Raw genomic sequence first — 144,179 nt, 5'->3', positions numbered from 1 at the left:
CTGAAATCTCCAGACTGCTTTATGATGTGAAAAGACATGAGTTAAAAGAAGAATTAGACTTTTCCAGGCTCTGGCAAAGCCGTTTGTTTTTAGTGTGGGCCTCAGGAGGATGGCAAGGTTATTTGTAGAAAGTTTGCATTAATGTTGTGTAGGTTCTCTTCCATGCCACTGCTACCGAGCCTATTTCCAGAATTAACCCCATTTTACAGTGAGCAGTAGCTACATTCCATGTCGGTACACAGGAATCAATATACTTCTGAATCAGAGAAGTGTTTACCACTGAACCACTGAACGCTGGCTTTACCAGTTCAGTGAAATGGGGATATAATCGGGCATCAGTACCATTCCAGCTGTGTTACATCTGGATGGATGCTTTGAACTTTTTCTTTCCTCCGAAAGTCAGGAGGACTGTCGTGACCTAAGATGTGGTCTTCCCTTCCCTGAGAACAATAGCTTGCATGGTTCAGTTTAGGATATATTGGTGACTTGGGATACATTGGGATAAAAATGCATAATGCAGAAATGCAAAGCAGGCATGTTACTTATAAAGTGCTTCCTATATCACATAGTTATCCATATTACAGCAGAGTAAGCTTACAGCCTTATACAGTGGAAGTAATTGTGCTGACTTAAAGCTGCTGATTTGGAGAGCTAATTGACTCTGGTCATATTTAAACTCTATTGCACAAACTGAACAACAACTTCAAGTTAAAATCTTATGTTCAAAAATATGAAGTGGCCACAGCCTTTGGGAGCAATTAAGCAACAGCACAAAAGAAAAAAGTGTAAAAGAATATTAATGGAATATTAAGGCTAATCCACTAAGGCTTCTGAAAAACTGCAGAAGCTTTGCAGTTAAGACACTTGCAGTAACCAGACTGCTAGCGATGGTAAATTCACACCACTGCCTCGGAAGCCTGCCTTCCTTAGTAAAACTGGTCGCAGGAAGAGGACTCGTCCATACTGATGGTGGCATTGCCAGCTTCCTAGGTGCCTGGAATAGCTAAGTGGAGAAGCGCCTTTTGGAGAATAGCAGTGAGATGATGAGAACAGCAAATACATGGTGCTAAGGACCGTATTCCTAAAGGACTAGAAAGCCTGGATAGGAACATCAGTTAACCTCAGATCAGCCAAATTAAGGTAGAACAAAATAATGCATTTACTGGTAATAGAGGCAATGGTCTAACTGATAAATTTTTGCTGAAGCTGAGGCAGTTTGACAGGTTGCAGCTGCAGCACAGGTGCTCCTGACACCCACCCTGGGGCTGATGGATTCCGACGTGCCAGCAGGTCTGCCCCAGCGTGGGGATTTCGGGAGCCTCCTGCAGCTGCTTGGGGCACTGGCAGATGCTGTTAGCAGTGGAACTACAAGTGTATCAGTTCCAGCCAGTCATGCCACAGACTGCGGAGGTTTCTGTTTGCTGGAAATTCAGAAAAATGTTGGTTTCCACTCAATTTGGATCAAACCCAGCTTTTTTTTAAAAAAAATCTAAAGATTTCCCATGACCTCTCACTTTTTGGTTGGCTCTGCTTACTACCTGCACACATAGTGCTTCATGCAGGGACCCTACGCTGGAGAGAGGTCAAAGGCATACAGTAATATACAGAATACCAAGCCCAAGATCCAAGACAGAGACAAATACAGATTTGGCTCAAACCAAGCAATTAATATCTTGTTTTATACTGTTGAAACTTAATCTGAAGCTCACTCATTATTAGAGCAATGGGGTCAAACACTTGAAGTTTTATATTTTTTAAGCAAGACTGATTTTGTTAAATGAATATAAAAAAGCTATCAAGAATATTGAAATCCTAAACAAGATTTTGTACAGTGTCTATCAATTTAATTACTTACTTAATGGAAAAGGCAGCAAGAAGACTGTGTTTTATTTTTACACTAATAAAAAGGCATCAGCTAGTGAGATAGCAATCTGATGAAGCTGTATCTATTTCCAAAACTATATGCTTAAAAAAAAAGTTTGTATTCATGAAGCAAGATCATCATGCTCAAGAGAGATTTTTCCCATCACAGACTGTGTTCTGCATAGAACAACCATATCTCTTCCACCCAAAATATATTCTCCAGGGACAATGGAAAGAGAAGGAAAGGAATGGGAAGAGAATAGGATAAAAATCAATCTCTCATGAAGTACACCAGACACTAAGAATCTTGTGTTTCAAAGATTACTCCAATCTCTAATTTCTGGGATCAGTGCGAGAGCTCTATGGAGGACTGATTAACCCACATCTGTCTGCTGCCAGTTGTTGGGTTTTTTTGCAATATTCCTTCTCAACAGCTGCTTCTGACCGCTGTCAGAGATGGAAGCTGGTCTACTGCTGCAATCCACAACAGCAATTCCTGCATTTCACAAATCAGCCTATTGCCAAACGGCTGCATGCCCTCAGCAGCTACAGAATTGGTACATGTGTATCTCATTAAAACAAGATAGTTATCATATCAACATTATAGGATTAAACATGTGCAATCGTAGTTCAGTTCAGTTTCCTAGCTGAAGCAGCATCTTTGTGTTACTTGACTGTCACTCAGTGAATGTGTTAGAGAGAATTAAATCTGGATAGTGTTTGATGTTATGGATTGCATTAAATTCAGCCTACTTTTGATTCATACTCGCACACCTTCATAGGAACATGAGCAGGAACTGAAAACTTTAAATAGGGCTTCTGGCCTATGAACTGGGAAAAATACTGAAAAACATTGAATACTGAAAGCAAAAAAGTACTGACTGATTTACTCTCAGGCAACAGAAGTACATAAAACTGAATATGAGCACTGACTGTATAAAAGCTTATGAAGCTCAAGAGTAACAATTAAGACCAAGTATCTGGTAGATTCCTCTTGAATTTAATATCCTCTGTATTTGTAACAGTCATGACTTGAATCTAGCAGCTTTCCATATTTTTGCAACCTTGCTGCTGCTCAGTCATCCCACAAAAGGGTTCTTGTAACTCTTGAACAGGCTTTCCAGGACTGCAGTGTGAGACTAAGTGAAGAAAGTGGGAATCCCTAAATCATTGTTTGCTGAAAAATGGGAGCATTTATCAGGTGCAAGCAGACATACTTGCTCTATTTGTTTCACGCTTTTTATAGCCTGGCTTCTTCCACTGTCAGTGTTTAGAGGAAGAGCAAGAAACTAAAGCCAGGAGAGGGCAGGTGCTGTGGGCAGCATCCCCTGCTGTCTTTCATGGCTGTGCCTAATGCCCCAGAGGGACACGGGGACTTGGCTGGAGAGCCCATCCCTACAGCTTTTCCCTGGGTTTGTACTTTTGCAGGCACCAACAGAACTTGAGCAAACTGGGATCCAGCTGCTTCAGCTTCTTGGGGGAAGCCCAACAGCAGGTAGCAATGTCACCTCTGGGTCATACCTGTGGATATCCGCCCCCAAGATGTGCTTGGCAAACAGCCCCACTGCACGCACCCAGTCTCCCATGGCCCTACTGCTGCCCCATGCAAGATCTGCACGTAGCTAACCAGCATAAATGGAGACCTGGTCTCAGCCTGTGTGACCATCGCAATTAGGAGTCTATAGAGTGTAAGTACCAATGAGTGAAGTATCTGAGCGAGATTTCCGAAAAAAAGAAACTCACAAGAGGTGTCTGCTGAGGCCACCTACCAATAAAAGCGTGGAGAGTTAAAATACCCTTGTTTCAGGCAGGAGGCAGATGGGGAAAACAATCCAGAAGTGCTGTGTCTGGACAGCTTTGGAACGGTAACACGGGTTTGTTCATCTGATTACAAAGGACAACTGTGATTATCTTCATCTCCGGGACTGAACATACACAGATCAACATGAATGCACAAGAGCAAAATGGATGCAAAAGACAGGATTTAAGCGAGGCTAAAGTCTAGCTGTTTCATGTTCCTGTCGCTGAGATAAACGAGTTACCAAAATAAAGTAATTATTACTCTGGTCCCAGTCCCTTACGTTTGCCGCCCGGCCGCTTTCCGTGCAGCGGCCCCGGTTCGGCCCCCGGGAGAGGGGAGGGTGCCCCAGGCTCAGCCCAGCCCAGCCCAGTCCGGCCCAGTCCGGCCCAGCCTCCCTCCCGCTTTGCAAGTGCTTCTGTGCCATCTAGCGTCTCTTCTGCCTCACTACCGAAACGTCCAGTTTGTAGCAGCCCATGGTTGCGATAGAGACATTCTGGAAAGTCATTAGTTGGCTAATTGCTAATAACTTTAGCTGGGTAAAGATATACCTGAGAAGGAAGACGCACAAAGTCTATTGCATCCATAGGCACACAATCATCAAGTCCTTAAACACTAGGGAGAGACGAACACAGGTAAGATATGCTTTCTGCCCATCTCTTTTCCTGTTACCTACGAAAAAGAAAGTGCTGTAGTTTTGCCCTCTGAGAACTATGCAATGAAATTCAACTCAGAAAGCATTCAACACTCCATCAATGTCTTTTTACGTACTTCAAAGCACTTGGATGTTTCCCTCTTGAGAGAAAACACAAAGGTCCACCATTAAAACTGATGCTACAGTTGTTATTCCAGAGGTAAATCAAGCATGATGTGCCTTAATATGTTTGCCTTTTCTCTAATTAATAAGCCTCTACTTAATCACAGCTTTCATAAGCCTCTATTCAGACAGGTCTGCATGAGAATGATGGCCTCTGCTTATCAGAGCCCACAAAACCCTTACTCACCTATTTGCAGCAAACAGGATCTTCAGTACAAGATGCCAAAACTATGTGTGACCAGAAGAGAGCGAAGGAAAAAAAAGGCATCTTTGGTGTTGGTGGTTCCTGCTGTAGCAGAGAATTCTGTAGGGATCATCTAGATGTTTTCATCTAAAAAGTCACCGCACACACAGAGGAAGGAAAAAACCCCAACACTAAATAATCCCCCCCCCCCCCCCGCAACCCACCAATTCCAGTTAGTCTGAATTTTACTATAACTGTTTAAGCAAGACACCAGAGTTTTGAATTTTTTTTTTCCAAGCCAATAGAAATAATAGAACATTTTATCTGACATCGCATCTGTATGGCTTCAGAAGACACAAAAAGGCTTAAGGATTACAGAAAAGTCCTTCCCTGATTTTGCAGAGGATCAGTACACTCCCTGAAATATGGACCCTGCTGCCTCCTGCAGGGGCCAGGGTACTGGCCTGGGCAGGCCTTTGACCTGTTCACACAACGTGTCCATGAGCTCTGCCTAACACGTGCAGAACAGGAGAGTCACTTGCTAAGTAAAACTCCTGCAAACAGCACTGACATTTTGATGGGAACCTAAAAAGCATATCAAAGCTGCTACACGCAACAGCCTGAAACATCTTTAATGCCATGTGATGCTTTTAGTATGGCTGAAAAAAACCAGATGGCACGGCCAGGCTGCTGTGTTTAGGGCTAGAGCAGCTGAACACAGCATTAAGGCGGTAAGTAATGTGCAGCAGAGGTGCTGAAGATGAGCACCCCTGCCTGATGTGCCTCCAGGCGATGCTGCAGCAGCCTGGTGGCTGCAGCTCTGTTCTACTAACAGCCAGATGGGTCAGCTGCTTGGCCGGTAACTGCTTCCTGTAGAGAAACAAGCCAAGGAGCAACAGCCAGTTGCAGAAAATGGGACAAAATGTGGGCAGAGGTAATACTCTGAGAAATCAGCAGGACTCCAGGAAACTTTCCTACTAGTATACAGCTGTGGCCAGTGGAGCACGAAGTAGAGCACAAACAAACCCCAATGCCCCAGAAAAGCCCCTCCTCTCTCTTTTTGTGTCAATGTTTTGGTCTGTCCCAAGTCTTCCCCCAGTTCGGTTCCTCTTTGCCGCGGGTGAGGTGGAGGTGGGTGCCAGCAGAGGCCAGCGCTGACACAGAGCTGTCACCAGTGGGAGGCTGACGGGAGGAGTAGTCAGCGTTTCGCTCTGCTCGGCAGCAAGGTATGCTAGCTGTACAGGGGAGGAAATGTGGCAGGTTTCTGCAATATAAATAGCTATTGCGTTAATGTTGGATTAACAGGAAGAAAGGCCAAGCTTAGGGCCTCTCTTAGCTCCCCTTAACATGCTCCTGCATGCTTGGGAAAAGGGTTATTGAAGAGGCTCTTTCCAGAGAGGAGCTGACAGGCAGGTACAGAGGATTTTGCTTGGAAGAGGAAGACACTGAAGGGAAATGCATCACCTGGCCTAGGAATCCCCTAGCATTAGTGGCTTAAATTCAAACAGCAATGTCCTATTGAGAATTTTTTAAAAAATATCATGTTAACAAGAGACATTTTAACAACTTAGATGTTTGCTCCGTTATTGTTTCCATGAAGTGAATTATCAGGAATGTAGTTACTATGAGTATTTCTCGTCTTTCAGGAACTCTTCTTGTCTTCTCAATCGCTGCAATGCAACGACACCTGGCAAGACTTGGGTTTAGTGCAAAAGCTGAATAAATAAATATGCAGAAAACTGCAAATGTAGAAAGAAGAGAGGGATTGATAGGGATTTATATTGAGCCATGGTAAGAACCAACAACAGACAGAGTAACAACTCATGTTCTGTTACTGTGATAATGCCTAGGGAACTGGGGCAGAAAGGTGGGGTGGTAACTACAGCCAGTGGTGAGGGACTTGGGAGATATACTGAACCAGAACTGAGAGGAGAGCAAGGCACTTCCTTTCATCTTACCATATTTCAGTTCCTTCTTGCAAGGAGGAGGTAGGATTCCACAAGCAGAATAACAACTGCTTGCAGAAGCATCACTCTCATTAAGTTTTCTTCATGGGACAAAACAGTATCTCCGTAAGAGACCTCTGTGTGCAACTAATACAGGAGTTAACCACTGTACCAGCTTGTCTCTCAATGTATCCACTGCTACAATGTTCCGTGCACTTTATAATCCAACAGCAAAGTGAGTTTATTTACTTAAAATTCAGTGCTGGCTAGGGAAAAATGTACTATCAGATTTGCCAGGATGGATAAAGCCAATGGCTAAAGCAGAGAGACCTGTTTACTTCTCACAACAGCAGCAGCCTTTTGAATTTGAAGGTTTCCTTCGAGAGCCTGAGAAAAGTTTTTGAAGCATCATGGCATTTTTGTGCAAGGGGCACATGAACACAATGCCTGATATCCACCCTTCACCAGATAAAGCCAGAATTCTTTTAATGTTTTGAGAAAGATGCCTGTCTACCCCCTAGACACAATGCAGCCTGCTCAGCTCCCGGGGTTTTAAAATGACAAATGATTTGACGCTCAAATGGGCTCAGGCTTATGGGACTGGGACAATCTTTTGCTTGATGCTTGTTAAGCAACCAGCACAGAGAAGCCCAGTCCGCACCTGGCAGCTCTGGCTATATTAATAGTATTGGATCAGTAACTAATGAGAGCTGTCAGGAACTGGCAAGCACCACTTGTAAAGCTGTCACTTGAATCCAGTTCCCCCCCAACACTCTAAGGTATTTAATCAGTTTTTCTAAATGAGTGTTTACTTTTCACATTAACTCATCTGAAAAGTTATGCTGATAGCTTAAAAACAAAGCAGAGAGGGAGAACATGTAGTTCTAGCAATTGCAAAGTCACAGAAATTTTTTTCTTGAACTCCCTCCTCCCTAACTCCTCCGCTTTGGCTGTTTGGTAGAACAAAGCACATTTACCAACCCTGTGTGTACCTGTGCATTAGTCCTCTGTCGGGGAAATGATGCCATGTATTCAAGAGCCTGACTTGCTTTTCAGGGCATATAAAATAGTCATAAATGTAAGTACGCTAAAGAGCAGGAATGTTTATTTATGGCATTGTTTGCCCAGCAGTGGAACCAGTGTCTCATGGCTGTTTGGTTTTCCCTGTAACCCAGCTCTGGGAGGCTGTAATTCATCACGAACTGAATTCTGGTTTAACCCTCTGTCTGTGAGGAACAGTTTAATTAAAATGCAGGAATAACAAAGACAGCTTCCACTGATGTACAGCAGATAAACCTTTCTCAGTCAGACTGATGCCTTACAAGAGGCAGTTTTCCCAGTCTAGGTTTTGCTTTGTTGTTTGGTTGTTTTTTTTTTTAAATAATAACGCATTCCAGTATAATGAAGTATAATGGAAAATGCAAACATTTTCTTCATTGCAAGCAGAAAGCTGCCCCTGGCTATTGGTAACACCCAGACTTTTGTGTACAGAAAAGTGCTGGGATAAATGATGGTACCCTTTTAAAATAAAACATTTCCTGAGAAATGATACTCAATGCTTATTTTTGTGCTGTCATTGATCAGATTTTAAATAGGAGAAAACAACATAGAATTTCAACTTGATAAAACTGTCCTGGTTTTTATGCTCCAAATATCAGGCCTTGATTCCCTTCTTTTCCTTTTTTTTTTCTGCCAACAAACCAATGTCATTTTTGTTGTCCTTGGGTGGCAAATAGGAAGAAGAAATGTAAGTCAGTCTCAGGGATCCCGTTCCAAGGATTAAAGGAAGGTACATTATTTTGGCTGAGATTTAGTTGAGATTGAACATTAAGATTTTCTTGTTCCTTTTGAAATGATGTGATGACAACATTTTCTCACATTTATTTATGATTTGGTAAATGTGTACTTCATTTCTTTAATGAATGAGACAACTCCTGGGGGTTGAGCTAATGACAGTACTTTTTCTTACATAAATATATGTAGTTGCATTAGCTAAAAGCTAGGTTACATTGTGTATGTGTATACATATATAATTGAATGATGTACTAGAGAATAGACTTTTTAAAACTTCTGTGATGAGAGGGACATACTTTCCAATCATGTTTATCCATGTATATATGTGCAAGAATAATTTTTTTCCAGCTGGACCTTAGGAGATTTTGAGAACCTAGGAAAACAAAGAAAAAAAATATTGAGAAATATTTCAGCAAATTTAATTCTCACAAATTTTTTAACTTGCCAAGAAAACCACACTGTGAGGTCATCTCAGACCTGAGAGGATGGAAATGACCTCACTTGAGCCAGCTTAGAAGTAACACTGTAAGAAACAGTCTGAAATGACTGCACCTTATACCTTGCCCCTTACAGCACTGTTATTACCAATACTGGTACAGAAATCTAATAGGGTTATATTCCTGTGTTATAGAAGAAACTTGATTAACTGTTCTTCTCTCTGAATAGTCTCGTTTAGCATTAGCAGCTTAGCACTAGTAGCTAAAGTAGTTGAAGCCTTAGGCCACAAGAGCTGACTGAGAGTAAACTTCTTGGTAAAACTAATGCTGTTAACACAGAACTAGCTGAATCCAGCAGGTGTGAGCAGAATGAAGAAGATAAGGACCAAGGAAACAATACCAAGAGAATGAGGTAACTTCAGAAGAAGGCCAGCCCAGCGACAGTGAAAACCAAGAAAGCAAGAGAACACCAACCAGAATTAAGTGATTGGACTGGGGGATCAAGTGCTGGGTGGTATGGGTATAATTGAGGGGTGGGATCTGGGGTAGGGGTCCCTCTCCAGAGGCACCCAGCTCGAGTTGTAACCTGAGAACTAATAAAAGAGGAATTGGAAACCTCATTCGGACTTCACATTCATCAGAGGGATCCTAGGGTCAGACCCGCTTACGCTGTCTAGCGTGCATAAATCTGTAACACCTGTCAATACTAAAATTGCTTATACTGGTATAGGTACTCCCATGAGGAAAGGAAAATAAACTCTACTCCTATAAAAGCATCCACACTACTGATTAGACTGATATAATTACACCAATAATAAAAGAACATCAGACCTCTAATTAAACCTGTGGTACTAAAGCCCGTGTGCACTTCGCAGTGCCCTTTCTCCTTTTCCAACCCAGGATTTGGGTCTGTGTTCTGTAAGTGCAGCCCCCACCTACAGAAATTAGGCAGTTTGTACCACCTAAAGTTGGTTGCTCTGGAAACAGGCTACAATTTCTTCCAGCTTCACAGCAAGAGCTGCTGAACTCCAAGACAAACAAGCAAAGCAGCTCTGTTCACTTGCTTCCCCAGGCTAATGAACTCCCCTCAGGAGTCACAGATTATTTTCCTCTTTCTTACCCACTCTGCGAGGCCAACCCCAGGAGGAGCTTTTGATTGACTTCAGAAAACACTGACGCCTTAAAGTACCTTTCACAAAAGGAACCTGGAATAGGAAATCTCACACAGGTCAGAAAAATACCAGACAACATCTGCCTGAGTATCAGAAGGGGGCATGAAAAGGATCTATAGAGGGTTACAGAATCAGGACCATTTCCTAAAAGACAGTCCTTCTGTCTGGTGCCTCCCTTCTCCCCAATCCTATGACCTCTGACAACATCCTACTTTTCTGCAAGGACGATTGGATGTTACTTACATATTGTTGCTTGCTACATTATCGGTCTGTTACTAGTCACCCAACCCATGGACTTCTGAGCTCCTTCCTTCACCAAGTCACTCATCAAACAACCTGGAATTGCTCAGGCACTCAAAACGCACCCTGCTAGCACAGGACAAAGCAGTGAGTGTTTTAACACCCAAGAAAACACAGTGTTTCTTACCAGATTTTCCTCCTGGTGCCAGGCAGTATGAAGTGAGATCATCAGAAAGTGTCCTTTTCCTATCTTCTTTCCCCCTCAGGGACCTGGATACACAGACTGACTGTGGTAAGTGTGCGGTACCCGGCCCTTTCTCAGTAAGGTGCACCTGTGCCCCATGGCCAGCTGTGTGCCCGGGCTGCTGGCATACGGCAAGGCAGCACTCCAGCTTCTGCTTTGCTAACTTGCTGTTTTATTAACATACAGGGGAGGAGAAAGAAAAGGCATGGGGAATGTCAGGAAACTTTGCTGTCCAACATGTGAGATCCTGTCCAAACACTCTCCTCAGCAGATGTCTTAAACTATAAGGACTTTTCTTTCTCTTGATAGGCGTATGGCAGACCAGGAGCTCTGCGGCAAGGATGAGGTCAACTGGCCCCACGTAGTCACAAAATAAAAAATGAAGGCTCAGAAGCTGTTTGGGTTTCAGTTTTCTGTTATATAGTACTGGTTGTTCTGTATCAGCTTGGCCCCTACCAACACTGCTGAACTCATGCTTTTATTAATCTACTTGGAAGTTGCTGTGACAGCCTAAATAGACTTAATTAGTCCTTTAATTAATGGGTATTTTAGCAGACATAAGCTGCCACAGAACACACGATTACTTGTTTGAGGCCTTAGCATAACTACAGAAACCATTTGATGCTACATATTTCATTAAATACTAAAATTAAATTGCCCATATATACTTGATGTAAAACTTTGCATGTCTAATTTGCACCAGTGAGACACATGCAAATGATCAGAACTGGAGAAAACATTCTCCTTTGCGTTCCTCTCTTCCTGCAGTAACCTTGTTCACATTGGAGGAGGGCAGCTAAGTGGTAATATTTTCCAGTTACAGTTTAATAATTTGTTTAAATTAGCTAAAGCAAGTATAGGGTTTTTCCTCTAGGTAAAGACTCGGGGTATCCTGGTAAGATAAGGACAAGGCAAAGCATGCAGCCACAAGAGAGCTTTCAGAGTGCTAGACAAGTATTCCTTTTAAGACACTGAGATATTTTTAGGGTCCAGGCTCAGCTTGAGCTCCTGTGGGGGTGCAGCATCAGTAGATAAAGCATTGAGAGCTCATGCTGAGCACAGCAGAGGCTGCAGGAGAAAACCAGCAGCAGAGCATGCCACAAGCGAGCATGAAGAAGGCGAGGAAGAGAGCAGAAGTGTCATGCTCCACCTTGGGGAGACTTAGCAAGACAGTGGGCTGAGGGCCAGAGGAGTAGGAGTGTGAGAACTAGGTTGTTAAACACAGTAAAAACTGAAAAACTTCACAGCAATGATGGAGACGAAATAACAATACTCTCACTTTCCCCCAATTCAGTTCTCCTCATGATCACGTGGAATGAGAAATTGCCAAAGCTGTCTTACCTCACGCAGATTTTCAGACAAGGGAGGAAATGCAGAGCTCTTGTGTCAGGTTCCAGCCTTGATTTTGCCGATGAATCATAAGCAGAAATATATCACGAGATGCAGAAAAGGCCCACCTGGTCTTCAGTCCCTTCAGGGATGCAAAACCAATGCATGTTTCCTTTGTGTAATGTAAGAATGTGATTAAAATGGCACAGAAAAGGAATGAAGGCATGCTTACCTTCGCTCAGTTCCTTTTTTCAGCTTTCCTTACAAGGAACTTCCTTTAAATTCTTGCTTTTATTTTTCAGATGTCACATTAACTCCAAAGATGGAGTCATCTTCTCACATGGGTGAGGAAACAGAACCTTACCATCTCTTCCCCCTCCAAAACTTCCCCCCTCTACTCCAAAGGGCATGAGACGGTGCATTGCAAGGAAAGCTTCATACATAATTGATAAGCTCTGTATGCTTATGATTAAATTGTCACAGCTCTTCTTCAGTAATGCAAGGAAGCAAGAGAAAAGCCCTCCAGAGATGGGGGAGTAGAGGGGCCTTCAATTATTTACACAGATGAAAGACTAAAGAGTTTGCTATTACCATGTAACTGGCAAGTGGTTGGAAGGGGCACTCAACTCCACAAATTTCTCTTTGACTAGCTGAATAAACTGATGCCTCCTATCATGGCAGTGACACTGCTTCTATACTGTATGAGAAAAAAAAACCCTCAGCCCAATCTAGAGCTGGCAGGTGAAGGTTCCCTGTGCTCCCACCAATAGAGATCCCACTGCTATGTCTTACCTTTTGGGTGCTTTTCCCATCTCCTTAGCTGATGTGCTTTGTGCTTAGCAGGCATGAGGAATTTAGAAATCCCAAGTGATTGAAAACAGACACAGGCTTTGGGTTTTATAGCAGATATAATTTAACAAAGATTCAAAATATATTTTTCTGACATATTTTTAAAAATAGTTTTAAAAATTATTTGCCCAGGTCAGATTAAAATGATTTAAAAGCATAATTATCATGAAGCACTCTTCAAAAGTGACATTTCACAACATCATCACCTTACATTTTTTCAAATACAGACTTTACTCCAAATATTAATTAATAAAACAATGAGTAGCAACACTTATTCCTTCAAAACTCTACACATCTCCCAAGGTCAGTCCTGACCCATTGCCACCTTAACTTTTTTTGCCCATTCTAAAACATATTAACACAGGACTAAGGGAATTAGACCCAGTGGAGAACAGAACAGAGAAATATTATCAGAGGAGAAAGAAAATTGGGAGAGATTTCCATAACCAGAATTGTAGACCTGCTGGTAACATTACCTGTATTTGCTGCTTTTCTCACTGAACTGGCTGCAGTAAAAGCCAAACCTCCCATTACCACCATCTCGGATTGTACTCGGACTGTATACAGCCTACCTTCCCCTTTCCTTTAAGGACATTAAAATTCAAATCAAATTTTATCATTAGAGTATGCCCACAGTGAATTTTACCCAGTAACTTTTACCCATTTCACAAAAAGGAGTAATAAACAGAACTATTTCAAAACTAATTAACTTCTATTAATACAGAGACTACGAAAAAATAAGTAAGAATCTAAGAAAACAAGATCCAAGACAAGATTCAACAGTAACTAACCGCACGTTAACAGAGCCCTTTAAATCAACATTTTGCTTTGTGCCTGCACAACCAAGACACAGGCAACATCCTCTAATAATATGTGTCTTCTAGCTGAGTTCCTCCATAAGCACTGACAGCTCTGATAAGAATTGTCTTTGCTTCCATCACACTGAGTGATCTTGCTCAGTTATCTAATTTAATTTTATTGATTTCTTCTTCTTTGCTTGTTGTTTGGACACGGTACCCAGAGCAGATTCTGAAATAGCCACTGATGTCTGAGGCAGCAGTAGTTTTCCAGACTGTGTTGGGTATTTGGTTTTCATAAGGACTTTAAACAGTGGCTGGGATAACATATGTTTTAGTTGCTTTTTCATCCCCTTCAGCATCTTTTGCTTCTGGCTTTCTTCTTGCTCACTAGCTTTTCTTCCTTGGGGAAGAAATCAAAGATACAGAATGTTACAACAAGAGAAGAACTTGCATTGGCCTCTTTCACCAGGCTTTTCTTGTGCTAGGGGCAGATGCTAATCTCATCCTTCTCTCTCTAACAAGGTCACTCAACTCCCATACAGTCTTCCAGTCATCTGTGACACTTTCAGATCACCCAGGCTGTCCACAAGGTAACAAGATCAAGAATCCTGACTACTGAGTAACTACGCACCAGGTATCATTTTGCTAAATCATTCAGTTGGCTCTCAACCCAGAACAGACTCGGGAACAAAAGAAAAGGGGGCCCAGAAGATAAAGTATTAACCCAGGGCTTCTAGCTCAGGCAGAAGCCTCTTCTGTGTATTTTGTTACTTTATGCATGCCTCATTTCAGCACCTGTAAAACAGGAAACCCTTTCCTCCTTACACAAAAAAACCAATAAGGTCCTCAGATTTAATAACATAGGAGAAAGAAGGGCATAGAAAAGACTGGAGATAGTTAATATGGTCAGAGGCCTGAACTGGAGAGAATAAATGAAACCAGGGTTGCTGTAATGTAAATTGAAAGGACATTACTAAATCCTTTGTAACAGTGTAAGAGGCATTTCATTTATGGGAGGAATGACTGAGATTTCCAACAAGCTATGGAAGAATTGGAGACTGAGTAATTTTAAAGCATGAATCTGGCAAGATTCTGTGTGGCAATTACAAAGTGCTTCACTTGAGAGCCACAACTTACTTGGACTGGATGTGCTGTTTTGAAACTCATTTCAAAACACAGCATACTCGGATTATATCAAAACAAGACAGCAGAGTGCTAATTATCTGAGAGCACTCCTGAACAGTTTGGACAGGGACGATTAGTGCTTGCTTGCAAAGTGGTTGAGAACAAGCTATTCCAGTCATGAATAAAGGAAAGAAAAAAATTAATCTGAACATGCTTCAAAATTAAGGTATCTGCATATTTAGCAGCTAACAGGTTAGAAACAGCTTAAGCTGAAATGACCCAGGCAGCACCCCTATTTAGCATGCCTTCAAAGAACTGGCAGGAAATTATACCTTCAGCTCCTAACATTTGAACACAATGTGGCATTTTACAGTGCATCTGAGCATTGCAAAACTTCATGGCATTGAACTAACAGGCACCTGTAGTTGCACAGCCCTACACATTCTCTCAGGCACAGCCTGCAGAACATTTAATTTTCAAAATATAAGAAATTATTTACTTCTAACACACCACCAAAAGCCTCTGCAACTTATGAATAGAAGTATTGGCCGTTTAGCCCATGCAACTTAACCTACACAAGGCTCACATAATTTCTGGTGTTTGCTAGTGCTTCCTGGGTGTTCCTACACAGAGCTGTCAGGCTCCTGTCCTGCTGCTTGACTATAGGGAGGTGGGAGAGATAAGCAATAGTAGAGAAACAGCTTTTTCTTTTGACACAGAAGGGACAAGACTCAAGCAGGACATACTGGGCTGCTAGATTACCCTAGAATGTTTGCCAGAAGCTAAATTGTTCTTGTCCTACAACATGTGGACTCGTCTGCGACTTGCCAGAACTGTCACATCTCACTTCCTCAGCTCCAGCACTATCTACTGCACAACCATCCTGAAAACACCAGCAACACCATGTAATAAGTTATGATACTCCTTTCCTTCCCCTTCTGCTCTGCAGGTTTTAAGAGCTTCTGTGCCATGGTGGGGCTTCTTCTGGACATGAGTGCTATAAGACCGATTGAGCATACCCATAAACAAGCATTTCTACTTGCCCATAAACATGTCATCATCAAGATCAATCTCAAGAGCCTCTGCAGCTTGCTGGAGCCAGGAGTTGTGCTGCTTGGCCCGACTGTTGAAAAATTCTGCCTTCTCAATCTGCCGTGCCAAATTCACCCGCTCCTGCAACAACAGTACATTTTAGACATTATGATCAGGTTTAAATGTGGGGCACTTTAGCAGAATCAGTGTTTGAGAGCATGCATTATAATGCAACTGAGGTGCAGACGCTTTTGTTCACTTCTGGTGTCCCAGCAGATGCCCCATGTAATAAAGACATGTCATCATTGCTGAAGTGTTTTCCTTCTTCAGTTCCACGATAGAATCTGACTTCTAAAACATCTCAACTACTAAACATGCCTGAACGTTAACTCCTCATTCTTTAAATGGATCATTACAAATACTTCAGAGACATCAAGGACAAATCATGATTCAAATACCAATCATTTCCAAGTTACATATTTATATAATACAGCTGGATATTAAAGTTACTAGTCTCAGCAATACGGGGCAGCCCCTAGCTTCATCCCACTCTGAAGTAAGCTCCTGCAGGCCATACGGAAGGAAAGACCTACTCATGTTTTCAGAAATGCAGCTGCATCTTGTTTAGGCACAGGACAAAATGTCCTGTCCTTCTCAGCTGCACACAGGCGGAACAAAGATGTCCAGCAAACCTAACGTGACCTGCAGCCTTCCAGCTGGGCCAAGCTGTCTTAAATAACTAAGTCATTATGGAAAGAAAATCTGCACTGAGAGTAAATGATAATCAACCCAGCAGCAAGTTCTGCTGTTGGGAATGTGCCTGCGGTTGCACAAAACAAACTCTGTGCCGGACACCCTTACCACTCCAAGTGAGTAGTCTGGTGCTACACAGTAACACCACCAGCCAGAACTGCCAGGATAATTAACACAGAGAGAGAGAGGAAATTAAACGTGCAGTTGACTAATAAAACAAGTCAGTCACTTCTTAGATCATTACAAGAAATTTTAAATAGTTTTTCCATCCTTGTAAAACTTGACTCCTCTTCTGGTCTCTCCTCTACTCTGGTTCACCAATTCTATTCCTCTCAAGTGTGAAATCCCTTCAGACTTTTCCTGAACTTGAATGAAGGCATGCAGAACCAGGGATGGAGCATGCCAAAGCGACAGACGTAAAGAATTAGCAGCACTATTAGTCCCAACTACAATGGCTTTGTGATTAAACCCAGGGCAAAGAGTAAATGAGACCTGACCATATGAAGGGCCTAGGAGGCCGGAGGCCTGTAATTGGAATTAAAGACATCTTTTCTGGGGAGAGGAGCACTATTACAGATAGGAGAGAAGATCATGAGATGGTGGCAGGAAAATTTAAGTGTGGACACAATATTTATTTGCCCATTAATTGACAGAGCATGATAAGAGCCAAGAACTACTCATCAAGAAACACAGAAGGGACCTCTGAAGAAACACTCTGAAAACAACAGATTTCTTCCAGTAACCAGAAACATTTGGTGGGTGGAGGGGGATTGGGGGGGGGGGAGATGGGAAAAAAAAATAATCAAATTGTCTTTGTTACTACCAAGAGGAGAACAATGAGTTTGTGGAAGCAGTTCTTCCACTTTCTTCCTCTTTCAGAAAGCTGCACCTCCTGAAAGATTCATGCAAAATACCCCATTTGCAGCAAGCCTGGGCTTTGAAACTTGCTGACGTTATTCCCAAGGTGAGGACACCGCTGTCGCCACTGGGGTAGACCCTGGGCTCAGTCCATGCCAACTGTATAAACATGAGCCAAATACCATAAGGAAGATATCTGTTGCATTATCTGACTGCTTACATGTTTCCCCTGTTCTCAATGACCGTGCAATATTCAGACGCTCCAACCCCAGCTGGATTCCTGTCAAATGCAGTATTTAAATATGCCCCATTTGTACATGGCTGATGTCACCCAAACTGTTAAGAGAATGCTGAGACATGAAATGGCCTCTTATTTGAGAAGCAGAAAATATGCAGTGACTAGATGCTTTCTAAAATATATTTTGTAAATCCTAACCGTTGTCTAATCTTATGAGTTAGTGGATGACTCAATTCTCCTTAAAATGGGCAACAACCTAGAAAAAGGAAACATATCTGGTCTGACAGGGTTCAGTGGTGCTGTGGCCTCACAGTATAGGAACTTTTAGAAAAGCAGACAACTCACTACTTCAGCTGAGAAGAGGCAGATGAAGACCACTACAGATCCCTGCACCTGCTACTGTTCTCTAGTCTGTTCCTAACACAAGAGGCTTTCAACAACATACTTAACAGAGTCATCCCTGCTCCCCAGCCATAAAACATACTAGCTTCCCTGTACTGTTTTTGGCAATCTAGTCAGGAGAAGCTCTACATAGCAACATGCAAGAAAAACATAACTGATGTTTATGTTTGAACACCTTTCTTGGGCCAGTTATTGAGGAGAAATCACAAATATTGCTTAAAAAAAAAAAGATAAAGTGTGATTAACTTTCATTTTCAAATCCAGGTCCTGAAGGGCGAATTTCATCTGAAACCTGGAAAGAACATGATGGGCAATGCAGTAATATAAGTAAGCAAGCACCTACTCAGGCTGCAAAGAGATTGTTGTTTCTTTACCTTGACACAAGTCATGCACTTGGTTTCAACTGGGAAAAATGGCAGCTCTTCACTCTTCTCCAGTGTTTTATAAATTTTCCTAAAATTGATCAAGTCATCAGGGCCGATCAGCAATAGGCTAAGGCCTTCATTGGCAGCTCGGGCTGTTCTGCCGCTTCTGTGTACGTACAACTCAGAAGTACGAGGGACCTGCAAATATTCAGAAAAACCATGAAGCTGGCCATGGAAAGCTAGCAGCAGCCCACCATGCTTTGGCCAAGAGGATGCCAGAGAATATTGGTTTTTATATACACATGGTACACTGCATGTAACACAGCTGAAGGTAAAGTAAAAGATGATGTCTGGAGACACTTTTTGTTCTCTGCTTACTTATGCAAGTATTCTTCCTTGCATAATCTTTTGTGAGTCTCTCCTAACTTCTGACCCTCTGTCATTTCGTTTGCAAAGCAGGAAAAAATTGTATGTGTCCTCAGAGAAGAATTATAGGGCTGAGTCATTTGACACCTTTGGATATCAAAGTTAGGCAAAAAGCAATTAGAATCATATCTGTTATGTCATTTCTCATATACAATCACATGTTCATGAAGTGCTACCTACCACAGTCAGTCCCTGCAGCAGTGAGATCCTTAAGTATAAAGTGCTAAGAACAGTCAAATTAATAATGATTAAATAAATCTCTATACTTGGGACTATATTATACACACGACTGAGAATCACAGCTTTATAGTGTTCAGGGTTTGGATCAGAAAAAGCTTATTTTAAAACCAAAATAGTAAAAGCAAAAATAATAAAAATATTTAACCTGGTAGTGAATGACATGCTGCACGTTGGGAATATCAAGACCACGAGCTGCAACATCTGTTGTCAGGAGGACACAGCTGAGAAAGTGATAATACTTAATAAACATAAAATTGAAGAGTAAACAATCTGCCAAGGAACATAAAATACAGTGACCTAGAATTCTACCACAGCAATTTAAGAAACAGATTTGTACTGTATCACCTGCTGGAAATATGGTACTTGTTTGCCCTTACAGAAAATGATACCCAATAGTACATCAGAGGCAGTCTTCAAACAGCAATTCTTAAAGTAAGAGAAAAAAATGCACGTTATCTTCAGCAGATCTATTCTGCTTCCAATGAAGAAATTCACTACCTTGCTGGATCCCATTTTCCTACACTTTTATTCTCTCCCAATTCACAGGAACACTAGCGCAAATCGCTATGCAATGTCCTAATCCAACCACTTGGAAGTAGGGAATGCTCCCCTTCACTACATTTTTCAGTGCTCTGTCCAGACTGGGTTTAAAAATATCTTTAGCTTGATATGACCATACCACTAACACCACAGTCGATCTTTTGGCAGGACAGACAGGTTATTACAAGTTTCACCAGTTGAAAAAAAATCACATTATTAACATTATAGATTTAACTAACAGCTTTTTGGGGCTGAAATACTTTCTACCAAGTTGCTCTCAAGTAAGTTCTCTCTGTAAACTAAAAGCTAGAAATATAATGGGACGGAGGGGGGGCAGGATTCTGTTCTCACAATTAGTATTTCTCCTTACCCCTAGAAATGAAGAACTACTCAAAAAGGCATTCTTTTACATAAACAGTCTACTACAGAGACGAAAGTGTCCCTAGGGTATGGAACAACTAATTTAAAAAAAATCTCCCAGCAACTGAAACAAGTTACTTGTAGGTAACAGGAACTTATTTGTTAAGATTTTATGGCATTTGACTGCATACTCTATTGCTACAAAGTTCAAAGCAGAAACAAACAGAGAAAATTCTATGGCTTGCAATCTGCAGGAAGCTGTGATAGATAGTCTCATTAGATTTCTTCTTGCCTTGAAAAATCTGCAGTCTCTGAAAATGCCCCATCTGGCCTAGGCCAATGCTATCGATACTACATTTTGCCAAGGGATACTGTAGATCCATCATGGCAATTCAACCTCTGTTCTCCCTGCCTGAATCTATTACCCAGGTACAAATTCCCACACAGTCAGACAGCACACAGCACTTCACAGCAGGACTAAAATGTGAGGCTTCTGGATTATGAAAGTACTGTGACCACCAACCTCCTCCTAAAGGCCATCCCAAAGCCAGCAGGAAACAGTAATTCTTAAAATGGCAGGACAGGCCTGGGTAAACCTGACTGCCCACTGCTGCTGAAAGGCACAACTGCCCCTTCTCTTACATTGCTCTAAGATACCTTGACCCTCGTGAAGCTAATTCATGTAGCTAAACCTGCAAAACCCTAACCCAGCAACAAGTAGTTAGTTTTCTGATAGCTTAGTGAGATGAAACAACTTGCAGAAGGATCAAATGAGCTGCAGAGCCAGGGCACAGGGGCAGAGAAGTGTGCAGGATGGTTACAAAAGCATACGGGTAAAAACAGGGCAAGCGACAGCTCCTTCAGCAGCAAGGAGCTGCCAGACCACAGGATAATTCAGGCTCCAAGGGACCTCAGGAGATCTCTAGTCCAACCTCCTCCTCAAAGCAGGATGAGCTATAAGGTTGGATCAGGTTGCTCAGGGCTTTATCCAACTGAGCCTTGAAAACCTCCAAGAATGAGCAGCCTCATCCAATTCCTGACTGTCCTCACAGACAAAAAGCTCGTTCTTATATCCAGCCTGAACCTCTCGTTTCAACTTGTACCCATTATGCCTCATCCTCCTAACATGCACCACTGTAAAGAGCCTGGCTTCATCTTCTTCATAACCTTCTTTTAAGATATTGGAGGGCTGCCATTAGGTCCCCACAAAGTCTTTTTCCCAGGTCATACAAACCCAGTGCCCTCAGCCTCCCCCCTTGCAGAGGCAGTGCTTATTGACCATCTTGGTGGCCTTCCACTGAACTTGCTCCAGTTCATCACCTCAACCATCCTGTGAAACCTCATCCTTAATCATTAATAACCTGGGCTCACAAATGGGGGACTCGCATCCCCAGCTAACTCCCCCAACCTGCTCCTACTCTAACAGAGCTGTTTCCTCTCCCCACTATCCTTTACATGATTTCTTTTTTTCTCTACTAGAAAGCAGAAAAACAACTCACCTCTCTCGCTCAGCAAACCTTTCCAGGTTTTTCAGCCTTTGCTTTTGGTGCATGTTGGCATGCAAAGGAAGAGGATCACAATTTAAGATTGTGAGGAGAGAACTGAGGCGTTTTACACAGTCTATGCTGTTTGCAAAGACCATGGTTCTTCCTGGATACTGGAGAAGAAAGTAATAGAGATAATAGTCCTTCTCGTTTGTATTACAGTGGATTCTGGTTTCTGTCAGAGTCTCAACAGTAGCCTCTTTCCTTGTTAAGTCTATTATTTTGGGTTTGCCCTTTATTCCTACTTTTTCCATTAACAATTCTAGTTTGGTCTTCTTGTCCATCTTTCTAGCATTCTTTTTCTGTAAAACTCTTGTGGGAGTCTGATGGACTAAAGTCAAAGTGGCAGAAAAAACAAAAGTCTGTCGTTGAGGGTTATACTGTGAATCATTTAAGATTTCCAGCAGCTGAGACAGCTCTAAGAAGTGACCTTTCTCAACCATTCGGTCCGCTTCATCAATCACAAGGCACCTGTCAAATAGGAAACACACAGTAAAAATACACTTGTGCAGATAAATACAAATCTGATACACTTCTATAGAACTCTTCCTGCTAAACACATATGGGAAGTTCAGCATGTCAAACCCAAAGGAACACCAGGTATGCCGGGGTAACTACAGCAGCCTTCCACATTTCTTTTTGAAAAATCAGGTTTCTAAAGGAAAAATGAGGTTCTTGCTACTGGCTTTAGTTGACATTTCCCTCCATCTATATAACTACTGTGCATTTCAACAAAACACTCTGGCAAAGAAATAAGTACTCTTATGTAGTCTAAATTTTTTAATCAGTTAGTAAACATAATCAGTATGCAGTGATGCCCAGTTCAGTACCCAGCAGTTAGTCTAAAAGGCACCTTTACCTGAGTTGCCGAAGATTTGAAAGATGTGGGTGTCTCTCTTTTACTAACTCCCACAGACGGCCTGGGGTTGCAATTACAATTTCTGGCTTTCGATTCAGTACACGTTCTTGCTTCTGTGCAGCCATGCCTCCAACTAGAATTGCAGTCTTAATGCCTAGAACATATAAATAATATTTTTTATCTCATGAATTTATCAGTGAATGTCTTTATATACATCCACTCAAGTATCTTAAAAAGTCTGTACCGCAACTTTCAGCAAGCATTTTGACCACGAAACTTCGGGGGTTTTAGGTAACACTGAACACTCAGCAATGCCCTCAATTTTACAGAAAAATCCTCATTATAGTTGGATGCCAAAAATAGTCTTTCTTTTAGGGCACCTGTCTTCCAATAGCAGGATGAATCATGTAAGTCCACCATAGCTGTTAGCTTTGTTTACCCATACTTCAGAATCTCATGTTCTGTCAATTTTATCTGCATGAACAAACATGTTCCTGTTATGAATAACCAGCAGGCCCCTCCAAGAATAAGACTCAGAAATGCTTATCTTGCTAATGACTGCTTATTTGCTATGGAATAATCCTAACAAGAATGCTCCTGCCCAATTAATGATTCTCTGGACTGCACAGTAGCGCAGATCCTAAGTTAGCTTTAAGCAATTTGCTCACGTACTAGAAGGAGTTTAACTTTGGAAGCACAGACTCCACAGATGGCTTATTTCACCTTACTTCAGAGAATACACTGGCCCATGACAAACTCAATGCTACTGTGCAAGATACCTCCAGTATCCATCTACCACTGATCTCTCTTCCCTACTACTTGTGAATTCTTCTACTACTTCCAGGTGAGGATTTTTTTCAAAGTCACTTTGAGACAATAAAGAAAACCTATATCATAACATTTTGTCTCCTGCTGCAGCAACTATGCATCACTTGGGGAGCAGATTTTTACACACAAATAGCACTGCTCCTATCAGAACTGTACAGACATAAATTGATTATTTCAGGCTAGGAGTTAAAATTAGCCTTGTAATCAGCTGTTGACTGATGAGCACAGCAGGACGTAGACACCAAAGGAAGACGTGCTTGAAAGCAGTTCACTGCACTACATATCCTCTTCAATAAATAAACAATTACTGCTATTGGAGAAGTGAAGAGTTGTTTCCCAATTCTCCCCATCTTGAACAGCTTCACATCCTCGCTCATTCACTTAACAGATGTGCTGACCTCTGATTTGGAAGAGAAAGGAACAGGATGAAATTGCTTTCATCAGGCATGTTACCCAGCAATATGCTGTGGCCGGACTGCTGCAGAAGGTAAGTCAGACAATCCAGCAATGCCTTCTACTCTTAAAATTTATGGCCATAATTTCTTTTTTTGATAGATAGATCAAAATGGTACATATATCTATCTATTATCTATATAGATTGATATATATGTCAAAAAAGAAATCATGAGACATATGTTTAAAAAAATTATATATATATATAATGAAATTATTTTTTATATATAACCTACATTATCCAAAACCAGGACAAAGTTAGCTGTGGCTGGGTATCTAGCACTGATTCTGTGTTACTAAAGCATGAGTCAATAGCTATTTGAAAGAAGAAACATTTTAAAGCAAAATATCTCACATTAACCATTTACTTCCACATGCGTCTCATTGAAGAATCTCTATGCATTTCTCAAATAGTAGTGACTATGAACCCTAACCCTTCAAAAGCCACCCCAATTTTATGATGCAAAAGAAACTGTGGCACACATTCTGGCTCAACACCAATGCCGAGATCCAAACCCAGCGTAATCTGGAACATGACCCATGGGGTCTACATACCTGTAAACTTTGCAGCTGCATCAATGTGGTGTTTTACTTGTACAGCTAATTCTCTTGTGGGAGTAAGGACCAGTCCTAAAAGAGGTCTCTTTTTATGGGAGCCAACAGTATGTGTCTTGTCACCAGAATCAAATTCAAAATTTTCCAGCACCTTCACACAGCCTGTTGTGAAAGATGCATCGTCTTCATCTCCGCTATCTTCAACCTGCTGATGGGTTAGTTTTTCTGCTTCACCCTCATTTTCCCATCTTGTTTCATCATGATGCTGATGGGACTCTTTAGAAGCACTGTCATTTCTGGTTGTTGAGCTATTTGATTTTTGCCACTGCAGCACAGAGTGAATCATTGGAATTGCAAATGCAAGCGTTTTGCCGCTTCCTAAAAAAACAAACAAGAATAATACAGACTGACAAATCATTTATTTGAAAAGATGAGAAAAGCAACAGCCAATCACACACTGTTCTTAAAACATACAGTTGTAACAGACACAAACTCTTTATCTTTAGAAGACCAGAAACTTGCAGCAATAGCATCTTTTCTCCTGTTCCCTTTATACATCTCCTTGAGATCACCAACAGCATACTTCCTGGGGAACAGGTATTTTTCCAATCTCTAGCAGGTCAGGCAGATTCATTTGTTCTGAAAGTGTTTTTTAAAAGCTGCAGTTGCAGCCAAGATAATTTTAAAGAACTATATGCCCGTAAGGAGAATACCATGCCCTAATTGACAGTTCTGATCAATGCTCTCCAAATAAAGGAATAGCAAATGAGGCCAAGGACAAACTGGAATGTACTTGAAGGCTTCGCTTCCATCTTCAATTTACAGTACTGTGTTTACAACTTTCTAAGAAACTGTATTTTGAAATACTCCACCATCTAATTTCCTGATCTATCACCAGCTCACATTTTTATAATAAAAACACATAAATCTGATCTAAAACAGATAAACCACTTTGGAGAGAAGGGGGTTGTCAAATACAAAACTGCTCCCCTGACTTTATTTTCAGGGGTTCACTGTACCAAACTACAAGTCACATCCCTGCCACATATTCCCTTCTGAACTATCTGTCACTAATAAAGATGTTAGGAGAAGCCTGGTAGCACATCCACCCCAGTTAAGGTTCTCATAAATATCAGTTCATTGGTCACAAAAGCAGCATCCAGAGCACAAGACACTATCACACCATTCCTGTAATAGGCCACTCCTGGGAAACTGTCCTCTGGAAATCTCATCTCAATTCCTTGAGCACCATTTGTCCCTATCACAAACCCACAATGGTTTGCCAAATTCAGCAACACAGAATTTTGCCTATTTAGTGGAGAACCTTAATATTAGTTAATAAACAGCTAAGCCCAGTATCATTAACCTGACCAATACTGCTGCAAAGTCTCATCATATCCACTTCCCCACGTTTCTGCATGTCTAGGAGGTCTCTTATGACTTCTGCACTTGAAGCAGAAAATGTTTATAATCTGGATTTGGAGAGCACTTATACAATAAGATTCTGTATTACCAGAACATCTGTTTTTAAGGTGAAGAACACTGCTCATCTTGAATTAAATGTAATGCAAATTGGCTGGTGCAAATGTCAGTACTGCACCCAGCTAGATTATGGCTGTGATAATCAGGACTATTCTGCAAGCACTAGATTCACCCACAAATGAAATAAATAATCGCCTCACAGGGCATGTTATCTTCCCAACACACAGATCACATACCATAGCCAGGCCTGCAAAGTATATCTTGGTACCCCCACATACTACAGCTCAAACTAACAGCTCAAGCTAATTCACACTCTTTTAAATGGTTTCAGATTGTAAGATTTTACAGAGATAAAACTTGGTTCCTCAACCAAAAACTTCACTATTGCTACATGGTAACGAACTGAACTGGTTGGATCCACTGCAAAAGCAAGCCTTAACATTCCCTGCATCTCCACAGTGATCTAGTGCCCTATCAAAATCTTGCCATTCTCCCCTATGTTGCTACCAAAAAGGGAAGATGAATAGTTATTTCACCTGTCACCTTCCTCCCTCAGGCCCAATGCTAAGGGAAGTTGTAGGATGTAGAAAAAAGAACTGGAGAATTTCAGCCTCTCCCAGCTGCAGCGCTTCCTAACAGACAATCATCCACATCTTCTCTCAAGTTTCTACAGGAACACCCATGACCCACTGGGCTCTCTGGAGAGAACCTGGCTTTCTCTCACGAAAGAAAAAAATATAAATGAGCAAAAAACAGTCCTACTACCTCAGGGTTAGGCAAAATTAGAGAGCAACAACACTACCTGCCACCAACTGTGCTTTCCATTCTGCAGCTAGAGAGGGACTTGCTTTCCAGCACTGCCAAAATGGCACTTTTTTGCAGCACAAACCCACCATTTAAATTTTCAGTTCCATTTTCAAAAACACACCCTGCAGGGCTTTCTAATCTTATTAAAGCTAATAGCTCCAGCCTAGCTTCTAATTAAAATAAAAATGCAAATGACTGCGTATCTTATTAGTTACTATACCTTCATGCTCGAGAGCAGTAAACGGCTTTACAAGACAAGCAGTGAGATAAGGCAACTGGAACAGATTAAAAGAATGCAAAGGAAGCCTTTAAACCAAGGCAGCTTCCAATTGTGCTTCCTATTTTTAGGTTTTTTGGGAAAAAAAATGTTGCACTGCTAAAGAAAAAAAACTTCAGAGGTATAAGCAGCAAAAAAACTTAGAGGAAATGTAATGCTTTGAGACTTCAGAGCATTAAGTAAAAAAGGAGCTATAACAGATTTCATGAAGGCTAGCAATGCTCAAGGACAGAGGCATGAGCTGATCACAAGCTGGACAAGAGACAGTACCCTCTCAAGTGATCACTTGATCAATGTAATACTCACTTCAAGTACAAGGAGTGAGAAGGACTGGTGACAATGTACAGGCCAAGCCCAGAGACAGAGCACAGGGTGGGCCAGTTTTGCTACGATAAAGGCCTAGGTCATATTCATGCCTAACACTGTGCGTAGTATTTATTTACCACTCGAAGCTAATACTGAATCATCTTCAGAGGAACCTAGTTCTCTGCTTTGCCTTGGCACAGGGACATCCACAGAAGTTAAGCTGTTGGAAGAATGACCCTGTTTGTTTCATTAATTCTGCCCTTCACAGCATATCCCCTTACAGTTCCCAAAATAGGAAATAATTTGAGAAACAACAGAAAAAGAGACTTCTGTCAAAAGCATAAAAACTCATTGAGACTTCAAAGGTTTGCACACTGTACTTTGTAAAGATGGAATGTCCTGTGTTTCCAAGTTACAAAATTTTAATACTTCACACAATGAGTCATTACTAATATATTGGATATGCAGAAGATACAAGCTCTTCTACATATAAATGCTTCTTCCGCCACATATAAAAACTTGTAACTATGAGCTGCATTTAAAGAGGGGAGATGGGAAGTTCCCAGCATATACAACCAGTTTAACAGATTTGTACCTGTTTCTGCAGCACCAAGAACATCCATATTATCCCGGATGGCAGAAGGCAAGGCTAAGGCTTGAATAGGAGTAGGAGCACTAAACCCCAGGTAGCTCAAGGCCCGCAACACTGGTTCAGGTACAAACAGGTCTTTCCATGCAGACACATCAGCTTTGTGATCAGTTGATGCAGATAAAACTTCTGTTGTCCAGTTTTTAACTTTTTTAGAAGTAGGTACTGACGGAAGAGCTTCCTGAGAAACCTTATTTTTAGCTACCTTCTTTTTCTTTTTCTTTGGAGCATCTTTTGTGCTTAAAGTGCTCTCAGCCACATGTCTACGGTCCTCACAATTCGTTGCTTCTATTATGTCGTTACACTTTGCCCCTTTATGAACTGGCACATCAATTTCTGCTGCGTTAGGATCGTCACTTTTATCCGTTTTGCTTCTCAAATCTTTGTTTTTCTTCTTCTTTTTGGGAGGGGCGACAGGTCCTTCATCCTCCTCATTGCATTCTTCTGAAACACTCTCAGCCTTTCTCTTCCTCTCTTTCGCTTTCCCCACTTTCGAAGAACTTACCAGTTTGTATTCTGTAAGTTCCTCCAAGCATACTATATCTCTAAACTCCTCATCAGCAAATAGATTGGGGTCGATCTGCACAGTTTTCCATTTTCCTATTACTTCAATGCCTTTCTGTTTCAACTTAAAGGAAGATTTAAATCTCCCTCCTTTTTTGGTCTTCATTTTAACCTAAAAAAGAAATTGGGGGGGGGGGGGGACGGACAACAGGCCATCAGATCAAAAGGATGAGGATTACATTGATGATAGTCAAACAAACGGGAACGCAGGACACAAGCCTTTTACTTTTGTTCGGAAAGCGTATTAACACAAACGGCCGCTAAGCGCAACTACAGCAGGCCGGGCCCACAGCCTCGCTCCTGGAACAGCTCCGGGGATAAAACTAGAATCGCCAGGTAAGTCCCCGGAGGCCGCGAAGCGCTCCCGCCGCGGCCCACCCCGGGTACCACCCGCCGGCGGCGCGGCACACGGGAGCTCCGGGCACCTGCCGGGACCCGCGGGAGGCCCGAGGGGCCCCACCGGCCCGCAGCCCCGGGGCGAAGGGCTCCCCGCCCGCCCCGCCACCCCAGCGCTTACCGCGCTCTGCAGCCCCAGGCCAGAGAGGACGGAGAGCGGCCGCGGGGCTCTGCCCGACCGCGGGGCTCTGCCCGCCCCCGGCAGCCGCCGCCGCCGCCGCTAACGCCGCCGCCGCCGCCGCTAACGCCGCCGCCCGCCGCGTGCGCTGCCGGGCGCCGCCATTGCCGCCTGGCGTCACTGCGTGGCGCCCGCGGCGCCCGCGAGCGCGTCCCCAGGGGGCGGTGCCGGGGCGGCGGGAGGAGGTGGCGTGCGCATGCACCCCCGCGGTGGGCGGGGCGCTGCCCCCCGCCGAGGGAGGCGGTTGCCCGGCCCGGCCCGGCGGGAGGGCGCTGGGGTGTCCGTTCTTCGCGGGCCGCGGGCCCTGCGGAGCGGGGGGGTCGAGGGCAAGCGCCTGCGGTAGCGGCCGGGTTTCCGCGCCGCCCGTCAGGTGCGCCTCGGCTGTGAGGGGAGGGTGGGCTCCTCCGGGGCGGGGGACGCCGCCGCCGAGGCGGGGTGCGGGGCGCCCGGGCCGCACGGTGGCTCGGCTTGTCCCTCACCGAGAGGGCTGGCCGGGGGCGTGCGGGGCGCGGGGGAGCGGTGGTGGCTGGGCCGTGCTGAGAGGTGCGGGGTAGCCGCCGGTGTCCGCTGTTTCTCCCAGGGGTAAAGCACGCGTGCTGGTCAAGGGTGAAGGTTCTCAGCAAGACCTTAATTCAGGTGTTATAACGTGGCCCCTGAGGGTGCTCTGGACTCCCTCTACATTTGGCTGTACCATGAGCTTAAGGAGACAAGCTTTCTAACATGCAAGCAACTAACGTGCATGAATGAGGATACTCCCTCTTCTTTCCAGTTTTTAGGATACTGGAGAGTAACATCTGCTTGCCAGCATTCCTGTCAGCATCACTTGTTACTGCAACCTACGTTTTAAACAAAGCAAACGGCAGGATAGCTGTGGTTTGCAGTCCCCTTGGACTGACAGTGCTGACCGTGACACCTGCTTCACCAGCATGGAAGAGGACGTAACCCTTTTTTCTTGTCAGGCACTGCCTTTATCTTTCACAAGTACATTAGTAGCTATGGTGCTGTTTGCATAAATAATACTGAAGTGTACATTAGACATACTGCTGCAGCCGTGCCAAAGAAGGAATAAGAAAATTTGTTTACCTTCCTGCAACTGAAAGTTTTCTTTCAGAATATAATCAACATCTCCAGAGATCATTTGTGCATTAGTGTGTGCGTAATACATCTCATTCAAGAAAGAAGGCATAAAGGGCTGCTTAAATTTCAACTCTAAAATTAGCATCTAAGATTGAATGTCATCACTGTTGCTCATTCAATCAAAAACTTGTTATTCACGCTTGCTTATTTGTTAACGTGTTTTTTATTATTCCCTGTTTAGAAGAGTATTGTGGGTAAAGTAATGCAATTTGGAGAAAAGTTGCAAATAGCTATAGAAGCAAGCACACCACTGAGGTCACAGCATGATTTTTTTTCCTCCTGTGTGATCAAGTACACTTTGCAGCTTGATCTTGGTGTAGGAAGAGAACGTCATAAATTATATACTATGATAATGGAAGATTTTTATTTCTGCTAAAAGATTGGCAGATGCTTTGAACAGCTTTTTTTGCTGTGAGACATGGGGAAGGGAGTTAAAACCAGGAGATTTCTAGGTGATAGAGACCAGGAAAATAGATTAAGGTGCAATTACAGCAACAATTACAATTATTTCTTCTGTGGTATCTGCAGGTTCTTCTGGGTTCTGTAAGAAGATGGGAAAATGGAGGGTTGTTTTCTTCGAGGTTTTTTTGGGTTTTTTTTTTTTTTTTCTTTTTTAATGTGTTAAGGCCAAGGGCAAAAATAGGCATATTAAATGTTTTCAAGGGCAGTTTCAGTTCCAGGTAGTCATCGTTAATGATCTGCCAATGCACAACGTGAGGAGTTGCTTCCAATTCATGTCCTAATGTGAGCAAGGCTAAAGAGCATTTGATGCTTTGTCCTCATGTTCTGTAAGAAATGAGTTGAAATCAGTGAGAGTCCCAAAGTGAGTTCAGGGAGCAGTATTTGATACGGTAGCTTTGACACTTCAACCAGTAAACCATATTTATGTAGTACTGAACTGGAGATAGCGAAGACTGACAGTGCTAGCTCACTGATAGGAGCTGTGACTGTATCTTCATGGTCAAGTTTAATGAGGGGTCTTCGCAGTCTTTATGCATTCCTTCATTAAAAGTATCTTTCTTTCCAGGTTGTGTAGATTCAAATTTATAAGTGACAATTTTGCTATTTTACAATTTTCCCCCTTTCTTTTTATTTTACTGAATACTGGCAAAAGCAAATTTGCAGAAGCAAAAGAAACTGATTCTGGTGTGGCTGACTTAATGCTGGTCCCAAATAAAGAGTAAAAAAAAAAACAATGTGGACAGGAGAGTTCTTAGCCGTTAATCTGGCCTTACATGGTTTCAGAGTTTGCAGCTCTGTCCTGAAAGAAAGATTTAACATGGAAATGACTTGCCAAATTATGTTGAATTATGCTTTTTAATGTACTTACGGACATATTTTTACAGGGCATGGGAGTATTCTGTTTTTTTTCCTCAAGAATCCATTTGTGGATGCAGCTGACTTTTCTTCTTGATCAGTATTGAGCTCTATATTAAGAGACTGAATTACAAGCCCTAAATCTTTATTTAAAAGAAGGCACACGCCTATTTGTAATGAGTGTGGAGGTTCAGAAAGGTCTTGCCTACATAGAGGTGGCAACTCTTCTTACTGTCATGGTGTGAACTGGTTGTACAAGAGGCATTAATTTTCTGAGTCGCTTTGAAAAGCGATAACCAAGGGAACTAAACATTTGCTTAGTTTTAGAGTAACATTAATCTTCCTGAGCGTTTGTAACCTGAAAGTGACACAGCTTTGGTATGTTGTGACAAGGCTTTGTCAACAAGAAGTGTGCATTTGTGTCCTACCAGAGAGTCAGCTGTTGCACTCTTGGTAAGTACAGTTCCATTATTGACAGTGCAAAGTGAGCTCTTGGTTAAAATGCCAACAAACAAAGCAGAAGACTGCTCCCTGCCCCGACTTCTTTAGATCAACAGTTATTTAAATATCAGGAAATTGTGAATTGAAGATAATAACATGTATTAATAATAGTTAAGGAGTCATGCCATTTGTATGCTTGCATAGCTCACGTGAGTACACACATACTTGATTATTTTATCAATACTTTCCAAATTATTTAAGCCAATATGTTTGAGCACCCAAGAGAAATTGAGGGGTTTGATGTCTTTATTACACAACTTTAGCTGACAACAGATCCTTCTGCCCTTCCCAGCTGTGAACTTACAGTCCTGCAGATCAGTAGCTGAGATTAGGGTTTCATTCCTAGTGTGCAATATTATATATTAGATATTATATGTTTTGTCAATTAATATTTTGATGTTTTGTAAAATATAAAAGACTTCTTCTAAGGTAGGTCAAGCCAGATATCTTTTTGATGCACACCTTTAACTTTGGGATTCATGTAGCTGAATTCAGTGCAAAGAACAGTTGAATCTGCATGTGAGCAACTGATGTAGGTTTTCACTTAGTAATCAAATTCTTTAGTTTCTCTCTTGTTTTTTTCTTTGTCTCTTGCAGGAAGATCAGTATCTGCTTAACTACTGATTTTAATAGCCACTACTGCTAATAAAAGAATGTCACCATACTGTGATTTATATTAATACTTATGGTACATTTTGCACATGAAAAACTTGCAGCCACTGGACTGTGGGATACTTGATGCCTCCTGTGTTTTGCAGGCCGTAGAATTTTCTCTTCTGTCTTTTCTGGCATGCCAGATGAGGCCTGTCGTCTTGGTCCTGAAGTGGGAAGGTAAAATCTTGGTTCTCTTGGGCTCAAGGCCTTTGTTCTTATATTCAGAAGTCCTGGAATATTGTTCTAGGACTGACAAGATCTTAAGACATAACACCATAAAAATAATAACTCTAGGAGATGGGTTGTTAACTGGAGGAGAGTTTCAGGTTGAATTCTTCTTTCTGTCTTCTGCAGCATTCTAGAACATTTTTCCTATGTTTCTCCAATTTACTAGTTCTATATTGTTAAACCTCAGTTGAAAACATATACCCCTTTGCCCATGCTGCTCTTTTTATTTTTCTTTTTCTCTCTTTGTTCTTCTAAGTTTGCAGATGAGTTGCTTACTTATCTCTATGAAGCAGTTTTGGTATATAGTATGCTTTGTCAAAGACAGTGCTGCTGCTTCAGCTAATGTGTTCACAAAGCCAGGAGAACAAGATAATTTCCCAGCATGAGATTTAAGAATACTGGCACATTTAACTCGTTAGAATAGCAAAGACTTTTTCAAGTACAGATATATCGAGGTGAAGATTTTTCTGTGTGACTGAAGAACAGCAAAGACACCTTCATTTAAGATGAGGGAAACGTTTGCAATGGTTGCAAATGCAGTCAGATGCAATGGATACCTCAGAATGTATTTGGAAGGGAAGAATGATAAAGGAAGTTGTGAAGATAACAGGGAATGAAATAAAAGGCTGTATTGGTTAACCAACGGGAAATGGGAAATGAGGACATGTCACTTGATAGGGTAACTGGTTTTCTGGGCAGAAAAATAAAATTCATTGAATCTACCTGGACATCCTCAAAATATTTTTTATTTGAGAAATGATTAATACCAGGGAATAAGAGAGAACTTTGAGGTGAAAGGAGTTGGCTAAAGAGGAAGGGAAATGCCTGTTTCATTTGGGGGAGCACATTGGTGTGTATATCGATAGATTAACCTATCAGGCATATGGAGTTTACTCAAGGAGTTTCTTAAAGTCTTGTGGACTAATCTTATTTCATTAATAACTGTGTTACAGTATTAAATTTGCTGATGACACAGTTATTAATACAGAGGGGAATTATGGTGTCAGGCACATTGAAAGGACCTCGAGGACCAGAATAATTGGATGAATTTACCCATACAAAGTGCAGCACCATTCAGCTAAGGCTAATACTGAGAATTTATACTATTAAGATGGGAGTTAATTAGTTTTAGATCACTGTGGATGAGAATGACCTCATGTATTAATTGATCACAAGATAACTGTGAGCTCCCAATGTAGTATATTTGGTAAACTAATTCCTGTACAGACATTCATTCTTCACAGGAGGCATTGCTTCCCTGAAATTTTTATTTGCAATACTATATTCTGATCACCTTAATTCGAGAGAGATGAAGTCAAACTGCAGCAGATGCCGAGAGAACTCTTAGGGTGATCATGGGAACAAAGAGCCTGTTTTAGGAGTGAAGACTAAATGCTGAGCTTGGCTTGTTTAACCCAGGATTAGAGCAGATATGGCTGCAGTCTTTAAATGCCAGGAAAGGAAGAATCATTTAAAGGACAACACTGGCACAAGAAGAAACTCGGTAAACTGGCCAACAGTAATTTTAGGTAGGAAATCTGAAGTTTCTATGGCAACCAATGAGTGAAGAATACTTGAAGGCAAAAAGTTGTTAGTTTTAATACAAAGTTTGACATGTGTATGACAGATAGCATTCATGGTTGTCATAGCAAGGAACTGGACTCATCAGCTACCTCTATGGTATGAACATAACTGTGCTGGTCTTTGGCTCTGAGGCAGACTGGTGTGGTTTGACCGTGTCCATACTGGTACACTCTCTTAACCTCCGAGTTTGGGTGCTTGCACCCTCACTGCCTACGGGGCGGGCACTAACGCCTGGCCTGAACCAGGGAACCATGTGGCAGCGTGCAGGGACCCCGCTGGCGATCTCACTGTGTGAAAGATTGAGCTCCAGCGCCTGTACCATGCCCGGTACCATTTAATCTGTTACTGGTTCCAGAGATGTTTTCCCTTCCCTGCTCATTGTAAAGGGTTGAGAAAATCACTGGTAGAATATGGTAGAGACCTCCCTAATGAAATACTGATGGTACTGAGATTTTTGCTGTTATTGTTCCTATTTCTAAAATGTAAACAAATTCTGCCTTATGTGGATATTTGAAAAAACCAGTAAACCTGGGCAAAAAAATGTGTTCTTTTTTGAAAACAGAAAAGAATTCACTTAAACTTCATAAAGTAGTTTGCTATTAGATCCTACTCTCAGGTGAAAAATCCTACAAATAGTTGGAAAATATGACAAAAAATGGCATTTTCCATTTGCTCTGTTGTTATTCTGTCTTTGGGCATGCGCTATTAACTACTTTTGGAGAGACGGTAGCAGATTAGGCACTGTAGGAGGAGAACATTACTAGTTCTTACAGAAAGACATGAAGAATGCAGTGATTGCAATCTTACAAATTTTATATATTACATAAAAAACAAATTTAAGGATCTTTTCTGTGCTCTTGTAAAATAATCTTTTTGGTTTTTTAGATCTTATTGGAGGGTACTAAGTTACAGGAGACAATATGGCAGAGCAGTTTACAGATGATGAAATGAGTATGTTCCAGTGTTTTTCCTTTGTACCCCTTTTAATTATATAGCTGTTACAACAAGGTGACTGAAGTGGCAAAAGAACAATCAGAAATTTTCTGCAAATGACAATAGGAAAATGAAGCAACAGTTTCTTAGCAACAAACTGGAAAATATGCTAAATAATATTTTTTCCTACTGAGGTTTGTGTATGCTATGTTCCAAGCATTGTTCTGAAGTAGACCTAGATTTCTGTGCACGTTTCTTTTAGATTAATATTCTTACAGGGCTGCCTCGACATGGAGTTTTTCTGAAGAACCACTGTTCGTGTAGACATTCTTACTTGGAGTATGAATGCAATCAAAAATCCTGTTTTGTAAGGCTAAGGCATTAGATGGCACATTGAAGCTGCATTTTTTTAAGGGTTTGGTGAACTGTAAAAAAAAAAAAAAAAAAAAAAAAAAGGCAAACCATTCCAGTCAGAGGTTGCTCATTATGAAAGGCTGTTTATTTTTTGTGGACCATTAAGTTAACAGAAAAAAGGGGAAATGAAGAATGAAATGTTTAATTTAATTTTGGCCTTTATGGAAACTCTTCAGTAGTCTAAATTAAAAAAAAAAAAAAAAAGCCAAAAAACTCACCCTGGAAAGAAATCATTACTTTCAAGTTGACCCAAAATGTATTGCTCCCCCCCCCCCCAACATAATCCAAAAATATCCTGCTGAATTTTTCCTCCTTTTCTGATTTGGCCATTGCTCACGAAATTCTGTTTTTTTATCTGAAGTGCACACATTTTGCCTGAAAGCATTTCTTGGCATGTCCTCCTATGTCCCCCAAACCAGTTCCTTCATATTCCAGCTGATGCAGGCATTGAAATAAATGATGAGACTTCCTAAATTTTCAACTTCTCTGTGAATAATTTGTTGTACAGGTTAATTCTTTGGGAATGTGTAACAGGTAAAATAAGAATCGCAAACTTTTCAGAGCAATTTCCAGAAGGCAGACGCCTAACTGCTGGGTAGCAAAGGCGAACTGTGCAGCTATGCAACATGACAAATCCCTTCACCCAAGAGTCCTTAAGTCGAGTCAGCGTACCTGAAGGATTCTTCAGGTACAAAGTCTTCCCATCTATTTTTGTCTTTTTTTGATCTTCGTCTGCATTGCATTTAGAGTTTATTGCTTTAGAAGGCATGGATAAACACTATTTCTCTTCTTCCACTAGGTATGAGTGCCATTTTCCCAGGTGCTCTGCAGTTGTTTCCATCAATGAAGGATTATTTAAAATCAGCCCTGTTTTGGCTTCGCAAGCTTACACAGCTCCTGTGTTAAAATGGAGGTTCCAATTCACTCTGGATTTCACAAAAGCAGTATGAAATAGCTCTTCATTCTATTAGAATAGCTATGACAAGGTTAGAATGAAGCTGAAAGTAGAGCTTTGTTTGGGAGAAGAGAGTCGTGGAAAAGGGAGGAGCTGAAAAGAACAGCAGTGGAAGGGAAGTCATGCATGGCTTTCATCACAGATAAGAATGACAGACCACTTGGGGTGAATATGCCTGCGGATTTACTATCAGAGGGAATTAATTTTTATATATGTGGTTTTGGAACAAAATATGCAAGCTTTTGTTTCTTTTTTTTTCTATCTGGCAAATGTGTGGGTCAAAAGGAGATATGTTTATATTGAATCTGGGCAAGCTAATTCCTTCTGTGATCTTTATTCTGGTCCAGTATTCAATTTACAGAAAAAAAAAAAATCTTATTTTTATTCTGCTTTTCACATTTCCAGGATATTTGTAGATCTCTTTGACATATCTACTGATTTTAAAATTAATGGGAGTCATGTCTGCACAGTGTTTTCTGGACTGAGTTATAAGGACAGATTTTTAAAGGCATTAAGGGAGCTGTTTACACGATCATAAAAACCCCTCTTCTTTAGTGGCTTACAAAATTTATGTAAAACATAATATGATAAATCAGCCTAATTGTATATCTAAGTCCACATTCTTCAGTCTTTAAAACTGAGTTATGAAATACCTGATTTGAAAACTGCAATGAGTTCCTAATTCAAGGCACACAAAAGACAATGTCTTTGGTCTAATAAGATCTTTAAGATTCATGAGAACTATTTGAAAGGTGAAATAACCACAAATTTGCTGTGAAAGAACTTGAAAAAGGATTTTTTGTAACTAATTGAGATTGCGATTCCTGTATGTTTTCCTCATACTTATCATTGGCAGAAGCCTGCATGTCAGGGTTCTGAATTTGAGAAGAGAACAAACTTTTTTTTTTTTTTTTTTCCCCTTGTGGAGCTAGTTAACTATTCTGAGAGGACTTGGGTTCAGTTATAACTATTATATTTGCTGTCTGATGATGTTCCCTTGTTAAAAGGATAATGCAAAGGAGATGTTCAAAATAGCATTTCTCATTTTAATTTGTCATCATGACTTGAAAACTCCAAATGGTTTTGGTTTTCTATTACATAACAGTTTAATTATTTATATGTACTTTGGATTAGATTTTTCTGTTAGTAATTCTGTTGTACATTTGAAATTAATGGAGATGCTTTAATTTTTTTACTGTTCTACTGAGCACAGGATTTGGTCTAACTAGTACACAGAGAAGTTAACACACAAAGGACCACAGGTTTTTTTTGCTAAATAAAAGCTGAGGTACGTACCAATCATTAAATAAAAGTGAGTGAAATTCTGGGCAATATACTACATAGTATTATCTAATCCTTACAATTTTGAGAATTATTTTTATACTCTACCAATAAAACTTACTGGGTCATGCAGGCATGTCACAGTAATAGCGAAATGTTGCACCCACTCAAATAAGCTGATGTAAAATATTTACAGGGTTTTTTTAACTTCTGGTGTGATTGTTTAGTTGTGTTCCATATAATCGTTGCAAAGGCCACTGTCTTGAGGCCTGGAGAATCACTTAGCTCAGCAAATGCTAAGCGCAACCGTGTGTGCCGATTCTTGTCCTGCATGCATTTTGCATTACTAACCCACCCCAAAAGAAGCTGTCTTACTACATTTTTAAAAAGATAGCCTTTTCCCTGCTTATTTGTCCATCAGTCAGGGCTAAAAATGGCATACCTTTGTTCTGAAATAAATACTCTGCCTTGCACCCCCCATGTACTGTCTACCTGTGAGGCAGAATGAGAAATCCTGCAGCATCCAAGGCATAGCAGGAAGAATATCTGTATTGAAGTCCGCCCTGCTCTAAGTATGAGCGGTGTGTAACCTGAGTCAAGGAAAAGGACAGTAAAGGTGAAGAATAACGCGTTATGAAGAGTGGAAGTGATGCCTTTGGTGCAGATGCACAACTAATTCACTGCCAAGGACGTCAACGGTTTTTCTTTGTTGTTTTTTTTTTTTTTTTGATTAATATAAAAGCATTCATTGGGGTACGAATCGCACTTTTCATTAAAATCAGCGTGTTTAGAGGTTTCTTCCGTGTAATTCCGCTATGGAATAGCTGTGACAGCAGGGCAGGACACCGGTGAGGAGTCCTAGCGCAGCGGGAAAGGGACGCTACCCGAGCCGAGGGGACGGTAGCGGCGGACGAGGACCCCGCGGGGGAGGCCGCAGCAGCGGAAGAGGAGCTTCAGGGAGGCTGTAGCTGTGGGAGGGAAAGCCCATGGAAGCCACAGCTGTGGAAGAGGAGCCCCCGCCGGCGGCCACAGCAGTCCGGGCCGTCCCGCCGCGGCAGGCTGGGCTGTGGGAGGCGGCGGGCGGGCAACGGCCGCGGAGGGGGCGGCGCGCCCCGCGCGTTCGGCTATTGCCGCGCTCGGGAGCTGTTTTGCCCCGCGGTGGCCGCTGTAGCGCCGCGTTGCCCCGGCGACCGGCTCGGCGGTGCTGCGGCGGCCCCGCCGCGGGGTCCGGCGCCCTGCGGGGCTGCCCCGGCCCGGCCCGGGTGCCGTGGCGCTCGCCCCCGCGCTGCCGGGGAGGGCGCCTGAGGGGCTGCGCCGCGGGAGCGGGACGGGGGCGGGGAGCGTCACTGCACCACAGCGACCGTCCCTCCTCCCGGGGTGGGAGGGCAGAGGCGGCTCCCGGGCACGGCGGCGGGGGGCCGCTCAGCTCCGCGCCCTGCCCCGCCGGTGAGGAGCAGGCTCCGCAGCCCGGGCGCTGCGCGGAGAGGTTCCGCCGTTATCCCTCCCCGCGCCCCCCCCCCCGCGGACGGGGGCGGCCCGCGAAGAGGGGAAACTTGGCTCGAAACTGCCCCCCGCCGAGGTACCAGCGGCTGCACCGCGCTGCCGGCGCCGGGGTCCGCCGGCCGCGCTCCCCGCCCGCCCGGGCCAGGCGGAGAAAGTTTCCCGGCAGGAGGCCCGGCGGGGGCGAGCGGCGGCGGGCGGCCGCTGCCGCAGTGTGTGCGCTGAGGCGAGGCTGCTGGCGGCGGCGGCGGCCTCCCGGCGGCAGGAGGCAGGCGGCAGGCGCGGCTGGCGCGCCGGGAGGGGGTGTTGCGCGGTGCCGGTCCTGCCTCCTTCAGTGCGATGTGAGACGCGGGGAGAGCATCGGTTGCCAAAGGCTTGAGTTGTTACATGCATCCAATAATCTTCTTCTCCAAAATGGATTTTAGTCAGAGCAACTTATTTGGATACATAGAAGACCTGCAGGAACTAACTATTATAGAGAGGCCAGTGCGCAGGAGCCTGAAGGTATATGCTGGAAAATAGAACGATGCTCGAACATCCATTTGAAACCGTGTCTGTTTTATTTATGCACAGCTAACTGAATAGGCAGTTCCTTTTTTACAGCACCAGGATGCTAAAAATTGTTTTCAGTCATTTTGGAATAAACAGTCTCGAATTCTGTATAGCAGGGACTTGATATTTTCAGGATAAGAATATTAAGCTGGAAAAAAACAGACTAACTTAGGTCTTTAGATTAATTTGTATGTGACTTGTTTATACTTTTAAGTGATTAATAGTGATAGTGTCTGACATGGAACTGTACTTCTGTTACACTCATCTTTTCCTGGTGAAAGATTTATTTGATTGAATTTGAAATGTTGGCTAGAGATTTCAAGGATTAAATTCAAATTACTTGTGGAACTATCCCTGGATATGTGGGGAGGAAGGGGTTGTTTTAAGAAGATTAAAATGATGAAATAGTAAGGCATTGTAAACTCATAATCTCTATTTCACACTTGACAGACACCAGAAGAAATAGAAAGATTGACAGTTGATGAAGAACTCAGTGATATTGAAAGGGCTGTTTATCTACTCAGGTATTTCCTAAAATATTACTGTGAAACATTGCTGACCATCATGCTTACATACAGCTTTTTTAGTGCTTCACTCTTCACTCCTTTTATTTTCTGTCTTTAAGTAGTAGTTTTTTTACTTTCTGCTACATTATACATATAGGCAAGATAAAAATAGGTACTGTAATTTTTTAATAGGATGCCTGCGTACATGTATAAACATTTCTTTTCTGAGTTCCTAATATGGCCCTCACCAACGCTGGGTTGTACTTAAATCTTCTTTTCCCCTGCAGTTGATTTTGCAAGATTCCCCAAGTGTTAACATTAATAACACCAATCATTCAGTAACCTCATATTCACTCCAAGGCATGAGCAGTTACCACAGACTGATAACAGAGCTGTTTGAGCATACTGTGCATGTCTGGGTTTTCAGAAGAGAAAACTTGAGAGATTAGTTTTATAGTCCTTAGGAAATACTGTAGAAGATACTATATTAATACTTCCCTGTGATCTGGTTTTTCATTTTACTTTCTTGTTCTTTAAAGTACTTGCAGCTACTTGAATAACTTAAATTTTGATAGTTCAAAATACAGATCTTTCAAATGTTGTGTAAGTCATCTTTGAGAGTATAAATGTTCTGAAGGATTTTGATTTCAGTATGCATTTTTAAACAATACCTAGTAATTGGAGAACCAGCTGCAGCTCCCTCTCAGTTTGCTTATTCTGCTAATTTAAGTGCTCTTCTAGTCTATGCCTGTCCTCAATGTTTAGAGTACATATTCTCAGTGCCTTAATTTTCTCTTTTTGGGGTGCATGGCATTATTTTTGGGTAAGCATTTTTGTCCACTGATACTACTTTTGATACTGAATTTTGTTTATGTTTTTTTTAATGTCGAACTTTGTTAAATAGTGGATTTTAAAACTTGCTTTGCTAATAGTGCCTGTGATCAAAAGCAGTCTGTTGACTCTAGGGAAATTCACAAGAAACAGTTTGCATGTGGTGCATATCATTCCAAAGGATGCATATAAATTTTGGTTTTTACCTCACAGCAATCAGCACAGTTGACTTTTTTTTTTTTTCTTTCCCTGTGTGGCAGCAAATTTCTTTGCTCTTTTCCCAATTAAAGATCATGCTTCCAGCAGTATGTCTTTACTGGATCATTGCCTCGTTAAAGGGTAAAAGGTTCCACTTCATATCTTTCATCTTACTAATTGCTTTTCAACCTGGCCTTGAACTTCTCCTGACATCTTCATCTGCTTTCTCTCTACTTGACAGCTGTTCTGGGGACATACTATTGTTTTCCTTGTGATGAAGTTTTCATTTTTGCCTCTGCATTGTCCTCATTGCTGAAAGGTAGCTTCATCTCTGCTTGATAAGCTTTTAGTAAGGCAATCACTTGCTGTGATTGTCCAGGTATGTTAATACAATAATCCACTGGAAGCTTTTGCTGTTGAATAGTATATTGCCGTCCCTGTACTGAGTGGAGTATAAGCAAACAAAGTTGAAAAGCTGCCTGTAACACAGGTAGTATCCTTTATATAATGTAAAAAGGTATGAATTTTTGGCTTGTCTAGCATTTTTAAATCTATTGCAATACAATACCCCTGCCTGTTCCTGTTTGACAATAATGTCAGTCTGGTTTTCTCATGCCTCAGTTTCTCACAGGGCTGCATTATTTGCTGTCCTTCAGGTTGTCCCTTATGTGGGACTCTCCTTGATGTTATCCAAAAAGACACTGCCTTTTCTGAAAGCCTCACTATAAAAATTGCTTTGGTGAGATTGAAATGAATTGTTAATGATGTCTGTGTTGTGCTCCATTTGAAAAGGATGATGCTATCTCCATATACATTAAAAAATATGCAAGAACAATAATAGAGAGCGTATTTCTTACCTTTAATATCTACAAATATTATCAAAATACTTAGTGTTGTGTCGCATTGTCTTTTATATTGTCACTTATATATGTAACGCTAATCATGAAGTTGGAGGTTTTTAATTTAGTAAGGAGGGTATCTTTAGTGTTGCTTGTGTAGTACAATGGAGCTGACTAATATTGAGTGAAACCTTTGTATGATACAGCAAAGCTAATGTTTAGTAATTATTTTCTGTGAAAGTCCAAAAAGAGTCCTTGCAATTTAATGGCTTTCATTCAGAACAAAAAAGCCCAACTGCTTTCTTTTCGCATTCTCCTTTCCCTCCAAAACCTGCCCCGACTTCTCCTCCCCACCCTTGAACTTGGATACTCTGCTCTGCTTATATGCAGAGTTGTTGTATGTTTAGCAGATTCTTGCTTTTTCTAGATTTCTGCTTCTGAGGTGTTTTACTATTGTAGTCTGAAAGCAAGGTACATTGACATCCCAGTTGGAGAGAGTAGTACAGCCTTTTACTGTCTGAGGTTTTTGGTGCCTGAATAATGTATTTTGTTTCCTTTGGTGGTGGTTTTTTTTTTTTTTTCCCCTCCTGTGACTGCTTCTTGCTATACTGTGTATATGAGGAGGTATTAATTTCCCAACTCTCATCAGTTTCATCAGTTCATTCTCCTTTTTTCATCTCTTGTATTACTTCTCATTTGCCAGTAATACTATGGAGTTTCTGGCATGCTCTTGTACTTCTTGATATTGTAAAGTTATTTGTTTTGCTCATCTAGCATGTATTCATATCCATCTAATGATTATTTTGTATTTCTGCAATGTCTTGTCTGTCTATATTTAGCCATGATGTATTGTCATAGATTTTGTAAATTTCTGTTCATTGGCTTCTTGTAAGTATGTCATAAATATATGTCCACAAATGCTCTTAGCACATGGTGAGCACATTGACACGTTAATCATGTTTGAAACCTCATTTTCATAGGAATGTGGCTTAATTTTAATTGGTTTCTATTGTTACCTATCATAGTTTGGTTTTACATTCTAAAGTGCTAACTGTAATTTTGATAATCCTAACGAGTGTTTATATATATATTTAATTATTATGTTTAGGGGATGACTTTGCTTTCAGTCTCCCCTTTTCTGCCTGTACTGTTCTTCAGATAACTATATAATGATGTAGATTGACAAGATGATCTAGCTAAAGCTGATCATTTTTAGTCAGATTAGTTTTTGGCTAAATCAGCTTCTTGACTTGGCTCATCGTGTGGATACAGAAACAGTTGTGCAAGCAAAAAGAAAGAACTTGGTAGATTTCCTGGTGGCCAGTGTCACTTTAATATGACATAAGCATGGTTGAACTTCAGCTTTAGATCATTGTTGCCCAGAGTACTCAGTTTTAATTAGGTAACACTCTGCAATTAGACTGAGCAAGTTCTAATTTAATAAGAATGTTGTAGCAAATTGGACTGTCATTATTTGTAATCTCAATTAACCTTGATTCTGGTTGAGGGACTGGACTTCCTTAGACCATATTGTCAGGGATGTTTATGAACTTGCCATGGAAATCAAATGGGTTTAGGTGCCTAAAGAGGGAGAGGCATCTGAGTGTCTAGTATCTATGTTTTAGAACATCAGCCTGAGTGCTTGGGGGTTTCTGGAGGGTCTAACTGGAATCACTGAAGGGTTGTATTCTGACTGTATTTTGGATGTTGCTGGCCCAACAGAAGAACAAGGAGAGCCAAATAGCTATGTGCATCTCAACCATGTTGGTGTCAAGATTGATGGCTTATCATAAAACCATCAGCAGATTAAGACAACCCGCCAGGCTTTGCACCAAAGTGACTGAATTGTTTGCATTCCGCTTCAGGGCGTTGTGACCTCTAGCAGGACAGTGGCAATAAGCAGCTCAGGGACAGTAATTTTTATTCCTGCTATGAACTTTTGCCTGTAGTCTTAGTTTCATGTTTGCTGATGTTCAATTGAGGTTATTACTTATTTTTATTTGTCTTACTGTAGCTTACCCTTTTATGGCATGCAGCCAGTAGCAAAATACTTATTCTTTGCCTGATGTGAATCTGGTTTGGATACAAGGATGCTTACTGGCATGCACGCTGTAGCATGGTTTGTTTTCTGAGGACTCTTCTGATAGATTTCCCATGGGATTTTACATTGTTGTGTGTACTGTATTATTTTGTATTCAGGTACTTTTTGTTTATTTGTGCCTGCTTAGTGTTAAAGCTTCCAGGCCTTGACATTTCTGTCATACTCAAAATAACAGGATAATAATGAGTTATCAAGGTGGAGGATTGGATTATTCACCCTTTTGGGAACATACTGTACTTTGGTTTTGGAGTGATCCTATCTCTCATTTTAGAAAACAACGCAATCCCCCTCCATAACATTTAGCACACTTTTTAAAGACACAATAGAAACTTTATCTAGATTGGAAAGAATTCAATGCCGATTAAACTTAGCATGTCTCTAAAAAAAAAAAAAACCAAAACCAAAAAGGCGTACTTTATTGTAGCCATCTTTGTTTAGCTAGAGTATTCTCAAATTCTGAACAGCTTTTTATACTTTTTATTTGGCTTCTAGTTTTTAGTCTTCTTCATGCTAGTTTTGGAGATTTTCTTTTCTCTGTAGGTGCAGGCAACTCACCCTTGAATTTAAATGAAAGCTTTCATTTAAATGTAACTTTAGGAACTGATTTTCTAATATAAACATTTTGTCAATTTTTTGTGTTACATAATCATGAGAACTGTCTTCTCTATTCCAGTTACACAGCTTCTGAATTTATGGTCATGATACATACATAGTATACTGAAAGATCCAGCTGTCACGCTAAGCACATTGGAAAGTAATTCTTCCAACTACACTGGCAAGCTGTAAATACTAATGTAAAAAGTATTTCTTCAGTCTATTTTTTTTTCTCCTTTTATTTTGTAAACTACAAATTAAATTTATAAAAGTTTCATTCCTGATTCACTTAGCTGGATGGATGAATTAGTTGCTTGACCTTGACTCTGTTATGCAAATAAATTAATGTATATGAAATTGATTCTTTCACCTTAAAGTGAAAGGTGTACCTGTAGTCTTCTGAAATGATGCTAAGTCACATAGTTTTTATTAAAATTTAGATTTGTGCAAATACTTCTGTTGATCATATTTGCTCAGTTAAAACTACAGCTGAGGAACCAGCTGTAAATATACAGAGCAGAGATAATACAGTGCTCTGAGAAACCTCAAAAAAGAAAAAAAAAAAAAAGAGGAGGAGGAGGGAGAAAAGTCTTCATTTCAGTTTTCTTACTCAGGCCACAGTCGGTTCAGGAAGATGACGGCAGTGCCAGTCCTCTCCCCATGCTAGCGTTTGCACTACGTTTGCCCTTGTGCCTGCACAGCACATTGGGGAATTTTTCTGAGGCAAACCATGAAAATAATGGTTAATTTTAAAACAGATCAACTGTGTGATCCAGGACTTTGTGCACCTGAAAAAAACCCTGTGCCAACACAAAAGAATTGGGTAGCAGCATGGGAACAGTGCTTGGGAGTGGGTGCAATAGCTTTGAGACTTAGTGCTACATTTGGCTGGCTTATGGTTTTCCCAAAGCTAAGGTTTCCTGGTGTATAGTTTCACAGTCAAGTTAAGCTGAATGAAGCTCTTCCTATATCAGAAAGAGTAGCTCTTCTCTCCTTTCCTTACGTGACTGCATGTTAATGATAAATTTTGTGTGCCAGCACTGATGCTATTGCAGCCATGCAGTCTTGGTCAGATAACGGAACTGATGCCAATTCTAACAAATTTTTCACGTACTTGCTTCCAACAAAATGTGCAACTGCATGAGTGCTCATGCTACTGTAAGCAGGAGCATGAACAGAGAAGGAGTTATAGCTGGTATATCACTCTCCCATCAAGAGCAGAACAGGTTTAGTTCAGGTTACACTAATCTTGAATCTACACTTTGAATCTGTGAAGTCAAGTACTGGTTGAAACGATTAGAGAGTATAAAGTATCAGCTGTACTGTATTTAATGAGCCTTTTGACATTAAATGGACTTCTAGAAGTCTACATGAGAACTGTGATGTGTGAGATCAGTGGTAGCTCTTCCTTATGCATTGTCAGATTCTCTGGAGATGTCAATTTATGTTTCAGAGCATCTTTGTGCATGACACAATAAGGAGAAACTAGGTAGCTGTATGGATGCCTTTTCTAATAGTAAACACAATTGAAAGAACTGCAGGTTTTCTTAACTTCTAGAAATTGTTCTGTTGCCCCGGGAAAACCTTATCATGCTCTCCTGGGAAAGATCTGCATAGGAATATCCAGCTAAATATTTACAATGTTTCTTTCTACATGACAGATCCCATACAGGAATAGCATGCTGCCCAGCAGGAGACTTGAGTTTGTTTTGTTTTTTAGATGAGCACTGGCATTTAATAAATAACTTTAAGAGCTGCACGGTTCATTTTGAGATGGCACATAATTAATGCGTAAGTATAATAGTTCTCCTTTATATCACCTTCCTTAGAAAGCTCCAAGTGTTTATAACAACATTTTGTACTTCTAAGGAGCTTTTATCCTTGTGATTGTTCAATACTACTAACTTATGTTTGTATCCTTTGCCTGATTTGGCAAGAGGTAATAGTATTGTACTAGTTTATGTCAGGACCTGGAGATGCATCCAGTGGAAACTGCATGAGGATGTAGATGGGAAAATACAATGTTTTGTATTAGAATATATCAAAGGTACAAACTCTTCAAAGAGTAGGTCAAGCTGTCCATTTATGGCAAGTCTGAGAACACTTTCACATGATGGGTGCCCTGTAATATAATGACTGTTATATGCTAGTGACTGAAACAAGTACCTAGCGGATTTTCTTGCAAACTCCTTCTGATGTTTTGAGGACTACTTTGTTGTAGGCATAGGGAGCCCTTCATATGTCATGGCGTGATGCTTCCATGGCCCTGCACTCTGCTCTACTTCATTTGTCGCTGACAGAGAGAAGCAGCAGCAGTTAGTACTGGCCCAGCTGCTCTTCCCCTAAAAGCAGTAGCAGACATTTCAGTTTTGTGAGTATCAGGATAGTAGCATGCACCATTACCTGTCCCAAAAATCCGAGTACTTTGAGGCTTTTCAGAACCGTGATTCTTATTGCTGATACCCCACATATTTTTTACATTCAGAGCTCTTTTAGAATCTCCACAAGGCGAGGCAGATAACACTCCATTATGTATTGGTTCACATTGCTGCAGTTTGTAAACTTTGTGTGAAGGTAAATTGTTTTACTGAGGTGAAATTCTGATTATAATTTAAGGACTTCAGGAACTAGGACTTCAGGAACTAGGACTGCAGGCTTGGGCCTGTGTCTGTGCCTCAGCTGATATGCTATGACAGGAATAATTTGGAATGAGTCAAGAAATAACTTCATTGAGATTTAAAATTAATCCTGTTCTCTAGGGTGTACTTGCAGAAGTGTTTTATTTAGCTATTTTTAGAGTTAACTTTAGTAATATTAATGTTTTTGTCTTTGTTCCACCAGCTGGTAGTCTGAATGCCAATACTGTGGTAATGTTACACTGGATCTTTGTCAAGCCTTAGAGCCCAAAGCTTTATGTCGCAGGAAAGAAACCAGGGTTGTTTCATCACTTAAACAGAAATTTTTACACTGGGAAAACAGAATGGGAATGTAGACAGTTCTTGAGACTAAACAGTTCAAGGAGGTCTCCATTATTCATTGAGAAGTTCTCCTACTTTGGTAGGGGTATCTTATTTAATCTTTCAGGGGCAGATTTTTGTGTAAGAAAAGTTCTCTTTAGGTCTTGAAGACAAACTGAAAAGGAAATTGGAAGTGATTTCAATAGCGGGGGTTTCTACAGACATAGTCTGGCAAAACCTGCTAAAGAACCAACTGTTTAAATTATACACAGTTATAGGACTCTGTGCCTGAAAAAGAAGGTCGCTTCAGATTCCAAAACTAATGCCACAAGTGGCATCTTTAGCCACGGACAGAGTTATGCCCTCAGGGAAAGATTTTTAAAGATAGGCTAGTGATGCAAAAGTAGCAAGAATCTTTTCATTTGAACATGATAGTGATGTAACTGAGTTGTTCTTGAAAGTCACACTTTGAGAATTAATGTCACTGGCATTCTTACATCTCGATTCCCCCTTCCTCCCCCCCTGCCCCCCGATGTATAATTACCTTCCTAGATCAGGTTGTGTATGGGTCTTTCCAGTCTGAACAATAACAGTATTCTTTGCAGGCTTTGAAAATAAGGCTTCTCTAACTCTTACACCTCAGTCTGTTAAAACTAGTTTTACATGGCTATCACATTCACTGCAGTTCTTGAAATCACTCTTCTCTCCACAAATAACCTTGCTGGTCTCATGGAGACACTTTTTGACAAGATGGAGTCTTTCCCATTGAATGTTAATTCCCTATAGCCTATCAGATGAATACCCCTGTCTACAGAAGAAAAATGTCTTTCTGCTTTATGAGTCATAATAAAACAGAATGAGAAAAGAGACAAAGAACTACTTGGAAACTTCTGCTAGATCTCTTAGACACATTTGTCTGAGGCATGCTTTATTGCCTCTGGCTGATACTTTTATACAAGCAGGAAAATGTAACAGATATTTCATATTCTTTTTGTTATTTGAATGGACTCCTGATGATGCAGTTATTCTTATTTGAATTCTTCCTTTTAGCTTCTTTTGCATTCAGATAAATGTTTCTGCATGTTTCTTTTTGCTAAGCTTTACCCTACGAGGGGTTAATGTTAAGGAATAAAAATATCAGGCTCTGGATATATTCCTCTGTATCTTGGTAGTGGTTGTTTCAGGATCAGTTTTCTTTATTCCATGTTGTGTGGCTGTGGAATGAATGAGAATGTGCACAACTCTCATGTGCAGATTAGCTGAGTCACTCCTTGTCAGTCCTATCAATTCACAGCAGGACTGAGGGGAATTGCTATGCTTTCTTGAACTTGTTTCCAACAATAGTTAACATCTTGCCCATCTACCCCTTACATATTAATGGATTTTAGATACCTACACCTTTCCTAACAGACTCTACGGATAGACAATACTTCTTAGTCATTGTATAATTCCAAAATTACACACTCTTAGTTTACAGAAACATGCTACAGTGTGATTTTAGTCCCAGTGTTTCTCTAATTCCTACTTTCCTGTTGTTCCACTGTTCCTAAATTTACTATAGCATAAGAAAGTCAGATTCAGACTGTGTGTAAGCAGGGAGAGATGAACTGACATGAATGGAATTGCATCATTGTAAGTGTGTATGAATCCAAGCTGGGTATAATAACTAGGGGTCTTGTTTTATTGACTTTATCTACTTAGAGTAGCCAGGAAGGTATTTGTAGGTCTTCTGACATTTTTTTAAAATTTATGTGTTATGTAAGATTATATAAATAAAGGTGACCAGCATCACTAAGTCAAAATAATGTATAATGATGAAGAAAGACTGAAGCCTCAAAGAGCATAGTCTTACATTCTTTCTAGTGCGGGGGGAAAAAAGTAATTTATTCATTCTTGTTCTTATCTATTTTTCAATGATCATCCAGTTTAAGAGAATTCTGACTTTGCAAGTAGATCAGTACAGACATTTTTTTCCTAAAGCATTTTCCTCATAGGTTTTTAAACATAAATCTTCCACTTGATTGTGAAAAAAAAGTAAGAATTTTTTTTTTCTTTCCCCAGTGTATCTTAAATTGGAATGATATAATTCCTTTTTATTTTTTTAAAATGACAATGCACTGTAACTTTGAATAAAATTGCAAAAGTTGCCACAGTTTTCTGTGGCAGTCCAGGAGCATGAGGAAGGGTATAAGCAGAAAGTCTTGTAGCCTCTGTTTTTTTGCTAATGAGAATAGCTTTATGTACAAATTGTCAATTATGTGACTGGTTTTTTTGCTTATGAGAATAGCTTTGTGTACAAATTGTCAGTTATTCCCCTAGTAAAAGCTTTGAGTCCACATTTCTTGAAGTAAAACCAGTGAATTAATTAGGGTAGGTATCAGTTAGCTTTTCCCCCCCGATGACTATTGTTGAACAACAAAGAACAACACTAAACACTGGAGCCATCAGTTTATGCTAAGATAAATAGAAGTTGTTCAAAGCTGCCTGTGTAACTCCAACACATTTGTCTTTACCAGTTGGAGAAAAACAGGAAAGTTGGATTCAAGCTGGGTGGAAGCATTGATAACTGATATAAACAGAGCTGCACAGTAGGAGAAGCGTTGTTGCACTCAGTAATACCAATACAGTTTGCTTGCAAGGGGTTATGTCTGCAAAATGTGATGATTTACTGTTTGCCTGTGCTGCCTGAGAAGTGCAGCTGGCCAGCTTGTGGTCTGACTTTCCAAAGTAGTATAGACTTTCTTTTTTGTTTGTTTGTTTGTTTGTTTGTTTGTTTTCCCTCCTTTCTTTTTTTCTTCCCCCACCCCTCCCAGTGAAATTGCTTGGTAACTTCTGTTACCAAGAGTATATTGAGAAGGCTAGACTAGGGACAGTAAGGAAATGCTTTAAAAATGCTAACTATGTTTTTGTTGCAAATATGAATTGATTGTATTGTCTCTGACAGAATAAATGTATGTAAAAGAGAAATGTGAAGGGCATCTCCTTTAATATACACATTTACATGGTAATAGTACTTACATTGTTGTGCAGGCCTGGAGATAAAAATGCTGGCTTTAAAGGGAGAAACAGAAAAGATGCCATTTTCACTGCTGAAATTGTAACTGAGCTTTTTGAGGAGGAGGATTTATGTCCATATTAAATAGCAAAACATGAGTCACTGCTTCATTGCTGCTTGCACCAAAATTCTTCTCTTATAAACAGTTAATCTCCTTTATGTAATTTCATTTAAAAGCTCAGGATTAGTATACCTATTTCTCTGCCACTTTGGGAGCTAGAACTTATTTAGGGTATAGTCTTCAGGGCAAGATTTATTTTTGTTTTTGCTTTTTACAACTGCATCAAGTGCTAACCACTAAATCAATGGAGAAAAGAATGATGACTACTTAAAATTAACCGCCTTCTTTAGTACAGGTTTTAGCACATGAGTATGTCTATTTCCTCTTATTCTTATCACCATGTAAGGCCAACTGTAGGTGCATTTTGACAGTTACTTGTAACTTCTTTTGAACATTGCGTGCCTGTTGTATTACACACAAAGAAAATACTTGCACCATGAGTGTGTAATAAATGATTAGGTACATACTGGTATGGAAAAATCAACTCTTAAGGGCAGATAAATACACTTATGCTTTGATCACTTAAACTGTCCCACCTGTTTGAAAGTGGTGTGTTAGAGAGTAGATAGATCAATAAAATTAATATCCAGATCTTTGTATCTTACTTATTTATTGCCAATTCTGAAGGCTTTGAGTACTTTCTTTTCCAGTGCCTCATCTTACTTCCTGATTAAGTGAAGAGGATGTTTTTTTTTTTTAAATTAATAATTGCAAAGTGGCAGCTTTTGGTTCTATTGTGTATAATGCCCCACATCTATAAGACCCGTGAACTGAAGAAGAATCTAAGTAGATTTTAGTACTTGTTAGGTCATTTGAGATGTTCATGACTCACTTTACCTGCTTTTTGGTGAAGGATGCCAGAACTAGGTATTTTTTTTATTCTGTTGCTCTCCCTTTTTGAGTCTTAACATGCAGAAGTCTGTTTTTATTTTTTCCCAAATGCTATTCCTTCCCTTGTAAGTGCATACATCTTATTTTCCCTTTCTTTGCCATCATCCCTATGACAGAGGGTTTGCCTTAAGCTCGTTATCTTCAGGACACTACACACTGAATACCAGTGGAGATGGTTTATGTGACATCTGTAAAGACTATGTTGGCCCTGTGATACTTGTAAAAAAAAGTCTGGAGTTCTCGATGCACTGAAATAACATTGATATTCTAAGCACTGTATGCTGTTTTTAAGGTAAATTCTACCTGTAGATATCCATTTGCATGGATGCCATATCAGATACCTAATAAAAGTATTATTCATGCAAATTGTGTTAATATTGCACAATGAGTTTAGACTAAAAATTTACTGTCTCACACTTTTTAGTGGTCAGTTAATTTTGTTCATTTTCAGTAACAAACAAACTGGGGTGGGGAAGCCATGTGCAAACGGTATTGTATCAATAGTTGCCTTTTACTGTAATTTTTCTTTTTCCATGTTACTTTTGCTTGATACTAACATAGTAAATAGATAAGCCAGATATTCTGGTGGTTAACACCAGTATGCTGTGAAGGATCTATGCAGTTGAGCATATTTGACACGCATTCGAAGGAAAGAGATACTCTCTTCTTCCAGAGATGATTCTGAACTAATTTTAGTAAATGTGGGTGGAATTACTGGTAAATGCTTTATTTATTCTTTCCATTGCAGAATGTCAAACTCTTTTTGGGATAATTGTACCGTTAGAAATAATTCAAAATATGAGTATGTGAGGAAAAAATAGTCTTAACAAAAGGCTGTTTAAGATCATTGTAGTGATTTTTGAAGGTAGGGAACGTTATTGGGATTATAATTACCTAAACCTAGTTGGGTAGGCAGGAGGATTCTGATGGTGTGCTCATAATGATTTTAACAGGAATGTAAATACAGATGAATTATCTGTATATATAATACTCATTTTTATCTACTGTTTGAAATTATTCTGCCAGAGAACTGGAAATTTGCAAGACTTGTGTCATCACTTCCATTCGTTTGTTATATTAATTGTATTATCCGGTTTGATTATCTGTCCACTCCAAGCTGTATGTCATCAATGGAACAAACCTCATATATTTCTGAGACATAGCTCTGACTCTTTCTTCATTTTAATTAAGTAGCTGAATTTCATCCTACTTTCCAAAGTGAACATGAATCAAGTAAAGCACTTTTTGTTTGACAGAATGTGAATCAGCAACAGCTTGGAATTGAAGTAATTTTTAGTTATTTGCATGTTTACCTCAGAAAGCTGCCTTTGATCTATGGTTGCTTCTGATGGGTGAGAGTGCAACACTAGAGTTAGCTGTTTGACATTGTATTGCTGATGCATGTAACTGCTTCAGTCTGAAGTAGATGTCCGATACTACTTGAAAATATTTGAATAATGAACAGCAGGCGAACAAGCAAGGCTTTCCACTTCTGAGCTGTCTAAAAGCTAGCTTATATGAGGAGTAAGTTCACAGTTTTGTGTTTGTTTTCTAATTATTTTTTTCTTTTGAGTCACCAGGCCCTTTGAGTATGACAACAATAATTTGGTAGAAATTTAGTGTTAACTGTTTGAAGTCCTCCTGAGGTCACAGTCAGATTTCCTTGGTTGGGAAAAAAGAACTGCTTCTACAGCTAAAGCTTCAAAAGAGTTTCTAAAATTTCAGATGTATTTTTCAGTGCTCAATTTTACTCCCATATTTTTCAAATTGAAACAAGAGCTCAGCTTATGTTATTATATATCATAGAATCATAGAATGGTTTGGGTTGGAAGGGACCTTAAAGATCATCTAGTTCCAACCCCCCTGCCATGGGCAGGGACACCTTCCACTAGACCAGGTTGCTCAAAGCCCCATCCAACCTGGCCTTGAACGCTTCCAGGGATGGAGCATCCACAGCTTCTCTGGACAACCTGTTCCAGTGCCTCACCACCCTCACAGTGAAGAACTTCCTCCTTACATCTAATCTAAATCTACCCTCTTTCAGTTTAAAGCCATTGCCCCTTGTCCTATCACTATGTGCCCTTATAAAAAGTCTGTCTCTGGCTTTCTTGTAGGCTCAACACGTATCCATCTACTTACAATATCTCTATAGATATATTTCTCTTGCGTATGAGGGAAAATGCTGTGAGCAATGGCTTCAAACCCTTGGATTCAATGTCTTTGCTCTTTTTTTATTTTTCTTTTCCTTGTGGTTTTTCATTCATTGTACTCATACACTGTACTTTCATTCATTCTGTACTCAGTGTTCTTTACAACATCTCTACTGGTCTTTTACATTTGCATTTTCTTTTGATCCAGTCTGTGTGATTTTGAAAATGGGTGGTCAACTTGTGTACAAAGTACATTATATTATATTATATACCATTTGTCTATGTTATAGTGGTTGATGAAGCAACTTAGATTTTGTTGTACTGGATCTTATAAGCCTATTCTAAAAAGTGTGAATTTTTTGGAAGATGGCTCAGAAGTCCTACTTGTACTTTTAAATCTTTAGAAGGCTATTGTTATTTCAGGTTTTTGCCATGGTCTTCAATATAAAACAAACTCTTGCTTATACAGAAAAGGCTTTTTTATGAAGCAATGCAGATAGAGACATATAGACCAGTAACAGGTGTGTTCCTAACCTTTGATATGCTTTTCCTAATGGTATGCAGTGGACTTCCTAATGGAATTAGTATAGCATAGTTAAGTTTTGAATAAATGATTGAAGAGTCTCATGACACAGGATGATGTGAAGGTAAGTGATATCTTCCATTAGACTAGTCAATGTATCTTGAAAAAATAGGCAATTTTTTTAGACCTGCAAGTCCATCTTCTAAAGGAGAGGTTGAAGTGTTGAAGTGCACAGATACTGCTTTCTGGATCAAGAACCTTTAAATATTTCTGAGAAGATTCTCATCAACTTCCACAAGTATTAGTTGGTGTTGCTGTGAAAAAAACAAAAAAACCCATGAATTGATACAAGATGGAATATGTTATGGTCAGGAAGGATGAGAATGCATGATAGAAAGAAACACAGGTAACTAATGAAGTGGGAGTTTTGGATCTATTGTGTATAATGCCCCACACGTATAAGACCCATGAGTTGAAGAAGACTGTAAGTAGAGTTTAGTAGTTCTTAGATCATTTGAAGTGTTCATCTCTTTGATGCCACAAATAGCTAACTCTGTAGATGAAATATACTGATGCAACAAATAAGACTGGGGAATGAAAAGAGATCCTGTGTCTAAATTAGACTTTAAGATAAATTTAGGTCAGCAGAAGTAATTTACCCTTCTAGAATTTGGTTAGCATCTGTGATTTTTCTTTTTCTCACTTTCTGTGTAGAAAAATTACAGGCCTTGTGCTTTTTCAGAAGACTTCTTATATCACATAATGCATGCTGTGAAATGACAAATCTTGTTGAAAATGAAAATTATAAATTGAGTCAGTGAATGAGGACTGGGTGGAGGGAAAAATAATATCAGCTACTAGCTTGTTATTGTTATATCACCTAGGAATTGGAAATGGCATTATCTTGATCTTGGAGTGAAAAGACTGGTTTTACTTTTCAAATTTAGACTCAAAATAAAAACCACCAAGATTAATTCTACCCAGAGACCATACAAAATGCAATATGTGTTATAAGTCATCTAAGGAAGAGGAAACACTTATCTTCTAGCAGATAGCAATGTTGATACTAGGGTGATATTTGAGAGGAAAAATGTGTTCCTTTGAGGCACTTTTTATATTTTTGAAACTTTTCTTTAAATTCAAGCAAGAAAAGCTTAATGTTTCCTCATAGCAATTAGTGTCTAAACTCACAGAAACTGATGATATTAGGAAGAATGAAGTTATTGTGTCATTATAGTACATTTGTTTTGGCTCAGGCACAGAAGGGAGTATTTGTATAAATTATAAATCCATTCTCTCTTTGACAGTTGTTCAGCAAGCAAACAGAAATAAGAAACTTCAGTTGACCAAACTGATCCTGGTAAACAAAGTTACTATGAATACAAAACTACTGTGCAGCTGAACCTGGGTTTTCCGTTCTTACTTGCACTAGGAGTTTCATGTGTAGTGGTGCGTGCTCAGATATGTACTAAGATCAGATTAATTTCTTCTTTTTTTAATATATAGATCATGTAGATTCTATTCAGATGTGCTGTAAAATGACCATGATCAAACATACCTGAAGTAGAAGATCGGGATGAAAAAGTAGTTTTGCAAATGAGATTTTAATAGAAAAGGGTTACAGTGTCAGTTGCAAAGAGATGTTCATACTGTGATATTATCAGGACTTCTGACTTCTTGAAAATAGATGTTAACCAGGTGTTACTTTTTCAGATTCATTTTATTCTATCTTATTTTCAGCAAAATTTTAGAAGCCTGAAAATAAAGTTTCTTCTCTTTATTTGCTCTGGCAACATAACAGAGGTAACAGAGGGAGGGAAGGGTTAAAGGACAAAGCTGGTTAATGCTTCTTTGGGCCCATCACAGTCTTGGACTTAGTGCAGTCTGGTTTATATCCCTATTCTAGAATCTTAGATATTATCACGAATTTTGTATATATGAAGGCTTACATACATAAATGTTATAGTGTATTAATACATACAGCAAAAGGCCATTGGCATCTAGGACAATTTAAATTAGTTTTGAGGTTGTTACATATGGTGCCTAGCTAACTGTGGTCTTCAGAAGGTGTTCTGACAGTGAAGAAAGTGCATCATACAACTTAGGAGACCCAATATTGTATTTTAATACATAAGATTGGTTATAATATATAAAATAGTTAATATGATGCATAAATCTGTAATTATGTATGTGTGTGTGTCTAAATGAGTAATGTTTTTTAAATTCTTGTACTAGCTTTTTTTGAGAAGGAAGCCTCTTCTTTTAGCAGTTACTGTACAATGCCAGAAATGTAAGCAGTTTGATACATTAGATATCTGGTTTTAAAAATGTATCCCAAATATCCTGTGTATCTTTGCAGTTTCAAATCCTAGGGAAAATTATCAGATAAAACTTCACTTTGATTCCAGATACTTTTATTTGTCATTTGCAACATAGTAGAGGATAATGTAGAAACAAGTTTGTACAGCACTTATGGTCTATAAAATCTCCCTTGTAATATATAGTTTCAAGACTGTGTTAATATTTTTGCAGCTCATGCTTCTCAGTCTTTGTTCAGCTGAGGCTCTTAAAGGAAGTTATTTTAATGAAATGACAGATCCTTCCATGGGACTGGGTCTGTTTATAATATACTTATTACAATATATGTCAAATAGATGTTCAGACACTCCTGTTAAATAATTTATGTTTACAGAAGTATACTTAAAATGTAAGCATACATAATGTAAATAAAAGGAAAATTACTGCTTTACACCACTGTTAAGAAAGGACTGTACTTTTACAGAAAATACCAGATTGTATTTTATCAAAGGAGTATTCTCCTTGAAATTAAATGAAAATTAGTGGTAAAATCTCTCAGCAATATTTGTGATTTCAAGACATTTTTCTACATTCTAGAATTTTTTCCCCTTTTTGTTACAAAACCCTGAAATTCTACAATCAAAGACAAAATTAAAAAATAACACTTGTAAAAGTGTTAGTCTTTACTTAGCAAGAGTAGTACATAGAAAGCAGTTTAATAAATTTTAAGTCAGTGTCTACCCATCTGCATAGGAAAGATTGCTATATAAAAATCTTCACAATAAAAGTAGAGAAGATTCTCTAAGGAAGTTGTATGTGCCAAGCCCTTTTATGTTATTGACAGAAATACTTATCTGGATTTCTAGTTTGTCTTGGCAACCAGTATATTGTACAGGAGAACAGAAATCCTGGAAGGACAATTGGTATTGAAACACTCTGAATAGGCTAAATCCGGTCAAGATACTGAGCTTTTATACAAATAGGAAATTAAGTTTAGGATTTACAAGTTGCAGTCACAGAATAGTTTAGGTGGTTGGGGACCTCTGGAGGTCATTTGGTCCAATGCCCTTTTCAAAGCAGGGCCAACTTCCAAGTCTAGTGTAATTTGGTGTTAGATCAGGTTGCTCAAGACGTAGTCCAGGTAAGTTTTGAATGTCTCCAAGGATCCCCCAACCTGCAGGCACCCTTTTTCAATGTTTGACAATGTTCTCTGTGAATTTCTTTTTCCTAATACCTAATTAGTTATTGAATACTTTATTCATTTTGTATCATGTTATTCTAATCCCTCACTCATTGAGTTGGTAAATTTTTACTTCTGTGTTCAACAAATGAAGATTTAGACCAACACAGAACATTTTGGAATCTTGCACTGAAAATAATGTCACTTATGGGGTGTTGAATTAACACTGTAATCCCCTGCAGCCATCCATCAAAACTTCTAGGTTTGTAAAATAAAGTTACACAAAGCATGGACTGCAGTGGTTGATTCAGCAGTGGCTATTTAGCAAATAACTTTTGCTGAACTGATACAGTTAGCCACAGTGGTAAAGTCGGTTCATAAACACAGTGCTTTAGTTAGAGCTTGGGTAAACATCGTACCTCAGTCTTCTTTACAATGCTGTATTCTGCTCCTGTCATCGTGCTTTGCAGGCTAGTGCAAATGAAGGAGAGAAAGAGATAAGTAAATCTATCTTCTCTTTTTCAGACTCCTTTGTGGTAATATTCTCTTGGGGAACATTCAGTGACTAATCTTCTTTCTTCATGCTGTAGAAGGAGCTGTAGTCCTTCATTCCCTTTCCCGATACAAGTGTTCCTAATTGAGTACCCAGGGACTTTTTAAACTTTTTTGTTCTTATTTTGCAGAATCTGTTTTTAAAAATGTTTTAAAAATTAAACTCGAATTTTTAAGCATCGATTTTAAGTAGTTGGTTATTTTAAATACAAGAAATCATATTGTCTGCCCTGACTTTGCTGAAAGTTTGCAAACCTGGAAACACTTACCCTGCATATAATCATAGAATCATAGTATAGTTGTGGTGGGAAGGGACCCCTGGAAATCATCTAGTCCACCTCCCTGCTCAAACCAGTGTCAGTTAGAGCAGTATGTTCAGGGTCTTGTCCTGAACTCAGGATTTTGAATCCTAAGGATGGAGGCTCTACCACCTGTCTGGGCAACTCATTCCAGTATTTGAGCACTCTGGAATAGAAGAACTTTTTTTTAAGGTTTAAGTGGAATTGCCTGTGTATTGAATTTGTCCCCATTGCCTCTTGTCCTGTCACTGGGCACCACTGGGAAGAATCTGCCTCTGTCTTCCCTACTGCCTCACGTCAGATTTTATACATACTGAATAAGGTCCCCAAGCCTTCTCTTCTCAAGACTAAAAATCCCTGTTGTCTAAGCTTCTGCTCAAATATTAGATGCTCTAATCCTTAATAATTTCAGTGACCCTTTGATGGACTCGCTGCTGTCTGTCTAGGAGTTTCTTGTGCTGAATAGAGAAGAATAGTTGCCTCCCTTGAGCTGCTGGTGATGCTTTTCCTAGTGCAGCCCAGGATGCTGTCAGCTGCCTTTGCCACAAGGACACATTGCTGGCGCCTGGTCAGCTTGGTGTCCACTGGGACCTCCAGGTCCTTTTCCTGCCAAGCTGCTTTGCAGTTGGCTGGCCCCCAGCCTGTACTGGTGCACAGGGTTATTCCTCCACAGCTGCAGGACTTGCATTTCCCACAGTTGAACTTCGTAAGATCCCTGTTGGTTTGTTTCACTAGTTTGTCGAGGCAGCACAGCTATCTGATCTGTCAACCCCTCCTCTTGGTTTTGTGTCATCTGCGTACTAGCTGAGGTTGCGCTCTGTCCCATCATTCAGGTCATTAATGAAAATGTTAAACCAGTATTGCCCCCAATGTAGACTCCTGAGGTAAACCACTCGTGGTTGGTTTCCAGCTGGCTGCCTTGCCACTGATCACAACCCTTTAAGCTTGATAGTTCAGCCAGTTTTCAGTCCGCATCACTTTCTATTTATCGAACTTGTACTTCATCATTTTATCTATGAGGATATTATGGGAGATGATGTCAAAAGCCTTGCTAAAATAAGTTTAAACAACTTCTACCATCCAAGCCAGTCATCTCGTTGTAGGAGGCTGTCAAGCTGGTTGGTCAGGCATGATTTCCCTTTCACAAATCCAGGCTGACTACTCCCAGTCACTTTTTTGTCCTTTGTATGTTTGTAAATGGTTTCTGGGAGGATTTGCTCCAGCCTCAAGGCAGTCCCAAATATAATGTAGACTTCATTTAATGAGGATAATAAAACCAAGGAAAACCAAATGCAGGGGCTAGAGGGAGAGGCTTAGTGCTACACATGTGCTTGAGAAGTACCAGCTCTGGTACCGCCGGCTGGCAGCAAGCAGCTGGTGTTGCAGAGGCAGTAAGTATTAGGACAGAAGTGTTCAGGCATGAGAGCTTCCCTCCTGGTTGAGGACTCCCAGCATTGTAAAGTCATTGGGATCTCCTGTAGCACGAGCTCAAAAGATGAGTCCTGAAGTTTTATATTTAAATTATATTATCTCTCTGGATTTTGCTAGCACAAAAGAGGTTGAGCTAAATTGCTTCTAAGTATAGGGCTCTGTTGAGTTCTATAGTTAGCACTATTAATAAAGGAATAGCACCTTGATTGCATCGAGCTTACTGTGACTCTGAAGAGAAGATTCAGCTTTTAATATATTTATTAGTACAAAAATGTCTAAATCTGAGCATTTAGCAATAATGCATTATAATCCTGAAGTCTTTAAGATTTAAAGAAAATCTATGGTGCAGTGCCTTTGGTAGAAATAGAAGAAAAATCTTCCACAGTTGGAAAATTACAGGCTGTGTAGGTGTTGAAATGCCTCCTGCTTCACATTCTTAATTGGCAGCAAGCCAGATACTAAGCATTTCTGGTTTAAAGGGAAACACTCCCCTTTTCTTTAAGTTTCTGATGGATAAAGGTTGCATTTTGGTTGCGTTTTTTAGCAGTTAGGATTTCTTCCATCTTGATACAAAATGAATAAAATTTTCAATTAAATAGCTTCTCCAAGTTACCTTGACCTTTTGCATTATTGCTGGATAATACAAAGGTACGCATCTTTTCCTTGCAAGTTGTATTGTAAGAAGTTGTGGGCCTTATCTTATCCATCCTGTGACCCTTTTCCACTTTGGGAGCTCTAGATTTCTCAGTTCTGCTTTAAAGCTTTGTTGGAATTAGTATGTCATACTTGGAGAAATCTGGTATAAACATGAAACGTTTTAATATTCATGGCTTCAAATTAGATAATAAAATGGTTTTGAATAATGCAAAAATATTGCAAGCTGTCAGTAAATTAAGGATTAATAACTGATCTAAGTCAATTTTCAGTAGTTGAGAGAATAATGTCCTTTCACTGAGTTTAGATGTTACTGGGAGATGTTTTTATTGAGAGAGCTCATGCATGTTTACCAAATAAGATTGCAGGGATGCTAATATTAAAATCAGTCTGAAAATCTGTACTGTCATCCATTCTTGCTGGTTTTGAATGGCATTAAGAAGGGCTTTGGTGTAGCTTTGCCCTGTTAAAACTTGTCAGCATTCTTGTGTTTACGGAGGGGTGTTTATGGTAACTAGCCAGAAAATTGCCTCCTAATACTTTTTAAGAAAATCACATCAGCTTAATTTTACATCAGTAGTAGTCTTAACAGAGTATTAAAAAACTACAAAAATACTGATACATTTTCTCAGTTGGAATACACACTGTATTTAAAAAAAATTAGTATTGGTTTAGTAATTTTCTGTATTCCTGAAGTAAGGTATATACCAAGAGAAGAAGATAACCCATATTAAAAAAATACAGGAAATGGTGATTGTTTTTGTCCTCTGTCAAGCCTCTTCTTCTTGGCCTTGAAATTATGTATCTTAAATTTGTCTTGTTTTTAGCCTGTTGAGTTTTTTTAATTAATATTTTTGTTATTACACTCTGATATTGTGAATTTCAGTGTATTTTTTTTACTTCTGTGTTGAGCTCCCTCCCCAGCTGTATTTCTGTTTGCTCTTTATTGTTGTAAATGTATAGACACAATAAAGGTAAAGTCTCCACTCTGAGAATGATTCCCAGGTTTTGCTCAGCAGGTCAGAATGTTGCAGCCCTGATGACAGCAATGTGTGATAACCTCAGTACAGTGTTCACAGCTTTCTGCTCACTTGTTACTCATCGTAGAATTTATGATACTCTTCTATTTGGGTTCTTATCTTTCTAATATTTAAGGTGTATGTGGTTGTCCTGGTTTCAGCTGGGATAGAGTTAATTTTCTTTCTAGTAGCTGGTACAGTGTTATGTCTTGGATTCAGTATGAGAAGAATGTTGATAACACACTGATGTTTTCAGTTGTTGCTAAGTGGTGTTTAGACTAAAAGTCAAGGATTTTTCAGCTTCTCATGCCCAGCCAGCAAGAAAGCTGGAGGGGCACAAGAAGTTGGCACAGGACACAGCCAGGGCAGCTGACCCAAACTGGCCAAAGGGGTATTCCATACCATGTGATGACATCCCCAGTATATAAACTGGGGGGAGTTGGCCTGGGCGGGATTGGTGCTCAGGAACTAACTGGGCATCCATTGGCGAGTGGTGAGCAATTGCATTGTGCATCACTTGTTTTGTATATTCCAATCCTTTTATTATTATTGTCATTTTATTATTGTTATTATTATCATTATTATTTTATTTCTTTCTGTTCTATTAAACTGTTCTTATCTCAACCTGTGAGTTTTACCTTTTTACTTCCAATTCTCTCCCCCATCCCACTGGGTGGGGGGGAAGTGAGTGAGTGGCTGTGTGGTGCTTAGTTGCTGGCTGGGGTTAAATCATGGCCGTTAAAAAAAAGACAAAAATACTGGTTCTTGACATTCATGGTGTGTAGCACCTGTTCAGAACAGTTACTGCCATGACTGAATTTGTGATGGATCCTTCTTGATTGCTCTGGAACTCAGGGAAGTAGGAATGTTTTATTTTGCCCCAAAGTAGTTTTATTAGGTGCTATAATCACACAAGCATTTCTAAAGATGTTAATTCAAGTTCAGATTGGACATTAGGAGAAGATTCTTCACTGAGAGGGTGGTCGGTCACTGGAAAAGGCTCCCCAGGGAATTGGTCACAGCACCAAGCCTATCAGTGTTCAAGGAGCATCTGGATGACACTCCTAGTCATATGGTTTAGTTTTAGGTAGTCCTGCAAGGAGTAGGGAGTTGGACTCGATGATCTTTATGGGTCCCTTCCAACTTGAGATATTCTATGATTCTATAATTCTAATACATTACTATGTGAGAAATCAATGGGTCGACTTGCAATGGTGAAGTTAAGCATAAACATGAATGCCTGTAGGACTAAGGCTTGTAATGTGTTTCTGTGGGCAGGAGCCATCGTTTATTTACAATGCAGGTACATGCAGGAGAGCTGGTCTTTGTGTCTGCCTTCATAGGCGGTAGAGGGAAACAGGCACTTCAGGGGCAATGTCCATCTCATCTATTCAGGCTGAGATAAATTGCTCTTATTGAGTCCTATTTATCTCCATTGATTTTAAAGGAAAACTATCTTAGAGGCAGATGCACACAATCTAAGATTAGGTTAATTCCATCATATATGCTTTAGACACATACTTTCAAATTACAGGCACTTTGTGTTATTCTGTACAAAAAAAATTAGACATATCTGCCATAGCAAGATTTACTCTTTCTGGAAGGCGAAGGTTTTGCTGGGGCAGAGGTCTTCCCATGTGTAAGACCCTTATACAGAGTGATAGTTTGTAGTTGGTGAGTTGGGTAATTACACCTGTCTGCAGAATGGAAACCTAACACAGAAGTGAACTAGGGTGTGTGTGACTCTTCACATTGCAAAGAGGATTTGAATTCCTGAATTCCTGCCTTTACAGCCTGTACTTAATCTTCCAGAACGTACTGCCTTCTAACATGGAAAATTATCTTTGTGAGGATAGTGAAGAATACTTTATTTCAAAAATACACTGAAATTGCAGTTTGCTAAACATGATTAAGTTAATGTTGGTGATACCTAATTGTTTATTGAATATTTTCAGTGGGAGATTATTGAGTGCAAAGAAAAAAAAAAATCTTTCCAGTAGGATATTACAGTATTTCTGTTGGGATATTTTAGTCTCTGTTGATTTTAAACAAAGCTTTTACTTTTGCCTCTTGCTTATTATACAAACATATCCTCATTTTTAAAAGCACATTGTATGCATTTAACAAAATAGATCTAAATTGGCCTGGTTGACTCTACCTATGGTTTCATTTGATTTTCTGAAAGACACAAATGTTGAGGATGATGTAGAGTGTTAATGGAATGTGTAAAGATATTTTCAGCTCTAAATGGTGCAGAAAAGCTTTGCATCTTAACTGTGAATTCCCCAATATACTTCAGAGGCAGAACAAAACTGGAAGGCGGTTGTGCAAATCTACTGTCCTGTGAGCAATTTATGTACCTAGTCCCCTTCCTGAGCTCATATGTCTCACTAAGAAAACTTGAAATGACAACGGGATGGGGAGTGGTATATGGAAGTATTTTAAAGTAGTTTTACTATGAATTTCTTTTAAAATTATGTGTATAATCATATTGTACATTTAATTGTAATGTCACACTAAGAAAAATGCTTGCATGTGTGCAGTAGGGCTTTGCGTGCTTATTTAAAAATGAGCTGCCTAGCTGTTGGAACAGATCTGAATTTGCTTAACAAAATGGATTTTATGCATTTAAACAGGAAAAAGGATGTGTTGATGTTTAGTTTTATTCTTAATTTTGGCATCCAGACCCTTTCTGTTTCTGATTCTGTTCTAGAAGTTTATCCACTTGGGTAGTTTTTGTTTCATCTCATGCCTTTTCTTCATTGCTGCCTACCATTTCCCGCCCATCCTGCCTTTTTTTTTTTTTTTTTTTTTTTTCCCCTTTTTCAATTGTCGGATACCATTAAGAGAGACAAGATGAGCAGAAAGGTACAAGATCTGTAATCTAACCAAGTTTTTATATCCTTCTTTAATCATGTTTGTCAATATACATCTGATTATAGTCTGACTTTTCCCTACAAAAAAGAAAAGATGGTAGACTTCTGTTAAAATTTTGTACGTTGAGTGTAGTTTTCATTTATATCTTCTATGTACCTTTCCTATGTTTTATCACTTGTATTGTTATAATTTAAAAGCTTCCACAAAACCACTGCCTTGATCATCCAGTGTGAAAAGATGTTTCAAAAATTTTATATTTTTTTTCCAAAGCTATACTAAAAATGAGAACATTCCATATTAGAAATGATGCATAACAACTTTTATGGTTGATTTTTTTTTTTTTAATGTTGTTTTCTGCTACATATTATATAAAAAAAGTAATGCCTCTCTTGACTTATTCAATGAATGACCTGGGTAGTGTGGGTTTGGGTTTTTTTGGTTTTTTTAAATGAAAGCTGTGAGCTTATAACCATTGTAGAGAGTAATGCATTGTATGTATATATTTTTGTAAGTTCTGGCCAGGATGTCCAAGGAACGAGTGTGGTGGCAAATCTTCCAGCCCTGATGCGACAGAATCCTGCAGAAACACTTCGTCGGGTTTTACCAAAAATCAGAGTAAGTTGTGTGTAATGAGGTTTGAATGTACATTTTTCTGACAGTATAAGTATTTTAGCAAAGGCAAAAAAATCACAGTTTTATTGCAAACTCACTCTCTAGGAGAGGTATGTCCCGTAGATCTTCCACATTAATTCACTGAATTTACGAAGTATTGCAGGTATTATATTTTTCGAAAAATGTTACAACAGGAGAAGAAAGCAGAATTAATACTATTTGCGTATTCTAAAGATTTACCAGTGCTTTGACAGCTTTTTGAGAAGTCTTTTTGAGGACCAGCCAATCATAATGGTTCATTTTAATGTTCTCAATCTCTTCCATCCAAACATTAAGATTTTCATGCTGCTATCCAGAAAAGTATACTTTGCTTTTAGCTGTCCGAAGTTTCACATGCTGCCCTCCCTATTTTTAGTAAGCCACTGTGGTAGATGCATGCTGGCCATATAATGTTATATAGTAATTTTATATACAGGTATGTGTGCATAAAGGATATTTGTGGTGTTTAACCTCGAGAAGAGAAGGCTCCAGGGAGACCTTATTGTGGCCTTTCAATACTTAAAGGGTGCTTATAAGAAAGATGGGGACAGGCTTTTTAGTAGGGCCTGTAGCAGTAAGACAAGGGGTAATGGTTTGAAACTAAAGGAGGGTAGATTCAGATTACATATAAGGAAGAAATTCTTTTATGATGAGGGTGGTGAACTGCTGGCAGAGGTTGCCCAGAGAGGTGGTAGATGCTCCATTCCTGGAATCATTCAAGGCCAGGTTGGACTGGGCTCTGAGCAACCTGATCTAGTTGAAGATGTCCCTGCTCATTGCGGGGGGGTTGGACTAGATGACCTTTAAAGGTCCCTTCCAACCCAAACCATTCTATGATTGTATGATTTTAAGGAAGATAAATATCTCTATATTTCCACTCTGCCCCTATGACCACTTGCCTAGAAGAAATGAAAAAGTTCATTTAAGGTGTGGTTTAAGGAGCAGCTTCAGCCAAATAAGAACAACTGCATCACAAACACAAATGCAAAGCCTAATAACTCTAAAGCTAAATAACTCCAAAAAACTCTAATAACTCTATTTAAGGCTACAACAGAAATTAGGTCTGATTATGTTAGCCTGCCTCTTCGAGTGGTTTTCAGTGATTTTAAAGGCTACCACCTGAGTGGAAAAATACGTTGGTTTTGGTTATCAAAATATCTGAAGGGTTATTTTGGTAACAGCAAATTTCTGAGGGTTTTTTTTCATCGGATCAGTGTATTGTCAGTCTTCTACTGATACCATTAACAGTTTTTATCTGATTAAATCAGTTTTGATTTAGAACCATCTCTGGCCTGGTCTCAGGCAATTGATCACTTTGATATAAACCTGGTTCTAATTTATACAAATTGTCAGCTAAAGAAACATTGTGTTTGTTAGTAGCAGTTTGGCTGTAGTAGCTGTTTGAGTGTATGTGCTCTCTATGGTGAGAGAGGTAAAAATCACAAGGGTTTCTTGTAAAAATTTTATTTTCAAAGCATTGAGTTGTGTTCATAATTTTATGGACAGACTCAGTTTCCCCATACATTTTTAGAGATATGTTTGATATTTTCAGTAGTGTGATTCAGTTATGATTTTAGCAGAACACTTTGTAGAATTTTTTTTCTCCATATGATTTAAAACTCTTTCCCTTTTTAACACAATTTGCCAACAGGAATGTTATTTTCTTGTTGTAAACAAGTAATGCTTAAGAAGAGTATTGAGATCACTTGCTTCAGAAGGACAGAGTTTAACTAGTTACTGACTCAAGCTAAATATGAGTTTGATGATCTGAAATACATTGAATTGAAAGTTTGAGTTATGTTAAGAATCTCCGTGGCTACATTGTCCTCTCTGTCTCGAGCACTTTAGGGGTGAGAAGAAAAAAGTCTTCTGTAGTAGCTGCTGTGAATTTTCTTGCTGTATCTGTATCAGATTCTCATTGCTAGGTATAAGAAAGTATACAATTATGTTAGTAACAAAGGTGAGATGGCTGAGTCACATGCTTACGTTTTACAGTTTTCTATCTACTGAGGAGATGATTACTAAATAGCAAAGTGGGTCCATGCAAAAATGATACTTGTTTGTTCTGGTAAATTCTCATTTATATTTAATTGTTTTCTTTAGTAAAATTTTGAAGAAATGAATTGCTTCTTTTATTGAAAAGCTGTGGGTATATATCTCTCAGCTTCTTTTTTTTAACTTTTAAGGCAGCTACCTTAACATTACATTAATAAAAGAATTCCATAAAAAATATCATGTTATGAAAAATTACTTGGTGTATTTCTTACTGCCTGTGGAATTGGTCTTAAACTGAATCCTCCCTCTGTCTCCTAATCTTAAGAAAGAGGCTGCTCAAGGGACAATTCAGTATTTGTGAAAAACTAATGTGATGAGTTATATTCTGCTCATTTGTTATGAAGTGATTGACTGAAAGATGAGGAACCAATACGTATGTAGTCCTCAACATGATTACTTAGCAAATAATCTTCTGTAGGATATTTAAATGCAAGTCCTACTGCAGAGGAGTCTTAGGTTCCATGCGGTAGGTGTACTCAGTAATATTTCATGCACCGATATAAGCCGGGGGCCACCCAGCTGAAAAGCAGTTTTGCAGAAAAGGACGTGGAGGTCCTGGTGGACACCAATCTGAACATGAGCCAGCAATGTGCCCCTGCCGCAAAGCATCCTGGGCTGCATTAGACAAAACATTGCCAGCAGTTCGAGGAAGGTGATCCTTCCCCTCTATTCCACCCTCTACTCCACCTTCTACTCTACTAGACCTGGAGCGCTGTGTCCACTTCCGGGCTCCCCAGTATGAGAGACATGGACATACTGAAGAGAGTACAATGAAGGGCCATGAAGAGGAAAGGCTGAGAGGGCTGAGCGTTCAATCTGCAGGAGGGAAGGCTTAGAGAGGATCTTATCAATATATATAGATACCTGAAGGGAAGATGGAAAGAGGACGGAGCCAGGCACTTTTTAGTGGTACCCAGGGACAGGGCAAGAGGCAGTGGGCACAAACTGAAACACCGGAGGTTCCCTCTGAACATCAGGAAACCCTTTCACTGTAAGGGTGACTGAGCACTGGCACAGGTTGCCCAGAGAGGTTGTTGTCTTGCTCCTTGGAGGTATTCAAAAGCTGTCTGGACATGTTCTGGCTGTAGGTGGCCCTGCTTGAGCAGGGGGATTGGACAAAATGACCTCCAGAGGACCATTCCAACCTCAACCGTTCTGTGATTCTGTGAATATCAGACATCACCTTTCAACTTAATATTATCTCCTGAAACTTCTGTGATCCCAGGAGACTCCTATTTCTTAAGAGCTGTTCCAACTTTTGTCTGATTATTTAAATTCCACAAACGGCCAAGAAATAGTTGTCCTCAGAACTGAGGACTAGTATAGATTGACCGATTGTTTAGAAAACATTGAAGTACTTCTAGTTATCATGTTTTGTGCTATAAGATGCAGGTCAATAGGCATTTTGTTTAAATATATATCTGTGTATAAAAAAATGTTTTGAGAAAAAGAGTGATCTGAAGTTGCAAACTAATTGAAAACCCTTAAATTTTCACCAAGTTTCTGCAGTTACTACCACGTGTTATTCTGACATCTGTAATGCATTCTTTTCTAAAGCAACCAACTGGCTTCAAGAAAAGTTTTGCTTTTTTTTATTATTTTCTGTTTAACAGACTGAATCCATTTTTGTCTCTGGTGTTTCTGCTTTGAGAGCAGTGTTCTTCCTGAAATGAAGGAGTAATAAGAAACACTGTGTTTTTTTCACCCTTATTTGTCAGGATGTGGAGAAATGGTAGTCTTTGCCTCTCTGTCTTTAATAAAAAGTCTAATATGGGAATAGAGTTTTTGATTCTATGCTTAGGCTTTTTATATAGGGATGGAGAAAAAAATTAAAAGGATGATCATGAGCACGATCCGGGCCAAGGGCCTCGAAAATATTTGTGCAGTGGGAGTTGGAGCTCAGTGTGTTTAGATCAGGCAGTACTTAATTACTTTGTAAAAGTATCTTCCTGCAAAATAATAAAGGACATTCAACTGAAAACAGTGTATGAAGAAAGAAGAGCTAGGAACTGAAGACAGAAATACTAGAAATTAAGCAGACAGTTCTAATAATAAATCTGATCAATCTTTGAGCAAATAACTGAGAAACGTAGTGTGTTTTTCATCTTGCAGTGTCACTTAAATCCAAACTGAATGCCTTCCTAGATGATAAATTAAATGAAACTTAAGTTAATGGGCTCAAGGCAGAGGTAGAAGAGTGAAATTATAATGAGGTCAGTCTAAATCTAAGTGTTTCTTTCTTGTTTAAGCTTTATAAATTGAAACTTTCTGGAATGTATATGAATTAAATTTCTTTCTGTGGCTATACTCTTATAAAGCAGGTTCTTCAATGGCGCTCTGTTATCTAGTATTTATTTGATCTGTAATAGAAGAACAGTTCCGTTGTACCCATGTTCACTGCAAAACAGTATTTGGCATTGTCCTGGTTTCGGCTGGGATAGAGTTAACTGTCTTCCTAGTAGCTGGTTCGGTGCTGTGTTTTGAGTTCAGTAATGCAAAGAAAGTTGATAACACACTGATGTTTTCAGATGTTGCTAAGTAGTGTTTAGACTAAGTCAAGGATTTTTCAGCTTCTCATGCCCAGCCAGCAAGAAAGCTGGAGGGGCACAAGGAGTTGGGAGGGGACACAGCCAGGGCAGTTGACCCAAACTGGCCAAAGCGGTATTCCATACCATGTGATGTCATGCCCAGTATATAAACTGGGAGGAGTTGGCCTGGGAGGATCACTGCTCAGGAAATAACTGGGCATCGGTCGGCGAGTGGTGAGCAATTGCATTGTGCATCACTTGTATATTCCAGTCCTTTTATTATTATTATTGTTATTTTATTAGTGTTATCCTTATCATTATTAGTTTCTCCTTTTCTGTTGTATTAAACTGTTTTTATCTCAACCCACGAGTTTTACTTCTTTTCCCAATTCTCTCCCCCATCCCACTGGGTGGGGGGGAGTGAGTGAGCGGCTGCGTGGTGCTTAGTTGCTGGCTGGGGTTAAACCACGACAGGCATCATTAACTACTTGACCGATTCTTTTTTCTTATCCTTGTTTTTACTGGAGGAATAGTCCTGACCATTAAATGGAAACCCTTATAGTCTATAAAGGCATAATTGAACTCAACTGAGATTAGAGTCTTGCAAATGTAGTCTGGCATTGCAGGGAAATAAACTGACTTAAATTACTGCACTTAGTTTCACTTCTGTAGATTTGGAAAAATAATTTGTGAATTCAAATTTGTCCATGAAAAATGAGTTGCATAGTACTTTCATGGTGCTATTTATCTGAAAGTATTGTCACCACATAACCGGGTAGGTAAACCAGTGTACTTATTTAGCATACTTGGAGAAATCCAAAGCAAAAATAAATACTGTTTTTATCAGAGCTGAGGATAAAACAGATAGAGGAAGAAATAAATGCAAGGAATGTTCTGGCTGGATACATTACACATTTTTATTTCACTTGTGAGAAATTGATAAAACTGGTTAGTTTTATAAATAAATATAGAAATTGATATATGCAAATTGCTTATCATTCCTTAAAACCTAATTAAATTAAAATTGTATCAAAGACCCTTTATATATTTAACATACATGTTTTAAGTCTGAAGTGAGCAAAATCAAACATACAATATGTCAATAAATATGCCAGATCTAAGTAATGATTAAATTGGGTGTCAGTATTTTGGTTATGCTAATAAAACAAATACATTGTATATCATTTAGATGTTAACGTAGGGATGAGATTATGAAATATTTTTTAAAATTCTACAGTTAAAATGAAGTGTCATCCTTGTATGGGTTCTGTTGCATAGAGATCCCCACCCTCTGGATTTCTGCATGCACCTCCTCATGAACCTTGGAAGTCATTGAAATGCAGATTTAGTGAAAGCTTAGACATTCTTCTCAGCATTTCTTGAGCAGCAAATGGCTCCTTTTAAATGATGTTAGTAGTATTTTCCTTGTTTTCCATCCTTCGGCACTGCCACCGTAAGCAGTGGAGGAAGATTGCAGGTGTCTAGCTGACATTTTTCCAAATGCTGTGATTGCAGAAAACTGTGGCTACTCTTGTTGAAGTGTATACATCAAACCTTACTCGGTGCTGTCTGATTAGTTCCAAACTCATTTTCACAGTTACTTATTTTCCTAATATATCAGTCTCCCCTTGAAAGCTCTTCTTTTTCCCTAGTTGACTTTATAGTTTAAGAAGAGGTGGGTTGATTTTCATCCTGTCTTATACCTAACATTGATTTTAAGGTCTATCATCATTGCATCTGAGCTTCTGTAGTCTCCATTATTTCTGTGTCTTTCTAGTCCTAAATGAAGATTTCTGTTATATCAATGCAGTTACTAAACCAATTGACAATGTTTCTGCTTGCAGCATTCTTTCAAGAGAAATCTGTTGCTGCAGGACATAAAGTGCATTAAACTAGAGGAGAATTTTCTGTTTTCCAATTAATGGAATGAGCCAAGCTTTCTAAATTTTGAAAGTTTTGATGCCTGAGTTTAACTTGTAGACATTAGGATAGTTCAAGAGCATGCTAATACCCTTAAATTCCATTAAATACGCTTGTCTGAATAAGATAGACAGGAAAAGCCTTTTTCCTCCAGAGTAAGAATCTGTGGAGGATCTATGTATAAAAAAATACATTACTTTCTAAATAAATAAGTTTATATTAAGTAGATTTAAGTCACTCAACTTGAGTTTAGTGAAATTGGAATGAGGAGACGTGTACATTTTCACATGGGGAACTGTACAGTTCTGAGTGCAAACATCAATGCCAGGAGGTGTGTAAGCAATCTAGAAATTTACATTTCAATGTCTCCCGAGGTCCATGAGGAGGCACATCCAGAGAATGTGTTCTCACACATGATTATCCAGAGTTGTGTGGATCTGTGGAAGAGACTATTTGGGAACTTTATTTGAGGGTAAGTAACCCTGTTTGCATTGCGTACAAAGCGAATACATACATAAAATTGAATTCGGCTCCATTATTTTCTGGTCTACAGTGGTGACTTAGCATCTACAGGGTGTAGATAGTTCTTTTGATTATTTTGGGGATCATTTTTTGAACAAGTGTAAGCCAGAATCCCAGAACAGTATCCACAGGTATTCTGATCCCAGAAACATTTGAGGTACAAAATTGGTAGGTGTCCTTATTCTTGGCTGTGGCTGTTGTAATAACAATGGAGGAACAAGGACAGAGGCAGGCTGTGGAGATAACAAGAGGGACGTTTCCATGCCTATATAATGCAAATATTTTATCACACTTTGGTATACTGCGCAGTGCTGCTTGTTTTTTTCATTTGGGGTAGCAAGGGCACAGAGAATGCTTTTACAAATATACACGGCTGTAAACTGAGACAGCTGTTGAGAGATAAGTAATGGTTCTCTTTGAAATCAGGTAAACTAAAATTTATGCATTTGCACACACAAACTGATTGACATTTGTGTAATGAAAACATCTTGTTGTTCTACTTTGGAGTAAGGGAAGTCTACTAAATAATTTCTCAGATGTCCTCTGCAAACTGTATTTTCCTAGCAATATTCCTCTGCTATATAATATTTAGGTGCATAATAGATATTTTCTTAATCTGGTCTAGGCTGATTTTTTTAAAAAATTAAAATATCAGCATATTGTTGATTTTTGGTATGTGATCTGAGAAAACACTGTTCATCTCAAGCGCTTTAAAAAAAGAACCAAACCACATATATGAAGTGTTAAATAGGCTTTAAACTCTTACTGAGTTTGGAATCGCTTGTAAAATGAGTTTAATGCTTTAGTAGCATTAACAGTAGTGCACTTTATTTTCTCATGAGATAGAGATACGCTTAGAGAGGTAAACAAATGGAATGTTCACCTGGCTGATAGATATGTACATACTTAGAATGAATGCTATGTCATAGATTGCATCCTGCAAGCTCTTTGGCGTGTGCATAAATGTGAAATTTAAATTGCCTTTTTGTTTCATTAAAAAAAATTAGTATATTTCATTCCCATATTATCTTTGTTTAACTTTTGAATTGATGCTTTTAAAGGCAGCCTAATTATTTATATTCTTATATGTTAAAGCTAGGGACTAGTAAACGCCGAGTTACCTAGATAAATACATCTTGCTTTATTCTTAATACTATATATATATGCATTTTCATTTGTGCACTGTGTCAGTTGGCAAGGGATGAAATTTAAATTGCCTTCTGTTATTTTAGTATCTCTCACTGGATGAATGAAATACTTCTTTTTAATTCATGTGCATGAACCGCAGAAGTGCAATTATTGGCTGGTCTGTTTTTACCTCACATTTTGTAAAGTAGAAAAATCCACACATATGCATTGATGAAACTGAAAGTCACAAAAAATGTTATAATTAACTTTTTCTTAAAAGGTTCATGCTATAATATAAGAGATTTGAATATCTCCAAGTAATTGCTGTTAAGAGAAAATAATTTTATAGCCAATTTTGTAGTTTACCCAGTTTGTTGCACATTCACTCTTAAAAGTGAATGTAAAAATTTGAATGTTCTTTCAGTACATTTCAGCCTCATGCTCTGAATTGATATAATTTGTAATTATACAGGAGGTGCTGCATGTTGCAGGAGTGGAAATGCAGTTAACAGCTGCTGTTTCATTTTTGACTGTTCTGCAAGAGGAGTCAGTGTCCATTCATACGTACTCCCACTCCTTCCTACACATCATTCTCCAGAACCTGGAACACAGAGATGCAGGTCAGGGCTGTGCAACTGTACTGATGGCTGATTACTTCTGTATGTTTTGTTTCCTTAGTGACTGTGCAGTACTGTGTAAAGCAGTGAGTGCAATCACTGTGGCTTTGTATCTAGACTTGCATGAATGAAAAGATTTTTGCATGCTGTAGCATGCATGTAGCAGACAAAACCACTTTGTCTGAAGGACTAAATCCCGAAGTTGTTACTGAGTCCAAGCTTCTACTGAGGTACCAGAATTTAGTAGCTGAGAAAATGGAGGGAGGATGGTTGATGGTTTCTTCTGCGATGAGTAGTTTTTCTTAACTTCTTTGACACTATTTTTAGGGTACAAAGAAATAAAAAAATGGCCTCTTGTAAAACTAGAAAGTTTCAGTGGGCATAAGAAAAGAATATGCTTCTAAATGAGGGAAATGATCTTTTCAAAACAAACAGGATCTTTATTATTTTTGTACAGGAATTGAAAAGGTAAAAGAAATGGGGACAGAATTTGCTTCTCACCTATCCTACTTCTTAGTTTGAAGTCTTGAATGTTAATTTAGTGGCTTTTAGATACATAGCTCCTTGAAGAGGTGCTTGTAAAAAGTGAGGACTAATTTTGTAAAACTGATGTGTGTTTTGTTATACTCAATATATGTACAATGTAAGATATAAGCCATTTCTTTCTAACAGGTGTCAGCAATGCATGGCTAGAAACTCTTCTTGCTGTAATAGAAGCTTTACCAAAAGAGACTATCAGACATGAGGTAATAATATTCTCCCACTTATGCTAACAACAAATTCATAATATTTTTAAGATTGTATTTCCCTGCAAGTCTGATTTACTTAAGTAAGATTTGTGGCAGTTCTATGCCTGTGAAAACAGTAATGCTTGTGGAACATACTGTAAGAGAGGAATGTGCTAAAAGGTGAGACAGGAAGGTCACCTTAAAAAATTTTAGTGTTCTTCAGCAAATAAAGACTACTTACTGTAACACTTCCACTGCAGTTAGTATTCTAAGTAACATGTTTTCATGTATCCTGTTTTGGTTTACAGCATAGCGTCTCATTCTGTGTCTTCATGAAGAAACTACATTCTGTTTGCTACTGGACTAAAATTCTGATTTCTGCTAAATGGGACCGCTAGAGATGCATTTCATTGTGTATTTTGGTTGTTCTTGATGTACCAAAAACCTAATGGCTTGCAAACACTCTTAATTTTTCACTGTGTAGCTCAAGAAAGAGGAAGGAAATCTGTCATTAAGTCATAATGTCACTCACCTTTACTCAGCTAATTTATTCAGTTTTGGTTTAAGTATTCATATTTCATTGTTAAGTTTAAAAGCTTTGCAACAGGCATATTTTAGTGTGTTTATAATTTAAAACAATATGGAGATTTAAATATATGATTGTTTGCGTAGTATAAAAATACTCATTAAAATTAGTGGGTAATTGAAATCCAACACAGTTTAAAAATAAACTTCTAATGTGTGAAAAGTCATGTTGGGAAAAAAAACCCCTGGGAAATTATTCTAGTCACCTCCAAAATCTAATTGTAATGGAATTTTAAAGGTGCCATCTAAACAAGATGGAGTTTCTCCCCTGATTTGTCTCTAGGAACACATCTGTAAGTTTCCACAAAAATTTTCTTTGGGAAGATCACAACTGATAAAGCAGTGTTGATTCAGCAGCTATACAGAAACCTGAATCTGAAAAGGGGCCTTTCGTGTTACTTGAAGGATCTTTGTATCAGAAAACTTGGAATATTCTAGCTATTAATTTTTTTTGTAAGTAAAAATCATAGGACAATCTCAGATTCCAAGGACATAAGGAAAGGTGTGTGTCTCAGACCAAAAGTCAGCCTAACCCAGTATCCCATCTCTGGCAACAGCCACTTCACGGGGCAGACTGTGTCTGTATCAGTAATTCGAGTTAGTGTTACAAGACATGGAGTGTTTGCTGTCATAGTTCAAACACCAAACAAGTAATACACAGTTCTGTAGGTAACTAATGATATGTTTCTTTATGCAGCGTTATAATTAGAAGCATACCTTATGTACTAATTCTAGTCTGGGTGATCTATTTGTCCTTACAGTGGTAAGATGCCCTCACCTCAATATTTCAGCTGGTAAGAGTAGGAGAAAAATGCTTTTAGAATATTGTCGGACTTCCCTGCCCTGTCTATTATCCTTTTGTGGAGCTCTGCAAAAGAGATTGAGTGAGGAACTGTGGCAGGCTATAGGAGATACCTCTCTGTAATGTTCATCTTAGCCTGGCACCTGGATTTCTGTGATTGTTCCTGGGCAAAAAATAAGATATCTAAATATGATGTTCTGCAGGCCTTTCTTAGTTTGTTTCTGGCACCATAGAGGTGATCCAACAAATGACATCAGAGCTCCAATGAAGATGCAGGTTTTCTGTGTCTGTATGGAAATGAAACCTCTTCCCTACAGATTCCCAAAGTATGCATAATCGAGAGGGATCGTTGCCTCAATACTTTACATCAGAAGAGGTGTTTCCTGGGAAAACTTATGAGAAAGAACCTCAGAGAGAATTCTTTTTCCTTTCTCTGCATATTTTTTTTTCTTGTGCAGAAACCTATTTAACAACTTTTGTGAAAATTACCGGCTAATAGTTATAAATATTCATATACAACTTAGTCTCAAAATAAAGACACAAGTAGACAAATGTAAAACTGTGGCTGTGATGTGAATCATAAAATGCTATTTGGGCCAAGATATGGGTTTAATATGCTATAATTAGCACTGAATTTTAAATACAGGTTTCCAATAGACTATTAACATACATAGGCATCATTATTGTTAGTACTGATTAATTTCATGAAAGGGGTAGATGACATTTGGGATATGTTTTTCTAGATTTTTTTTTTTTAAGAAGAGAAATGCATTATTTACTGCTTACATTTCTTCTGTTCATATTTCTTCTTTTTTCTTTCATACAGATCCTGAATCCACTTGTTTCCAAAGCACAGCTTTCTCAAACACTTCAGTCCCGCTTAGTTAGTTGTAAAATCATGGGAAAATTAGCTAACAAATTTGAAGCTCATATGTAAGTAGACTGTACATATATTTTCATTCCACAGTATACACCAGTATTTCTTTGTTAGTGGGCAAAAATTACTACAAGAGAAGTAGACTTTATTGCAAAAATTAAATGCTTTCTTTTTACAGATCCCTTTATCTGGATATTAATTAATAAAAAAATGTTCATTATATAACTAGCATATTCAGACTTGCTGATGTTCATCAGTTTATAACTTCAGTTTGTATGTTCTTCCACAGGTTGAAACGGGTACCATTTTCATGCCATTCTTCCATATTGTTTTTCCTACTAGGAAAAAAGCCAAACAGTGGATTTCTCTGCAATTTACAGAGACAAAACACAACTTCATCATCTTAGAGTTTCTTGTCATAAAGAGAAGAATCCTGTTCCTAACTTTTTATTTATCTAACCAAATTTAACATGTAGATATATTTTTTTTCTATTCCTAATTATATGGAGATGTATCAGGAGCCACTGTTGTTGCCTGATACTGTCCAGCTCTTAGATTCAGTGTCTGTGGGTTTGGACAGCAGTGCAGAAAAGGGAAGCAATGATGAAAGTAAATCTGAATAAATTATCTGCCCAAAGCCGTTGGTATGGTACATTCCTTGGACAGTTTACACAGTCTTACAGTAGTATGACAATTTCACCAAATGTGTTTCCTAGCCAGACAATTGGCCACATGTGATTTTGCATTACAAAAGAAATCTACCGAGGGCTACTAAATGCACACAAACCACGTCTAGCTAAGGAGGTCCACTCTAGTAATGATTTTTATCTGCCCCAAAATGCAAGAATTCAGAAGTAAAGATGAACAACAGGACCATGACAAGACATTTAGGAATAAATTTCTTTAAATTATGATTTTTTTCTTCATTAAAAAAGAACTAGAAGCAACCAAAAGGAATCTACCTACACCTTCATTTGTTATGTAGACTACAGTTCCTGGACATGCAAAAGTTAATGAGCATGATAAAGTAGTATTTTTTGAGAATGTTACCAAAGCCTTCAAATCTTTATCTTCAAAATTTGTAGATTTGGCAGAATCACAATTGCTTTTATTTATTTGATGTTACATTCTCATGAAAATAAAGTGACTTTCCAGATTACTTGGAATCTTATGAGAAATTATAATAGAGTTAGCCATAATAAGTTAAATAATCATACCTTCTTTCGTTGGGTTTCTTTAATATGATTCCTTGCTGTTCAGAAGTAGGAAACCCCTCATTTCAGTGAACAGATAGTAGCACCGTTTCTGTACAGAAGATAGATGTTAAGAAGATGGCTGAGAATTTTCTGGGACATACTGATCCTCTAGTAGAGGGCTCTGAGTGCAGTTCAGAGGGCTGAAAACAGACCTGGATCCACAGGTTCAGAATGTGGCAGGCTGAGTAAGATTCATGACACACTCTCATTCCCCTTGCAGGAGTGGTCTTGGTATAGGCTCAGGGGTTGTATCTGGCCTCGGGAGTAGGCAATATATAAGCATATCTTCACATTCTTCTTCGGAATGGCACCATTTTTTCTTGTAAAATTTATACTATAATTAAAAACTTTTCTTTTGTATTTCACATGACTCCCAGGTTATTTTATAGAGTACTGAAAAAGTCAGGACCTTGGAACAGAACATTACTTTTTCTACTCTCTTTTCCAACAGCTAGTTAAAAATAAGTCTTTTTTGGAAGTAGTCCCTACTTCAGAGTATTCTAAAATGCCAAACTCCCAAGACTTTGTACAATTTTTGAAACTTGAGGCCACATTTTTCTGTAAGAAGTAAATTAATTTTCGCTGGAATGAGTGGAGGCTGCGCAAGCTGGCTTGAAAATTTTCTTGTCTATGTCTTCATATTATTTTTCTTGAGTTTTGCAACAACATAAGGATTTGGATAGAGATATTTTATGAGTACTCATGACAGCATCTTGGGCAGTGAAAGGAAACACAATGGCTGATTCTGCCAAGTTGTAGTATGTGTTTTTACTTAAACAGAATTCAAAATAGTTATTTTGTATCTGCCATTGATTTAACATGAATACTTGGGTCTACTTGCATAAAGGCATTGCAGTACTGAAGCTTTTAATCTTAAATTATTTTTCTACTTTCTTCCCAAATACCTCTTTGGCAATACATGCATACCGAAGATTAGGTATTAGAGACATTTAATTGGGATTTGCACTTACATTTATATAATTCTTTGTATTCTTACAGTGGCTGTTCAAAAATTATACTGAAGATGGTTATTAAATGAGGACAGCATCTCTAAGCCTACCTACTATTTTTGTAGTTATAAAAAAAAAAAAAGATGAAATATGAACAAATTATAATGACTATAAATAATCCCTTTTCTATTTCTTTATAGCACATATTTGTGTCTGACATACAGTATTCTTTTATAATTGCAAATTCTCAGAACAATCATTTACCACATGTGATAAATTAGTTTTAAAAAAATTGCCATTAAAAGTAATATATGTGTAAAATTTGAGCACTACAGAGTGGATTTTATATATTCTTGTTCTGTATATTAATAAAAAATGTTCACATTTTTAGCATTAAAAGAGAGATTCTTCCCTTGGTAAAATCACTGTGCCAGGATGTGGAATATGAAGTTAGAACTTGCATGTGTCGGCAACTGGAACATATAGCTAAAGGAATAGGGTGAGTACAATTTGCCTAACTGCTTCTAAATGCAAGATCTGTCTCTAAATTATTTAATGGTAACCTAAAAACTGCTTTTAAGATTTCTAACTTAATTCATTCATACTCAATAATGAATTTGGAGTGTACAGATGTGTTCTTAGGAATCAGCTGATGGCAGTTGGCTCTTTTCCATTTTCAGAGTTTTGTTTCTCTCTGATAGTAAAATTGCTGAACCACACAAACAACAGGGTTTTGTAAATAAGGAGTTCATCTATAGCTTCTTGAAATCATCTCAATTATCCATTGATGTCATTGGGCTTATTTAAAAATGGAAGAGGATTATGCAAGTATTGGCAGTTTCTAATAATTACTGTGCAGTTTTTTGCAAAAGGATGCTAAATGTGTTTCGTAAGCAAATTTCAGTTCAGTATCAACTTTTACTCTAAGCTTCAGTGTTGCACATATAGGAATAGAAAAAGTCTGGAACTTTTATTTTGATAAATAGAACGTGTTAACTACCCACACAGGATTAGTCTCTGAGTGAACAAATATTTTAAAATTCCAGGTCTGTCTACCTGTTATTGTGTCAGGAAGACAAAAAAGCAGTAACTTCTCTTACAGACTTGAAGAAATTATCAAGTAAGGTTCCCTGCCCTGTGTTACCACAGCAGGGATAGATTAGATCTTAAGAGTCCCTCTGGCTTTTTAAAATTGTGAATTTATGAGTAAATTCAAGGATGAGGCTGAAACTGAAATGTAATTTGAAAGATACAGTAAATAAGCACTTCAGTTTGTTAGTACTGGTGTTTGTGGAAAAGATGCCTTCCTGTGGCTGTGGAACGATTTATTTTTTTTTAATGGAGAATTATATTGTGGTTTAGATTCTGAGTTATTTAAAAAAAAAAAAAAAAACAAAACCAAAACACCAGAAATTCCTGAAGCAACGCTATTTACCTCTCAGCCATGGAATACTGGAAAAGTCTATGTTCAGGCAGTGTTTTAGCTCACTTGGGTATAGGGAATGAATATTCACAGCAAGAACCAAGCATTACTGCCATGTACTTAATTTAACTTTGTTTTGGTAAGGTCATGCAGGATAGTAATTTCTAGATTCCTAGATAAACTTGTCTTTATTGCATACAAAATAATTTTATATATGTGCTTCAGGCACCTCTTCTGCAAGGTCCTTGTCCTGCAAAAGTTGAGAGGATGTGAATAATGTGAAAACACAATATTCATCTTCATCAACTTCATCTCAGTGAAGTAACTCATTTGGTTTTGTACTTAATTTCTTTTATAACAAAACGTAAGTTAGCACAGTAAATCATTTTAACATTTTCCGTATTGAATGGCTTTGAATTTAAAAGAACTTGTGATTACAGAAAAGAAATGTAGTTTTTGTTGATATTGTTGATATTTGTAAAACTGGAATTTTAACACTCATTTTACTAAACTGAATTACTGAATTTTTTGAGCATGCATTTATTTTTATTGTATGCACGTATCTCATGTATTTTTATGTATCTTAAAATTGAATTCTGTTTAGTGGGAGATTAAAGATGAGTGAAAGATAGGGTTCTATTTATTTTCAGGGAGTGACCAGGGTTTTTTTTTTCCATAACTACTGAGTTTTGAAGGGAGGGATGGTTCTAACTGTCGTATTAGTTTGAAGATTTTTGAATGCCACCAACATTGAAAGCCACAGAAACATATTTGCAAAGGATTTCTCCCCCGCCACTGCCCGCCCCCAATTTCTGGGTCTTGATTTAGGATGTAGTCCTACCCTTCTCTCCCCTGACCATTCCTAGGCCGTGTGTTTTTGTTTATCTCAGTCGCTCTCCTTCCTCTTTTCTTATTTGTTATTGCTCAATCCCATGAGATTTTTTTGGTGTCTTATTTGAGATACCATCTGCATTTCCATGGATTCCTCTAACCGTCTCAGTTAAGCTCTGCTATAGTCAAGAGCTGAGAAGTAATCATATGAATTTGGCTTTGAAAATTGTGACACATAATACAGCAAAATTTTTATTTTTTTTAAATAGTGTGTTATTCTGAGTAAAATAACTCTTATCTAGGATATGCATATAGCTAGAGAATATTCCTTTCAGATATTACTGAAACATTTTTTTTATGTTTTAAAAATGTACAGCTGCACAGATTTCCTTGCCTTGTGGCTCAGTGAGAAGCAGAAAATGTTGTTGTTGGTAGCCACTAGGAAACACTCACAGTTTGTGTGAATCTGTGTGAATTTTCTTTCAGCAGTTTTATTTTACATTTAAGATAGGTATATATACAGCCAGGTGTTAAAATAAGAACTAAATGTGTGCATTTGTGTTGTTTTCCTCACTCCTCCCCCAAATGCTTTTTCAGTTCAACTTATACTAAGCAGTGTGAAAGAAGAAGCGAAAAAGTTGTTTTTATTTGTAACAAGGTAGCAATATCTTATACTAACAAGTGACCATTTTGGAAAGGAAGTAAAATTTTTTTCATTCTATTTAGTGTCTTTAAAATGAACTAAATTGCATTTATTATACCTGGGAGCTGAAGGTCTTAAAACAACATAGATATTATGCAGTGGCAAATGACGGTATTACTGGCAATTTACCCAGCCTTAGAATAGTGGTTTAATAGGGCTAAATACGTAGTTATCAGTTAGTGGTCCATTCTGTATATTTTCCTTTATTTAATTCCTCCCCAACTTTTATTTTTAGCATTAATGTATCCATATACACTGTTCTCTCTCCGAGGTGTTTGCCTAGTCCCTTCCCAATGATTTAGATGCTTTAATCTCTTAAGAAATGGTGAACCGTCGGTATTTTCAGTATGTAAACTATTGCAGTGTTTCGTGTTGAGGATGAATAGGTAATAGGAGAATGAAGGCAATTAAATAAACAGAAATAAGCACATTTTTAGGTAAATGTTGAAGGCATAATGTGACAACAGTCCCAATGCTTATTTTTACTATTTAGTGATGTTACCACTAAATGATATCATGTCATTTTCTCATAATTTTATATGAATGATTAATCATCTCTTTGGGAGAATACTGTTAAGCTACATCTTGATTTGCTGGTAACAACAATAAACTCTGTAAGGTGCAAATCACTGATGCTGATTATAAACCTTTGAAAGTATTATTTTTCATATTGATTTAAAAAAGGGACAGCTGTTACTTGTTTAGTCTGATTGGAAGGGGTATTTTGGGCATTTTTATTTCAGTAAAAATCTGGCATCCTGGAGGTTGTGATCAGTTCTGTATTAAAAACTGTGATTGAAATGACAGAGTCTAAACTCTTCATACACAGTCGCTCACAGTGTCGAACATAGTTTTGATTTTGTTGTCTTGGTTAACGCTCATGTAGTGTAATTTTATCAGAGTGTTTCCCTGCAGCTTTATGTTTTGGGCAGTATAATTGTTGAGGGCCAGATCCCTGGCTATTATAAATTGCTGAGGTCCTGTTCTTGAGATACGGTGCTTACCAACAGCTTTCACTAATTGACAAGCAGACCAAGAGGTTGTACATGAGAACAGGACAAAGTGGGCTTCTTCACTCAAATGCAGATAAATTCAAATACTAGAAACCTTGACTACTATAAATAAAAAAATGAGCGTGACAGAAAAAATATTGTGGAAATACTGGGTATGTCTTCCCAGTTCTTGTTGATAGTAGGGCTGCAGGAAAGATCTTTGTAATCTCTTAAAGCAATCAAGAATAAGTTATACACTGGGACATGGGAAATTATGCTGGTTGGTACCTTCTACAGAAGCTGTACTTTTGCTCCAGGAAGCGAATCTCATTTTGTCTTATGCCAGTCACCTTACTGTGCAAATGTTTCTGTGTCAAGAGTATTTCATCCCTCCTTAGTCACCTGTCTGATTAAACTCTGATTTCTAAGTATGTCTCTAATACAGCAATCTGCTGCCAATGTATAGATTCAAGTTGTCAGGACTGTCACACATGCAGACAGTGCTAGTAATTACCAAGGCAAAAAGAGACAAGCAGAACCCTTTCTTTACTAGTTTAAAACAAGCCTAAAAGCTAGTGTTTGGACTAGTTGTGAAGCCGTGTTTTCTCTGAGCAGTAGTTGCTTACCCTTTGTAAAGAAGGCTCATCTTTGAAGCATAAGATTTCCAGACACTTCAATCCAACATGACTCATATTTAGTAATTTTTGGCTTTGGACCATCGCATTGAGTATTTTCTGCATATTGATCAGAAGAGTTTTCTTACTGACACAGTGAAGTAGCTGGGCTCCTTTGAGGTTTTTTCAGACTGCATTTTCTCTGATTTATTTTGAGCTAATTCGAATGCTTTTTTAGTGATGAAGTTCCACATTTTAAATGTGCATGGTTCTTTGGCTGACAAAGAAAAAAGTCCTGAGATAGACTGGAGGTTTTAATTTAATTTTCATTTCCTTACAACTTTGTCAATTTTTCCTTCTTCGCTACCCCCAAAAAATCTAAAGTAGTATTTCAAGGAAGAATTCTGTTTTGTTGTGGCAATATTGTTTCATTCTAAGTTTTCTCTTGACTGCTTGCCTCACTTTGCAGGACAGAACTAACAAAAACTGTGGTGCTTCCTGAGTTAGTAGAACTGGCAAGAGATGAGGGCAGCAGTGTACGCCTTGCAGCTTTTGAGACGTTAGTGAATCTGCTCGATATGTTTGATGCAGGTAAGAATTTAATTTAGGCTTACTAGTCCAGTTCTTAATGCTTTAATGCATCTTATAAATGTTTTTAAATGCTTTTTGTTCTGTCTGCATTCTTCAGACATTTCTGATTTTATGTGTTTATTGTTTTACCCTTTATGTATTTCAAGTCTTGTAGTGCTTTATACATAGTAATTTTTAGGGAAGGTGAACCAGTTGTCCACAAAATCAGTTTTCTTATTCGAAGTTTCTAATGTAATATGGCTAAATGGAATGAGTAAAATTACTGTATAAATAATAGGAATATTGGGTTGTTAATATTTACTTAATGCTATTAATACACAGAATACAAAATGTTAGCTCAATAGGTGCCATTGCTTATGCTTTTTTTGCTGTTAACTAGTTTTTGCCTCTTAACTGAAGTAAAGCTAGTCCTAACTCCAGACTGCAGCCCGCTGTCTGAACTGAAGAACCCAGACTGGGGCAATGATACAATATTTGTGTGGGTATCAGTAAACCTGGCAGGTTTTAACATCCAGTGTTATATGTCAAACACATTTGTAAATTTTGGAACAGAAAATATTTCTTCATGTCCCAGAAACTGCAACATGCACAATTGATGGGTTTTAGAGGTACTAAGCATCAGCAATTACTATTTAAATCCCTTTAAACTTGTGGCTCTATGGCCCTGAAAACTTTCTTCTTTGCAATGAGAAAGTGCGTGTATTTTATAAAGCTTTTCTGTATTTAAAACAGAAAATGCAGATTCTTGTATTCTTCTTAGCGCTCTATATCTTTCCTCTGATCAACATGCATATTTCATGCTTCTCCAGGTGTATGGGTGAGTGTCTGTGTCTTCATGTGAGGAAGGAGAAATTCTCTGTTGTATCTGGTTCTTTTGACATCGTGGTGGTGGGTTACCTACACGCATGGCTCTCAGGTTCTCATCACAAGTTCAGTTCAACACTAATTGGAGCAAACTTGAACGAGAGCTGCTGTGACTGCTCCAGTATAGGGCAACATTCTGGGTAACTGCTGTGCCTTGTCCTCCAGTCAACTGCTCCATCTCAATTTTTTCAGGGGGATGTAGAAGACAGTAACAGCCAGCTTTTCTGGCTCTGTATCAATTGTGCTCTCTGCTGGGTTTTTTTCAGTTTTTGTTTTTTTTTTTTTACAACTGGAAAAGTACAAAGCAGCAAGGTACGTGATAGATCATGGCTATAGTGTATATGAAAAAAATATTTTATATTGTTGATCACTGCTCATTATTTGCCACTTTGCTCTTTGTACTGTCTTTTTCCAAGCTCTTCAGTTGTTTATCTTCATTAGCAACTCTGTATTTTGCACCACATTTCCCACTCCCACTCCCATCTTACTGACTCTACTACTCTTTCCTGATACATAAGTGAGGAGCAAATATTTACTGTTCAGGAACTTGGTGATGAATTGCTAAAATACATGATTGCATATAAGCCATATGGAGGAGTACATAAATAAATAAGATAGTTTTGGGGAGAATACCATAAATGGACTTTTTAGCAGTTAGTGCTTATATCAGTAAGTATGATAGTAAGTTAAGTTTCAAACTATTGAACCTTTGCATTGATGCTATCAAGTTTGTTTTTTTCTTTGCACCTCTCAGTCTTCACTCCTCCTCCCCCACCCCCCAATTGCTGTGAATACTGCTTTTAGCTATTGAAAAAACCTTAGAGAAAGCAATCAGGGATTATTTACAGGTTTGTAAGGCGTATGTTTCTAGAAATCTGGTTTGAGTAGTTTTTTGTTTCATGGCTAAACTAGAAAATGAACATTTTGAAGGTAGATGACCCAAAATTATATCCTAGGGTTTCTTTCCCACAATATCAGAATATTTCTTCAGGTCAGCCTAAATATTTTGTTCAGCCATAATTATTTGCTGAATTTTGGTGTTGATCTACCATTAAAAATTCCTAATCCCTTTAAAACTTGAACATTTAAAAATACAATGGTTTTATTTAAAACAAGTCAAAACACATAAATTTCTTTGAACATTTACTCCTTTACTTCATAAGGAGGCAGAGTGCTTGGATTTGACTTTAATTTCTAAATTATTCCATTTCTTTCCTCTGCCCTTAATTATTTTGTTTCTCTGTGAATTTATTGTTTACCAAAAGATTTTCAACCTCTTCTTCTCAGTAGGTTGAAAAAATTCACTTACAGCATATCCAGATTTTTCTTTTTACTGTCATGGTCATGTTCGGTCCTGATCTCCTTGTATTCCTACTATTGTAGGAAATCTTATTGTAGTAATGCAGTATTCTTTCTCTCCCTGTATTCTTGGTGAGTGGAGAAGTTAGTGACTGTTCATTTATTCTCTGTCTCATCCTTTACTGGGGGATGCCTTGTCCCTAAAAACAAACAAACCAGGTAAGGTATTCAAATTAGGACCTGTATTATGGTAGTATGTTTGTCATTTTCTATACTGCTTGTTTTCTACCTCCAGTGAGTGCCTGCCAAAAATACTCCTGAGCATGTTAAATGAGATTTTTCATAACTTATTATGGAAGTCCACTCTCTGTGCTCTTTTTAAAATGTTGACAAATGGCTAACTTTTAAAATTTCTTTTGTTTTTCAGATGATAGGAGTCAAACTGTGCTCCCCTTAGTGAAATCATTCTGTGAAAAATCCTTCAAAGCAGATGAATCTATCCTAGTTTCTTTATCTTTCCATTTAGGGAAACTGTGTAATGGATTATATGGTATGATTTAATGTTCTTTTTAAAAAAATCTTAAAAATGAGGGAAGATTGGAGAATTTGAAGCTCTAGGAAAATATCCAGATTTGAGTGTATCAAATGAAATGGTAGTTAGTAAAGGAAATATGGAAGTAAAAGTCCGAAATCATCTATTGCATAAATATTGGTTTTTGTGAATTTCCTCTTTAGGTGTCCATCTGTTTATTGGGGTTTTTATGTTTAGACAGAGACAGAGTTTTTTGTTCAGACAGGGTCAGAGATGGAAACATGGTGTTTATTGGTTTGACTGATTTATTTTGATTCCTTCTTGGATGTTCTGGAGCTTGTGAGCTGGATGACTGAATTTTTGAAACTAGAAACCTTTGAAAACACAGTATGATGTTAACTGTGTATGTTCACTTCTGTGCTTGATATTCTTGAGGCACAGTACAGAGTGTGGCCCGTAAGAACTACAGGGGAGAAAGGAGACCTAATGGCATGTGGATTCCCAGCTACAGCTGAGGCCAAATCTGCACCCGTAATTTTTGTGGTTTTCACTTGAGCAGAGCAAATCTTTCCTTGATCATTCTGCCCACCATATACCTTCTACACAGAGCTTACCTGGGGAGGGACAGCACAGAATTGTGGTTTTACATTATAGAGAATTTCCCCCTGGGCTCTTAAACCCTTTGATCTTTCTTACAGATCTTTAAAATGATCCTTTATGATCATGTTAGAGACTATTAAAGTGACCATTGCTTCACTACAAAGAACTCAAAAGGGCTGTTCCACAGTTTCAAGCTGTTATTTACAGAAACATAGAGCTAGGACAGTCCATCCTGTTCTTATCATGTCTTCCCAGTCATCTTTTTAATTGCTGATCTCTTAATCTCTGAACTCTGTCTGGCAGGTGCATATTTTTCTTGAAGTGTTACACCTTAGGAGAGCTGAACAAAGTGAAGGGGTTACTACATCTGTCTTGCAAGCTGTATTGCTGTTTACATTTTTCGGTATGAAAAACTGCGGGTTTGTTTTTTTTTTTTTTTTTTTTTTGCAACAGTTTGTGATAGTTTGACATTATTTGTTCAAGTGCAGCCTATGAAGCCTTTTTTTTTTTTTTTTTTTAATAAGTCTGACATCTAGTTAGTCTTTCTTTTTCCTGGCCTTGTGCAGGTGATATAGATATGGCTAAGCATAGTACCTTACCTCTGTCCTAATGGAACAATAGTCTAAATTTTTAAGACTATACGTCCAGTTTCTGAAGATAATTTTAAACTGTTTTCTGAAGAATAAGCATTCTCCCTCCTAGGTTGATGTTATTAGAATATTGAATAAGTCAGTCTCTAATCCAACATCCAAAAAACCAGTGAAAATACCAGAACTAGGATAGACCTTTCTTTATACAGTTGCCTATCTTGTCAGTGAACCATGGGTAACTTCAACTGTTTTTCCAAGCAGTTTTGCAGCACCTTCATAGTTTTTAATCTCTCTTTCCTGATCCCTTATTTTGCTTATGAAAAACATGACCTTTACTGCCTCTTTTCTGTTCACAGGTCCTGTTATTCAGTACTAGAAGGAAATGGAATCAGTTTGACAAGTTTTGCTTTTGCCATGTTGGCTGCTACTTGTTTTCTTGTTTTCTTTTTGGTATTTACAAGTAGATTTTTTTTGTTGTTGTTGTTGTTCAAATTTTTTCAAAAACATGAAAGTAATCTGGCTGATCTGTAATTATATGGCTTGTCCTTCACCTCTCTAACTATTAAATATCAGTACGACTTAGCCCTTTTCCATTCTGATATCTCACTTATTTAAGATTTCAGCAGCTAGTACTTTAAATACTTCTGAATACTGGAGTGAAGCACATCTGACCCTGCACGGTTTGAAAACCTCTTATATTTAAGTATTCACTGACCTGTTCCTTCTCTACTTAAAATTTGAATCTTTGTCACAGTTATTAATTGTACTGAGCCTGTTGATACTAGTGGAATTTGAGAAAGAAAATAAAAGCATTAAGCATTTCAACCTTCTTGGTACCAATCACTGATAGCTTTCCTCTCTCTCGAGTAGAAAACTGAGCATTTCCTTGATTGTTCTCTTATTACTAATGCACTTATAAAATTACTTGTAGTTTTTGAAGTCATCTCGCTAGTTGCATTCCAGTTTGTTCTGAGTTTTCTAATTTTATTCTTATATCTCTTTATTATCTGTAGCAACATGGCCTAATTTTTCACCTTTCTGCAAGCATGCATTCTTCATGTGACTGACTTCCATAAAGATCTAAAAATTTAATCAAGAAGAAACCAGTATTAGTGGAACAAACAAATATATTCACAATCCTGCAGTTAAAGTCCTGAGTATTTCAAGAATTATGTAAACAGAAATTAAGATTCACTCTGTTATAGTTAGCTGTCATGTTTCTGTAATCACTTTTTCTGTATCGTGTACTGATGACACTCTGCTAGACAGAAGGCGGGGGGGAGGAGGGATAAAAATCGACATATTTGACACTTTTGTAAATGAGATTTGTTTTGGGACGTTATTAATAGCATATGTAATGAGGAAAGTAAACTCTTTTTTTAGGCATTTTTACTCCTGAACAGCACTTACGTTTTTTGGAATTTTATAAGAAGCTTTCCACACTGGGTTTACAGCAGGAAAATGGACACAATGATAATCAACTACAACTTCAAACTTTGGAACAGGAAAAGAAGTATATTTCAGTGAGGAAGAACTGTGCTTACAATTTTCCAGTAAGTAACATTAATTTAAGGTTAACTAATTTGTGTCATGCATATAGTTCATTAAATAGGACTGCATGAGTGATAGAGAAGTTATTCTCAAATTGTACATTGTTAGCTAGATTCTAGCTCTCTCCTGGGAAGTTCAAGTTAGTGGCTTAAAGTAGAGGTTGTCCGAAAGAGTTACCAGGAAAGATTCCTCTTGGCAGAGCCTCAGAAAATTATTGGCAATTTTGGCTGAGAGAATGCTGTTCTAAGGGGTTACTGGTCTCATTCTTTCCTGCACATTTTCTCCAAACCCTTAGCACAAAGGCTTTGAGAAAATGGCTGTGAAACAGAGTCCCCAGTTTCAAACCACTCAAAGCTAGGTTTTTGCATTTGCTATGTCATGGCATTTTAGGGAGTTGAAGATTGAATCTGAATGGTTAGTTTCATGTGTTAGTCATGTTCCTGCCTGAATACAGAAAGTCTTTTCAAGTTTATGTGAGGTCTTTAAACTTACCACTCATGTTTCTGTAAATCTACTTTGTATTTTGACATTCTGCATTTATATTTAAAGAAAATATATTTGCACCAAGAGCCAGTAGACAGTTTTTATTCTACCTTTTAAACACAAGCACCCTGTATGTAGGTAGACATCTCTTGGTTTATTTGAGCAACTATAAAGTATGTACACACACAATTATGTTGAAATTCAGATTCTTTCTTTGCTGCTTGCTAAAATGTTCTTTGTTTTTGAAGTCTCCAGTTGCAGCTTCCACTAGTGTACAGAAATATTAACCATATTTATAAAACTAAGGTTTTATATCTTGTGGTTTTAATCTATGTCTTCAGAAGAAGAGCCTGCAGCATGTCTAGAAGATACGTAAATCCAGTTTAGTTCTCAACTCCAGAATTTGTCTAGTGCCTGTGTTTTGACATGGCCATCAAGAATGCCGCACTTCCTCTTTAAAATCACAACCTGTTATCTCCCAAGTGTCTTGCTGGTTGTACTTCAGTGTTTTCATCTAATAATCTCTGATAGTGTAGTCCTTTAGCTATACAGTTAATAAAAGACTTATCTTTCCACAGGCCATGATTGTTTTTGTGGATCCAAAGAACTTCCATTTAGAACTGTATTCTATATTCTTCTGCCTTTGTCATGACCCTGAAGTTCCCGTCAGATATACTATGGCCATAAGCTTCTATGAAGTAAGTCTGTAGTGGTTCTTTGTTAGTACTTACATGTTTTTATTTTATGTTGTTTTCTTCTTTAATCTTACATTTGTGACTGTTGAACCAAAATAAAAGGACTTGAGAAAACTTATTGAAATTATTTAGTTTGTCAACGGTGTTCAGTCCCTTCTAACCTCTGTATATAGCCCATATACACACATTAGTCTATTTAAGTTGTGGGACATTTGGCTACAAGAGCCTACTGCTAGGTAAGCTTTTAAGGAGCAAAAGCTAGAAGAAACTTATAATGGTCTAGTACCACAAACATAAACAATTGTAGTAATTGCAATATCTGAAGGTTTTCAATGGTGTTAGAAAACAATGAGACAAATGGGAGAAAGGAACTTGCCGCTTTCTGGTCCTGAAAACCTTCTTTAGAACTGTACAGTTTGCTGGTGTATGCTGGTGTTCTGTGGAGAATATTTATATGGATCAAATCTAAATTAAATGCTCGATTTAACTTGAAACTACTTGGAAATTCATGCAGATGTAAAAGCATATGTATTCTTATTATTCCATTCAGTTTACATAAGTTCCACTGTATTATTTTCATAAAAGTTAAAAAACATAGAACTGCATAGTTATTATTAGCTATATGGAGTGAATTCCAGAAGTGAAAATAAACTCTCTCCTGACTGTAGGAACCCATATAGGGAGATCTTCAAAGTTTTCATAGTGTTTTACTGAGAATCATTGTGTTTCAGTCCTTGAGCTAGCCTTTTATCCCCTTTTGTTGCTGGGGAAATTGATAAGTTAGCAGCTTGCTGGAAGCATTTAAATCACTAGTAGAGGCATAAACGGCTTTATTTCCACCATTATAAGAAAGGTGGGCGGATTTCCAGTTCTCATTACCTATTGATGCCTTGTCTTAACAAATGATAATCCAAGGTAATTGTTGAAATTCTGAAATTAGCATCTAATTCTACATCACATTTTGTGTTAGATGTATAACACTTTTAAGGTACTGCCTGAATATAAGCAAAGTATTTTAGCTCATTTTAAAAAACCTGTAAAATTATACCTTGGTCTGAATGTACATTTAGTGCTGGTTGATTTAATTTTAACACCATAACTAGGCAACCATGTGACAGCCAAAAATGAGTAATTTATGGAATTCACTGCTAGGTGGATTTTTTTTTTTTTGGTAAAATAAACTCCCTGTAGCAATTTCCTTAAAGCTTCATCTTGATTGGAAGTAAGCTCTTATTTTCACTTGGCTTATATAAATAAAGAAAACCATTAAAAAGCATCATCTAAATATTCCATATGGCAAAAATCTCATTCCTCAAGTTTTTCCATATTTGCTATAAAACCTTTTTAACAGTGTGGAGATGGACTGCTGGTGTTTTTTAGAAACTTGTATGTGACTTATGAATCACAGTCAAAAAAACTAAAGAAATAAGGAGTGAAAACTTCAGATGGAAAGGTTAGGGAAACTTAAGATCCAGCACAGGCTAAGGCAATTTAAATATTTTATGTTTTGTAAATTATATAGCAGACTGACTGTTAACTCTCCTAAGGAGCATGAAGTACAACATTTGAATATTCCAGAAGGAATTTTTCTAGCCTTGCAGTGCAGTCTTAAAAATTTTTGGTAAATGTGAAACAGAGTTAATACTAAAAGCATGTTTCATGGTTAGATAATAGGCCTGTTTCTTGACTTATGTTCTTTATATGAGCATATTTGTAATGTGATCCATTGGAAAGTACACAACTTTAGAAGGCTGATATTAAACAATTCTGCATCCCTTCTTCATGCTTGCTGTAAAGTAAGCACATGGAGTATAGTTGTTGTAGTGCCATGGAACTAAAGAATGTTTCACCTTGCTATCTTACTGTTATTTTTTAGGTTGCTAAGCTTTTAAATTCTGGTGTGTATACAATACACAAAGAACTGGTTACACTATTACAGGATGAGTCACTGGAGGTAATATGCTTTTATTGGAACTTTCTTTTGCTTGTTACATTGAGCAGATTATCTTGATGTTTAATAACTCTGCAGTAAGACAATAGAGTAACTGAAATGATCAACAGCTTTTACTTCTGTTTAACAGACACTTCATAAAGATGCCAGCCTTCTGTGAATAAAAAGGAGGAAAATAGGAAGGTGTTTGAATTTAGTAAACCCACACTGAATTTATTAGCTTTTAAAATATTCATTCTAAATTGTTTTAATTGCTATATTATTTATTACCTTACAAATTCTGTGAAAATATTTAGTTTTGGTACTATATTAAAATAATCATTGATAGCGTTCAAGGTTTTTGCTTCATTTTATTTTCGTTTCCTCAATTGAAGAGGAGATGAAGAAGTTGTGTATTGTTCAAAGATCAAGATTTATAGAAAGAGTTTCAGTCCAAGATCCGGTACAGAATCTGTGAGCGTGTATGAGACAGTTTAGTTTAGTGTACCTCAGTTTCAACCTGCGTAAAACATAAATCAGTTACGTTACAGACAATACAGCGAGACTCTTCTGGATTTGAAAAAAAGACAAATATTTATGTTTGAGACAAAATCACCATTTCCTCTGATACCAGTTATTCCGATAGTTGATCTTTTTTGTTTTCTGTGTAGGATCTTTGGATATGGCATGGAAAAATGAGTTTAGCTTTCAGGTGCTCCTTTTTGTTTTGGTACCCTTTGTTAGACATTTTCAAGGAAATCAGAAGTGTTCATAGAACATCTACATATAGTTTATGAAATTCTGACCCATCTTAAAAGATTTCTCAGGTTGAACACCTGAAAGCTGAGACTCAGAAGCAGCTGGTGATTTTGAAAAATTCCTTGGTTTGATCCCTATACAGTTATCTAAATAATAATAAATATTTTGTGCTTTATCTTATATACCACCTCAGTCAGAACTGGTGCCAAAAAATATTTAATTATGTACTTTTCTAATCTAGTTTCAAGTATTACAACATTTGACAGTAGGGTTATTCTATTAATACAGGCTATATATTCTATTTTCAATTATCAACTGCAGTTTTTCTTAAAGCAGGAAAAATTGCTTTTGGGATTCAGCTGACAAATATAAAAAAACCATTTTTTTGTGTTTGTTGAGGCTTTTAACTGTCTATAAAATACAGATCTTTCTTAAGAATGAATGTTCATTTTAAAATATTGTATGCTCTGAGTAGTTTAGAAAGCATTGACTGTGGTATTCACATAAATCAAAACTGTAAGTTTGTTTTCCTGAACTGAAACCTATAATACTTATATTACTTACTGCATTAAAACATCAATTTAAAATCCCAGTCCTCCTCATCAATGCAAATAAATGCAAATATGTTGCATCTCTTCTTTTTTTTTTTTTTGTTTTGTTTTGTTTTGTTTTGTTTTGTTTTGTTTTGTTTTGTTTTTACACGGATGTGACAGAACAGTAACATAAGAGATGTCAGAAAGTTAATTTACAGACCTCATTCATACAGCCTTTCTTTAAACAGGTGTTAGATGCCCTGGTTGGTCACCTTCCTGAAATCCTTGAACTAATGACTAATGGAGGCGAAAACAGTGGATCAGAAAGCAAGGTGGGTATTCTCATGTTTTTTTTTAATTTGCTTTCTAAATGAAGGTAGTGGCAAAGTTGTTCAGACATACATTGTATGAAAAGGCTTTCGTGATTAGTTTCTGCTTTGGAGAGATACAAAGTTTCTGTGCTTTTTTGATTGTTTGTTGACTTTATAAACTTTAAAATAAAAAAAAGGTTTTGAAAGATCAGACTGAATATAAAAGTGAACAGTTTATCTATGTTCTTTTTCTAATTAATTACAGATTTGCTGAAATAGATCAAAATTTGAAATACACTCATTAAGTTAAAACAAATCTTGGTTTCATGCTAAAGGAGTGATAGCTAATACTTAATTTTTTTATTTTTTTTTTGTAATATTGATGTGGCAGCTGCCTATGGTTGCCATTTTCAGACACAGCTTCTCCTAGAAGGAAGCCTATTTTCTCAAGGCACTGAAATAGGATTTAGGAGATCTGTATTCAGCTCCCAACTTTGCTAATTTAATTGTATGTGGCTCTGAATGATGGTTTATTCAGTGACTCCTCACCTGTAAAATAGAACATAAAAGATCATCTCCTGCTTCAAGATGCTGTTTTGAGCATATTTCCTAGATGTATAGAGAAATTGAGATATTCCAACAATATGAGAACTGAATAAATTTATTTTATTGTATGGACAAAAGTTGAGAGTGTAATTTAAAATGTGAATTTGTCAGATGTTTACAGCATAAATGCATATAACGTATAAAAAGTGCAATGTCAAGTGTGGCAATCTGTTTCATTTTGCTTAGTGCTAAAGAGAATTTAGCTTGGCTACTATAGTCTTTCCCTCCTACTGAGAAAAGAAGTATAATTCCCACTAAAATTAATTAGGGAGCTGAGAAGTATAACTGCAAAGTTTAAGAAGCTAGAAAGAAAATGGGATTTATTTGGTTTGAGAAAGAGAAGTCTGAGGAGGGTTGTCATAATCATAGAATCATAGAATGGTTTGGGTCAGAAGGGACCTTAAAGATCATCTAGTTCCAACCCCCCTGCCATGGGCAGGGACACCTTCCACTAGACCAGGTTGCTCAAAGCCCCATCCAACCTGGCCTTGGACACTTCCAGGGATGGAGCATCCACAACTTCTCTGGGCAACTTGTTCCAGTGCCTCACCACCCTCACAGTGAAGAACTTCCTCCTTACATCTAATCTAAATCTACCCTCTTTCAGTTTAAAGTAATGGTCTTCATATCTGTAAAAGGGTATTACAAAGAGAACAGTGATTAGTTTTTCTTTGTCAGGAGCGGGGGTTGGAAATGGAAGTGTATTTAGTTAGGTACTGGAATAGCTCTTTGATTAGTCAAGTGGCATTTACTGCTTAGGGGAGATTTAATCCTGATTATTAAATTTTTTTAAGAAAAAGTTAGACTAATATCTACTGGAAACGGTCACAGTGTAGCTGATCCTGTCTGAGGAGAGGAATTAATTGACCCCTTAAAATCTCTTCCCTTCTTACATTGTTGTGATGTGCTTTTTAAGCATAGTAACATGATATATAGCTAGAAGATGTAAAATTATTTTGATGTTTATATTTTTATTTCTAGTTATTGTCTATTCCTGACTTGATTCCTGCATTAACAACAGCAGAACAGAGAGCAGCAACTTCTTTAAAATGGAGAACTCATGAGAAGTTACTACAAAAATATGCATGTCTCCCTCATATCATACCAAGTGATCAGATTTATTACCGTTTTCTTCACAGAATGTTGACAATCATTTTGACAAACGTGAGCCTGCCTCTTTCCCATTGTTTTTTATTTGTTTATGCTATTTAGAACAATGACCACCAGATATTTGCAATGCGTAGTACTTTATATTAATCTTAATGTTTGATTTCTCATTGCATATAGTATATCAGGCTGTGGTTTTTTATGTAAGACTGAGAAATTGCTCTGAGAACATCCCCCTATTTAAGGAGCAAAATCTGGATTGACAGATTATCATGTTTTTCCTCCCACTCAAGAATTCTTCCCTTTCCTTGTGCTCATTATCAGTTTGTTTCTAGGTAAATCAAAACTTTTTCTTCTGAGATATGCCGCCTTTTTCCTGATTCCATACATTACTTTGCATTGTGCTCCATTCTTTATGAAAGAACACTTTATTCTGAAAATAAATTACCATTTAGAGCTACTAGTTTGAAATTTTATGGAATTAATTCAAGAGTAAAACTGTCTGTTGTAAGAGAAGATGTTGTAAGTTTTATTTTCTAACACGTGCAATATAGAAGGTGCCTTCCAGACATGGACTACTTTAAGGTCTTTATGAAATAGTTGAATAAACAAGTTAGATAGAAGTGATAAAGAAGTAGGTGTCTTATGAATTGGCCGAAATTCCTTATTGTCCCTTACATTATGCCAATTATTTAAAAATTTATAAAGTTAGGCTAAAGTTTAGCTATTTTTTCTACTTGTAGAATTTGTATACATTTTTGGTCATACTCCTTCAGCTATGTTTAATGGTGTTCCCCTTTATTTCTTTCAAGAACGTCCTGCCAGTCCAAAAAGCAGCTGCTCGAACTCTCTGCGTTTATTTGCGTTATAATCGCAAACAAGAACAGAGGCATGAGGTTATTCAGAAACTGATTGAACGTAAGATAATTTTTCCTTGATGACTTAGAGATGCAAGTTAGTTTTGACTGAAGATCTATTTATGGTTATATTTATTCAGTGTAACTTCCTGCCATCATTGGAGGGATTACACTTAGAAGACATTCAGTTGCTCATATTATCACCAGGCAAAACATATTGTGCGTATGCGAGGAATATAGCTGAAGCTTATGCAAAGGAATTGGGAAAGAGGCAATATGGGAAACTGATAATATGCCAAGACCCCTCCAACCCTACTTCTTGAATCCAAAATTGCTTAGCTGTAGGTGCTGCAATATACAAAGCAGAGTTCCTCTACAGAAGTAAAATTCTCTAGAGGCTTCAGCATAAGAAGTGCTGAATAAATCTTCTCAGAAATTAATTTATGAATGAGTTAGTCACCCAAGTTGACTTCCAGGTCTGTGCTATGTGTTTTAAAGATAGGTTAGAAGTTTGAATAGTTCCCATTAGCAATTCTTAATGTTTACATGGAAATTTTGATACATCAGTGACATGGTTTGAAAGGCGTGTAGGGCTTTCTTTGTTCAACATAGTAGCTAGTTCACTTGCTATTTTTGCTTTTTCAAATGGTTAAAGGGACAGGTTGTAGTTCTGAAAAAAATGCTCACTGACAGAAATGGTCATTGAATTCAGAAGGTTAGGTTTTCACTGAAAGAAAGAATTGAGGTAGACTGAGAAAGCGTGCCTTGTGATGAGTGTGATTATCTTTGAGTCAAAGGTTAACCTTTGAAGTGTTTTCTATCTGACACTGAAAACTTAATGCCTGTGGTTTGTTATTTTTCAGAACTGGGCCAAGGAAAAAGTTATTGGAACAGACTTCGTTTTTTAGATACTTGTGAATTCATTATGGAACTGTTTTCAAAATCATTCTTCTGTAAATACTTCTTTCTACCTGTGCTTGAACTTACACATGATCCAGTGGCAAATGTGAGGTACTGTACGAAGACTATGTAGCACTGTACAGTAAAAAAGCTTTAAATAATATATTAAGAAATATTGTTACAGGTTTTATGTCTTGTTTAAATAATGGGACTTGAGTAAAAAGGTACAGAGCCTTCAGGGTGACCAGTATTAAAGGTGTAGGGGACTATGAGAATGATGTTAGAAAACCAGAGAAGCAGGTCAGTCTGGGTTTTTGGGAGACTGATCAAAAGTGTCGGGTTTTGGGAGTGAAAGGAACACTGAGGCAGAGGAGCCAGCAGTAGTTGAGAAGAAAGTAACATGCTGTTTCATAGGTGTAGAGAAACGTAACTTCACAGTCTCCATTAATTTCCATGCATTTCAACTTCACTATATGTAAAGTAAACCACACAAACAATTCTTTCAGTGGTCTGAGCTTAACCAGTTAGCGTAGGTTTCACCTTATGTAAAAGTTTTCTTCTTAATTGTTAAAGTAAATTGAAAAAGAACAGAAAAATGTAAGGGAATTTGGTATGTTACTAATTTTTATAGTGTTTTTTCCATTATTTTTGTAGTCAATTCAGCAGGATCCCAAACCTAAAAACTGAGCCATTTGGTGCATATAGGTTAACATTCATGTCTCATTCCTTAAGTTAAGAGGATTATATTAAAACAATAAACTAAATTTGTATATAATCTGAAGTAGCTTATTGCTTTTAACAAACATTTTAATTAAAAGCTCTATTGATACAATATTAAAATTTAATGGAAACTTGAAATAACTTGCAATCCCTTAACTGACATTAAAATTAATTTTGTCATTGTTCTTTTCTGGATTCTTCCTTAACATGTTTTACAAAAGAATACCCTGTTCCAGGATATTTAGGTACCTGATAGCTAGATGTGTAGGTAATTTTGAAAATCTAGACCTCTTCTTATCTTTCTAGGTTAAACACTGTAGTCCTGATGTATGGAGCAGTTTTTGAAAATGTTACAGTATGTCTGGAAACAACACATAAGCAACAACCATTTCTGAAAAATAAGACCTAATAACTTAATTATTTTATGTCAAATGCTAGCATGCAATACAAAAATTAATAATGTTTGTTAAACATCTGTATCAAAAGGTGAATATTTACCACTTTTTTGTAGAATGAAGCTATGCTATTTGTTGCCAAAAGTTAAATCTACTCTGAAGATTCCCACGGATAAACATTTACTTCAGCAGTTGGAATTATGTATAAGAAAACTTCTGTGTCAAGAGAAAGACAAAGATGTCCTGACTATTGTAAAAAGAGTAAGAATTTTTCTTTTCCAGCAGCGTTTTGTCTTGGGGTTATCATTAAAAGTTAAGATGATCAAAGTTATGCTTTCTGTTGATTCTCTTAATGCAAGAACAGAAGACTAAAGAATTCTCTTGTCTATTATGTAATTTTGAACAATTAAGAGAAGATGTAGTATAGTGCATTCTGTCAAATTTAAGAGAGTTGGTGTTTCCTTGGTTACTTAGATTGCAGTTATTTCCTAGTGACTGGGATTCAGGATTTTGGCTTGATGACCATTTGTGAAAAAATAGCAGATGACTGAAGATAGGATTAAACATTGACCCTAGTAAAAATGGTCAAGTCTTTGAGGTAGAGATATCTTGTTAATCTATATATTTTACCATATACAGATAAAGGATTTGCAGGATTTTGACATGTTACAAATGTCTTTGTAATGTGAATATTCACAAAAAGTATATCTTTAAGGGATGCCCATGCTTAGTCTCAAAGAAGCCATGAAGTGAAATAGCTAAAGTATGTGGCTTCCTTATAGGGCCAGTCAGCAGGAGAGATTGAGAGAACACCTGCGTGGAGCATCCTGGCTTATTCACAGATTCCTGAGTTGTTTTTTCAGTCCTGGTTTCTAGGTCTGTGTTCCAGCCATTCATGCTTCTGCGCTTCCCTTGAGTGTATTTTGAGTTCCATATAGATAGTCTATAAGTCCTTTGTTATGAGTCTCAGCAGGGCTCTGAGAATACTCTCTGACAGTTTTTAACTGCATTTGTAGCACAAAAATACAAGCATAGGCTTCAAATGTTCAGGAAGAAAAGGCATGTTTTGAATACCACTATTCTAAGCTTCTTATCTGGACAGTTTTTTAGTTAGAAGTGTGGCATGCTGTTGAGTAATGATAAATAATGTTTGGTTTTCTTTACAGACAGTGTTAGAATTGGACAGAATGGAGATCTCTGTAGATGCTGTAAGTACTTACTAACTTTAATACTTATCAAGTGCTTTTAATTCCCCTTTTCATGTAGTGATTTTTTATTTTTATTGATTTTATTTTGAAGTTTCAGAAAAGATTTTACGAAAATGATTTATTGGATCAAGAAAAAGAGAGACAAGAACATCTCCTTTTGGAAATGGTATATTTTATCAGTACAATCTGTCCTTTTTTTAGTAGTTTCTAGCTAAATATTAATGAGGCAACAATTCTAAAGTAGGGGAAGTGCATATTAAGGAGAGACCTGGTAGGTTCATAATCTGTGTGTGGCTTCATTTTACACTTTACAATAGGGTTAAGTCCTTCGTAGTAACATATAACTTCCTTTTCTTTACTACCTGAATTTTGCTGTATCAATTAGAAAGGCAAAATAGTATTTCTTGAAGAATACTCATGCTTGACGCCCCTATAGTTCTAAAATCCAAGCCCTTCAGCACATCTTTATGAAATCTTTTTGAGGGAGCTTAGCAATTTGTCGGGCATCTGTAATGTAATAAATTGAATAATGAAACATCTCAGAATTCGCATACAGCTTCCATAGGCAAAGAAAATGCCATAACTTCTTTGTTCCAAGTAACGTGAAGGAGGGTCTGTGTGTTACAAGCTTTCCTGTTTAGCCAGAAAAAAAGCAAGAAAGAAAAGCCATTGATATCTGCAGCCTGGCAGGAGAGAGACATAGTGCAGGCTGTATAGAGCAAAAGGAGCTACAAGTTACTTAGGATTTGGAAGAGAAGACTGCAGAATGCTTTTTAACTTACAAAATTATTTATCTTCACTCATGGCTGTAAGGAAAAGCTGCAGCAGGCGCTTCACCACGTAGCCCACTACATCTTCACAAAGCCTAGATTAGATTACTGCAGTCCTCCGTTCTGCTGCCTCTTCTCCAGCCTGAGGTGGAAGAAGCTCAGAAGCTGATAGGATTTAGAAGAGGCTGAATTTCATTAGCATGGTTCCTCTGACTTGTAGTAATTGAGCTCCTCTGTAGTGAACCAGAACAGATTCAAGACTGTCCAAAAAAATGCCACTTTTTCCTCTTGGATTGTTACAGAGCCTACATTCGTGGCCCACTTTGATGTTGATAGGTACTGCAGGCCTTCTCTTGGGCAGCTAATTTTCTCAATTCATGATACCCATCCCATGTACTTCCTGTCACCTCCCATTAGCTCGAGCCGAAGGTTCAAGCTTTGTTCTCAGGATCTGCATGCACGCGTTCAAAGACTTGAACTTAGCTTTAGCAGTTTTTAGGTAGGTACAATTCATGTTTTTATAGTGAAAGCATTTGGGGCTGTGGTAAAATAGCCTCCAGTGCGCTCCGTTATCGTGTGTTGTATGATAACATTAATTTTTACCCTGTTTCTACAGCTAGACTTCAGAAGACCACCTGTATTTTTATGATATATCCCATTGATACGGGGATACCTTCTGTAGCACAAAGGTCTCATTAAGAATTGTCTTTGAGAGGCATGCTTTTGAGGAAGTGGAGATGTACACAATAAATTGTGACGCGTTGCAGTCCCAAATAGATGACGAGTCATTGACCCCAGTTAAATGTTTCTGACTGCTACAGATTTTAATACTGCATATGTTAATAAGTTTCCTTAATTTTAGTAATTGACTTAGTAGAAACTATATTCCAGCAACCTTGACCTGAATTAATTACCTCCTTTTTTTTTTTTTTTTTTTTTTAACTTGGGTAGTAATTAGAGTGACATGAAAAAACAGAGTAGAACAGTTACGATTCACTTGGCACTTTTTATTATGAACATAGTACAGAAAATAAGCTAATATTATATAGCTTTTTCAAATTGGAGTGATATCTATTCACCAAGAATCCTGAAGCAAGTATTGGCTATTGAAATTATTGATGTAGCTGTGTTAACACTGTCTTCTGTCTATGGATGTGCTCTCAAAAGGTATTCTAAGGCTAGCTAATATTACAGAAAGGCAAATAATTTGCTTAGACTTGAAGAACTGTAATACTTGATTTTGTTTTGCATAAAAGCTTATCAACTGTAGATGTTAATTTTAGACCTTTAAAAAGTTTGAGCATATGTGACACACCTTACCATTTGAGAAAAACATTTTCATTGAATTGTATATTTGAATTAAAGATATTACCAGTTTTATTATCAGAGTATCTGCGTAGCACAAAAGTTTCACATTGCAGGCTGCCAATTTCTGTATCTTTTTAGTTAAAAAAACCCAAAAAAACCAGGCATAATTTTAATAATAAGTTATAAATGTGAACATCAATTCTGAGATTCCTTCATAATTAAAGTCAATATTTTTTGGTGTGATTTTTATATAAGATATGTACTCTGATTTCATTCTGTACTATTTAATTGGTTCTCTGGATATTCACTAGGGGTTGTAGTAATAGTAGGAGAGAGTAGAAATTAACTCATTTTGGTGATTTGGAAGCAATCCATAGTTGAAACACAATTTTTTTTTTTTTTTTTTCTGAGTAATACCTAAGAAGATTATTCATTTTTTTAGGAACAATTAGAAAAAGAGAAGCAGCAAAATGAGGGAAGATCTACAAATATTAATGATAAAATGTTTGAAAAGAAGCGTAAGTTTATTTGTTTACATATTGTTTGTGCATGCATTACTCTTCTACAAAGGTAGAATAGAAAGGACCAGAAAAGAAACACTTTATACAGTAAATGGCAGAGTTTTAGAAAGTGGCAATAAAACTTTTTTTTCTGTATATTTCTGAAGATATTTATGAAAACTGGCCTCATTATATTAGAAGGAAGACTTTTGGCTTTATTAATAAAATACATGACCGTTTTAGTTCTCTGGTATTTTTCATTTCAGGATGTAATGTAAGTACTTGTCTGTGGTATTTCTGAAGTGTCAGTAGCACTGGATTAGATATTATTACTGTTTACCTCGGGACTGTGATATGTTATGTCCTCTTTATTTAAAGTTAAGCTTTAAGAGAGAGGTATTTATACTGGACTTTTTTTTAGGTAGAGACAGTAAAACATCGTCAGTGTTGGGAAAAAGTATCACTCTCTCTGTTCCTGGAAGCTCTTCTAGTACATCAGCAGGTAAGAACTCTTTAAAACCTCTTCTAGAATGCTTTGATCTCACATCAGAAGTTTAAAACCCAGCAAAAGTGCTGTTGGCATTTGTGGGCCAAAGTTTCACCTACTGCACATAGGAAAAGATTCCGCTCCTAGAACGGAATGTGTTTTCTATGGGTTTTAGTTTTATTTGATTCTTTAGTGTATAAATAGGTGACATAAGGTTTATTTATTGTTATTGAAGTATTTAAATCAGTTCCTTCAGCTAGCATATGTTGACAGAAAATTATATTAAAAAGTGTTCTTAATTACTGAGGAAATGCAATGATATCCATGTTAAAAATTTTTGCTACTTATAATTTTAGGCAAAGAAGACAAAAAATCCAAGTTGGTTCGAAGCCAGTCTTTCAGTACTCAAGCACTACATCCAAAATACAGCAACATAGACAAGTGTCCTAAGTATCTTTATTATCTTCATTGCTTACCTCATAGGCAACTGTTTACCTAATAGACAACTGTTATGAAATTATATGCACATGAATCTATGAAAGTAGTGATGTGCTCACTGAATTGTGGCTTAAATTTTCAGCTTTCTTTTTGATTAAGGTATGCAGTTTTGAACTGAGGGAAGAAACACCATTTTAAGGCATGCTGAGGCCTACAAATTGTTATTAATTCATTTAAGTTAATATATGTCACCTTTTATCATATATTAAAAATATTTTTCAATATGAACTGCTAAACCTGAATTTGTACATTTCTTAAAGAAATTTCAGCGTAACTTTCTCATTTGATTTTTTCATATAAACTCAGAAATAGCCTCCAATATTATTAAACAGCAGGATGACACAATTGAGAAGAACACTTTTCTGTAATAAGCAATTTGGTTTTGTTTTGTTTGTTTTTTAAGTAAAAGCTCTGCTACAGGATATACATCTTCAGTATCAGGAATGGGAAAGAGTTGTATGTTATCCTTTAGTGGTAAGTAGGTTGTTATATTTTACGTTAGTTTTTTGTGGGTGTGCTGAATATGTGAGCCCCATTAAACAGGCTTACTGTAAGATATAATTCTTCTAAACACAGAATAATAGAAATCCAATACGTTTGAGCACATAAGTGCTAGTCTAGTTAGTGTATTTTTCAGATTTTTTTTTTTTGTTATATGTTCATTTAAAGTTACATTTAAAAGTAGTAAAAGTAAAATGAGTTTGGCATTTCTTGATTGGCATTTTGGTTGTCATAAGAAGGTTGGTTTTGCAATGTGCCTCCACCCATTTTATGTGAGGAAAGGGATAATATGTGTAAATTCTACTGAAATAAGGGAGAGAAACTGCTGTTGGAAGAGTTTGGATGTTTAAAGATTAGAATGAGATGAACTGCTTCCTAGAGGAACCTGTCTTTTTCCATTCACTACCAATACACACTAGACACTTAGCTTAGATGAAATAGCTAAATTTTAAGCAGCTAAAGATTGGCCAGTTAAATCCCACTATTTTCATATATTAAATGTATTAATCTTCTTTTCCAAAATGTGTCTTCTAATTATCTTTATTTAGCGTTTTTTCATAAAAATATTTGAAGAAATGTTAAATTGAAACCATTCCCTTACATAAAGTTAAACTTTTGGATTATTGCCATAGGAAATATGCAACTATTGCCACAGGAAAAACAGCTCATTCTGTTTACTCTCTGTGTCTTTTTTTTCAAAGTTCTTTGTCTAAACTGTAACTCTTTGTTTCAGATGATTCATTCCGGACTCATTCTACTGGTAATAGTGGGAATGTTGCCTTCCCTTCCAGTTGTTCTTCTCGCAACTTATTTAACTCAGCTGACCAAAAGAACAATGGAAATAAGGAGAGTCAGTCCCGAAAGATGAGCATGTAAGTGGTTGACAAGAGGTTAAATCAAGCTTATGGGTAACATTTTCAAAGGGAACTCAAAAGAGCTATGCCAAATTAAGCCTATATTTATGATACTTCTGCACCCAGATTTTTAAATACTAAAATAGCACAGTAGAAATGTGATGTCTGCAATTATAAGTGTTTTTAAGATTGCATTCCCTTTTAATTAGTCTTTCACATTGTTTCTCCTGCACATGTTTGCATTCAGCTGGTACATTATGGGGAGGGTGGAATGGGACAAAGTGAAGGTTAGTGCATTTCATACGTAGTAACTACAGTCACAGTGATTTAGCTGCCTGTGGTTGGAGAAGTAGAATGTATGTATTATTAGATGATTTAATTTTTCCTTTTCCTTCTTTTTATGTGCTTATATATGTTTATGTATTATTACATAACAATTTCATGATGAATTCTGACAGTCATGATGAACTGGTACTGCTACTTGTTATTCAGGCTGCCTTCTTTGCCTTACCTTAACCATTTAGATAAAAAACCCTCAATGCTAGGTATCTCCCTCAGGCTGGTTTTCTTTAAATATCAGCCTAAACCATTCAACATTTTGCAAGAACAAAATCAAAGATGAATTTGTTTGCTCCTGTGATAAAAGTGTAATAGTTTTATAAAATCGCTGTGATGTGTACTTACTCAGTCAAATCCTTATACACTCTAGCAGCTAATTCCCTGAAGATTCCTCTTACACTGTAAGTTGTAGTTCTAAATTACTATCGTTGGACTAGCTGTAATTTTAGGTGCTCAGACAGATTTTTCTTTGCTATCGGAGATTTGCTTTCTTAGCCAAGGCAGAACGCAGAAAGGAAAGGAGCCAGCTATAGCAGGAAAGAGAGGTTGTTTGGGAAAGTAGACTGAAGTGTAATAAACTAGAACTAGAAGCTGAAAAGTATGGGGAAATGCAAGCTGGGCCTTGGAAGTCTGAAGAGATTATGAGACCAAGAATGCAAGGAGAGTCCAGAATGCGAGGCTATGACTTGCTGGTCAAAGATAATGGAGCTGAGATATGGAGCTTGCACCAGACAGGAAAGATGAAACACCTTACACTGGTTTGCCAGGTATAAAGAGGAAACAATAGTGATAGTGATATCTCTTGAGTGGTCATTTCTGGTGAATTAAGTATCTGTATAAACTCATATTTTTCCACTTCAGTATTTTCAGGTTCCTTTAAAAAAAAAAACCCAAAAACCAACCCCCCCCCCAACTTTACTCACAGATTAAGTTAATAACATTCCTAAAGAAAACAGTCAAAAGTTTAACAAATATGAAAAGAAGTTCTCTGAGCAGCTTGCATTCAGTTACTCATATATATTATATTATGATATAGTCTCTTGCTGTGTGATCACACAGGATTTTTTTCTGGTGGAATTTTACCACCTTCACTGTACAAGGTAAATTTGTTCTGAAATGAAATCAAGCTTGTGTACTGAATTATTGTTTTTAAGAATGCATTTTCTTTATAGAAAAGATTGGAAGATACGTAGTGAATGAAGGTGGACTCTCTGTGTTGAGTCAGTGGTCTCACAGCAGAAGTACCTTAAGGTGCCAAGTCAAATTGCACTCTGTCCCTGTCTTTGCCAGAGTCTAATGCCTTTTCTTAAATATTACCGACAGTACTTACTTCAGACTTTTTATAGGTGATCATTAGGTGGTCACTTATTTCAAAGTGCATGATTTCAAAGTCAACGGTTAGATTAGTAGACATGCTGACATTTTCAGCTATCTATAAAGTAAATGGGACATCTTGAGTATATAAAACAACATACAGTGCTAAATACTTTCAAAAATTAGGTGTACTCAAAAGCCATGTGCTTTTGCCCTGATCACTGTGTACCTCTGTTCCCTCTCTTTAAAACCAGAAACCTAGTTCAAATGTTGTAAATTTTTTTTAGCAACCGTTGTAGAAATTTCAATTACTCATCTGGCTCACAAGGATTTAGGAAAAATAAATGGATTAATATTCACGAAGCAGTTAGATGCAAATATTAGTTAGACATATTTTTTACATCACACAAACTTTTCCTAATTTCAAACGTTTTTCTATCTGTCACTTAAAATAAAACTGATATCTTTTGTTTGAATACAAAGGGACAGAAAAAGACTCACACAGAGCAGTTTGTACCTTTTGTCTTCAGGCAGGAAAGTGGAATGTAAAAGACTCAGCTTCAAGTCTCAGTGTACCATTCCCAAGTGAATACCTTAACAACACACTATTTGAAAGTAGGTACCTGATCAAACACAATGATCTGGATGCTCTCCGTGGTTCAGAAAGTCCCTAAACTGCATAGTGTCAGAAGCCAAGAGGATATATTAGGGGAAGAGAACCATTTTTGGAGAAAGAAGAGCAGGCTTAGGATGACCTACCTTTAGTTCTGAATAAGAGTTTTAATGTTCTACGTTGGTATAATGTCTGCTGCACTGTAGATTCAATTTCTCTTTTGTAATCTGGCCCAATACTTAATTGTTTTCATAAGAAAATGGAGCAGCTCTATAAGGAGATATTAAGAGATACAGGTACAGGAATGGTTGATGGTAAATGCTTTCATCCGCATAACCTTGTTGGCCACAGATATGTTTAGGTGTACCTCTTTTATCTTTCTTTTGTTCAGAAAGTCAATCCTGGTGCTAAATATACACATATTAAAATACAAAAAAAAGTTAGTTTCAAGGAAACATTATTTTCTAAATTGAATGACAGAATAAATTGATATCCAAATATATAAGAAGTTGATGGAAATATCTCTTGCTGAGAGAAGAATTTGAAAATTGTACAATGAGAGGTGCAACTGAATAGATGCTCATGAATGAGTGTCACCATCTGTGGACATACTAAGGCAGAAAACTTGTGAGAAAATAATAATTGAGTATATATTTAGACTACATCATCATATAAATTTACACATGTGCTGGTTAAACATTGCACTGACAATCTTAATTCTGGCAAGTCCTAACTTTTAGTTTATTGACTCTGCAACATGAATAAGGTAACTTCTAATATGTTTCTTTTCCTAAGTAATTATGTGTGGTTTTGAAGAATGGAAGATTGGGCAGTAATATGTTGTTTAATTATTAAAATATCAACCGATGTAATTAAAGATTCTTAGTTCAAAGTGATGTATGTTTGGACAAAATATTATTTAATTGCTTAAGTGTAGTCTTTTCCATAAAACTGCTCTACTGAATATTGACATGTTCACTTTTGACAATATAGCGCAGTTTGCAGGGATGAAGAATTTCTGATTTCATATATTCATGTTGTTACAGGAATTTTTCAAAAACCCAAAGTTACCTTGGTGGAGAACTGAGGTCTTCACTTACCGTACTCATGAGTTCTAATGTTTCGTTTGTCCCATTTCAGAGATGTGTGTGCCAATTAAAATATTCTTTCTTTTTGAAAATAATGTAGATTCAAGAAAAAAAAATCTCAGTAAATCCTGATCCAGTGCTCACAAGCAGGTGACAAGAAAATGACCTTTAGCTTCAGTGTCATTTGCTAGAACTTAGGTAATACTCAGGCAATAGAAAATGCAAGAATTATGCTAAAGATGCACCCGTATAACTCAATGGAATCACAAAAGAGAGTAATACCTGCTTTAAGCACCTTATGGAATAGGAAGGAATCACAAAGAGCACTGGTTGAGTATTTCATCCCACAAGAGACCTTACTTAAGTCAATTTGCAGAGCAAACGTGCTTTTCTGACTTACTGTTGAAGAGTTGCCAGTTAGATCATGAATCATCCTAGTGCAGAAATTGTCGTGATTCATAAACACTGCGTTCCATCAAGTAGTCCCATCTTGTATTATTATGCTATGTAGTTTTATTATCTTCTTTTAAATGTTTTCATTTTTATAAGATTGAGATATTTTCTTTTAGGATGAGAATTGCTGTTTTGCTTGAGTTTACATTACTGTAATGTGACTGATTTCAATACACAATTGGATAAAACTATTTTCCAGAATTTTATAGATTCATCAATAAAAATATCCAGCTTTATGGACAGCATTTAAGAATTTTGCATCTTGCCTATAGACAGAGAGATAGTGCCTGATTTTATTTCACTTTCAGTTAAAACCTACTTCAAGAATGAGGGGTACAGGTTTTCCATCCTGTAAAAAGTGGGAGTAGATTTATTGTTGCATAGAAATAAATTTCTTATAAAATACTGATATCAATTTATTATTAAGATGTCCACAACTGACCTTTAAGACATCCACATTGGTATGTGACCATGTTGTAACAATTACATACATAAGTATCTTATAGTAGTATCTTTCATCCAGTCATAAAATTGCTTAGGAAGTTGAGCACAAGATGAAGTAGTTCTGCCACTGATCTACTACACTTTGAGTTGGTTACTTACAGCTTCTAATCATGTTTTCCTTCTACCGTTTACTCTGGTGAGAGTTCTGAGGTCCAGTGGGACTGGCATGTGATTTAGGTGCTATTTCTGAGAGGAAGCTAGTAGGTATCCTAACACTGGTGTATGATCATGAAAGGTTTCATCAGCAATTTTAAAAGGGTAAAACAGAACAATATCTTGCTTTGTTTGTAAATGATCTTGTAAAATATTGATGCAGATATTTCCACAGAGTTCTAAAAGTTAAGCCCTGTTCTTCCAAAGATCTCCGACCATTACAAACAGTTGTTAAGTGACATAGCTACAACTCTGCGAAGTTGAAGAACAGTATATTTAAAGATTAAAAAATTAAGGCTATTAAAAGTGCAGAAATTGCCCAAGTGACATGATCAACAGAAGACCTAGAAATAACACTGTAAAGAGCTCTTAGCTTCTCCCCTTCCCCATCTCCACTTTCTCCAGATTTTATCATGGGTTAAGCTGAAGACCTCTGACATTATTTGTAGCCATGAGTAGACTGCTTGTACTACCTTAACCATCTCACTTAGAGGGATCTTTACGTGACCTTCTGTAGAAAACTTAATGGAGAAAAACACCCTTCCTGTGAAGAATGCCCTCAGAATGTGTCCATTTGGCTTTTTCAGTGGGTGCAGTAGAGCCGCTAGTAAGTTTTAAAATACGTCAGCTAAGAATTATATTAAAACGTTGCACGCAATAGCAATTTATTATGTTATGTTATTTAATAATATAGCAACAACATATTATGTGTGTTTCTTCTTTTGTATGAAGAAAAAACAGAAAATCAAACTCTTAGAGCTTCTGGCAGAAAAAGAAGGGAATCAGAGACTGGTGGAAGCAACATTCTGGTGTGATAAGGTGGGAGCAGCAGATGGGACTCTCTAATGCCTGGAGTGAATAAAATGCATCTTGCAATGTTAAAACTTTTAATCTTTTAAATAAAATCCCAATCTGTAAAATATGTTCCAATAAGTGACGTAATGGTTGCAGAATTCTAACATTGTAGTGAAATGTTATGAAATACAACTTCAGCTATGTGCTCTTAACTGCTGCAGCGAAAGAGAGGATTTTGTTGTCTTCAATTATACCTTTGTAGTTCAGATTCTTGGATTTAGAATGCACATATCCATTACTTAATTGGCTTATTTACAATTTTAGGAATTCTTAACACCCGTGTTTTATGCAAGAAATAGAAGGAATTGTTCTGAATATGAAAAAGTAATCCCACATTTTAAAGAACCTTCAAACCTAATTTAAGACCAAAGTCCAGAATCATTGATCAGTCTATAAAAAAAAGGTAAACTTCAGTAGCATTGTGCTGTGAATTTGGAGGTAATGTTTTTACAAGTACTAAGTAAAGTTCATAAAAATCCTGTGTAAGTTTCAAAGCAATCTAAAAGCAGATGTCTCCAGATGCTGTAAAAAAAAAAAGTTTTATTTCATAAGTTTCGTTGTATAAATACTTGTTTTAATTTTTAGTATTTCAGATTGTATTTTCACTTGAATAATTTATAATGATGACTCTAGTTTTTAATCAGCTGCTATTGCAAGCTATCATGCTTCAGTGATGTCATCTGCATTTGTTTGTATTAATGCTAATGTTTCTATCAAAATTTGTCTGTGGAAAAACATGCAATTCTATTTTAAAAAGTTCTATTTATGCCAATACTTGAGAGAGAGCCTATGAAGCTATTGTCAGCTTCTCTATTTCAAAATGGAAGCAGCATAAGTATGTTGGTATCAGAAATATGTGGTTTTTAAAATTTATTGGTGTATGATAAAGATGATCTGATCTGTGAATGCATATGCGTGTGTGGTTACTTTTTATAATGTAAAAATATGAATGATGATTTACTCAAAATAAAACCTAGGACAGTGCTGTACATGCATGTTCTTGAAAAAAAATAATTCTCAGGGCATCTTTTATAATTAAAATAAATAAAAGCATTTACCTATAGAAGGTATTTATTTTGAATAGTTATAATGCTAGATGTGTGCTGTCATGTGTGAAGTACAAAATGTGTCCTGGATTTAGCAGTGTTCTACTGTCTGAATTCCTAAGCTGCTTACACCGCAGTTGGATTCAGGTGTATTCTCTGTCTTTAGTCACAGACATCGTTTGGATTCTGTGGAAACACTCAGGTTTTCGGTTTGTTCTGCAGCCTGGCATAGGACGTTGTAAATCACAGATTTCTTTAAAAGCTTCTTCAAGTAATATGATGTTTAACATGCAATATTGATGCAGATATACAGATGACCTATGCTGGCTCCTCCCAGGTTCTGCTTTTGTCTCATTAGTGAAAGCAGATACTCCCAGTTCCCCAGGGACAACTAACTCAACGTGCCAGCTACAGCTGCTCACCCATGGGCCACAGGAGACTTCTCACTGTTCTCAGTCTGACTTCTGCCAGGGACCAAACTCAGACCAGCAGTACCCAGCTGCAGAACAGAACTCAAAACTGTGTTTGACCCTCAGATAACTTTACTAGAGCAATCCAGAAAAACCAGTAAGTTCAGAAATTTGAATCCAAGTTATTTCTCCCCTTAATAAGCATGTAATGAGTTCTGTATACAGTCTGTCATTTGTTTCTTATTGGCTGTCATTTGTCTGTCTTTTTTAACTGATTAATTTATTTAATGCTGATAACACGTGCTCCGCTAAATAACTCTACTATGTATTAAATTCCTGCTATGTAATCTTTAAATGCTCTGTTTAGACATTTTTTGGTCTGCACATCTTCCTTGTTCAGTATTCCTGGTGTCTCGTGTATACTTTCATCAGTCCTTCACACTACAGACCTTCATCCCAGCAATCTTTTATGGGGGTGCTTACTCCTGGGTTACTTCTGTTGGACAGCACCAATACTTTTGAACCCTTTGTAGCATTGTTTCTACCTGCCATTCAGAATAACAGCTGGAGGTCAACTGTACAGTGATAATTGGGTCATTCTCTACAGCAACATTCCTCCTATTAATCATTCGGAGGCAAGAAGGAGTGATTCTCTTTCTTTCTGGGTACATTCATACTGCAATGTGGAGTTAGGTTAGATGCACTTTTGTAGTCTAGTCAGATACCAGAGTCTGCCTGCTAAATCCTTTTGTTAGTGGCTTCCACTAGTGTCTGCGTTGCTGTGGGTAGACATCTAATGACAACTGAAGTGTTTTTTAGAGATGTTTACCAGCCTGTACCCTGTAAGGTACCTTTTGTATCTTTTCTTGTGGATGAGTCTGTCTGTGTGCATTTACTGATAGATACCTTTAAAGCTTCCATGCCAAATCATTTTGAAAACTCTTCTGCCCCCTTTTGGGCAGCTATTTTATGAAGGCTGTATGAGCAAGTAGAGTAATGCTTAGATCTGTTATAGTTGGCTAGAAGTAGCTTTTTTGCATTGTTTCATACTTTATATATAGGACTGCTGCTGACTGAAATTTACTAAATGTTCAAGATCTTGCTGTTCTGTTGGAATCGCTGCACTACTTGAATAAAATTAATTGTATTTAGATCACGAAAATATTTTTCTGAAACATTTTGGCAATACCTTCTGGATTTTAGATCAACTCTGTGAATAGATTTATTCCACTTTTATGGAGGTATGGTTTTTTCCTACCAAAGTCTGTCTTACTTCAGGCATAGAGTCCTGTTATGTAGTTCACCCTGATATCTAGATGATAATACATGCAGAAATTCTGGTTTTAGGAAAGGCCCAGCTTGATGTTATGAAGTAGTACAGATTCAGATTTTTCAGGTTCAGAATACCTGAGTTACTTTGCAGAATTATTTTGTCTTTAATAGAAAGAATATTTTAAAAGCAGGCATATCATGTACGCTGAAAAGAGGAGGTGATTTCATAATCTGAATGAATACTTTGAAAGAGGTCACATTCCAGGTGATGCAGACTTCATGATAGACTCAGTGCATTTCTACAGTAATAAAATAAAGATCTCTAGACAAAGGCTGTAAATTCTCTTTTAGGGCTTGATCCTGCTTCTGTTTTTACAAGTGGCAAAATTCTGCTGACATTGAGGTCAGTAAGTTCTTAAGTCTCATTGCAACAGAAGATAACATTGAGGAATATCAAGCTGCAGTGTTTGGGAATGAAATTCCTTAATATTTTGGCATATGAATCTCTGGTTTTCACTCGGACTTATCACTAAAATGCTGAATTTTGAAAGTTCAGTTCTGTGTTGTTTTTTTTTTTAATTTGCATACTGTGTTTTACAAGACACATTTTTGTCACTTCGTGCTTTAGTGAATTTAGCTTGTTACTTAGGCATTAATAAAGTATTACTAGAATGACCTACTGCTAGCTGGAGAGAAAACAGGTTTTCATACTTTCATATTTCACTGTCTTTTTATTCTAATGTAAGTTAATAAAATAGAAATAAAGACTCTTACATACCCCAGAATAGAAACTGACACCTTTATTCACATTTCTGTTGGATCAACCACCCTGCCAATGAAGAGTAATGTTTTAAAAGTTTCTTCAAAAATCATAAAAAGGAACGGTCGGTCCACTTTGATGACAGGAGGCACTGTGAATGCAGTTATTTCTGACCCAGTAGCTGCTGTGGCCTCAGTTCCTTCTTCATCCACTTCAATTACTGCCTTTTGGACAACCTGAAATGCAATGTAGAAATAAAATATGTGACAGAAATAAATATTAATGTGAAGAATGTTTTTCAAAGCGCAAGGCATTCAGTTGAAGTAGGCTTCTATTAAGGGTTAAAATGAGTAGGTCTGTGCAATCTAGCTCTGTGTGTTAGACTCGTAGACCCGTATGCTGTCTGCTTCAGCAGCAGAAGAGTTAGTACAGCCACTGTGACCATGATCCAGTGTGGATGCTAGTTCAGGTAGTGTTGTGCTTTTCCACGTTTAGGTTTCACTGGGAGATTTTGTTCTTGCAACTGGTAGCATGAAGCAACCATTGCATTTGTGTAGTGCTCCTCTTTGACACCTGACTGTACAAGGAAGAGTTTCTCAAAAGTGGGAGGTGTGTTTTCATCAGTCATGGACACTCACTGGCTGGATATGACATTCACAGCTGATTTTGTGAGAGCTTAGGCAAATGTACCGGTCTTGGCTTTTTTCTTGTATATTTCTAAACTGTACATTTGGTAACACAGAGTAAATATGCACAGCAATGAGGTACAATTCTGGGTTGGGCTGAGGACTTTCCCTTCCCACTGAAATTGCAGCCTGGCAGGATCTGGTTCTTTTCTGGTTTTGTTCTTTCAGCCTGCACTTACCTCTCAGTACTTCCCCTGTATTTGGGTCTGTATTGGTGAACTGCCTAGTCAGCTAGTGCATTCCCAGACTCCTAATTCTAGGAATGATTTATGTGAAGACAGTTGAAGGACTTCAGCAGTGTTGAGCTCTCTGCTAAATATTCTTAAATAATGAAGCTAGCTATCATGATTCACAGGGACAGGATGCTCCTCTGGCACTTTATAGCTGATGCACATATTGCTTCTAATATCAGTTAGCAGCCACTATTCAAGGGTGATTTTTTTCATGATAACACAACAGAGTTAACTGCTGAGAATCAGCATGGAATAGTTATATGATCAAGAGGAAGGGAGAAAAGTGCTGCAGGTTGCCATTGTACTTCCCAAAAGTGAAATAGTTTATACCAAACTGAAAATCACTGCAATTTTGTCTGTTAAATATTTATTCTTAGTATGTTATGTTTTCCCAGAAAGGTTATTTTGTTAAGCCAGCACAATTTTGGAAAACTGTAGTTCAGGGCTTAGAGTTTTTGGAACTTGTATAGAAGTTTTTATCATACCACCTATTAACAGTTTTGGCAAATCACAAAGGCTTCTGTTCTGTAAGGATTTGGTGTAGGGAGACTTGTAACAGCAGCACCAATAGCTTAGAAGGATTCTTTCTGATAGGGTACAAATACCAGAAGGGAGGGTGCAAAGAAGATGGAGCCAGGCTCTTTTCAGTGGTGCCCAGTGACAGCACCAGAGGCAATGGGCACAGACTGAAACACCGGAGGTTCCCTCTGAACATCAGAAACACTTTTTTACTGTGAGGGTGACTGAGCACTGGCACAGGTTGCCCAGAGAAGTTGTGGATTCTTCCTCCTTGGGGATACTCAAAAGCTGTCTGGACATGGTCCTCAGCATCCAGCTCTAGGTGACCCTGCTTGAGCAGCGGGGGTTGGACCAGATGACCTCCAGAGATCTCTTCCAACCTCAACCATTCTTTGATTCTGTGGAGTCTCTCCTGAAGTTATGGTCCTAGTTTATCAATGCTATAGAACCCTGTACAGTCACAAGCAGTTGCATTATATAAATTCTATACATAGGTTTATAAAGCTATGTTTTTAAATCCTGTGTCAGATTGAGCTCATTTGAGCCTTGTTTTCCTCAGCTGTTTATAAATCCAGCTTGTTGCAGAAATTTTGTTACTTTAATGTATGAATTTGCATTTATCATTAATTGCATTTCATCTTGTTCCACACAGTCCAGTCCTTGAGGTCACCAGTTTCTCTTTGTGGTATGTCTTATCTTCTTTCTTTGACCATACCTCTTAATTTTCTATCATCAGCAAATTGTCTTTTGTATAGACTAGCTGTTTCTTCTTAATGGGACATCTCTGGTCACATAGACCTGTTCCTTCCTGATATTGGTGTGACTGTCAAGTCCTTTCTCTTCCATTCTTTTCTGCTTCTCATTCTGCCTCTGTTTTCTATCAGTCTTCTGAAATTAATTTTTGCTCTCTCTTAAATAGTGGTACTGAGTTATCTTCTCCTCCTCTTTTTCCACGGGGCTGTGTTCCTCTCTTCTTGGCCATTCACCACCCTTGCTTTTGCCTGTTTAAGTGATCTTTCAAAGTTTCAGCATAGGAAGTGGAGCATCTGTATGGGTTGGAATACAACTGTGTTGTGCCGATGGTTTGCTGTGAGATTCTGTTTCTTCTCTGCCAAGGTATGCAGCAGGAGAGGCAGGACTGCTTCAGCTTCTCTTTCTCACTGTTACATTTTTGAGATTTTATTATTTGAGCTTTCTAAAGTTCCTTATTTGTTAACAAAAATACCTGTCTCTGGACTGCGTATGAGGGGTTCCCTCTTTGGGTTTCCTTCCTTGCTCTGGCTTTTGCCATTTGACTGTCATTTACAATGTCTTTCTTGTTCACAGTTTTTGTTTCATTGTGCTCCTTCCCTGCCAACCATATTCTTGAGGCAGAGCTTTCCTCCTCTGGTGGGTTAGCTTTGGAAGGTGTTGAACACATATGAAATGTAATCGCCCCTTACTTCTACACACCTCATACTTGAAGTGGCATCCATACTGATTAAGGTGTGCAGATTGCATACACATGGCAAATGAGGTCCTTTCCTATTAGTGTCCCTGTACGTGTATATGACATAGTCTCTTGGCCGGGCCATTTGTATGCTATTATAATCCAAATAGGAAATAATTTTAGAAGGCTTACCTGTGAAACTGCTACGTATCCTTGATCTGTGAGATGACTAAGATCTGCTGTACGTGTAAAGAGATTTTTAATTCCAAGAGCATGAAGCAATTTCTTCATTTTGTATTTTTGCTCTAGTTTGAACTTTGGAAATGAAATATCCACTTTTCTGCTTGAAAAAAAAAAAAGAAGTTCAACGCAAACTTAGACTATATAGTAGACCACTTGACTGCTGAAATGCACTCTACTCAGGAATTAAGCTTTACATAGAAAAAGAAGGGGCAAAAACTAAAGAGTCTCTGCTGGAATTTAGGTTAGCAGAATATCATCTCAGACCTGTTGACTGCCAAAGATGCTAGAAATAATTTCCTTCTCTGTATAAAATACTTCCAACAGCACTTACAGTGCTCTGATACCAGGGTGTGACACACTAATTTATTGACCAGTGAAAAGAATTGTCACTTCAGGAATTACATTTCACAGGAATAATTTGGGTTTACATTTTCATATTCAAATTTATCCATTACTTTGCATTTCCACTGGTAGGAAAGGTTTAATCAATATACTGCATGTCTAGATTTATTGTGCACTTTGCTTGGTAGTGCTCTATTTAAGGAGGGAGAAGGGCTAAGGAAGAATTTGGAAAGACTAGATTGACTATGCCCTCAGACAGACATTTCTAAGATGAACCACAGACTTGTTACCTCAGAGCAGAAGCTTTCACATGCCACTTGGACTGTGGGTGGGCCATTAAAGGACCTCTACTCTGTAGATAGCTAATGCCACAGAGACACCAGCATGTGAAAAGGCTTAGGAAGACCAGCTAGTCTTTGTTGTGCTTTGTTGCTTTGCTGCAATAGACATAAAAGACACTAAGGCCAATGGGTGTCAAAGCAATACCTGGTTTTCATGTTTCCAAGCCAGGATTCCACAAGCTCTGTAGTCAAATGGTCTTCAATTGACATGTAATCTCCCTCTTTTTCTGGGATGACAATCAGCATGTGGGCTTTCCCTTTGTAGGGTAGCTTTATCACAGTGCATCTTAAATTCTCATCAAAAGTTGAATTAACTTTATCTGACTTGAACATCATGGGTACCTGTACGCTTCTGTATTTGTTTATGTGGAAAGTCTCAATTTCTGTGAATTCGGAATTAAATGGATAGACCCACTTGCCTGATGAAAGAAAGAAATTAAATAATTATGTGCATTCAGACTTGTTCAGAAGTTAACTTAAAAAAAGTATAGGGTATTTTCTGTACCTAGTTGAAATGGATGTCAGTTGCGTCTGGGATAAGTGGATGACAACTGCAGTATATTTAGTGTATATGCTTTAAATTTTTTCCAGCTGGAAAAGGAAGCAATCCACAAAACAAACTCCTTCATTTGCAGGGAAAGAAGGGACATCTTTTTCTAAGGTTGATTAGTTCCCAGTCAAGTTCAGAACTGATACCCATTTTGTTTACTGAATGCCATATGAGCATCCGTCTTTTATTAACGTGTCGCCTTCTCAGAAATTCTCTACCAGCTGTTCTATGTCCTGTTTTTAAATTCATTATACAATCTTTTGGATGGGGATTCAGCAGTACACTGACTTGTAAGGTGCCACTGGTATGTGACCTCTTCTGTACTAATGATTTTGATCTCTACCGTTGCTTTCAAACATAGCCACAGCCATTTATCTCTTTTCTCTGATTTTCTGCCAGGGAAGGTAACCTTGGCATTGGACAAACTGCACTTTTGTAAATACGAAAGAATAAGCTTAGTCCGTAGGGAGTCTGTGTGGCCAAGGGGTGATTTTCTTTGTTCTCATGTGTGCATTTATTTTAGTGGGGTTTCCATGGATGGCATGTGCTGAGTGCTTTGGACTGGAGTAGTGGCTGTGACTGAGTGTTCTCCGCACAGCATTCCTCATCCCCTTTGTCACCCTAGCTCTTTGTCTTTGCTTTTTACCTAACCAGGTGTTTCTGGCTTCTGTATGGCTGTTTCAGAGTAAAGGGTGGGCTATGGCTCCCTGTCATTGCCAGGACCTCCTTTTGGAGTCACTTTATCTATCTTCTAAGCCAGCGGTCAGAAAGACTCCAACAGGAAAAGGAGCATAAGATATTTGGCAATAGAGGACCTCTCCACAGAACAGTCTCTGCCCATCACAGCTATTTCTTTCCCTCACCCTATAAGGTAATATAATGGGGTACTCTGGTTCCTCCGGGGAAAAAGGTTCTTGACTGAAATAGTCACTATATTAGTCAAATATTTTTGTTTTCATGATTTTGTGCACTATGTAAAACCAGTCAATGATTTTATGCCCAATATCCAGCATTCAAAAACTATAATGATTAAGGCTTTTTCATTTTAATTGGTGAATGAAAATTAAACATCCCCTTTAGTCATGAAGAGGGATCATTCGGAGACAGATTGAGATAGTTTGATGCAGGGCTTTTTGTTCTCTTTGAGACTGTTGTGTGGAAGACAGCATAGAAGAATTGTGGTTCCCTATCATGAAAAATAATTTCCTATTAAATAAACCTAATAGAAGAAAGTAAATCTACATAGAGACATAGAGAAAACAGGACATCTGAATTCATTTAAACTTCCGCTAATGTAGCTGAAGTTAGAGTCCTGATTCTTCTAATAAATAATCATTTTGCAAAATAAAAACAACAGTTACCTTTAAAGACAATGTAGTCCACAAGTAGCAGTTTATTATGGCGGTCAAGCTCTTCAAAAAGGTCTGGAATTTTTCCTTTGGTCCTTTTGTTAATGTTTTGATTTATGACACGTTTTGCCTGTGTGAAGTTTTGAAAGTCCACTCTCAGGAATTCCATATCAAAGTACTGCTTAGATAAATTGAGGAAAGACTCCTTGAGTCTGAAGTCCTTTTGGATAAAAGAAAGAGTACCTTGCACAAGGAGAAGTTCTTCATTCATTGTGATGTTATCTTTCAGTTGTTTAAACAAAGCTGGTAAATGATGGCGATCCACTCTGTCCTTCAAAGCATGGAGGTCTAGACCTTTTACTATTTGTCTGTGTGTTTCCCCTTTGGCAGCCAGCATATATGCAGTCATGAGAGCTGATACAGAAAGGGGAGCAATGATTACATTATTATCATGTGTCATTGCAATTTTTCTGTAGAGGTTAAATCCGAAATTTGCAGTCTTTTCAGTAAAGTTGTAAAGTGTGAACTCTTCGAGACCTTGGTCTTCAGTAGGCTTAGAGATATTTTTATGATAATGCCACTCTTCAGAAATATTGACGTTTTTATTTCTTTCCAAGAAATTACTCTCTTTTTCCTTCTTTGGAATTTTAGGTTTGATGCCAGCCTTGATGATTTCAACACACATTTCACTTAAGAGAAGTAGGTAAATTCCTGTTTTCATGTTGACATCCAGTAATGAGCTCTTTTTTTTTCTAGTAAAGAAAATGGAGAAAGAAAAAAAAAAAAAAGCAACACAATGACTTTTTAGTTTGTTCTTCTATTCACAATGCAAGAGGTCAGAGATGTAGCAAAGTGGTCTCTCTGCATCTTCAGTGTATATACTCTAAACCTAAGATCTGGTTCCTATCTGAAAGGTCAAATTTAGATCAGTGGAAGAGAGAAGTTTCAAACATTGTTAAGTGAATCCAGAAGAAATACCATGATCTTCCGGTATTGGTGGTTCACGTCAGAAGTATTTCACTGATTTTCCCTTGCTAACTTGTAATTCCTTTACAAAATGAAACCCAGGTTTCAAGTACAATATGCAGCTCAAAGATGAAAAATCGGCTTGTTGGACCTGTGTCACAGCTTTCGCTCCTGTGAAATTGATGTCATCTATAAGCACAAGAATTCTAGGCAGCATGTGGTGGAAATGACATGCTTGCCTTTCATCATTTCATTTTTCATCCTTCTCCTAGAGGTTGTTTATTACTCCATTCAGATCACATTCTCCTGATCGAATGCCATAGGATTCCCTGTTCTTTTATACTTCACTGTCCAGCAAATGCTGAAACAGGTTTGTCAGTGCTGTCTCCTCCCTGAAAATACCATGTTTCAATGTCAAACAGCGCAAGGATGAAATGGTTATTCTGTGCTTAAAAATACAGTATTTTACTCAAGTTGTGACTTCTGAGCCAAGTTAATACAGGGTCTCTCATCTGTCCAACAAAATGTTTAGAGAGAACTGGACACATCTTACAGAAGGCCTCAGGCAAACTTTAGCATCAGACATTGCTTGTGTAAATTCGCACATGCAAATGCACTTTTTGGGTATAAAATGCAAATATGCTTGTCATTCATCTTTCCTTCAAAGCAATATATGAATTTCTCTCCCATACAGCAGTGTTGAATTGCGCCCTATGGAATTGCACCCTATGGAAAAATTTGGAATGGCCATAATCTTTGGAGATGCATTTTTTTTTTCCCATTGTAAATTAAACAGGATGTTCAAAACCACCAAGCCTGTACAGAATCCTTTTGTATAGCAGTGGCATGCAAATGGATAAATGAGATGAAAAGATGGATTATATGGCCCATCATTAAAGTAGTAAGTGATTCAACAATCTAGAAAACACATGGCAACTATTAACTACTCCTTTTAAGTTAAGGATCTGTAACAGCAAATTACGGTCATTGTATAATTTGTGATTTTGGCATATGGGAAAGCTGGTTTTATTTGATTGTCATTTATTCAGAGTTCAGCTGAATTTCACAGTTGCCTGATTCAGGCTGTGGGAGTTAGTCCTGAAAAGGTATGTTGATGTGAGTACTGAGACATTTGGGTGCCAAGTCACAGGGTGCTTTTGGCAGTCAGGTGGTGTGCTATTTTCTTTTGAGATAATAGGTCACGTTCTGTACTTGGTGCAACACAGATGGGCTGTAATGACTTAATCGGGATGCAGTGAAATCCCTGAATGTTATGCCTCCTCTTGAGTGTATGGCAGCCAGGGAACAGAGTAAAACATGCAGCGTACTGTGGTTGTGAATATTTTTTCTTTATTTTTCTTTCCCATTAACACTTGCTTTATTTTCAATGAGATTCCCAGTGTCTGGGTTCCGCAGGACTGGAATAGGAAAGGGGATGACTTGACTCAGCTGCTGCTTTGCTGGCCAAATGGTGCATGTGTCTTCTGCAGGGTTGGAGTACTTGCTCTCCCCTGACGGACTGCAAGCAATGCTCTTAAGAGCTATTACAGTAACTGCAAGGCATTTCTGCTCCTTATGTAGTGACCCACTTCTATGGAAAGTAACACTGCACTGAGGTGCTGTTGCTGCACAATGCTATGCTTGCCCTGGCAGCAAAGAAGGAGGTCCTTTCCCCTGGGAGTCATCCCTACTTCAAAGAGGTATCCTTGGACACTGCAGAATCAGCTCTAGCAAAGAGGCAGGGATTGGAAATTTTGCTTTTGATCATGTTCGGTCACAGAGGAAGGGCTTTCTCCAACAGCAACAGTCCCCCTAAAAGAGCATTAGGCCCAACTGGTCACTGGATGTTGCAGAGCACCAGCTCTTCTTCCCCATCTTTTCTGGGGATAGTGCAATTCCTGTGCAACATCTGACAGTGTTGAGTTTGGCAGATGTCACTGTTGCGTCTCTCTCTGAGAGGTCTGGGACAGTACTTGGCTCAGGCGGGCCACCAGATCCCCCCCAACGAGATGTGAAGGGACTGAATGGGGAAGGCAGTGAGCTGCCTTCCAGAGGGCTCTGCCTTCCTAACACAAATAGGTTTCAGACTGAAAAGATGGGGCGAATGCAGAAGCCCTTGTTTACAAGCACATCCCAGACCATTCAACACTCAAGAAAAGAGTCCTGCATCCTCAGGCATATGCAAATGCTACTGATCCAGGCGTTGTGAACATCACAGGAATAAGAACCTCACAATTGCACTAAGCATTCACTGCAAATTTGAGATTGCAAAAATTTAAAATTAACATTACAGCAGCTTTATCATTCACCTTTAGTAACAGAAATAAAGCATCTCGACTAGGAAAAACAGTTCTGGAAACAATAAAGTGATATTTTTGCACATTATAGACTTGTATTTTTAGACCTGAGTGAAGCTTATTGCTAATTTTAGAGAACTCGCTTTATGCATAGACAGTTCATTAATAAACATGTAAGTGTTAAAGCAAAGTTAACATTCTTTCCATTTTAAGAAATATTTGTTTCTAGTAGTCTCAGATATCAAAGAAGTTTCTTGCTCAAAATGCATTTTTCTTCTGAAGGCATTAGAGCAAAAGGAAAACATATTAGAATGCTGATTAAGATCTAGAACCATTTAAAACATCACATCTAGAGAATAGCTGATAAATATATAAAATTATGTATATACGTAAAATATATAATAATCCTTCCCTTTACAATTTAAATGCTTTTCTTACCTATTAGGTAGCTCCTCTGTTACTTTTCTCGATCAACTACGTTTAAAAATGAGATGAAAATGTCTGTCCCATATAGAAGTTTTTCAACAAATATTTGCTCTTCCGAAGAGTGATAATCTGGTTTTGTCCGTTATAAATTAACTGCTTTATAAACACTGAGTATTTTGTTTCCCATAAATGGCATAATGAGGGAGGGTTATATTCCAGTAAATATATTTTATCTTTCATGAGAAACAAGAGAACAGTAAACTCTTTGCATCCAGCCCTTTGGTATCCCTGCAGGATTTGGCCCCGCACATCCAATCACCCATGAGAATTATTTTATAGGCAGGCTCTGAGCTACTTGGTGGTGGAAGCAGTATCCAGTCCTGCTTAACATAGCCCCTTTCGTGGAAGAATAGGTCACTATTCACCAAAGCAGGGGGGAACACAAGGGAGGGAGGGCGAAGGTACAGAACATTTGTAGGGGTGTTGTCATCTCCCTCGCCCTGAAATTTGGCCATTCCTTTTAGAGGAGAGACCCAGGCTCCACTCCCTGTTTCAGGAGCATGCCAGCTATTCAATAACATATCAATATGCCAAAATTAACCAACTGATAAGCACCAAGTGATGTTTCTCCTATAAAAGACGAAATGGGGGAAGCTGATATTCCTGCAAAAGTTGTACAGAGCTATGGGAAGTAAGAATAAACTTTTTGAATTTCCAATTGGTCTTGCTTGGACAGATTTGACAGGCCAGTTTTGGGTCTTGAATATTATTAGTTGGGCAAGGCACGTTCTTTAAGACAGATAGTTTACTCATCAATTTCAGTAGTGTGGGTATGATGTAAACTCTTCACTATTTTGATCAGTGGCCTAATTCCAAATAAAATATAAACATGGAACTCCCTATCTTCCCCTCATGCTCCTAAATTACTTTTTAAAATACTGCCAAATGAAACACAACATTTCATTCTGATTTGGATTGTAGAAGAAACAGAATTTGGTCTTACAATTTGAGATAAGGGGACAAGTCTCTATTTTTCAACTGAACTGAAAAAAAAATTATTATATGCAGCTTAAGTGGAAGCATTGTCAGAGGAAAGGATGAAATTTTAGAAAGCACGTAAAGGACTTGGGCATCCAGGACTCAATGCAAAAAGGCTTTTGTTTGTTGCTGATGAGTATTACTTCTATAAAAATGACAACAGTGTTTGCTTACAAAGTGCAAGATTTGATTAGGAAGTACTTAAGACCTGAATGTAGCCCCACCGTGGAGGGCATTTGTGGGTTTTATGCTCTTAAGAAGTTCAGCAGAGGGGTCATGAAGGGTCACAGGCTCTAGGTACCTAAATTCTTCCTGGGTTTAAATTCTTATAAAATGTTCTTCTTTTTAGAAACAATCCAGGTCATAATAGGCCCCAAGTATAGGCATTGTATTAAAGAACACAGGAACATAGGACGGGGTTACTGAGTGAAGGCCCTGACCTCGCATCATGCCATCTATTCCCTAAACATAAAAAGCTCCAGTGTGAATGCCTCAGTGACTCCAGAAATTCAATTCTCTGTCCAGATGACCGGACATTTTTTTTCTGCTTCCTAGTCTATATTTATTTGTGGCTAATTCAGCTGGATTTGAAATTCAAATGTCTTCTCATTACGTGGAAGAAGTGTTGCATCTGATGTGGCCGAGCAAAGCTGCATTACTGCCATGTGCTTCTGAATCTGTGCATCTTCTGGAGACTGTGGTACTGTGGTTGTGGCCCAAGAAGACAATACAAGGAAAACCTGATGCACACAAAACCATACCCAGCTTCTGTGCTCAGCAAAATTGGCGATGTTATTTGCAATGACAATAGCAACCAAGCCTCTTCCTAGCCCTCGCACCAGGACCCTGACACGCGTGGTCACCACTGGAAGCCCTGCCGGAGTTAAGATACAATATTGATATTTAATATTCAAAAGCTGAATTCTTGTTTATCGATAGTAGTGAAAAGAAGGTTTTGAAGAAATCTTGAAGTCTTTGAATCTCTCAGTTAAATCTTTTCTGGACCACAAAACCCACATCAATCCTATTTTATCTGGGAGAAGAGGGAGGCTGCTGTGAGATGTATTGGCTGTGTACAGAGATCTGAGGGTATTGTCTTCCTCTCTAGTTACTCACAAAGCCCTTGCTACTTTTTCCTGCTGGGTAACACCTTGCTGAGAGTATCCTCCACACACTATTGGGAGTAACGTATTCCTCCCACCAGCTACTATTTATATTGTCAATCGCCCCTTGGATTCAACAGAGTTTTCTGATCAGTAAAACATCACACAGCATATGGGCAACACTCTGCCAAACTATACATATTCACAGAGTGATTTACTGCAAGAGGATTGGTGATGTGTCACACTGGCAAAATGGCACTTTTCCGCAGTTTAAGACAAAACCACCCCTGAGACCAGAACAAGCAAGGGCAGTACACATGTATTGCTGCCCAGTTGCATCTCTCCTGGGAGCTTGTGCCAGCACAGTGCTGAGGCTGGGCAATAGGCAACTGATCTGTCAGCGGTTGAGCTGAAGACCTTCTGTTCTCTAACAGACAAGTGTTATTGGATGTATATACAACTCTGAAAAACTTGGCAGTGGTTATGTAGTCCGAGTTCTCACCAATCTGTTTGTCAAAGGCCCTGTGACTCTTGAGTACCTGGGGGTAGATACTGCAGAGGCAGGCTCAGCTGCTTGTTCCAAATATTCAGAGGATTTCTGTTATAAGCCCCTTTCATCCTTTTACAGTTCTTTTTGTGGGGCTGGCAACACCTCTGCTTCAGTGGCTGCTTTTCCTCTTACTTACTTTCCCACTCTGGTTTAGGAAGCCTTCAGTGACTGGAGCAACCAGTCATCTTAATATTTGGTTTGTTTCGGACTTAGGTTCCCTGTGCTAACTATGGTTCCTTCCAATTACAGGCTCCTTGGTACACCAATAGTGCTTGCTTAGGTAATGCCTCTGTTTCACACGCTGTGCCCCATTTTAGCAATGTTTGTAACTTGACCACAGCTCAGCTTCAGAGTGGGCTATGAGATATGATGGGCATGATTGCAGTACCAAGAGATCAGGTTCCAGGAAGGAAACTGGTGATTTAACTAAGTGTATCAGTACCAGGTTCCCAGTAAGACATTTTGTGGAACTGAGTTTCTTGCCTTGCTCAAACAAGGTAGTAACCAAATAGATAAGTTTCACTCAAGGCCCTGCGAATTTCTGTCCCCAGCTAGTGGCTACCTATTTGGTTTCTCAAGGGCAGACACACCTGTCTTGATGGAGCTAGTTAAGATCAGTCAGAAATACTGTGCAGGCTGGAGTGTGATGAGAAGCATTAAGGTAAAAAGTGTTAATTTAGGAAAATATTTGGGCTGACTGTGGTCTAAACTCTTACTCGTTTCTTAGACTAAACAAAATACCAGTGTACCAGGAGTAGTGCAGGAGATAGATAGAGATGCACAAGGATCTGTATTTTTTCTGAAGTCTCACTATGAAATTACTCATAACATATAAACTAACATGCTCTAACAGTTATAAAAAGGCTCTTTACACAGTCTCTTGAACATACTTAGTTTGTCAACGAGATGATTCATCAAGGCTGCTGCTTCTCCCACTCGAAGAGTGCACATTATAATTGAAATGAGCGGGGTGCAAACGCCCTGGTGGCTCCACACATACACTGTTTATAAGCCCGACCCTTTTCGTAGTGAACTAGGCCTATGCAATTATTTATACAGGAGGATTTCTGTAGTGAAAGCCTCTTTGGAAGGTATGTATTCCTGCATCTCACCTGGGGTTACTGTACAAGATGGACAAAGCAGTAAAGCTGTAGTTTTTCATAACATAGGGCTGAAGTATCTCATATTTTCAACTTCACGGTCAAGTGCTGTTTAATTGTCCTTGAACAAACAAAATTATAATCGTCTGTTAATAGCACATCTTACTATGGAAGCTTTTATAGGGAATGCAAAAATGATGAAACACTGTGTGTCCAGAGAAGTGCTATCAATTTTCAGTAACAGGTAAAACAATCATCCATGAGGCATGATGATAGTAGCATGAATCCTGCTTTATTCCAGGGGATGGAGTAAATGACATTTTAAAGTCTCCCAGCCTTGTTTCCTATGATTCTCTGACTCACAGCAGGAACATTTTCATTCTCAATAATTTATTTGGCCTGTGTTTTTACATACAAGAATTCAAGAGCTGCAGCAGGGGCTGGTTGGTGTTGCCTAGTCCCCATGGAGCCAGCAGGTGTCATCCGAACCTTTATTTCTCTGATGGGAAGAAGGATAATTTTATGTATTTGGACATGTGTCCTTCTCTGTGCCTTACTAAGTTTGTATCATGAGGCAGGACTTAAGCAGGCAGGAGACACAAACTTAAAAAACTGGCACAGGAAGATATTTCTGTTCTCCTGGGAGGGCACCTCAAATTTTCTCTAGTAGATGTGAAATGCAAGTGCATTTCTGTTTTAAATTCCTGAAAAAAATCAACTTCAAAGGTAGGAATTGCAAAGTGTCTAAGAGATTGGTATGTCTAAGGGGAAAAAAACTTATTACTGCATCTTCAAAGTGGCAGAAAATATTGACATCAATGACTTCTGATCACCTGAACTTGGAATATGATGTATTTCCCACTATTCCTTATCTAAATTCCATGTTTACATGCACTGCACATGCATCTCGTTATTGCTGTGATAATCAAGTTGAGTTCCAGACTATCTTTGACTGTCTGGCCTGAAGCAATTACCTGATGTAATGAAGAAATCTCTGCACTTTGGCCTCTGTAAAAGACAACCAAAGCATGCCCTCCTGAACTGTGAAATGTGCTGAGGCTTACTAAGTACCAAATGAGTGCAAGTTAGTGTTATCCACATTGCCCAGAGTGGCTGGCAAAGAGCTCTGTGTTGTGGGGTTGGGGTTTTTTGTTTGGTTGGTTTTTTCACTTTAAACATGGATATCAATACAGTAACCTGCTACAGGTCTGGTACTACTTCTCATGGCTTGAGTGTGGGCCTCCTGTAGGCTGCATGTGGTGGGTATTCAAAAGCAATTCTTCTTCCTAGAGAAAGTATGTATCTACTGAGCTGTGCTTTCACAAAGTATTTAAACAGGGGTTAGTTTTCATACAGGACTTGCTGTCTTTATTTAAACTGCTTCAGCACTTTACCTGGTCTTCAATGAGACAAGTCAGTATCTGTATGCTTCTATTCATTTCTGCATGCTGGTCTTGGGATTCTTGAGATTTTTGAAGACAATATCTGAGTTTACCTGAAAATAATAAAACTAAAGTGGAGAAGCCAAGGCAGATAAACAAATCTTTAAGAAGATGTGAACATTTTCTTCAAATACCATATGAAGCGGTCATATGGCAACAGCATATTTCTTGTGAGTTTGAGTTCAAAGGCTAATAAATTACATGCCACTACATACAAGAGACATCCATAATGGTCAGTCTCAAATGTAAGGCCAGAGACATTGGATACTTGTGTCTATCACTCAATCATATATATAATATTAATTTTCAAGAAACAGACATATTATACTAAAAATCCACTATTAGTTGAAAATTTGTAACTAATATTTCCATTGTTTCTTTCCCATAAGGAAAAACATTTAGTGAAATAGTTAAATGGACAGCAACCTCTGTCTATGAGATGTGTGGGGACTCAGATATGGTTTTCTTTATGTTTCATAAGAACATCGCATTTAATATGTGGGCAGTGCCAGATGTGAGGTGTTAATTCTTCATTTCCTTGATTTAAGCACTAATGTCACTTAGCAACCTTACTCATCTTTGAAATGGAACTTTTTAAGGATCCACATACATTGCTAGTGAGAATAACATTTCTATTAGAAAAATTATTTGGGAAACGGAGAAAATGCATGAATCTCACTCCTGATAGGAACCAGGTGAAAAGTTTATAGTTCTTTTGAGAGGTTTCCTTTAGACCACAGCAGCATTTGTTTGCTCTTCACAGTTCCTGATATTTTCTGGCTGAAGTGCCATCCAACTTTGCAGCTCCAACTCAGTGGATTTTCAGCTTGGTTTTCTTAAGGAAATCCAGGTTATATTGTCTCTGTCTCTTGCCTTGTCTCCATTCTATTTTATATATTTTGAAAGTATGCTCTTTTTGCATCCAATCTGACAAAATGATAAAGGTCTGAAACATACCAAATTCATACAAATTTCATGAAATTGAATGACCTGATCTAGGACAGAGACACTTTTACAGCCTGCACTGTGGGAGGAGCTGAGAAGCTTGTCTTTGCTAGACATCAGAGAATCCACACCAGAGCAGTTATGGAAACCAGGTTCCACTGAATCTGTAGGCCAGATAACTATTTATATATACAAAAAAAAAAAGTGCATAGGTTTGCTTTTGGATATTTGTTTTTGTGCTGGTAAGTTAGGCCCATCAGTGTGTTGGAGGTAAATGAAACCTTAATATTCACTTGCTGGATAGCAGAGTAGCGAGGTATGTTCATGCTGAGCTGTTCATGATACTTTTATATAAGTATCCACACCTAAAGAGAGGGTGATAGGACAGCTGAAAGGAGGGGAGAAGAAAAGGAAGACAATCAAGGTAGCAGGAAACTGAGACTTTATGGAACAGTGCTCAGAAATAGTAACCATCCTTGGAGGCGCTTAAAACCTGGCCCAAGATTCATCAATCCATGAAGCATAGCTGGCCATTCAAGGTCTGTTACTTGGCTAGTGATGGCATTTTGCCATGTGGTTGGCACTGGCAATGCAGTCTCTTTGGACTCTGACTCACTTGGAGTAGAAAGTTGTGTTCCCACAGGACATGGACCATGGGCCAGCTTAAAGCACCTTCACCGTCAGGGCCCCTGTGAAGATTCAGCCGTAGGTTAGTCTTGCTTTTCTGTGCTACAGCCATAAGCACAGTATCAGCACTGCTCTATATGCCTTTTCTTGGAAAGATTCCCGGTCTCCTACAGTCAGGATTTTGTGCCAAATTGAAGCATTTAAAAGCCTGTAATACACTGTATTATATATTCCTTTAAAGAGAGTGGTGTCTCCAGCGTGGGAGCAGTCTTACTTCAGATACTTCCTGGGTCTGTGGCCAGATCAGAATAAGTCCCTGAACACACTGAAGACATCCATCTTACCTCCCAGAAGGCCTCATCTAGCATCTTCAGTTGTTGCTTCTTAGTCATTTTTGATCGAAAGCACCTATTTTGCTCCCTGTATAATGAAACAATTTTTGGATCCCACTGAAGTCACTCCATACTGAATGATAGTAACCTTGGTCAGCAGCTGATTATAGAATGAATGTGAGATTTCTGCATCATATAATTTGCCTTTGATGGAGGTATTCATTTTTCTTTTTGGCATTGTAATAAGCATGGAAGCATTTGCATTGACAGGAGGTTTAAATTACAATTCACCACCCATTCTTCTTCAGTGAGCAGTGGTGTCTTCAAGTTCCAGTCATTGTCCTTTTAAAGGACAGCCAGTCCTGTGGTCAGACTTCTTGTCAGCCAACATTTCTATTTAGCAGAAGGTAAAAGTAGGGTGAATATGGTATTTCAACTACATTTTATTGAGCAAGTGGCTATATTTAACGAGACTTTGCTCGCTCTGACCAACAGGAAAACAAGTGCTCTTGTGAACACCAGTGCAGTAATAGCATGAAATTGGGGACTCTGTATCAAGAGGGCGCTTTAGCATCATGGTTCATACACTTGACACCCAAACTTGTATCTTCAGCTTGACCTTGGTTATCTTATAGCTTAGGCACATCATACCCATAATACACATTGGAAGATCTAAGCTTGGACACAAATATCTTCTGCAGTCCCTTTCTATAGTAAGAATATAGTCATTGGACCTACCTTGATACTTGTGGTAGGTCAGACTCAGTGATAATCCACCTTGCCTGTACTCCATACAGGTTGTACTGTGTAGGCAAATGTCTTTGCTTCTAACATGCTCCAGACATCAGGTCTCAATTCCTTCTTAGACTTGTATATGAGTAATGTGGACTGTATGTGACAATGTGCTCAGATGCTCAGACTCCTGCTATTGTGTACCAGATAGAATTGTTCTTCCCAGGTAATGTGTAACATGATGGGCTACAGAAGAGGGACATCTGCTAGCAGACACATCGGAAGCACTAAAGAGAACATGAAAAATAAAGACCTGATGTTTTTCATCTGAAGAAAGAAAACCGTAAGATACAGACCATTACAGTATTAAAAAGAGGAAAAGTAACAGTCTTTTCAGTGTGGGTATGTTTTACCATTGTTTCAGTAAAATTTAACAGAAGTAGGGCTGTCTACATGAGGAAATAATGCAGTGGAACTGTGATGGGAAAATGTTACTAACCTAAATCCTTGTGTGGACTTTCATTCCAGCATAAGAGTGACTTTTTGGCTAAGCTTAAACTCTTTGCCAGGTGACAAATTTAAAAGGATGTCTTAGGCCAGAAAAAAAGTTTCTGTATAGAACATTTTCACTCTAGAACTATATTGCTTTAGCCTAATCCTTTAGATCATAGCAGAACCTTGTTCTTGTGTGCATACAATCTTCATGTGAAGGTGGAATTATTCATCAGATACAATTTTGGAAATCGGTGCAACTGTTTCTGCCTTTTTGACCAAAATTCAACATGGGAAGACTTGCAAAACTCACAGCTTCCACTGCTAGCTAGCACCACAGGAGTAGATACATTGCCCACCCTGTGTCTGTGTGACTCCCATGCTTACTTGACTTATACAGCAGCTCTTACCCTAGGCGTGCCCAAACTGGCCATGGTGTGATGGGGTTTGAGTTCTCACTGCGAGCTGAGCCAGTGAGAGACACCCTGTAGGAGCAATTATACTGGTACGGCTGTGCCTATAGCAGTACAGCTTGTGTTGCTCAGGCGAAGTGGCATAAACAGTCTCCGTATGAAGCAGTTGTATAATGGCATAACAGTATTACTTCACTGAGCAGGCGGTGGGTTTAACTGTCCTTGCTCAGGCAAGGACCAATTTAGTAATTAATTATGCACATGCTGCAGTTTGTGTTGGTAACAGCACATGTAGTTCAAGTAGATGTGATAGATGCAGGTGTTGAGGCCAGTCTGCAGCGTGATACTGAAAGCCCGCAAGTAAACAAGCTCTAACAGATGAGGTTGCAAAAGCAAAAGTTGAAGCCAGGCTGGAAATTTGGCCCTAAGCACTCATGAAATGTAAATGCCTCTTCTCTTTTTTAGTTCTGCTGAAAAGAAAAATAAGCCATGCAATGGAGTCTTTGCCCAGAGTTTTATCTCCTAGTTTAAAATCAAGCTAATAGGGCATGGGGGTGGAAGAAGTATGCAAAGTCAGCATACTCGCTGCAATGCAAACATGAAGGTTATCTTAAATATACCCTGAGAGACTGGAAAACAGAGATATAAGCTAGCTTCTCATAGAATCTCCACTGTGCATTGAGAGTGTCTTAGCCACAGTATCCTATAGTCATTTGGTTTAACTATAACAGCGGCTAACACTTTTGTGACCCCAAACATACAACAAAGATGAGTGTATGTGCATGTGCATTTGTGTGTGAATGCATCTGTAGGAAAGAAATACAATGACACTGAACATAGCTAAATGCCAGGACATCAAGCAAACAGGAGCAGAGCTGGCAGGACCTGGGCTGTGTCCCTTTGCCCATTTGGCAGGGTTTGCTCAGCAATGGTTGCAAATTGCTGTCAGCCCAAGAGCTGATCCGGGGAAGGAAGCTGAGAAGAAAGCATGCCTTGGTGGAGCACAGTCCACCCATGGGGGCCCTGCTGGCTTATCAAGCAGCACCAGCACTGCTCAGCGGTGGGGGGAAGCAGGCAGGAGGGAGCAGAGTCTTAAACCCCACCGTTCCTTCTGTAATCTCAACAGTAACGCATTTGAGCTGGGGAGAACCCTCTGTTATAAGTGCTGTCATCACAGTCTCCCAGTAATCTCAAAAATGTCCAGATCTTGTGCTACCTTGTCGTACCGTCTTGGTCACTTCCCCATCTGCATAGTGTGTGAGACTTGCCTCTTCTTGAAATGCTTAACGAGCCATTGAGATATGCCGTGTGTTGGTAAACGTAACCAGCATTGGTTACAGTATGATATGTGTGGTAGGCAGAACTAAGCTGAAACAAAATGTACTGGCTGTCTTGAAGTGTCTATTTTTGATTCTGCAATGATATGGTGATCCCATTTGTCAGATCCTAAAAATGTGCGGTTTGCTCGCATCAGGTTGAAGGGGACATTTGGAAGTTGGTATTTCTTCTGCAGGGGAGATTGCGCCTCCGAATGTGGCAGCAAGCACACACTCCTGACTTCAGACTTCCAGCTTCATGGAAGTCTGTCCTTTCCCGTGCCGTCCCTGTCTGTGCTACCCGGGGAAGGACAGCACAGGCAGGGGCACGGGGTGGATGACACCAGGGCTCTTGCATCACCGTCAGTGGCTCTCCACTTGGCAGTGAGGCTGGGAGCTGCAACCCTGTGGCTCCTTCCACCTGAGCTCAGCCCTCACCGTAGGGATACCCCCAGTTTCCCAACACAAGTGGCCTCACACATAGCCAGGCTCAGCCCCAGCACCGCCAGTCCTGGTGGCCATGGTCAGAAGCAGACCGAGCTAACCTCCCGTGCTAACCAGGGTGGCTTTCCTGCAGCCGCCAGATTAAACACACCCTTTGTTTCTTGAACTTTGCATTTGTATTTCACTAAAATCTGGAATCATTACCAAGTTTTCCTTCTGTGACCAGAGGAAGCCAACTTCACAAAGAAAAATGCATCCAAGATCTGGCTGTTTGGGAAGACTGCTGAGTCAGCCAGGTTTCCCTGACCAATGCCGGTGGGCTACATGGGACAGCATCGCCCTCGCCGCCCAGCGTGGCAGGCTGAGCTCATTTCCACTGTAAAGCCACTCCAGAAGTATATCCTTTCTCCTCTCCACTACTGTATGAGGAACTCAGGATGTATTTTGAGAATATATGACAAATAAATCCCTCTAGTATATATTGCTAAAGCTTTTGTTAAAGTGTTGGATATTATACAAATATTAAGTCACACTAGACTTTTACCTGTGGCCAAACATGTTATGTTAGTTAAACAGTTATCATCTCCCTCACTTTGAAGCCAGCTATTGCAACACACTAGGTAGTCTGATAATCTCTCAGCTGCATCATTTAGCAGGCAAATAGCTTCTCTGTGTAAAAAACCATAGCAAACCGAGGGATATAAAATACTGGATCGAACTAGATCAAGCTGTAACACGAGTGCTTCAAATTCATATGCTCGGATTGCCTGGAGAGCGATCACAAACACAACCAGATTCGCACACTGGTCTCCTACAACCAATAACCTGCACAACCATGTTTCCATCTGGCCTGCAACAAGCTGTCCTTAAAAATGCTGGCTGTCATCAGTGCCCCAACACCAACAAAACTGTATGTTTCAACATCAGTTCTGGTTAGAGGCTGTGCCTGGGAGAGGTGATTTTGACACACGTGAATGAGCACACAGGGATTTTGCCACAGTAACTTCTGTGTAGCTGTCACAGAAGAACAGCCACAGTCATTCACAGCTGGGAAGATTTGTTTTTAAATAGTTTTTCCATGTAACGGTGAAGAAAGCAACCTACTAGAATTTTTAGCTGTGATTTCACCTTGTGAGTGAGTAGAGGCATGCTGATGCCTTCAACTAATCTGTAGCTGACTGGCTCAGTTACTGAAGATAAGACAGAATAAATAATGATGAAATCTTACTTCTTATGGCTATCCAGGTAAAAAAGAAAAAGGTGGTTTTGGTCAAGTTGCTAAATATCTAGTGACTGAATAACAGAGTATCAGTATATCAGATAAGATAAGGAGGCAAAGAAAAAGGAGTCATACTGATGCCTGTTGTATTGCCTTCCTTGGTTTCCAGACTAAGGAAGCGGTTTGAAATGCTGTCCATGGGGCAGGTCTCCTCTGACCGCCTCAACAGAGTGGAGGGGAGCCTCTTAGCCCCAGAGTGGTCACCCAGAAGGTCCCTGGGCTGCGGGTCACAGCCTCCTGCCTGGGGGTGTCCCCTTGCACCCAGAGGGAGTGGGGGCTGTCAGGGTCTCCTCTCTGCGGCCGCCCAGATCTTGTCCCTTTGTGATGTGGCCGGCCCTATGCCAGCCTTCCACTGGTCTTGCCGCCCAGCTGTGGGGAAGAGCTGGAAGTCCTGTGGTCTGCCACGTGGCAGGGGGCTTGATGGGAGGGCAGGCCAGGCAAAGGTCCTTGGGGGAGGATGGGGACCTGGCTGGCACCCAGGGCTGTCTCTTTGCCTTGAATCCCTCTTCCTCCTCCTGCACCAACTTTTGCCTTTTTTCTCATATTGGTCCACAAGGTTTTAAGCACTCAGCAGCTGGTAGAGCTCACTGACTGACTGCAAAAGGGTGTTTGGGGGGGGGGGATATTTTCTTTCCAAACCATCAGTTCTTTATGTGCCATCGCCTAGGCACTGGGAGAAGGGACCTCTGGGACACTGGTATCACTCTGTGAAGCTGATCTTGTGCTAAAACACTGCCTTTTGGCTAAACCCATGATGTACTCCTGCTCCAAATACCACAAAAGCCAGCATCCAGGGCATCTTTACCACTCCCTTTCTGGACCCAATGTGGCCACATGTGAGCCTCTTGCATATTTCATGGGCTTCTGCTGCCCCTCCCTTCTCAGTAACCTCCAGGATCATCCTCCCATGGCTGAGGCACTGTGTGCACCACGTTCTCTGCTTCTCCATGGGTGCTGGCATCCTCTGACTCACTGCTGGAAGGGGGATTTTGGTGCTGCAGCCTCGGTGCACCCTGGGGCTGCTCACCCACTGCCTTCCTCTTTTGCCAAACACAGGAGTTGGACAGGTCTGGTGTCACTGATACTTCACTGCATGTGGTATGTCAGCTCTTGAGATGTCGCTTGGCAGAGGGAAGAGAAGCTGTAGACAGTTGTGGGGTAGCAGGTGCTGGTGCCTCCGCGTTGAAAGCTCCCATTTCCGCAGCCCTGGGGTCTTGTTCGGCATCTCTGACATCCTGCAGTAATTACGAAGACAGAGAGCAAGTGAGATATTAGTCATGCTTGTTCACATCTGTGTTCTGCAACAGCCCTCACCTTGAGTCTCAGTCACAGGAGCACTATGTTTTCTGGCAGCACTGTCTCTTCTCGAAAGGCCGGGGCTCTGGTCATGCTCCTCCTCCAGATCCACTCATTTCAGAGATTACCTTGCACTATATGGGGTATTTTCATATTGCATATAGGAAGCAAGAAAGCAATAGGGCTCTTCTGTCCTTTGGCAGGGGATTCACTTGCTGATATTACCAAAATTTTGCACACAAGTAACAGAGTAGGTGGCTTGAATTCCCACCAATTTCTTATACTCAAAATCCTGTTACGGTGAAAAAAACCATGCCTTGTACGCAAAGATGAGAATTTTTCAGTAGCATATTTAAAATCTTAACAGTCTTACCCAAGAATTATTAGTCTGTTTACAATACTAAGACTTCCAGTTCAGATTATGTATAGTTAAAATAAATACACACAAACTTTTATGATCTTTCCCATTCTCTGGTGTTATGCTCACCCTTTCTCTGCCCCACTGGTTCCTTCGGTCGATGGCTTCAGCCCTAAGGGAAGGGGACTGCAGGACGGCCGCATCCTGCATCCTTGCTAGGAGGAGTACGAGGGTGGTGGGTGCAACCTCTGTGCTTTGGGGTCTGCTTGGGATCATTTTTATACATTTGCTCACATGCTCTACCCTTTGCTCTTCCTTCATTGGTTCACAGGTCCACATTACACCTGAGTTTACTACCTGTGCTGTGTTTTACATACACTGGGTACTCAATCTCTGTTCTAGTTATCCCCCAAACTGGATTTACCCGGCTCCCAAGGCCACAATCCTTTGATGACCAGTAACTGAACACTGCTGAGCTGTTTATAGCCCTGAGGCCTCCAGTATCATCCTGTGCCTGTACTCTCAAGTCCCCTGCTATCATCCTGCCCTGCCTGTACTCCCTCATTTTTCATTTTAGGGCCATAGACACTTCACTCTATGCAGAATAACTACTTGTTCTTAATATCTCCTAGTCACAGAAATAGCTACATTTGTAACAATATGCAAATGTTCTACCATACAATCATATAAAGCTAAGGAAAAATTTAAACAAATTAGGTGATAGCACCTGATTGCTGGATAATTACTGTTACAAACAAAGAAGCTAAAACAAACCACCAGGCAGGCCAGGAGAAGTCCAAGCAAAGCCTGACAAGTGCAGAGACCCAAGGCCTGTGCTGTTAGTTTAACACAAAGCAGGTAGCTGTGTTAAAAGCAACAGAACTGCTGTATTTGCAAGGCTAAATGTTATGCTGACCCATGTCTTTCTTCATGCTGAACAAGAGCTATCAGATTACATCTGTCTGAATTGTAAATGGGGAGTTTCTCCCTTGACTCCTCCTTGTAGGGGGGCTGAAGGATGTGGGGTGGGAAGCGAGGGGAGTTTTTGTTCCCTTCCTCCAGGTACAGCCTTGGACGATGGTGAGAAAAGAGCAAAACATACCCCAAATGTCTCCTTCCAGAAACGGTGTGTGAGCTGGGGAGGCTGTTGCAGTCTTGGCACGTGGTACCTGGAGCACTTGAAGGCTGTCGGGCTACAGCTGATGGCACGGCCCTGGTGCAGTCAATGAAACGGGGCTTTCCGCCTGGCCAGGGGACAACCAGGTCACCCAAACCTGGGATCACCACAAGCGCAGCTGTGAGTCCCATCCCCACGCTCATTAGCTGCGTCAACGGCTAATGAACCTGGTCATTAATTGCTCCCGAGATGTGCCTCTGGCTCGTTTGTATCCGCACGTTGCCCGTTCCACCGAATGGGAGTAGCTCAGTGGCCTGAAGCCCTGCCCTTCTGCCCAGCCTTCCCCGCTCTGCTGTGAGTGCCCTTGAGTGGTCTGCAGGAGGCGAGGAGTCCCGTTGCCTTCCCGCCCTCCATTTCTTGGGAAGGAGGAGGGCAGGACCTGCTGGTGGGGCAGGTGCTACAGCTGAGCTGGCAGCGTCCACCTCCCGCATGAACAAACGGCACCGGCGGGTGGGAGGGATAAAATGTTAGTCTGCAGGAGGAAGAGTGGGAGGCTGTGAAAAAGATCTGGTGCGGAGAGGAAACGCGAAGAGAGAGCATAATAGGGAAAATCTGTTTGGTGTTGCTTGCGGCGACGAGAGCAGGATTAGGAGAGTGGGACTTGGTGGATGGGGGGGAGAGACGAGAACGGGCCACATAACAAATGGTGCAGCGCAGCACGGACGTAGGCAGGGAGCAAGCTGTCTGCTGCTCTTTTGTGCTAAGTGTGGTGCCTGCCTCTTCTTCAACACTGTCTCTGGCAAATCCTGCAGTGGAAAATCACAGCACGATGTCAATACACCAGGAGCTGTTGCCTGATGAAGCAAGTCTGGCAGACGGCTGCTGGACGCCGATCTTGACATTGGCAGGAAATCCCCTGTGAGAACAGCAGACACCCCTCATCACCACCGCTCTGTCTTCCCATGGCCAGCACAGAGGTACCGCGTCACTCACCTTCCCTGCAACCTCTCCAACGCATTTTACAAATGCAGAGAGATCATGTAGGACATGCAGTGAGAGGAGAAGCACAAGCTGTGGAGTGCCAGTTCTGCGTGGCAGCATGCCTGCCCCTGCACCTCCCTCCTACGGCCCTGTGGGCTCATTTTACTGGAATATGGGAGGAAAACAGAATTCCCGCATCCTGCTTCTGAAGGGAGCATGTGTCTGTGAGAGCACCAAGATACCGAGGGTAGGAAAGAAAGGAGTCCCCTTCCCAAAATACGGATTAACAGCCTGCAAAAGCTGATTTAGCTGATGTGAGGGATTCTCTTGATCTTCAAATCTCTCCCAGAACCACATGGGGACAACTTTCCTCCTACTGTGCTGTATTTCTATGTATATGTCTCCATCCACTCCAAAATGGTTTACAAGGGAGCGAGCAATATTTAGTCTTGCAGCTGCCACAGGTAACTGTGCATCTGAGACCTCTGTTTCTTCTGCATTTCTTGCTGTAAACTGAGGATCACTCTACTAAAATCAATTATGTCAGTTATTCAATGGGTGCAAATTGGTGCGACTCTAGGGAATTCAATACATAGCTAAGGATCTCTCTTTGAGCTTCCTCATCCCTGAAGGTTTTACTGTTGCTTTGCTGAATGCCTATTCTTTAACAGCAGTTAACAATAGGGGTGATAACGGCTAAGACTGACCCTGTGAATGCTGCACTGTGCAGTCGTATTTCAGGAAGACAAGAAACCTGCACAGTCAGATAGGGTGCCTTATAAATTATTGCTGTGTGGATGTCAGGCCACAAAGCCACACAAACAGATGGAGCTGAGTGCAGGAAGGAGCCAGGAAGATGATGTAGTGCACGTGTATCTCTTTCACTGGGAGTCCTGCCATCGATGCGAGTTGATCATACACTTGTCTATACAGAGACTGTCTACTCAAAAAACGCTGTCAAGCACCATGTATGAGAACTAACAGGAGCTTTTTACCAGGAACACAGAGCAGAAAGGGGGCTTTCCTTTTGACTGTGAAAGAGGGGACCGTGCTTTGCACCAGACTGACAAAATTAGATTTTTAATTTTTTAATTTCACAGAGGGCACAAAAGACTTTGCTGAGGCTGTGTTAGCTTCCCAAGCCGTTTGACTGCTCCCAACATGATTCCTGATGCCGTGACACCATTTCATCTCCTTCCAAAAAACACAATAGTAGGGAAGAAAGGGGCAACTGTGCTCTTTCTGGTACCTGTTGCCAAGGCAGGTCTATTGAAAGCAGTTACTGGCCAGTCCTCAAGCTGTCCTACCTGGGTGCCTGCCACCACTCCCTAGGTCAGGCGATCTGCTTATTGGGTGCTCCCTACCTACTTTTTTGGCCATAAAAGGACAGCACTTGAAATATCTACAATTTTCTAGACCTTCATTATAAGTTTTCCACAAATCTCAGCTGACAGTATGCTTGTGTAATTGCCATACAAATACCTCACCTGCCCATCCAGCTACATCCTCCTTCTGACCACTGATGGATACATGTGTGAGGAGTCAGCTACTCGCATGGGCTATCTAAGTCCGTCAAATTGGCAATACGTGGTTGAAAGTCTTCAGGTTCAAGAGCAGATTTGATTCTCCTGCCCTGTTTTGAGTTGCAAGAAACTCAGGAAGATTTGCTGCTAGATTAATACTGAAAATGGTAAAAAGTTTCTGGAAGATAAAAGGTTCTATGTTGAAGACAGCTTTTCACATTCCCAGTGCTTCCTCCATTAGAAGCTTCACAGTTTTCCGTGACCCTGCATTGTTGATCCAACTCTTCCCATCTCTTGTTTACTTACTTATGGTAAATTACAACTACTTCTGCTTTGTTTGCAAGAGCATTAATCATTTTATCTGCTATTCTGGCTGACAACTACATATTAAGCAGGAGTCTTCCATTGTAATATAAATGTCTCTCTCTGAATGCTGGCAAATCTTAGGTCTTTCCTTGGCTTTCAGTCAAGTAAAAAAAAGGCATTCTTTGCTAGCTGAATTTAAAACATTTTCTTTGCTTCCTCTTAAGCAAGTGTCATGGTCAATACCAACAGTTTTTGATGATGGCATGGAATGAAAACTTTTGCTAAAAAAGAATCATATACTAAGCTGGTACAAATGGAAATAAATCACATCATGCAGTTTCACATCTTCTTTAATCAGTAATAGCAAGCAGAATTCATATGTCAATTCAGCTAGTGATAGTCGGGTTAACTATTTTTCCTATGAAGAGTGTACTGTTTGTATCTCTATCAAAAATCAGCATGAGGAAGGGACGGTTGAATTCAATGGTTGGAGGAAGAGACACTGTCATTATTTCAGCAGCAGTTGCTGCTGTCGCCTCAGTACCTCTCTCATCAACATCCAGAGCAGCTTTATGTACAACCTAGGAAGAAAGAAAACAGACAGTCATTCTGGGCAGACAACAGCCACCTGAGAGATGAATCAGACCCATTTTAAAGCAGCCCTGCTTTGGAGGATCCACTGAGAAGTGAGTAGAAGCAGCAGAGATGTGAGTTGTGGTGTTGTAGTCATGGCTGCTTTAAATGAGGACCAGGACAGAGCTACAGAAATCTCCTAAAAAAAAAAAAAAATCCCATACTATTTTTCCTCTGTCCCAAAGATTGGATGAAGGATGGAGGCTCCACATGTAAGAGTTGTCTGCACCTCTGAAACTCAGTCTCCAGGGTGGGAGGATAGGCTGTGGTGTGCCCAGGAGCATTAGCATCTCCCCTCGAGGAGCCGGGGGTTGATGTTCCTCTCATGCTCCAGATACTGCCCAAGAAATCTTGGCTGATACCAGTCTTGGAAAAAACAGATGTGCAGCAAACTAATCTGATTTCCACTGTCACCAAGGGCCAAACTCCTCTTGTAAGCTTGCAGGCTGAGGCCAGAGTGAGCCCAGCTGCAGGCAAGCTGGGAAGCTGGGAGCTGTGTCTAGCTGGTGTTTCTGGTTGGTACTACAGAGGGGTTTTCCTGCATGTTCGTGAAAGAAAGAAGAGGGTCAATAGCCATGGACTTACTTTAGAGACCTTCAGATCTGGGGTGCCGGTGATGCCAGAGAGATCTGCCTGGTCAGTGAACACATCCACAATTCCCATCTTGCTAAGGGTGTTCATTATTTCATAGCTCCCAGAAATAGAAAATTTGGGGAAGTAGAGGCTCAGCAGGCTGTTAGGTAGAAGAGAAACACAGAAGGTGGTGAGAAGGATTTTTCATTGAGGTAACTGATGGTGAGAAAGCTGTGTAATTCCCATGAGTGTCAAACCCCAGGGGGTTGGACCCTGAGTGTACAATGAGCACTAATTCAATTGCTGGTGCTTCTCATTGTAATACAGACACTGTCATTCTTCTTCTTCATCATCGTCGTCGTCATCATCATCAATATCTATCTGGTGTTTTGCTTCAGCAAATATGAGAGCACCCTGCAAAGGAGGACAGTAATGAGAGCCCCTCTTTACAGCCAGAGAAGATGAGGTGCAGAGGTGACAGCCCACGTTGCTCAAGCAGGTGGAGACCTGAAGTGGGGCACAGACAGAGTCTACATGGGGATAATTGTGGCAAACCCCAGCACTTTAAAGGAAAGCAGTGTTTTTGGCATAACTGTGGCATTTGGCATGGCTCCAGGGAAGGGCTGTGCCCTGTTGCCTGCACCTTTGGACAACCTATCCTTTAACCATCTTCCTCCCCTGGGCTGGCCATGATCAAGTTCGCCTTTGACTGTGAGCTATCTGTAGGCAGTTCCTGCTTAGTATGCTTTCTGTTGGATTTCTCTTCATGCACTGTCTAGGGATCCTCGGAGCCTCCAAGTCACCTGCTGCAGTGATTACCCTTTAGGTACCTCAAGTCTTTTGCTGTCTCCCCCAAGGGCAGCTTGGGTTGAATAGCAAAACAGATGGGATCCAAACCCCACTGCTGTAGCCTTTATGTGATACTGCCCAGTGCACTAGAAGATGATAGGACCAAGTGTATTAGCACTGGCATCAACATAATAGTAGAACTGAAATTGCCATTTGGTTCTCACAGCCTCTCCCATGAAGAACTTATTCCGATGTTGATCCTGAAGGAACTTGCACCAAGAAGTCATTTAGACAAGGCTTTTCCTGATTTTGCAGCTGAGAATTATACATTTTTATTTTTCATATTTGAGGTATCATATTATTAGCTCATATCCAATTTGCCACTCATTATGTTTTTATTAACTGTGCTGGCATTTCTATAATGATGCACCAAGAATCATGGGTGTGAACTGCACAGCCTTATTAGTTCTGAATCAGGGCAGAGCTTGGTAAATTAGGCACATATTAACTTGGTATTACTCATCTACTGGTGCTAAGATCTCTTCCCTCCCAGACAAACAAGGTTGTAAAACGTGTTAGCTGATGTTATTGTCAATGGTAGGAGCTAACAGAAACTCATTAGATTTTTATAGTTTCAAAACCAAAATGCCAGAAAATCAAGACACCCACAATTAATCACTAGCCTGTTCTAACAATCACTGAGTGCTGGACTGGTTCTTGTAAGGAAGATATTTGTGTAGAACATATTACGTATGTATGCATTACTACAAACTGTTTAAGTTATGGTTTATTTAAAGTTTAGACATATGCCTGAGTCATGGTGTGTCGGTGACATATGAGAGGTAAAACACATTAGCTGAAACCTCAGTATAGGAGATTTGCCTTAGAATTGCCACCTTCCCACTCAGTCAATGGACTGTTTTAGAAATGCCAGTCTAGGCTTGCCATTCAGGACTCCTGGGAGCCCATCAGTATGGTCTCCACTCTCATGGGGGGAGCAGCAAGTCACTCAGGCATCAACAAGAGAACAGTTAAATACCAATCAGCTGCAAGATTTTTACAGCTAGGGCGCATAAGCCAAAAATAACCCACTCAGTTCCCAGAATCAGCAAGTTCATAGTGTTTGCATTCCCAAAAAAGAAAAAAGACTATAAATCCAAGTGCTGCTGCAGCTGACTGGCAGAAGATT

General features: G+C 38.8%; 4 protein-coding genes across 17 annotated transcripts in view; 1 reads left to right on the top strand and 3 right to left on the bottom strand.

The window, feature by feature from the left end:
• Positions 1 to 12,713: 12,713 nt before the first annotated feature.
• DDX24 (DEAD-box helicase 24) lies at positions 12,714 to 28,789 on the bottom strand. Of its 2 annotated transcripts, none has more exons than XM_030001386.2 (9): positions 28,654 to 28,789; positions 27,519 to 28,248; positions 24,052 to 24,429; positions 22,216 to 22,369; positions 21,312 to 21,827; positions 19,058 to 19,133; positions 18,256 to 18,444; positions 15,642 to 15,771; positions 12,714 to 13,873 (listed from the first exon to the last, which is right to left on the bottom strand). In XM_030001386.2, the coding sequence occupies exons 2-9, from the start codon at positions 28,240 to 28,242 to the stop codon at positions 13,638 to 13,640; spliced, it is 2,403 nt and encodes an 800-aa protein (XP_029857246.1). In that variant the 5' UTR covers positions 28,243 to 28,248; positions 28,654 to 28,789; the 3' UTR covers positions 12,714 to 13,637. The 2 variants fall into 2 exon arrangements, with proteins under 2 accessions (XP_029857246.1, XP_029857256.1); XM_030001396.2 differs by having other exon boundaries at positions 27,519 to 28,260; positions 28,654 to 28,781.
• A 10,037-nt stretch (positions 28,790 to 38,826) lies between these two features.
• PPP4R4 (protein phosphatase 4 regulatory subunit 4) lies at positions 38,827 to 112,543 on the top strand. 9 transcript variants are annotated; one of them, XM_030042277.1, is made up of 25 exons: positions 38,997 to 39,718; positions 40,217 to 40,290; positions 65,295 to 65,397; positions 74,059 to 74,206; positions 74,876 to 74,949; positions 77,145 to 77,251; positions 79,793 to 79,900; positions 84,434 to 84,555; positions 87,146 to 87,268; positions 89,824 to 89,993; positions 91,053 to 91,172; positions 93,046 to 93,123; positions 94,640 to 94,723; positions 96,290 to 96,472; positions 97,228 to 97,333; positions 98,136 to 98,283; positions 99,404 to 99,548; positions 100,454 to 100,495; positions 100,587 to 100,661; positions 103,016 to 103,091; positions 103,495 to 103,575; positions 103,917 to 104,010; positions 104,462 to 104,532; positions 105,293 to 105,431; positions 110,283 to 110,600. In XM_030042277.1, the coding sequence occupies exons 1-25, from the start codon at positions 39,602 to 39,604 to the stop codon at positions 110,302 to 110,304; spliced, it is 2,610 nt and encodes an 869-aa protein (XP_029898137.1). In that variant the 5' UTR covers positions 38,997 to 39,601; the 3' UTR covers positions 110,305 to 110,600. The 9 variants fall into 9 exon arrangements, 7 of the variants coding, with proteins under 7 accessions (XP_029898189.1, XP_029898137.1, XP_029898155.1 ...); XM_030042269.1 differs by lacking the exon at positions 110,283 to 110,600 and adding an exon at positions 110,610 to 112,543 and having other exon boundaries at positions 38,999 to 39,718; XR_003927500.1 differs by lacking the exon at positions 110,283 to 110,600 and having other exon boundaries at positions 38,996 to 39,718; positions 103,499 to 103,575; positions 105,293 to 105,339.
• A 1,702-nt stretch (positions 112,544 to 114,245) lies between these two features.
• Positions 114,246 to 123,710, bottom strand: SERPINA10 (serpin family A member 10). 2 transcript variants are annotated; one of them, XM_030042343.2, is made up of 5 exons: positions 123,614 to 123,710; positions 119,925 to 120,664; positions 118,159 to 118,432; positions 117,280 to 117,430; positions 114,246 to 114,456 (listed from the first exon to the last, which is right to left on the bottom strand). In XM_030042343.2, exons 2-5 carry the CDS (start codon positions 120,631 to 120,633, stop codon positions 114,265 to 114,267), a joined length of 1,326 nt encoding a protein of 441 aa, XP_029898203.1. In that variant the 5' UTR covers positions 120,634 to 120,664; positions 123,614 to 123,710; the 3' UTR covers positions 114,246 to 114,264. The 2 variants fall into 2 exon arrangements, with proteins under 2 accessions (XP_029898203.1, XP_029898213.1); XM_030042353.2 differs by having other exon boundaries at positions 117,280 to 117,427.
• Positions 123,711 to 141,327: 17,617 nt separating this feature from the next.
• LOC115337031 (alpha-1-antiproteinase 2-like) overlaps positions 141,328 to 144,179 on the bottom strand; it is a 9,727-nt gene continuing 6,875 nt past the window's right edge. For all 4 annotated transcript variants that reach the window (XM_030005001.1, XM_030004982.2, XM_041121655.1 and 1 more), the window contains 2 exons: positions 142,214 to 142,361; positions 141,328 to 141,576 (listed from right to left, as the gene is read on the bottom strand). In XM_030005001.1, the coding sequence (XP_029860861.1) occupies positions 141,382 to 141,576; positions 142,214 to 142,361 (343 nt within the window). In that variant the 3' untranslated portion in view covers positions 141,328 to 141,381. The remainder of the gene's footprint in view (positions 141,577 to 142,213; positions 142,362 to 144,179) is intronic.

The sequence above is a fragment of the Aquila chrysaetos genome, chromosome 2 (assembly GCF_900496995.4).
Source record: "Aquila chrysaetos chrysaetos chromosome 2, bAquChr1.4, whole genome shotgun sequence".
In the NCBI taxonomy this organism is placed as follows: Eukaryota; Metazoa; Chordata; class Aves; order Accipitriformes; family Accipitridae; genus Aquila; species Aquila chrysaetos.
The sequence above is the reverse complement of the archived record's forward strand: the minus strand, read 5'-3'. Positions and strand labels throughout refer to the sequence as shown.

Excerpts from the sequence above, each read along its gene's own strand:
- DDX24 (XM_030001386.2), bottom strand. The coding sequence starts at position 28,242 with ATGAAGACCAAAAAAGGAGGGAGATTTAAATCTTCCTTTAAGTTGAAA. Across the intron at positions 24,430-27,518 it reads TCTTGGTGCTGCAGAAACAG|GAAGCGGCAAAACGCTTGCA; the intron begins GTACAAATCTGT and ends TTGTTTTTTTAG. Across the intron at positions 13,874-15,641 it reads TGATGATGACATGTTTATGG|GAAGAAAAGCTAGTGAGCAA; the intron begins GCAAGTAGAAAT and ends TTCTTCCCCAAG.
- PPP4R4 (XM_030042269.1), top strand. The coding sequence starts at position 39,602 with ATGCATCCAATAATCTTCTTCTCCAAAATGGATTTTAGTCAGAGCAAC. Across the intron at positions 91,173-93,045 it reads TGGCCATAAGCTTCTATGAA|GTTGCTAAGCTTTTAAATTC; the intron begins GTAAGTCTGTAG and ends GTTATTTTTTAG. Across the intron at positions 94,724-96,289 it reads ACAGTGGATCAGAAAGCAAG|TTATTGTCTATTCCTGACTT; the intron begins GTGGGTATTCTC and ends TTTTATTTCTAG.
- SERPINA10 (XM_030042343.2), bottom strand. The coding sequence starts at position 120,633 with ATGAAAACAGGAATTTACCTACTTCTCTTAAGTGAAATGTGTGTTGAA. Across the intron at positions 117,431-118,158 it reads CTTGGAAACATGAAAACCAG|CAGAAAAGTGGATATTTCAT; the intron begins GTATTGCTTTGA and ends TTTTTTTTCAAG. Across the intron at positions 114,457-117,279 it reads GATACGTAGCAGTTTCACAG|GTTGTCCAAAAGGCAGTAAT; the intron begins GTAAGCCTTCTA and ends ATTGCATTTCAG.